This window comes from Cynocephalus volans, chromosome 8 (assembly GCF_027409185.1).
Source record: "Cynocephalus volans isolate mCynVol1 chromosome 8, mCynVol1.pri, whole genome shotgun sequence".
In the NCBI taxonomy this organism is placed as follows: domain Eukaryota; kingdom Metazoa; phylum Chordata; class Mammalia; order Dermoptera; family Cynocephalidae; genus Cynocephalus; species Cynocephalus volans.
This window is the reverse complement of record NC_084467.1, coordinates 22,324,023-22,445,918: the sequence shown is the minus strand read 5'-3', so window position 1 is coordinate 22,445,918 and position 121,896 is coordinate 22,324,023. Positions and strand designations below refer to the sequence as shown.

The 121,896-nt window shown below is 38.5% G+C and overlaps 1 protein-coding gene, 1 long non-coding RNA gene and 4 other non-coding genes across 13 annotated transcripts; 1 reads left to right on the top strand and 5 right to left on the bottom strand.

Moving 5' to 3' along the window:
- Positions 1 to 3,685: 3,685 nt before the first annotated feature.
- On the bottom strand, positions 3,686 to 6,489 carry LOC134384950 (uncharacterized). The gene is made up of 4 exons (XR_010024273.1): positions 6,460 to 6,489; positions 5,612 to 5,672; positions 5,252 to 5,283; positions 3,686 to 4,320 (listed from the first exon to the last, which is right to left on the bottom strand). It is a non-coding gene; the product is annotated as an uncharacterized LOC134384950 (long non-coding RNA).
- On the bottom strand, positions 4,388 to 4,592 carry LOC134385347 (small nucleolar RNA SNORA73 family). Its single transcript, XR_010024329.1, has one exon. It is a non-coding gene; the product is annotated as a small nucleolar RNA SNORA73 family (small nucleolar RNA).
- LOC134385348 (small nucleolar RNA SNORA73 family) lies at positions 5,381 to 5,583 on the bottom strand. Its single transcript, XR_010024330.1, has one exon. It is a non-coding gene; the product is annotated as a small nucleolar RNA SNORA73 family (small nucleolar RNA).
- Positions 6,490 to 7,188: 699 nt separating the features above from the next.
- On the bottom strand, positions 7,189 to 7,295 carry LOC134385318 (U6 spliceosomal RNA). Its single transcript, XR_010024310.1, has one exon. It is a non-coding gene; the product is annotated as a U6 spliceosomal RNA (small nuclear RNA).
- A 4,985-nt stretch (positions 7,296 to 12,280) lies between these two features.
- On the bottom strand, positions 12,281 to 120,615 carry PHACTR4 (phosphatase and actin regulator 4). Of its 8 annotated transcripts, none has more exons than XM_063106309.1 (15): positions 120,469 to 120,615; positions 78,306 to 78,359; positions 37,363 to 37,390; positions 36,143 to 36,316; positions 35,390 to 35,470; positions 32,668 to 32,829; positions 31,764 to 32,156; positions 26,590 to 27,187; positions 25,404 to 25,591; positions 24,344 to 24,497; positions 20,845 to 20,900; positions 19,615 to 19,676; positions 18,254 to 18,391; positions 17,516 to 17,592; positions 12,281 to 14,706 (listed from the first exon to the last, which is right to left on the bottom strand). In XM_063106309.1, exons 2-15 carry the CDS (start codon positions 78,327 to 78,329, stop codon positions 14,691 to 14,693), a joined length of 2,151 nt encoding a protein of 716 aa, XP_062962379.1. In that variant the 5' UTR covers positions 78,330 to 78,359; positions 120,469 to 120,615; the 3' UTR covers positions 12,281 to 14,690. The 8 variants fall into 8 exon arrangements, with proteins under 8 accessions (XP_062962379.1, XP_062962387.1, XP_062962380.1 ...); XM_063106317.1 differs by having other exon boundaries at positions 26,590 to 26,664; positions 32,006 to 32,156; XM_063106310.1 differs by having other exon boundaries at positions 35,390 to 35,464.
- On the top strand, positions 30,362 to 30,435 carry TRNAI-GAU (transfer RNA isoleucine (anticodon GAU)). The gene has a single exon. It is a non-coding gene; the product is annotated as a tRNA-Ile (tRNA).
- Positions 120,616 to 121,896: the final 1,281 nt, after the last annotated feature.

Sequence of the window (121,896 nt, the reverse complement as noted above, 5' to 3'; positions counted from 1 at the left end):
TAAAAAGAAAAGATACTGTTGTAACACTAGTCAAAAGTTTTGCAGCTCTGGGCAAACTGCTTACCTTTTCTGAATTTCAGTTTATTATAAAAAATAGAAATAATAAAGCCTACTTCACAATTTTGTGAACGTTAAAAAAGAAAAAGCTGGAGTAGCTATGTTAATAGCAGATAAAGCAGATTTCACAGCAAAGAATATTTAAAGAAGTCAATTCATCAAGAGGCACAATTCTAAATACAGATGCAACTAATAACAGGCCTTCAAAAATACATGAACCAAAAGCTGATAGTATTGCTCGGAGAAATAGATAAATACACAATTATAGTTGAAGATTTCATTACTCCACTCTCAATAATTTATAGAGCAAGTAGGTAGAAAACCAGCAAGGATATAGTAGACTTGAGCAATACTTTCACCCAATTTGAACCAATATTTATAGAACACTTCACCTTTCTTCATATTTCACCTTGCTTTCTTCAAAGCAACAGCAAAATTCATTCTTTTCAAGTGCACATGAAACATTTACCAAGATAGACCATATTCTGGATCATAGAGCAAGTCTTGGTAACTTTAATAGGATTCAAGTGAAAAAAAGCATACTCTCAGACCACAATGGAATGAAAGTAGAAATCAATAACAGAATGATCTTCAGAGAACTCCCAAATATTTTAAAAACTAATTAAGACTCTTAAGTAGCCCATAAATCAAAGAAGAAACCAAGAGAGAATTTGAAAGTATTTTTAACTGAATTAAAATGAAAACACAACAAACCAGAATTTGTGGGATACTGTTAAAACAGTATTTGGTGAAAAATCTATAGTACTAAATGCTTATATTAGAAAAAAAGAAATATCTCAAATCAATGACCTCAGCTTCTACATTAAGAAACTAGGAAAAAAGCAAACTAACCCCTAAATAAATAGAAGAAAGGAAATAATAAAGATCAAAATAGAAATCAATGAAATAGAACACAGAAAAACAAAGCAGGAAGTCATCAACCAGTGATTGCTATATGCCAGACACAGTACTAGGTACTTAGCTTACATATGCAGTCCCTTTCCTTGAGGATCCTCTAACTAGGTTAGATGAACATCAATTGGAAAATAATCTGTGAGAATACTAATGATCATCAAGGAATGCTAAAGGTGCCAGACCTGCCTTGGAGTGTCAATAAGGCCATTCTGGATTCTTAGGGGAGGTGAGGGTGGTGGTTAAAGAATTCAGGTTCTAGAGACCAAAAGACCTTCAAATCCTGCTCTGTATGACCTTGGACAAATAACCTAAACTTGATTGTCTTCCTTACCTATGAAATGGATAAGTCCCTGCACCACATAGGGCTGTTGTGAGGATTAGAGAATGCCTAGCACATGGTAAATCCTCATGAGGAGGGGTACTGTGGGGTACTGTCAAAAAGATATGGGAAAGACATGCACAAGACGGGGGTGAAACAGGGCAGTGTGGCCAGGGAAAGACCCCTTACTCTGCAGAAAATGCACGCATCTCCACTTTAATATTTTCTAGAGTCAAGTAAAGGTAGGCATAGTGGGTTTATAATTCACTGCAACCGAAATTGAACTTTTATGTAGGTTACTACATTAGCCAAACACAAAAACTTGGGCAAGTTTCTCAAATCCTCCAACCTCAGTTTCCTCATCTGCAAATGGGCACAAATGAATACTTACAGAGAGGAACGTGGAGAATTAGATAAAATAATGTATACAAAATTTTATCACAGTGCCTGGCTCAAAGCTATTATCATATCATGATGTGGCTTTGGACAGGTTCAAATTCTGATTCTGCTACTTACTAGTTAGGTGATTTTGGGCAAGTTACTAATTCCTGAACCTCTTTTTCTCTTCTGGAAAGGTAGGGAGATTCAAAGTGAAATCAAGCATGGTTTAATATTAGATATGTTGGGCTGGCTGTGCTCAGCTGGTTAGAGCACAGCCTTATAACCCCAAAGTCGTGGGTCTGGATCCCCACCCCAGCTACAATGGTAGATATATGATTGGCAGTAAACTACTCAACATGTCAGATAGTGTCCCTAGTTCTTTGCTTGCGAAAAGCCATAAAAGAATATTATTTAACAAATTCATAGTATTTATGTGCTGAGGATTATAAGAAGCTTTTTGCAAATACTAACTCATTTAATCCTCATTATAACCCTGAGCAGGCACTTTTATGATCCCCATCTACAGATGATGAAATTGAGGCAGAGAGGTTGTGACTCACCCAAGGTCTAATGGACAGCAGGTGGTGCTATCAAGACTCCTGCCCAGGCAGTCTGACTCCCTGAGTTTGACAACTGATATGATTGTCTGCATACATGCAGAAAAAGGCCAGAAAAGCCTGTTTGGGAAGTCTATAGCAAGGTATGTTGCCAGCTGGTCTAACATTAAGAGTGGGACCTACAACACCTGCTGGCAGCTTTGCTTCAGTTACACCTTGGTCAGGAAAGAAATGCATTTATCACCTGCCCAGCACTGCAGTTGCCCAATCCCAACCTGAGAATCTGTTGAGAACCAGAAATGTGTATGCAGCAACGATACCAAGAGAAGTAGAAAATGTGAGAGAGCTGGGCATAAGGTTGGTCCTGGGGACAAAATAAGGAGGCCCCTGCCACTCATCTGGCTTCTTCCCAAGCAGTGATTTCATACCTTGTTTATGCAGAGGCTCCATTTCTAGTTTTGGACTTAAATTCCATAGCCTTTCTAGGTTTTCCCAACCATACAATACCTGGGCACAGGCAAGTACAACTGTGGCTACTGGTTTGATAGGACTTAGCTTATTTAGATGGACACCTCATAAAGTAACTTGGCTCTAAAAAAAAAAAAAAAAAAAAATGGAGCTCTAGCAGTTTCTCCCCCATATTCATGGCTGGCTTCTATAACCTCTCCTCCTGCCCCAACCACCCTATTACATAGTCCAGAGGGCAGCTCCATATGCTACAATTCAACCACTTACCTCAAACCTACCCCATCCAGTACTCAGCCCCACTCAAGGGCTAGACTTCACCTTCTAGATGTTTCCTGCTAGTCCCCATCCTTCAGGACCCCATGACTTTCCTATAATGCTGGCAGCCAAGTGCAGAGGCTTGACAAGGGTTCCATTGTGACTCAACTTTCTCACATCATGAGGCAGGTTAATTCTGACAATTTTCAGGCTCAACTGCTTTGCTTAGATACAGGCAGTAGAGGACTAACCAGTATACTACTTGTACAAGTGGAATATTTATACCAAACCTACTTGCTAAGGCCAATTGTCCTGGACTATGTGGTGGCAATAGTTGAACTAGCAATTCATTTTGTTTTCAATGCAGACTTCTCATTCAACACACATGTCCAGTGACCTATTGTTTACATGTAAGTAGCACCTTTAAATTCACTGGAATGAGATGCCTTAATTGTATCCACCTTTGGACCTATTAAACCAAGTACAGCCAGGGTTCTATGGAACAATTGATCAGTATCTAATACGTATTTTCCCAAGGAATATGGTAAATATTTGCCAACATAAACTAAACACAAGGTGGGACAACAGATCGTGAGTCGATCTCAGGGCCAATAGTACTGAACCAATGAAGCAGTAACAGGTAGTTTTGTTAACCAGCACAATTCATAGAATACTAATTTGGCCAGTGACATCATGGCATTTACTCCCGCATAAAAAAGGAATCACACAAATGTGTACAATCACCTTTTAATTCATAAACATTAAACATGCAAATATAGGTGAGTTTTGGCTTTCAGAAAAAATAAAAACCTCAGAGTTGTTAGGATAATTACAAATGTTTACATTAGAAATCAAAGCCAATATAGATCTCTTTAAAGACATGTCTACTTGAGAGTGGTGAGAAAATGTTAAGTGTAATGACAAATTTTGACTTCATAGGCACTTCAAAGGACCATACTTTCTTAACAGACCTGCCCACATTGAATGCCTTCAGGAATTCCTTATTTTTTAAGGGCACCTGGGCAACTTTGTTCTAATCAATACCCAGATGATTCTTAAGTCTGTAATGGCAGACTTTTCTGTATAAAGGGCAGCTTTAGAGGATGGCCAGCTTGCTCAATGGTTAGAGCATGATGCTGATATAACACCAAGGTCCAGAATGTGATCCCTGTACCAGCCAGCCACTCCCCCTGCCAAGTAAATAAGGGCAGCTTTAAAAAGGAATTAAATGTGCCAAAAATATGCCAAAGATTTTCAAACATTTCCAGTTATAAAACTTAAAAAAAACCCACTTTACCAACTCTCCCTGCTTAACAAAAGATGGAAAATTTAAGTGCCAGTGGCGAAAAGTGCAGCTCCTCTTCTTTCCTAAATGAAAATAAACAAGATTAGACTCCTGAAGACCAATCTTCGATTCAAAATTTTAGGACATTAAACATGTTTCCTGCATGGTTTGTCTCCTCAGTCATTGTCCACAGGACTCTGAGAAGCTGTAGGAATATGCAGGTGCAGACACAAGGCCCAGCTTCATCTCCAACGTCGTGGAAAGGGACTGTACATCACGGGGCAGAGCCCTATGCTCCCCTATGCCACTTGGACAGAGCCCAGGCAGAGTGACCTCCCGGGAGTATCCACGTTGGAATGCCTCATAGGAGACAAACTGGAGCGACAAATTCAATACTGCTAAACATCAGCTCTCAGAACATTTTCAAGTTCCTTTTTTCCTGGTCTCAGACTACACATGAAGAGAAAAAGACTGAGGGTTTCTATGGTCTACTAGGGTTAGTAACCACTTTCAACCAATTCCACACTGCATTTTTTGCTATTGTTTTTTATTCGGTTATAGGTGCACATGCTCAACTTCCCCAAAATTGTGGATAAGGGCTATACAAAAAATGAAACCCTTAGCTCCCCTGACAGAGCCTGGCAACACTTTATATTGCTGCAGTGCAAGCTTTGGTACTGTAACTTTAGATTAAGTCACCCAAACTACCAGTCTCAACTTGTAAAGTAGAAATCCCAACCACATGAGAATTAAAGATGTGAAAATTGTACTGAGCTGACTAAAAAGCAATTTTCAGAACATGAGCATACATATCATGGGCAAGAAATCATGCCAATGTGCCTATATAAATGCAGCAAAGTTATATTTGGATATATCAAGCAATATGACTATTTGGCTTAGGACGACTAAATGCCTCAGAGGTAGATCTTGATGAGTACAAGGATCACCTCAGTCCGAGCTATTTCAGAAAATGCCGACACTGATAAGCAAAAAACAATTCGGAGATTTACTTACCCCAAATAAGTATTTGAAATCGTCAGCAAATTCTGCAAAACAAAATATTAATTTATAAATACAGGAAACATTTTAAAGCAAGTTTTTCTTAACCATGTAGAACGAACTTAGATCCCGATTGTTCTAGAGGGCTGTTTCCTGCATGGTTTGTCTCCTCAGTCATTGTCCTCAGGACTGAGAAGTTGTAGGAATATGCAGGCGCAGACACAAGGCCCAGCTTCATCTCCAACGTCGTGGAAAGGGACTGTACATCACGGGGCAGAGCCCTATGCTCCCCTACGCCACTTGGACAGAGCCCGGGGAGAGTGACCTCCCGGGAGTATCCACGTTGGGTAGTCACCGTAATTAAGTTATACACACCTGCTCTAAAAAACATCTAGTTGATAGCGAACACCTCTGGATATCCATGTTACGGTAGATCCTGTAACTCCAAAAAGGCCAAACGAAATTCAGTCTTAAGACCCATCAGCTGTCACGTATCAGAAATTGTACTCTGGGCCGAGCCCGTGGCGCACTCGGGAGAGTGCGGCGCTGGGAGCGCGGCGACGCTCCCGCCGCGGGTTCGGATCCTATATAGGAATGGCCGGTGCACTCACTGGCTGAGTGCCGGTCACGAAAAAGACAAAAAAAAAAAAAAAAAGAAAGAAAAGAAATTGTACTTAACCTTCCCCCAAGTATCTCAAGCAATCTTATCTAAAAGCCTCAAATGGCTATCATCACTCTGCAGAAAGTAATGACAAAAGCAGAGACAGCAACTAGGCTCACCTATCCTTCAATCAAATGGAGCACGTGGAGTCGTCAATAACCTCAATGATGAAAAAAATAAGCGGCAGCAGAATTAGAAGTCGTCTGCCTCAAAATGATAAGAATTCTTAAACGCGATGGGGGCCCGGAATAAAACGTTTGTGTGCAACTCCACTGAGGAAAACGTGTCCGTTAGGAGGAAGACAGATAAGCGGCGGGATGAGCGATACTGGGAGGGCGGGGGTCGTGCCGCGGAGTCAGTCTCGGCGGGCCGGGGGGCAGCTCCGCAGGCCCGGGGTCTCCGTGGTCGCGAAACCTCCGCGGGCCACATCCGGCCCAGCCCCTTCGCAGGCTCGGAAGGCGCTAAAACAATCCTTCTAAACATCACCCTCACAGAAAAGGTCGGTTGTCGAACCTTGGTACTACACCTAGAGCTGAGGAAACAGACGGGTAAAAAGACTCACCAAGAAGAGATCGCGGAAGCGCCACTCTCCCTCCAAAAGACCGAGTGACTTCAAAGCATCCTTATTTATACCCTACGAAGTGCCCGGAAGTCTATGAATGTCTACTGCGCTTGCGCAGCAACTTGTGCCCTTGGGAAATCGGAAATCCGCTAAGGCTGCTGGGTAGCTACCGCCCGTGGAGCCCCACCCCAACCTGGCTCAGAAGCCTCTCGCGACACTGTAGCTTTCGCGCGGGATCTTGCTGGGGAATGTAAATTACGGAAACAGGTTTCCGGGTATGTAGTTGGATAGGTATGTGCCGAGTGGAAAGTTTACTTCTATTCAATCAGTTCACCCAATCTATAGGATATTGCTTTAGATAGACTAGCCAAAAATCTTTGGGACAGTTAAGTGTGCAGAATAAAAAAAGACATCTAGAGAAATGCAAAGAGTCTCAAAAGGGATTGCATCTACCCTTTCACATGTGAAAGAAACGTGATAAATGTGGAGGTAAATAGGATGGAAGTGCTCCTCGACGAATTGGCTAAAATTAAAGACCTCTTATGCACAACAGTATGAATGTACTTAATGCTGTAGAATTGTAGACTTAAAACTGGTTAAAATGGTAAATACTATGTTATGTATATTTTACCACACAAACACACAGAACCCTTCTAATGTAAAGAAGCAGGCAAGTAAAGAATGCTTAATATATATGTTACATGTGAAATGTTGCTGATGTGATAGAATTTTTTAATGGAACGCTTCACAAATTTGTGCGTCGTCCTTGCACAGGGGTCATGCTTATCTTCTTTGTATCGTTCCAATTTTAGTATATGTGCTGCCAAAGGGAGCACATAATGTGATAGAATTTTGAGTACGGTGTTAGGCAAATAAATGTTAGATAAATTGATATAGAGCCATCACAGCTGGGCTATACCGAATAAAAATATTAATGGTGTTCCTCCTATATATTAGATTTTGTGCTGGGTGCATTACATACATTATTTACCATCGCAGCAATTCTAAGACATTGGTATGAATATCCAGATTTTTTTTTTTTTTTTTTTTTTTTGTCCTTTTCATGACCGGCACTCAACTAGTGAGTGCACCGGCCAGTCCTATATAGGATCCGAACCCGCGGCGGGAGCGTCGCAGCGCTCCCAGCGCTGCACTCTACCAAGTGCGCCACGGGCTCGGCCCAATATCCAGATTTTAAGATGTGAAACAGGCCCACAGTAGTGGTTCTCAAATTGTGCTCAGCAGACCCAAGAGTTTCTGAGACTTTTTTGGGGGTGTCTGTGAGGTCAAAACTACTTCATAGTAATACTTAGACTTTATTTGCCTTTTTTGCTATGTTGATCTGCACTGATGGTGTAAAAAACAATGATGGGTAAAACTGCTGGTGTCTTAGCACAATTCAAGGGCCTGTCACCAAACTGTGTTGGTAGTCATTATCATCATCACAAAATCAGTTTAAGAAAACTCAGTTTCACCTGAGAATGTCCTTGATGAGGAAGTAAAAATCATTTGTTTTATTCATTCTCAACCTTTGAGTATCTCTTTAATATTCTCTGTGACAGAACGAGAAGTACATATAACCATTTTTGCTGCATGCAAAAGTACAGTGGTTGTCTCCAGGAAAAGCACTCATGCGACTGAGTTATGAATTGAAAGAGGCACATTTTTTTCACGAGATAAAATTTTACTTGAAAGAATGGATGACATCTTTTCCAATTACTTAACTGTATGAGATTGGATTTTCTTCATATATTTAAACCAAAACAACAGATGGCAACAGATTAAATATAGAAGCAGGGCTGGCCAGTTGGCTTAGTTGGTGATGGAGTTTGGATGTGTTGTCCCCTCCAAAACTCATGTGGAAATTTGATTTCCAGTGTGGCAGTGTTGGAAACTGATTGAGTCATGGGGGCTGATCCCTCATGAACGGATTAATGCTCTCCCTGGGGGGACGGGGAGGGGGGGGAGTAATGAGTGAGTTCTCGCTCTATTAGTTCCCGCGAGAGCTCCTTCCTTAAAATGACCCTGGCACCTCCTCTCTCTCTCTCTCTTGCTTCCTCTCGCCAAGGGATTTGCTTGTACTCATCAGCTGCCTGCCACTTTCCACCATGAGTAGAAGCAGCCTGAGGCCCGTGCCAGATGCAACTGTCCCGGAATCGTAAGCCAAATAAACCTCTTTCCTTTATAAATTACCCAGTCTCAGGTGTTTCTGTTATAGCAACACAAAACGGACTAATACAGTTGGTTAGAGTGCAGCCTTGTAACACCAAGGTCAAGGGTTTGGATCTCTGTACCAGCCAGTTCCTCCCTACACACAAAAAGTACAAACAGATATAGGAATTGAACTGTCTTCTATTAAGCCAGACATAGACATTAAAGAGATTTGTAAAAAATGTAAAACAATGCTACTCTTCTCACTAATTATTTTTGGAAAATAGTTTTTTCATAAAAATATATTATTGACGTGAACATGTAATGGATTATTTTTTAATTTATGTATTAAATATTTTTTAGATTTCTCATTTTAGTACGGTAAGTATCAATATATATTGAAACAAAAATTCTTTGGAGTTCTGAATAATTTCTAAGATTGTAAAGGAGTGATGAACCCAAAATGTTTCAGAACCTGTAGTTTTAGAGGAAGACAAATAATTCTATTTCTCTGTCCACATTACAGTGTTTAATTTCAATCACTCAATCAACATTTTACTTAGTGGGTGTTCCTTATTATTTGCTAGACATTGCACTAGAGACTGGGGTTCTGAAATGAAACACTTTCTGTCCTTGACAACTCACAGTGGAGAAAACAGACATGACAGCAAATTATATTACTTGCTAAGTGCTGTATGACATGCGCAAGGTATTCTGAAAACACAGAGGACACAGCAACCAAACAATCGCTAAAGGCTGAGAGTTTCACTGGCGAGTTAAAACTGGTAGGAATAGTAAGTAAAGGGGTGGGATGTGGATGACAGTAATTCTAGGCTGAGGAACTAGCAGGTAGAAAGATAGGCCTGTGGTCTCCCAGGAAGAGTGAGAAGTCAGCTTGATGAAGGACATTAAAGGGAGAACTGTGTGGACTTTCTATGCGACTGAAAAGGAGGCAGAAACTGAATTACAAGATATATTACAGTCCAGACTAAGGAGTTTAAATTTTATCCTGCACATAAGTGGAGGCTAATAAATTTTGAAGTAAAAAATTTCTGTGATCGTGTTTGCATTTTAGAAAGGTTAGTCTAGGGCCAGCCCGTGGCTCACTCGGGAGAGTGCGTTGCTGATAACACCAAGGCCACGGGTTCGGATCCCATATAGGGATGGCCGGTTTGCTCACTGAGTGAGCATGGTGCTGACAACACCAAGTCAAGGGTTAAGATCCCCTTACTGGTCATCTTTAAAAAAAAGAAAAGAAAAGAAAGGTTACTCTAGTGACAATATTGGAGGATAGATGGGAGATGCTGGTAGGAAGGATGTTATAAAGTCCCATTAAATTATGTCGGCTCTGAACTTGGAAGGCAAACAAGGTAAGAAGAGATACAGGAATCGAGAGACAATTCTGAAGTAGGATTTGTTTTCCCACTGGAGTTGAGAGGTAAGAGAGGAATTGAGGATAATACCAAACTTTCAGGCCTGGGAGACTGAACATATGGTTGTCTCTAACCCTGATAATTGGCAAAGCAGGTTGTGGAGGTAGAGAGTAAGGTCCACACTGGAGGTGCGTATAAGTTATCTGGGTAACATCGGGCTGTATATATATCTAAAGGGCAATTGGATATAGGGGGTTGGAGCTCCAGCAACAAATCTGAGTTGGTGATAAAAGATTTAGAAGTTGTCAGAATAAGGGTGGTGGCTGAAGTTACTTTGGGAGAACAGGGAGAGTGATGAGAGGACATGAATACCCAACATTTAAATGGGCAGGGAAGAATCCAGCAGGACAGAGAAAGCACAGTCATAGAAGGACAACCGGAAGACAGTGGTGCCTCAGAAGCCAAGAAGGAAGAGTTTTGAGGACTAGAACATGGCCCAAAGCATCAAATGCTGCAGAGTCAAGTGCATTAACTGAAAATAGGCCTTTGGATGTGGCAGTTAACTGAGAGGTCACTGATGACCTCAGGGAAAGCCATTTTAGTTAGGTTTTAGTTTAGATTTTAATGAGTTGAGTGAATATGGCTGTAGGTAGGGAAAACTGTGTACAGACCAGAGATCATAAACTCATGCCAAGAATACTATTCAGTTTACATCTCCATCACTTCTTTTTTCTCAGTCAGTCATTTAGCTTAACTGCCTGGACTGCACAGGAACTTAAGTTGTTTAATATCAGAATAGATTATGTGAAGGGAGTATAGGAAAAGCAGGAGATAGGGCCATAAGTTGAAGAGAAAATAAGGTCAAAGGAAGATTGTTTCTGGGAGGGGGGAGGTGGTAGGAAGGAGACAGGCAAGCAAGCAAGCGAACAAATGTGTGTGTTTTCTCGGTGCCAGATGGAGGGAAATTAAAGGTGTTTATTCCTGTTAGATGATCTCTACGCTCTACTAAGGAGGCAAAATTCTTGGGGAAATTAACAATATCCACACAAAAAGACAGGTGGAGCAAGAGGTCTGGGTTGCTAGTAGTTCCTGGTTATCCCCTCATGCCTCCCAGGGCTGGAATAGAATAGAAACTTGAAGTAGTGGTTAGGCTGTGTTACAGCTTCAAGGCTAGGCTTTTCTTTGTTGAACATTCTCATCTTTTTTTTTTTTTTTTTTTAAAGATGACCAGTAAGGGGATCTTAACCCTTGACTTGGTGTTGTCAGCACCACGCTCACCCAGTGAGCTAACCGGCCATCCCTATACGGGATCCGAACCCGTGGCCTTGGTGTTATCAGCACCACACTCTCCTGAGTGAGCCACAGGCCGGCCCTGGACCTGTCCTTTCTGATAGTGGTTTTACAAACCTCAATCTCTTGGGGTACAGTTATCTAAGCCCACAAAGACCCAAAATCCATTGGTTCAAGCAAACATTGGGCAATGTGTACCTTCAAAACAGCCTTCTGGAGGCAGTTTAATCTCAAAAGGGCAATAGCAATTTGGGGCCTCTTTGGAGGATTAGTAGAAGGAAAATATGGGAGCAGGTGGAATCCAATGACATGAGCAGTTCTGACTCATGGTTTCTTTTAAGCCTTGGTAAACGGTGGTGCGTTAAAGAAGGCTAGTTTCTGAAGTGACAGGTACAAAGTGAGTCATTGCTGAGGCCACCTGGATTGAAACTGGGCTGCTTGCCAGAAAGGAGGACATATAGTACCAACTGTCCTTTTGTGATGTCAGTCTGAAGTCTGATTATAAGTGGTCCATATGGAGTAAATCCTTGTAGGAACAACTGATTGGGATTCAGGTGTTTGTCCTCGAATATATGCTAAGAGTGATTACGTAATTTGCTTTGACCTTGGGAAAGCAACTGCGCCTCAGTTTCTTCACTGGTAAAGTATACTGTCACTAACCTAAAAGGCTAGGGGTGGATTAAATAGGATAAAGTGCCTAGTGCAGTACCTAGTAAATACAGGGTTCACAGGTGGCTCTCCTCTCTGCAGCCTCTTCTTTTTCCATATTTGTACACAGACAGACAAGAACATGACTGACCCTCACCTCTGGATACATTTAATGTCCTTACTATTATTTCTGCCCCCCCATCTACTTCTCATTTAAGTTCATTAGCAATATTTTATAAGCTGGCTTTAATCTTTTCGAATGAAGTAGAACTTAAAAAAATAAATACCTCACAACAGAATAGTATAGATTGGTATTTTAAAATTCTAAAATACTTTAATAATTAACATTGATGGGTAAACTCATATACAATGCAATCATTTATTTTACAAGGAGATTCTGTACATCAGGGAAGTATCTTGAAGTACAATACACCAGGCTTTTATTTCTTCTGTACATTATGATTGTGAGTTTCTGTGTAAGTATCAACTTACACAGAAAAGGAACACAAAATCCATTTTTATATACATAAAAACGAAACAAACACCAGCATAGACTTGACCTCCAAAGTATCTTGTTACAAAAGAACATGAATGACTGGCCAGCCAACAACAACAACAAAGAACAGGATAAGTTGAAATATGAACCAGACTCCTAGGTGGCACAGAGAAGGCAGAAAATGAGCTCGGGAAATCAAATCCTATTTCAAACTTGGCACATTAAGGAAAAGAAAGGCAGTGATAGAAGGCTTTGGAATGCTAGCATAAGCCAAGCAGTCTCCGGATGAACAAGATAGATCGTTTAGAAGAAGTCAAGTTAGCAGTTAATGTGTGGCCACCTTATATTCAGACCTCTGAGAGACTTGTAGGATTGTCACATATCTTCCCTCAGCTATCCCAAATGTTAATGAGCTTCAAGGGAGATGTGGATCCAGTATTATTTCCATAGCTATAAAATATTTGATAGTAAGTTAAAAACCCTCATCCCCCCTTTCCCTAAACAGAGAGAAGACAATGCCTTTTAAGGTCACTTTAACTTTTTTGTTTGAAAAGATACTCTGATTCTTAAGCTAAGTCTTACATCAATATGAAAGAAAAATCTATTGAAAGATTACATACAGAACAAATGACAGGGACTGCAGAATAAATCAGAAGAAATCTACATTAAAGTGAAAGAAAAAAAGCCATATTCATCAGTTGAACAGAAACTCTTTTTCTACCACTTACAGTGTGGATAGGAATTAGAGGAAAATAGTAAGGACGTATGGTTTTTAATAAAAATTCAAAGAAAGCAACCAAATCTTCTGTTTTAGGAAATCATATTAATATATATTACAAACACAAGAAGGGGTAGGGGCTGAGCCAGTGCCTAGGCACTAACCACACTGGGTACAGCCTGGAAGAGGAGGCGCGAGTGAGGTGCAAGCTGCCAGAGAGGGTCAGGAGGAGGATCGGTGTGGTAGTGAAGAGGAAGCACACAGCAGGAGAGGGCAAACAGCACTGAGAACAGAGGAGCAGTGGGCCATGATCGTGCCCCTCCTTGCTTCGCCAAAGACCATTTCCTTTCCAGCACTCATATCCCTTAGGACCTTGCTGTTATTCAGCTGGAAGTGTGAGAGCTGGCAGCACTGAAGTGCTCCCAGAGTTGCTACAACTCTGCTTTACGGAGAATACACTTATGGGTTGAAGTCATTTAGAATATCATTTGGTACAATAAAAGTACAACAGCCTATAAAATTTAAGCCACAAGTCAGATTATTTCCAAATTGGCATTAATATTAAGGCTTTTTTTTAATATTTATATATACTCGTGCACTGCTTAACAATGGGGATATGTTCTGAGAAATATGTTACTAGGCAATTTCACCATTGTATAAGCATCATGGCGTGCACTTACACAAACCTAGATGGTATAGCCTACTTACTACTCACCTAGGCTATACTGTATAGCCATTATAATCTTATGGAATAGCTGTTGTATATGTGGTATGTGGCGCATGTGCATTTGGAAAATATACATGCTTTCTCATTTAACCAACTTCGATTCTGGCTGCAGCTCAGATTGTTTAATAGACAGGAAAAAGATATGTTCCCGTGACTTCTTCAGATCATTTTTTAATAAAAATCAGGAATGACTTGTGCCAAAAAGGAGGAACATGTCATATCCTGAGCTTCCTCTCAGGCTCCAGTGCCTGAAGATTATATTGCTGTGTTACAAGAGATACAGTGCAGTGCTTTCAACTGACATGCAAGTGTGGCATGAAAGCTTCCCCTGGAGGTGGGGACCCCTTTGCCAGAAGGTTGGGGGTGTCCAGAAAATTTCCCCACCACCAATTGGATATGATGGCTGGAATTTAGTGCCTACAGAAGGGGTCTCACAACGAGGGCAGGACAGGTAAGGCTAATGGTGCTAATGTCCCTCAGCATAGGCAGTCATCTTGGGATGAGGGTGTGGTGCAGCAAATAAAACTTGGAACCTGCAAGTGGCCCAGACCTTTGGTGGCTAGTGAGGGAAAACCCAAGTATGCTGCAATGTCAAAAGGTTCAAAAGCACCGATGAAGTGTTCAGTTTTGCCCCAGGGGCAGTGCATGAGAATCCGTTCCAGTGAAATGCTACATTCATAGAAGTGCTGTTCATTCCAGAACTAGATCCTAGAGGACACAATTCTAGCTGTGCTAGGAAGTGCTAAGCTCCCTCCATGTGTCACTCTGGAGACTGAAGCAGCAAAGCAGCCCTGTTTTGGGGTTTAGTTCCTCTCTCCAACATCAGCATCATGGACGATGGTAGCTAAAACAGATGATCAAAAAGAGACAAGTTATTAGATAATGTAGACTGCTTTACTATTATTATATCAGTAGTAATGAAATGTTATATCCTAATTATTAAAAAATTGCCTCTCCTCCATTCTAATTCTACCTGACCTTCTGTTGCACTTGAAACTCCTGACCCCCTCCTTCTTCCTTAACTCTCTTCTCTTGGCTTCTGTAACACAATCTTTTCCCTAGTTTTCCTTTTCCTTCAGTTACTCTTCTTCTTCAGTATGCTGTCCTTGTTCATTTTCCTCTCTCCACCCTTTGAATAAAAAATAATTTTCTCCCTAAAGGTCCAATACTTTCTCTCATTTATATCTTTAGATATAATGCTAAAGATTATGGCTTCCTTTCTGGACTCTAGGCTGAATATCGAACTATCTTTTAGGCATCTCCATCTCAATGTGTCACACGCTTGTCAAACTCAACATATATAATTTATTTTTCAGTTTGCTTATTGTCTTCCTTCATCTTTTAGAATAAATCTCCTTAAGGACAGAGACTTTATCTTGTTCCCTGCTGTATCCCAAGGACCTGGCTGGCACTGTATCATGTAGTAGATGCTCAATAAATATTTATTGGATAAACTAAACTGTTCATATGAACTCCTTATTGTCTTCACAGACCTCAAAAAATACAAGTTAGAAATATGGGAGTCATTTTGACTACTTCCTTTATTTCATCCCTAGAATCCAACAGATTGCTAAGTCTTGTTGATTCCATGCTTGAAATGTCTTTCAAATCTATTTCCTTTGCATTCTCACTATCACTTCCCTGGTTTGAGCTACCACTATGCACACTATTTCAGTCACTTCCTAACTGGTTTTCTTTCTACTAATCTCTTCATCTCATACCACCTTCCACAATTTCATCAGAGCTTATTCTGAAACACACAGAATTCCCCACGTACAAACTTCTAGTGGTTCCAACATCCTGATGTCAGTCAAAGTTATGCTAGGATGTTACACCTCTTTAAGGTGGGACTGTAACTAACCCATTTTCCTGGCTTATCTTCACCACACTGCCCCACACATCCTCTTCGACAGGCACATTTTCTCTCACCCAGAAACACTATGCATTTTCCTACTCCCCATAGCCTTGCTTATGCCGATCCTTCTACTTGCAATGTTCTTTCCTTCCTTATTGTCCAGATCAATTATTTCGCATACTTTTAAGATCCAGTCTAAATATCATGTCCTCTATGACCTTCCTTTAGCAAAAACTATTCCTTTACTTTGCTCACTGTAGCACTTTTCTTTCCTTTCTTCTTCTTTTTTTTTTAAAAAAAAAATGACCAGTAAGGTGATCTTAACCCTTGGCTTGGTGTTGTCAACACCACGCTCAGCCAGTGAGCGAAACGGCCATCCCTATATAGGCTCTGAACCCATGGCCTCGGTGTTATCAGCACCGCACTTTCCCAAGTGAGCCAGGGGCCGGCCCACTTTTTTTTTTTTTTTTTTTTTAAAGATGACCGTTAAGGGGATCTTAACCCTTGATTTAGTGTTGTCAGCACCACGCTCTCCCAAGTGAGCTAACCGGCCATCCCTATATAGGGATCTGAACCCGTGGCCTTGGTGTTATCAGCACCACACTCTCCCAAGTGAGCCACATGCCGGCCCCCACTCACTGTAGCACTTTATTACTACAAATAATAACAACAAAAATAGCTAACATTGACTTAACCAGGAAATGGTAGAATTCAGATATGAATCCTTGCAGACTGAGGCATTTATCATATTAATTGTATTGTATTTAGTAATACACAGGTCTTTTTCCAGATTAGACTAAGAAGTCCTTGTAGGCAAGTATGGTTTATCATTTGTGTTCATATTATAGTGCCTTGAATGGAGTTATTGCTGTTCGAAGAATCTGCCTTCTCCACTTCTGTCAGAGTTCAGTATAAAAAAATTCTGTAATCAGAATAACTGTGATGGAAAAACACTTAACATTTTATTTTCCATCTTTTGCGGGGTGAGAGGTGGGGCAGCTGACTGGTATAGGGATCAAACCCTGGAACTAGGTGTTATCAGCATCATACTCTCAGCAGCTGAGCTAAATGGCCAGCCCTTACTTTCCATTTTCCTATTTGCTTGTTCCTTCTTATTAAACTGTCATTATATCTTCCTTCATTTGGCCTCTTTATAAGTGTTCTGAGAGTCACATATACATATACTTCACTGATTCCACTTGTGGCTAACTGATTCTTCAGATATTGGTGAGTCCATAATCATTATAGTAATTCCAAATCAAAACACTTCTTGTCTTGTTTCATGAAGACAGCTAATTAAAATGAAGTTTATAATCTAAGTTGGTAAGACCAACTGTGCTAGACAGAAGTGAAACCAGAAAGGGCAAAGTCTTGTCGAACTCAGCACAATCTCTTCATTCATAACCTGTGAGAACACGGTGAAGGGAAGATAGCACCCCATGGCTTTGAAGTCATTCATTATTTTCTCCAAATCCTGGATCTACAACTTACTAGCAAGTCTTAACCCTTCTGAGCCTCTACTTCCTCATTGACAAAATGGGGATATTAACACAACTTATAGGTTCATTGCAAGGATTAAATAACATAATGTACATAAAATGCCACACTCGGAATAGGCATTTACTATTGCCTCTTAGATCTCATCCTGTTCTCTGAATGTAGTCTTCTTGCAATGAGCACTGAGTATCCTCCTTTTTAACAATGTCGTTAGAGTTCTTCATATCTGAACAAGTCAGGTATGTTTGTTTTTTTTGGATGATCTACTTAGCTCATAGTATTTGGGTGTTTTGGGTCTTACCGTGTAAAATGTTTGCTCTCTTCATGAACCTCCATCTCTGAGCTTTTAAATTCATTTAATTCTTTTCTTATGGCAGCCTGTGGATTAAAAAACAAAAATGTTTCAGCATCTTCTGTCTGCTGTAGTGTAGCACTGTGACTTGCCATGTATTCTCTATTGTGCTTAACTCCACGAATCAGTGCAAGGCCTTGCAAGCAACCCAAAGGGAGGAAAGAAGCCAGGTCAACACATTGAGCCAAGCTCTGAGCCCAATACACATTGCCTTCCCTGACGCCATTTATCTCATAATAAACCTAAAATCTCGAGTTAAATCAAAATATTTGAAAAATTTAAAGGAGATATTGTAGATTTTATAGTTTTCACAGCATGTAAGAATACTTTTCCCATTATAATGGTAAAATATGAGTCATTACTAAAATATACCACCTAAACTCCCTCTAACCAAACATAACATCACTGTTAAAAACGTGTTTTACTTCCTTTGAATTTTTTTCTCTGTGATAGAGCAGGGATTTTCATTTCTTTAAGTATTGGTGATGGAGTCATTAGTATAAAGTTTTGGTAAATACATCTTGGCATTTTGTATTTCGATTTGAAATGTAACATTGTATCAAAACTAGAAGCTTTGTTATGGCTCCCCCTTCTAGTTAGTATCTTGAATCCTTCAAATACAGAAAAGAGAAAAAGAGCGCACGCACGAGTGAGAGAGGAGAGAGCTTGTGAGTGCTTTCCAGTTACCTTGTCAGCAGGGGTCAGTTTGGTCCAAGGCTTGTCGGCTCGCCGGTCATAATCTTGAGCATCTGTTACCTCGACATATTCATTAAACCTCAGAATCTTCCTGGCAAGTAGCTCAGCCACAGTTGGCCTTTGACTGAGCTGAAATAAATGGAGCCTCTTAGTTCACTACGCCAGGAAACAGACATCAAGTTCTTCCCCCTTCACTGCACACTGGAATCACCAGCGGAGCTTTAAACACTACTGATTCCTGGGTCCCCATCCCTAGAGGTTCTGGGTATCAGGAGTTTTTTTTTTTTGTTTGTTTGTTTGTTTTAGAGCACTTCAATGTACAGCTAAAACTGAGAGCAACTGCTATAATCCAGAGATTCCCAAACTATAATATACATACAAATCATCTAGGGATCTGGTTTAAAATGTAGATTCTGATTTAGTGGGTGTGGAGTGGAGCCTGAGATTAAACATCTCTTAGAAACTCCCAGGTGATGCCAATGCTGCTCATCCATTGACCACATTTTGGGTAGCAAGGCACTTGTGAATTTTATTTCAACATGAATAATGCCCAAGATAGTGGAATATGCAACCTCAAACTATGATTTGAGGTTGCACAATCAGGTAACCTGCTCAATCTGAAGGCATTAAATCCAGCCATGGCCTCTGATTATCAAGGATAATTCCTCTGTTCCTAGGGAAGGGAAGAAGTGGTATAAGTCAGGAAAAGAGGATCTAGATCCCTGGTTCTCCTGGAGATTCTTACAAGCTTTAAGAAATATTTAGAGAACTCAGACCAAATCAGAATCTACAGAAGGCAATTACAAATTTATGGAAGTAAAGGAGAAAGGGATTAATCCTGGGGCTTAAAAGCTAACACAAGTCTGTACAAAAAAGATTCCTTCCTAACTGATATAGGATGAAGGAGAGAATCATTGTTCTTGATATTTTTCTGGTATTACTCAGGGTTATTTCCCTGATTACAAAACAATCAGTTTTCTTTGCAAAACTGAATGCTACACACTCTTCTGTTACTGTCTCTACACATCAAGTTTTAAAGTCTACATCAAAATCCCAGGTCTACCAAATAAAAGGTCAAAATTTATCCAGTCAAAATTTATTGAACACCTTCTTGTGCCAGGCCTTTTTAAAATATAGTATTAATAAAAATTTAAAAAAAAAATATATATATAGTATTAAAAGTGAAAGAAAAAAAAGCTCTTGATAATGTTATTTCTATATTTGCATCATGTGTTATATTTTCATAGCAATCTGTGGCAAAGTCAAATTTATTTCTTTCCAGTGAAACACGTCATCCAAATACAAGATATAGTCAGTAGACAGACTGAAACCGAACACACAGGCAGCAGTACCTTTCTAGTGAGCCGACGTTTAATCTCTCGTTTTTCTGCCTGACGATCAGCTTCATTTTTAGCTACAGATAACAGTCAGAAACAGAATATTACTTTAAAATGCCAATTTGCATATCAAACTTTTTAGTAATTATGCCACAAATATTTCTTATAGGTCCAAATAAGAATAAAATACTAATTTTGGGAATGGCTAATCAAGACAGTTTTCTTGTCAACTGGTATAGTCAAATACTTAAGAGCAAGCTTGGATCAGCAAACTAGCTGGCCTGTTACCTTTATTTTTACTGCCCATGAGCTAAGAATGGTCTTTACAATTAAAATAAAATTTTTTGGTGGCTGGCCAGTACGGGGATCTGAATCCCTGACCTTGGTGTCATAACATCACGCTCTAATCAGCCAGCCCAGTTTTTATGTTTTTAAATGGTTTTATAAGTACCCACATGACAGTTTCTGTTTGCTTTTAGCCTACAAAGCTGTAAATATTTACTATGTGCCCTTTAAGAAAAAGTTTGCATCCAGTGCTTTAATTTGCTATTAAAAAAGAAAATAAAAAGTTTGCAGATTCTTGCTCAAGAATAATTAAAAGAATGGAAAATAAATATAACCAAATTTCATGTTATATGTCTATAAAGGCTCCCACATTTTAAAATTTACTAAGTGACTATGCTGTGCACACGCAAATAGTGCTGGGAGAACAGGGGATAGATTGATCAGACTGATTACGCCCACAAGTAACGCTAGGGAAAACTAAACCTCTTCAGTGACATGGTTTTCTATGCCAAATTTTACTCTATACTCTGGAGAAACAAGTCAAATCCATACTATATTAGAATGTTATATCAGGAAGTTAATCATGTACACAGACAGCAAATTAAATACATCGTTCTACTTGGTGACTATAGAGCCACATGCATAGCCACTATCTTAGTTCCCTAAAGACAGGGAAAAGTTGAGCTGTATCTCTCACACACTGTCAAGCCCTCCCAAATGCCCAAGACAGTCACAGGATATTTCTAGGGTATTATGGTACATTAACAATATCATAATGGCATCTTCCAAAGGAAGCTTGGGGGAACTCTGATCTTTCAGGGGAAAAAATATAAATAGTTTTTTCCTGACTGGTACAATCCTTAGTCCTTGTACCAAATCCTTTTTATCTTTTTTATGTATATTAAAGTCAGAAACACATAAAGAAAATGTATACAACTTTATTTCCACAGCTGGACTCACGTTGCAGTATATTCCGTTGTTCTAGTTCTTCTGGTGTTGGTCTTTGACTCAGTCTCCTAAAAATGAAAGAAAATAAGGGTATTATCTGTGTTAAACCTCCTAATCTTGTTTATAAAGATTTTTTTGCCATAGTTTATATTAGCCCCTACACAAGTAAGAAAGTGGGTTCGCTGGTTGCTCAGCTGGTTATAGTGTGGTGCTGATAATACCAAGGTCCAGAGTTCAATACCTGTACCAGCCAGCCGTAAAAAAAAAAGTAAGAAATCAATAAATTTTCTTTTTCTTAAATCTGACTGGTAAGGGGATCGCAACCCTGGGCATGGTGTTGTTTGCACCATGCTCAGCCAGTGAGCGCACCGGCCACCCCTACATAGGATCTGAACCCACGGCCTCAGCGCTACTAGCGCTGCACTCTCCCGAGTGAGCCACGGGGCCAGCCCGAGAAATCAATAAATTTTCAAACTGATCTATTTCATTTATTTATCTGATTGTTTATGAAATAATTTTAACATTGAAAGTGCTAACACAGATACTACATTATAAAAAGGAAATGTACATACAAACAGGAGGCCACAATTTCAGTTCTAGCTTTCACATCAATATGAGCTATCACCACAAAAAAGCTCAGTTAGACTTTGAGCATCCTCATCTGTAAAGTAAAGGTTTAAACTAGACTGGTGACTCCCAAATAAGTTTGCTCCTTCAGAAGCATTGGATACTTTATTAAAAACACATATTCCCAAGGCATGTTAATAGAAATCCTAATTCAGGAAATCAGTGTAAGGGATGAGAATATATATATATATATATATATATATATATATATATATATATATTTTTTTTTTTTTTGTCTGTTTGCTTGTTTTTATGCAGACCTTCTCATATGACTGTAATGTCCCTCTTTGGAGTTTTAAACCAGTGGTTTAAGAACCACTGGAATTTAAGGTTGTCTTTTTCTGAGTAATATTCTGTAACTCTATGATTTTAATTTCAGTGCTCTCTGTGAAGTATTTGATGAAGTTTCTCTTCTCAACAGTTCTGAGATGTTACCAATGACAATTTGTCATTTCTGGAATCTAAAAGTATTCATTCCTTTTCTTTTTTTTTAAAGATGACCGGTAAGGGGATCTTAACCCTTGGCTTGGTGTTGTCAGCACCACGCTCTCCCAAGTGAGCTAACCGGCCATCCCTATGTAGGACCTGAATCCGTGGCCTTGTGTTATCAGCACTGAACTCTCCCTAGTGAGCCATGGGCCAGCCCTGAGAAAAGTATTCATTTCTTACCTTTCATTTATACTTCTCAGACAGTATTTGAGCTACCTAATTATTCAACTCTTTAGCTGCCTGCATAATGGACCTGTACTGATATCTCATTGCGTTTTTTTTTTTTTTATAAAATTACAATTTTTTTTTTTTTTTTTTTGGTGGCTGGACGGTGTGGGGATCTGAACCATTGACCTTGGTGTTATAACACCACACTCTAACCAACTGAGCTAACTGGCCAGTCCATACTATTTGGTTTTTCACAGAAAAAGTTTGCTGAACCCTGGTTTATAGGGTTTAAGATTACGGGTGATTTTTTTCTGTTCTTGGTAATTTTTGAACAAAAATAAAAGTACTGAACATGTATTTCTTTACTTTTATACTAGGAGAAAATCTTTGCAAATCACAGTTTGATAGAAAGGAGGATTATTTTAGTTTCCTCCACATAGTGACTAAAGCAATAATAACATGTCTTCCAAGAGTCTGCAAATAAGACTGTTCCCAGGTCTTGGGAATATGTATAGTGGTAGACAAGAAAGATGAGTTTCCTACTTACATCAAGCTGAGGGAAGAAATGGGATGTCATGGGGAAGACAACAAACAAGTAAATGAGAACATAACCAGAATCTCACAATGAGGAAACAGACAAATTCAACTTTAGGGGCATTCCACAAAATAACTGCCTTATGTTCATAAAAAGTGATAATATCATAACAGAAAATAAACAAAAAGGCTAAGCAACTGTTTCAGATTAAAGGAGACCAGAGAGACAACAATTAAATATATAGTCCTAGACTCTACGCCAGACCTGGGGAAAAACTGCTATTAAAGGCATTATTGGGATGATTGGTGAAAGTGAGTATGGATGGTATATGAGACAAAAATATTGTATTGATGTTAAATTTCTTGAATTTGTTAAGTATGCTGTGGTTACTATGTAAGTGAATGCCCCTGTTCATAGGAGAGAACATGAGTACTTAAGAGTAAAGAATCATGATGTCTGCAATTTATTTTCAAGTAGTTCAGGGGAAAAATATATGTATGTGTGTACAGAGAGAACGAGCACACAATAGTTGATAAAGCAAGTGTGGAAATGTTAACACCCTTCTAGGTGAAGGGCATACGAAAGTACTTTAAAAAGTTCATGGATAGATTCATATTATCTCTCAATTCTATTTTTCCATGAACTTTCTGAAGTACTTCATATATTCTTGCAACTTTAAGTTTGAAATGGTTTTTCAAAATAAAATGAATGAATGAGTCAATAAATGTGTAATGCATACAAATACTAAATCTCTGCACTTTAAATGTAAAAGGTCAAACACTTTAACTTTACCTAAGATGAACTTTTGGTACCATACTCAGATGCACATCTACCAAATTGATTTCCAGATTGGTGACCTGTGAGTTATGAATGTCAGAGCAAGGGGAGACCTTTTACTTCCTTTCCCTTTAATTTCCCTTAATTTCAACAGGAATCAGACCATAGAGGTCATACAGGCTGACCATTCTGTATATTTAAGTAAAGCTGCAGAGAATGGTTTCAGGATCCAAAAAGTGTCTATCGGAAGACAAAGGGCTAAACTTGTCCCTAGGTGCAGCATACAACATAGTAAAGCCAGGTGTCTGAGGAAAGAGAGAAAAATATATTTTAACTAATGGACATCCTCAGTTAATTATTTTGTAGGGAATATGCTAAGAGTTAGATCTCCTTTTCCTCTCTCTACTGGGAGAAACATCTGTGCCAGGCAAACGCCTGTCTATATACCTGGATTCTTATGGGTATTACATATGCAGGAAGCTGGCCTGCATTCAGTTTATCTATGCTTTTGGTCCAGATGACTTGAAAAATATACTGACACTTTGAAAGGAGGCAGTTACATGGAACATATGAAACAGATATAATAAAAAATATGGGTGTGATTGTTTTTTGGGTTGGCATCTTGTGGTTCAGCAATTGGCTAAAAAAGTGAAAGAAGTCTTGCTGTCCTAAGAACCACCCTAACTTCTCCAGAAACTTTTGCAAACTCATTTCTATCTCCTGGTTTAAAGGTCTCAGAATCACCTAATTCCATAATTTCCAAATTCGTAGAGAATACCCAACTGTATCCAGTATGTATTTTTTAAAAATATATTTAAAAGAGAAAGATAAATGAATGTTCCACCACAAAGCAAGCATCTAACACACACACCAGCATAATCAAATCAAATCAAGCTAATCTAAGCAAAGGCCTACCGGATTAGTGTGTTTCCAATCTGGTGCCGTATTTCATTCCACTCCTCCTTGCTTTTATGAGGCCAAGAATTCAGATTCAATTCTGGTTCACTGGGTCTGTTGTTCAACTTCATTGCCAATGTGTCTTTTCTCTTCACTTTGTTGGCCAGAGCACCTTTGTACAAAGGGAAAAGAAAAATGTAGAAGCTTGACTCTTGAAGCCCAAATCTCAGCCTTACCTGGAGCTAGGCATGAGTCTGAATAAATATAAACCACAGCTTCCCACTTGGTCTCAAATGATCCAGTCAAATATCAAGGTTTGTATAAAATTGAAGACAACTAAAAATCTTTTTAGGGCTGGCCAGTTAGCTCACTTGGTTAGAGCGTGGTGCTGTTAACACCATTTCCTTACTGGCCAGCTACCAAAAAACCACTTATTTAAAAAAAACCCTAAAAATCTTTTTAGCCAGATGGACTCAGACAGGATAGAAAGAGGTATCTTCCCTTTTCTATCAAACCTGTATATTTTTCTCCTTAGTAATAGTTTCTAGAGAAGAAAGAATCTAAGCATAGACAGACCTATGACTTAAAACATAAAGACTTTCACACTAAAACATCTTATAATCTGTTTTTTAAGTTGCTTTTCCGCTTTTAGGAATCCGAATTCTATTACTTACAAAGATTTATGGGTACGTACACTGTACATGTTTTTTTCTTTGCCTTATGACAATAAGTTCATTAGACTGAAGGAAAGCATCACTTTGGTCTTTTCAACTTAGCTGATGTGCCAGCTTTCCTCTACTTCATATTCTTTTATACCATCAAGGTGAATAGCTTTTAAATCAAAAACAAAGAAATAAAAACCTGAATGACTTGATCTATTTGGCTTCCTCTCATGGCTTGTTTTAGCAGAGGGATGACAGCAAGGACAAGGAGTCCTTCACAGTAGCCTCCAATATCAGTCAGCCAGATGACTTGATGGGAGAGGTTACTGTTTCTGACCATCTTACACTTGTTAAGACCAACAAGTAGCTTTATCTGTAAAAGAATGTTCTGTTTTGCTTTTCCCTCCCTTCCTTACTCTGATGGCTGTCATCTTCATCCTCTTCATCTCGGTACTGAATGGGACCCTCTGAATCAGAGTCACTCTCCTTCTCTTCCTCTTCCTCTTCCTCCTGCAGATACTGCGGTAGTTTAGGGACGACTGAGGTAGATATCACGTCTTCACTGAATGCCAATGGGCAGGTTTGCTCTTCTTCATCATCTGGACTAACAAATTAATATAATTATGTTTTCTTTTCAGAAACAAAGACAGTAGCTGATTTGTAAGACAAAGGACTGAAATAATAACTACAGAAAAGTCCACAAATGAAATAACTTGTAATTCCCTCTCTTAACTTTAACAATCTTGCTGAGAAACTATTAGCATATATTAACCTAAAGGGCTCTGGGTTAAAATCCCAGCTCTACCACTTATCAGGCACTGGTGCTTTCAAGAATTTGTCTCATTTCATTCTTTTTTTTTTTTTTTTTTGTCTTTTTTCGTGACCGGCACTCAGCTAGTGAGCGCACCGGCCATTCCTATATAGGATCCGAACCTGCGGCGGGAGCGTCGCCGCACTCCCAGCGCCGCACTCTCCCGAGTGTGCCACGGGCTCGGCCCTGTCTCATTTCATTCTCACAAGCTTACAGAGTCGTTATTATTCCCATTTATTGATCAGATAACTAAGGAGCAGACAGGTTAAGTAACTTAGACTACTACAAAATAAGAATGGTAGAGCTGGGATTTGCACCCTGGGCTGTCTTACTCCAAGGCAAATGCGCTTAAGCACAGTGTTATACACTGCCTCACTTGTATCATATAAAACTATATACTCACGTATATAACTTTTGTGTCATCACGGAAATCTTTTCCATGGGAAAAAAATGTTATAGAAATCAGCAGGGTAAAAAATGTTCAAATTTTGTAACTTATCCCTTTGGCAGAGTATTCTTTGTACTTTAAATTTATTCACATTTTCTGGGGTTTTTTTCGCGGAGGGCGGGGGCAGCTGGCTGGCACAGGGATCGAACCCTGGACCTTGTTGTTATCAGCACCGTGCTCTACCCAACTAAGATAACAGGCCAGTGCTACACTCACTCTCTTTTTTTGGCGGGGAGAGGGGGACAGCTGGCCGGTTACACTTTCTTTTATAAGTAATTCTTTCCAATCAGGGCTACCTAGAATAAAGAAGGAAAAACAAGAGGCAAGCTTTAAAGGCACTCACACTTTCAGCATTTCAATAGTGATAGGAAGTGATCTGGTCCGACCAAGGGTACTGCTGTCCTCAGAAAAGTTGTCACTGTTCTCGAAGAGCAAAGAATGAGCTCTGTGAGAGCCCTCCAAAGGAGGAGTCATGGGAAGTGGGCTGGTCAGGGCCTGCTGGATCCGAACATGCAGTGGGAGTGGGGGCAGCCTAGAGGGTACATGGGGCTCCCCACAGCTCTGGTCCAATATCTTCTTAGGGACTTCCTTTTTCTGATCTTCCTGTTGGGGAACCTCCTGGGGTAGATCTAAGGAAGGTGAAAACTCAATTTCTGGCACAACTTGAAAAGTCTTAGCAGGGAATGAAGGGGACCGGGGAGGCTCTGGAGGTATATGAGTAGGCAGTGGAGGGGATGGAGAGGAAGGAGGGATTATCAGCGGTAGTTCAGAGCCCACAGAGCATGTGCTCTTCTCTCTTTGATCACTTGGTGTTTTTGTGGTGACGGTAGCAGCAGATTCCGAGGTGGGTACCAAGGTTGATGGAATGCCTCTCTTAGGTGGTAAGGGCGGGGATGGTTTTGATAACAATGTACCACTGTTTACTGCTTGGGACAGTTCAGCTGGAAAAGAGAGAGGAACACCTTAATTTAACATAGTTTTACAATGCTTTCAGGGCCAGCCCAGGGTCTAGAATTAGAGCTGAGCTTAATCTTTCAAGCAAATTATATAATGTTTTTATTTCTTAAACATAAAGTCTTTTTCAAAAATTATATAATTTAATGGCTTTGCCATTCCCCACGTATCTCATCCAGAAACAAAATTTATACTTATCCAAGTAGAGAGCCTATAAATGTATATAGGTGTAGGAAGAATCTGATGAGTATTTTACTTCACTGATATGACAATAGATATGACAACTTTTTATCACTTGATCTTGGTGTAAAGTTACTAGGAATAGACAGAAAAAAAGCTGATAAAAAGTTCTTCTGTGTAATAGTACTCCATTAACAAATTTAAACATTCAGTTAACAATTAAAAAACAAACACTATTGGGCATTGTTCCTATATCCTGATAAATAATGATATCTAGATAGTTTTGTATTATGAAACTATCCATAATGACATCTTGAATTTTTATAGCAAATGCAAAGACCTTTAAAGGAATTCAAATTCTTTTCTATCCTTCATGTCATATTCTTATGACACCTGAGGTGACAGGGGAAAAAAGATATCACCTTTACCATCTTTCAGAAGAAAAAACTGAGGCCACAGAAGTTAGGTGTCTTGCCTAAGATCATACTACAAACTGGCATGGACTCAATAACATACATGTCTCCAACTATTAGGTTATTGCTCCACCCTCTGGATCCTACTTCTTTGATTTTTACTAGTGTGCACACTTTTTTTTTTTTTTTTTTTGTCTTTTTCGTGACCGGTACTCAGCCAGTGAGCATACCGGCCATTCCTATATAGGATCCGAACCCACGGCGGGAGCGTCGCTGCACTCCCAGCGCCGCACTCTCCCGAGTGCGCCACGGGGTCGGCCCCTAGTGTGCACACTTTTATGATCCCTTTACCCCACCCTCCCATGTCCATTCCTCACTACACTATGGGCTCCTTGATGGCAGGCAACCCTCTTCTTCAACAGCATATCCACAGAGCTATGCACAGTGCCTGATACATAGTGGGCCCTCAATATATGTTTAGGTGAGAACCCCTTGCCCTGTATTATGTCAGTATATATCCCTCGAGATTGTCCCCAAAGCCCACAATGACTCAGCAAAGGTGCTGATTCAGCAGAGTTCCTTCAGCAGAGGGCTCCTAATGACCTGCAAGAAGTAGATCATCATATCACACAGGCACTAACTTTGCAAAAGAATTAAAGAGCAGTTCTCATGATCACCAACCCCTAACCTACCCAAACCCCTTATTTTGGTCCCACCCAGTATTCTTACTTGGTCCCATAAGCTTCCCTGAGATAAAATTTTACCCACCTAAATCCCATTCCATTGAGAACACTCAAAGTAAAAGGCTAATCTTATAACGTTTTAATGTCATTCATCCTAAGTAAAATTTAAAAAGGACTTTCTAGAAAAACATTGTATATGCACACACAAACAATATTCTAAAAGTGAATTTTAGGATCAATGACAGGTATTTTTGGGTAGATTGGATTTTTGCTGCTTCTCTAAAAATAGCAGTCAGCTATTCCAATTACAACAAAAATCACTGACAAGACTATACTTGAGTACTTTAACTTTTGAACTGAAAATATAAATTGCCACTGGTAATTTAAGGAAGGCGTAATACCTCAAGGTGTGAAAGAAATGAACTCTGGTAAATATACACTAACAACAGCATCTGGCTATAATTCTGTGAGAAAGATGCCAGAGTGTTCCTGGGGGATGGGTTATAAAATTCCCTTCACCTGTTCAGCTATTGATGGTCGTCCTTCTTTAGTCCTAATACACCATGTCATGCCTGTTAGAAGACAGTAGTACTTACTTCTAAAGCAGTGGTTTCCAAACTTTTGGATTTCAAGGATCAATACAATTAAAAAAAAATTCTTGACCAACCTGAGGTTGTCATTTTTTTTTATGATTTCCAAATAAAGCTTGATATATTTTTTCTCTTTTTTATTGTTTTTATTTATTTATTTTTCACAATACTCTTTTAATATTAAGGTATAAATTACATGCAATAAAGCACACAAATTTTAAGTGTGAAGTTGGGTTACTTTTTACATATGTATACCGCTGTATAATAATTCTTGTAATATAATAATAATTTTTATTAAAATATAGAATATTCTAGCACCATAGAATACTACCTGTGCCCTCTTCCCAAGTTTACTCCCCCAAAGGTAACCACTATTCTGACCTCTATCATAGATTATTAGTTTTGTCTTATTTCAAACTTTCTATAAATGGACTAATATACATGATAGAGTGTGAATTCATTTACTCAACAATATAACACTTATCTGTGTTATTTTGTGTAGCAGTAATTCACTCTTTTCCATTGTCATGAGTATTCCGTTGTATGAATATACCATAATTTATCTACTCTACTCTTGACAGATATTTGGGTTGTTACCTTTTTTTTTTTTTTTTTGCGTTTTAAATTTTATTCTTTTTTTATTAATAATATATTTTTTACATTCTATGATGTTGCAGAGCAGTTGCGGGGGAGGGGAAAGGGAAAGGAAACGGGATGGAAGAAGGAGGAAGGAGGAGGTGCGGGATTCTTTTATGATCATAATCCTTTTGTGAAAGAAACGGCATTTTAACACCAAAGAATTAGGAAGGTAATAATTTAAGAAAAAGAAATAGTCCTTTAAATCAAATTTATTTAACTTTAATAAATACTCTGTGAACTGTCCTATTTTTCTCCTTCTGCTGATGACTAGTCACAGACATATTGATTCCTCAGTCACAAGGTCTATAGCTCTGGCCTATTTACCTCAGGCCAAGAGTGGCCTCTGCAGTTTAGCTCAGAGTATCATACACATATTATCATTTTACACGTTACCTTAACCTGAAAAATGTGGAGTACCACTGGTCCGGAGCAGTGGCTCTCAATGTGTGGTCCTGGGACTGGTAGCATCAGTACCATGTGGAAACCCATCAGAAATGCAAATTCCCAGGCCCGCTCCCAGACTTACTGAAATCAGAAACTCTAGGGGCAGGGCTCAGCAATTTGTGTTTTAATAAGCCTTCTAGGTGATCCTGAAGAGAACACCATTCTAGACCACAGTTTGAGAATACCAGTGTAAAGAACAGAGGTCTGGGGCTGGCCGGTTAGCTCAGTTGGTTAGAGCGTGGTGCTGATAACACCAAGGTCCAGGGTTCCATCCCTGTACCGGCCAGCTGTCAAAACCAAAACCAAACAAACAAAAAGGGAGCACAGGTCCAAACCTGAGAGAGGAAAAGCCTATGTTCAGTTTCTGTCTCTCACTAACTACAAGCTTGAATGAGTCACATCTTCATATTCTAATTTCCCTATCTATATAACAGATAAAATCAGTTTCCTAAGGCACAAGGTGGTTTTGAAAATAAGTACGTGAAAGCTCCTTGAATTCCTCAGAGATAAGTCAACATGACACTATCCATCCAAGGTGGTGATGGTAATAATCTTCACCCTGTTTTTATCAAGCTACTCCAACCTGTCATACTCACAATATATTCTAAGCCTGTTTTTCAAGGTTCTAGTCACTCCACCCAACTTGGTGATATTAGCTACTTAATGAGCATACATTTTATTTATCCATTTAATCATTAATAAGAACTTTAGGCATTACTAAGACTAGTATCATTTTTCCTGAAAAACTACATTTTCATTAGCTCCGAAGCACTCATTAGCCTTTCCTCCTCCCTTTCCTTTCTTGAAAATTTCTCTAAGAAGGTATTCATTTATATAAAGTAATAGGCCTAAACAGGACTTCAGGTAAATGCAAAAAATTTAATAAACCCATAAAAATTTACTGATTGCCTTTCGTGCTCTCTCTACCACCACTTATTTCAATATAAGAGTAGCATTCTTAACTCTCCCAAGTAAAACATGGTTTTACCAGAACAATTTCAATAATACCTTCTGCATTTCCCCATAAAGATACTATGCCAGACACTGAATCACAAGTTACACTGGCATCAATAAAATCATCTTTTTATCTACTAGACTTGCTTATGTGTAAGGAAGCCATTGGTAGTTTAAAGTAGATTTTAAAAAATACTTTTCATCTGAAAAGTTTGCCTTGCCCCTTATAAGCTGTAGTATTATTCAAATTTTTTTTTAGTTAAGTACCACAGATAATAACTCCATGGAGGTCAAACTTGGTATGGTCTTCACATATCTAGTCCCCCAACTATATATAGTGCTTTGGAAACACTGTTTTAGGAAAATAGGTATTAATCTTCCCCAAATATGAACCTAATTTTAGTGATGTTTCCATTCATGGACATCTGCCTCATTTTCAAGACTTTTCTCTATACTGAGGTCATTTAAAGGGACAAGATATGGAAAACTTTCCTGTAGTCCAAATCAGTACTGTACCAGTTATCCAATAAAATAACCATCCAAAACTAAAACCAAAAACAAAACAAACCAAAAACAAAACAAAACAAAAAAAAAACCCCAAATAAAAAAAACCCCAACAACAACAACAAAAAAACAATGGAAGCCTAAAGACTTACTTACCAATGACAGGGTTGCTATTTCTCTGAGCTGGTTTAGGGGGAGGGATAGGGGGCTGCTTGGCAGGGACCATATGAGTGAGGCTTGGGGTAGCAGTAGTGTTAGTGCTGGCAGGAGCAGGAGGCAGAGTCCTGGGTGCTGGGGAAGGGGTGACAGAGGAATTAACAGTCTTTGCTAGGTTTGTGGCAACAGTGGTGGCAGCAGGTGCTGTGGTGGTGGAGGAGGCAGAGGTGGAGGAGATGAACCTTGCCGTGCTGCCAGAAGTGGCATCCCTTGCTTGCCCTTCACTTGCTTCATGAGAAGAGGACAAGGGTCTTTTGGGGGGAAGTAAAGGCTGTTTGGGTACATTCTCAGGAACAGACCCTGCTTCAGAATTAGGCTGGCTTCCGGTTGATCCTGTATTTAAAAGGAAAGAGAGAATAACGAGAGAATAAGCTAACACATCTATGGATTTATGGTCAACTTCATTCATTATTTAATTTATAGATTAGTTTACAAACTACAGTTCTCAATGTTTCCCAACCTCAACGTATTTTAGGAATGTCAGTAAGAGAGGCTCAGTAAGAGAGGCTCATTACGGTAGTGATTCTTCACACAAGAGCCAGGCTACTGGATGGGGCACATCAAAATTCCATGGGTGGAGAAAGAGGAATGTGTAGCTTGAAAAAGTTGCACAGTTATCTAATATTTGACATCCTTTTCCCTCCTTGAGAATCACAAATCTAGGTATTTTGTAAATGCAAGAATGAAAGGGGGGGAATTCCACTTGAAGTTGCAACTAGTTAAGGAATTTCTAAAGGAGAATGTTATTCCCTCTGGATTTTATTTCTCCCAGTTCTCTCGCAAACCCCCAAGGTAAATGAGAATGGTCTGTGACCCTTAAATTCAGAAATCCAGAGTTTCCTACCTAGTCGCTTCTTTGTGTCCTCTTCTGGAATAAGTTTCCTAAGACTTGTTCTTACTGGCTCTTCCTCTACTTGGATTGGACTAGAAGATCTGGCACTCCCTATTGGGGTGGTATGGCCATTCTTTAACATGGCATGACTTGACTTTCCTGGATCCTCACCATCTGCAAGGTGAAAGAGGAAAAGAGCAGAATGATGAAACTGGCATGGTCAGATAGGAAGAAGAGCTGGCTATTTCTAACCTCTCTTACTCCCTTGCCCCCTTCTTCCTGTTTTAGCTTATTATTTAGATCTAGATTATCTGAATCCTTATAGAAGTAATGAAGATAAGTAATTCCTTTTTCCAATACACATTTGATTTTGCCTATTAGGTGCCAAGTACCTTGCTACATGAATAAGACAGATAAATAAAACAGATTTATTATACATAAGCAATTATAATGCTAAATGTCAAGAGCTATAATGAGTGAAGTTCTGTGGTGGGAATGAAGAAGAAACCATTCTCCTGGGGTTGGAAATGGGGCTAGAAAAGCTTCACCAAAAGTGGTATCAGAACTGGGTCTTTTTTTTTTTTTGTCCTTTTCGTGGCCGAGAGTCGCAGCGCTCCCAGCGCCGCACTCTACCAAGTGCGCCACGGGCTCGGCCCAGAACTGGGTCTTGAAGGAGGTGTACAAGCCTACCACACTGATGAAAGACAAGTCTTTCTAGGAAGAAGGAAGGAAAGCATGTATGAAGGCATGAAATTATGCAACATGTTTGAGGGACTGACAACTAGTTTGGTTTGGTAAGAGAATAGATGCCCATATGAAATGGTTGTGAGTGGGACTGGAAAGGCAAGCAAGAGCCAGACTATAAAGGATATTAAAAACCATGTAAAGGAGCCTGCACTGAATCCTGTACAAATTAAGAAGCTAAAGAATTAGAAGTAGTAGAGAAACATGATCTGATCCATTTAGGAGCTATGAGGATGGATTATAGATGGGCAATGACTAAAACAGAAAAATCAATAATGAGCTACAGTTAGAATGTAGGTAAGAAATAGCAGATGACAACCGAGGGCAGTAGGAGTGAAGAGCAAGGTGTAGAACTGATGGATAGATCAAAGGTAAAAATGATACACATAATGATTTCCTATAGAATAAACTGCAGGGACAAACACCAGGCTTGAGACGTTGAGAGAATCTGCAGTGACCATCCATTGCTATGAAAATCATACGTGAGTTTCCTTCATGGAGCAATTAGACAAAACTTACCAGTTACTGTTGAGGTTTCCTAGATACTTTTGGAAGAGAGAACTAAAAACACTGATGTTAGAGACTAAAACCTATCTCACTTCCTAGTGTCATGGGGACTGGAACTAGCTGTTCTCTAGATGGTGTCCTTCTTTGCTTTCCATAGTGAAACACTGCGTAATATCATTTCAGTGTCTTTTTGAGTTAGTCCATTGAGTTCCCACAGACCAGTTTCTCACCCCAACCCACAACCTCACCTTCTACTAGGAGATTAGACAGTGTCACTCTTCATGTATTCCCAATAAGAGGTGGAGTTTGGGCTAAAAGTAGTGAAGCGTCTAAGGCCAATAAGTAGTAAGTGAAAATGTATTCTTAAAGTTAAAGCAGGGCTAGCCAGTTAGCTCAGTTAGTTAGTGCATGGTCTTGTAAAACCAAGGTCAAGGCTTCAGGATCCCCATATCAGCCAACTGCCAAAAAAAAAAAAAAAAAGCAATGGCCAAAATGTTGTCACAATGGAGGCATTATAATTGTACTTCACCACCTAAATACCTACAAGATTTTGTGCCCTACTATAAAAAAGAGTCATGAAAAACAAAAGTTATAAATACTCACAACTAATCAGTGTAGAAAATTCACAAATACAGTAAGGAAAAAAAAAAAACCACCCATAATCCCATCCCAACCTCCAGAGGTAACCAATGATAATAACATTTTCATATCGTCCCTTCAAACTTGTTTTCTCCAGTTAGTTTTTTTAAAATTTTTATTTTGGCAGCTTGCCAGTACAGGGATCCAAACCCTTGACACTGGTGGTATCAGTACCATGCTTTCTCAAGTGAGCAAACTGGCCAGCACCTCTGGTTACTTTTTATATAGATGAAATAATAAATTTTCAGTATAATTTAATTTCGTGAATAGGCAGTATATTCACATGGTTTAAAACCCAAAAAGTATAATACTCCATCTATTTGGTTCTTTTCCTCATCTTCCAAAAGATACGATATATTTTTAAAACTTGGCTTTCAGATTTTGTCTCACACAAAGTAACTCAAATGAAGAGAAATGAAATGCAACCAGTGTTCTATAGTTTGACATTTATGATAAACTGCTTCATAAAAGTCACACATTGGAGAAAGTACTGACATTATTAAACCAGCAACGACTGTTGATTAGGCACTAATAAAGGCATGGAGACGAATTTGGTTAAAAAATGAATATGACACACAGATCTACAGCTGGCATAAAGCTGAGACAGACAAGGAATGTCTGCCCCAAGGATCCTTCACCAACCATTCAATTTCAGAGTTAAAGACCACAGCCAGACATTTGGCAGAAAGGGTGAACTTTCTTTTTAAAGCCCCTGCTCTACCCCAACAACAGCGATAACAAAAGAAAGAAAACTCAAATACCTAAGCAAGTATGCATATACCTTTGACTCAGTCAAAGATTAAGTATATAGAGACAGGCATATTCTATTCATTTTTAAACTTACCTTGCTCAGGGTCTTCCAATAGAACCCCTCGTTTAACCAGCTCTTCCCTTGGTTTTCGCATAGATATTTTTCGCTCTAAAACTAACATTAAATTGGAAAATAGCACTCAGAAAAAAGGCAGATGACGGTCAACATTACAGCATTCTAACTCAATAGATAAAAGAATAAGGTGGTTCAAATTTCTATTCTTGGGAAAGAAAAGAACAGGGAGACTAACTTCAAATTAAAAAACTTAATTTCTTTCATATCCTGCATTATTGGGAAAGTATCATTTCTAATAGGAACTGTCTTACATAATGGTAGCTTAATTGAAATTTCAATAATAAGGTATTTATGGGTTAATTTTTTTTTTTTTTTTTTTGGTGCTGGCCAGCAAGGGGAACCAAATTCTTGACCTTGGTGTTACAAGGTGGCACTCTAACCAACTGAGCATTTAATCCACCAGCCCCATGGATGAATTCTGTGTGAATGGGAAGTGGGCAGAGTAGGGGAAAAAAAAGCATCTTAGATTTGCTACTGTTTAGGGACTCATCTACCACTCGATAGATACTTTAATCCTATCAAAATACAAACTTGGGAATGAGGCTATAGAATATAAAGTTTAGTGAATGACCACCTGGTTGATAATTCTAAAAGATTAAACTCTGTCTTCAAATAGGGAGTTACAGAAACTTGGGGAGAGAATGAAAAGTTAGATACTTCTAAAATAGGGGAATCTTTAACTCAGAACACATATTTAAATCTTAATCTCACCTTCTGAAGTCTCTTTGAATTTATCGCTACTTTTTTTTTTCCTCCATTTCCAGGGCTTGAAGATCTTGCCAAAGCCTGAGAACTTGCTCTTCCTTTTGGTGGGAGGCGTTGTATCTCCTGTTTCCACAAAATCCATGACCATGCCTGGGTCTGTGGTGGACTGGCCTGCTTCTTCTATTGTATGGAGAGGAGAGAGGGAAGAGAACAGCTAACTTATTATTCCAGCATAATCTCTAAAACATCCCTTCCCCTCTCTTCCTGTGGTAGTTGGAAAGGATCAGAGCAACGACAAACAATCATGCAGTCAGCCTTCTTGACATCACATGGACACTAGACACCAAAATCCGTAACAGAAATTACTACGTAAGAAAAGGAACCGGGGCCGGCCCGTGGCTCACTCGGGAGAGTGCGGTGCTGATAACACCAAGGCCCCGGGTTCGGATCCCATATACGGATGGCCGGTTTGCTCACTGGGTGAGCGTGGTGCTGACCACACCAAGTCAAGGGTTAAGATCCCCTTACCGGTCATCTTTAAAAAAAAAAAAAAAAAAGAAAAGAAAAGGAACCAAACCAAGCTGACATCACTTTAGGACAAAAATTTTTTGAAATGATCAGAACCAGTTCAAAATCTTTTAAATGAACATCCACACAAAATGTGGATGTCTTCTCAATATGCATGAAATGTCGGTCACTGAAGCAGGGAATTCCACCATTAGTGAGTGAGTCATTATTTTCTGTTAAACACTGCCCTCTTCCTTGCCCTTTTCAGGATAAAAATAGAACAGGGAGGGTAACACATTAAGTGTTAACACCTCACTTCCATGTTTATCAGATTATCCTCTCCCTTCACAAAAAGGACTCTAGGTAGTTTTGGAGCACTGGAAGGTGCTTAGGGTAGGGGGCAGGGGCATTAGAAAGAGGGTGCTTTAAAATGGAGGGAAATTTTTCAAAAAGTAGAGGTTAGATTCTAGTTTGCCTATCACAGTATTGCTTTAGGGACAATCCTGATATTAAGGATTTGTCATGTAACAACTGACATGATACATGTGCAGGATTGAAATGAAAAGCCATGAGCCCTTCATAATGACCACACATGCAGGGTTTAGTTAGTTAGCTTTACTGGCAAAGAAAGGAGCAGCCAAGGCGGGGGCCAGGCCAAGAATTAAAAAAAAAAAAAAAAAAAAAGCAGGAAGGCAACACAATACAGCTTTGCACTCCACCTACTGTCCCAGGATTCTCTGGAGAAGTCTAGAGGGGAAGAAGAAAAGAGTCATGTGGAGTAACCATCCAGGAGTTAAAGTGGAACCTCTACTTTATAGAAATACATCAAGGAACACACATTACAGCATGTAATAAGTTAACATGTTTACTGTGAACAATTCATATCTGAAGCAAATAACACTTTGGGGGAGGGTTAAAGGTGCACAGCATGAGCATTAAAAAAAAATCTCTGTTCTTTTAATACTGTAGATTTTTTTTTCATAAGAAAAGCATTTTTTTTTTGAGAAACAATTGCCAAATTCAGTTGTTTTTTTCAGTTGATAGATGAAAGTCTAGGGAACTCCGTCGATACAAGTCAGATTTACACAACCGTAACTATCAGAGTAACTGCAGCAATGACTGCTGGTGCATTAGTTTGCTATGCCAAAAGACTTAGGCAAAGTAAGGTCCTGGTTACTAAAGTGCAACAGATTGAGATGACAGAGGGCAATAACTCTTTTCTTCCTAGTTGCATGATTTATTCAAGGGCATCTTGGGTCTCATCTACTTCAGATTTTTTACATGAAATGCACTAGAGTGTGATTATAACACTGGGCCATATTTTTTAAAGTTTAGTTGCCTCACATAACAATTTCCCCTAAATGGTGCTCTGGGATGGACCCTAATAGTGGCACTAGGGTGAACATATGATATTTCTTTTAAGAGTTAGTGCTTTAATTAAAACAGTATCCTCTGAATTACAGAATATTAATGAGAACTGAAGATATTTCAGAGCATTCATAATATAAAATTTAACATGTTAATAATAAGGCTTTCAAAGACATAGGAAACCTCAGAAATGGAGCTGAGGAACATAAACTGTTCATTCCCAAATAGCCTTATTTGGAGAGGCTAGGAGGGACTGAAACTTTAAACCTGCTAATCCACCCACTGAGTGTTCCAAAAGACACATCAAAAAATGCCTACTTATTAAAAGTAATAGGGAAAATAATGTACAAATTTTAAAAAATACAGACCAACAATATGAGAAGAGGATGTTAGTGCTATGTGATACTTTCACAAAGAAAAATAGCCAAAAAGCTTTAGAATCATATTTAGTAACACATTCACAGAGAAGTTCCTGTCTGTAAAGTTCTTAAATGAAACAGCCAATCTAGCCTGCTTCTATTATCTTCTAGGATATATAATAACTTTCTAAAGTAGGGCTTAGTTCACCTCTTTTAATTCTTTATTACATTGAACAATATAGTTACGCATCACTTTCTCCTATAGATTCAATATAGTTATGTGTCACTTTCTCTTACAGACTCAAAACAACAAAACCATGATATCCTTTCAAAAGTATTTATGCCTGTCAGCAGATGAACTGGAAACAAGTACAGCACGTGTATGGTTATGTTTGCAGTCACATTTATTGCTAAGAACAGCTCTCTTCTTCCTTTATGTAAAGAAAGTCACTGAATACAGTCACCAAATATAAAAAGCAAAGAGAGCAGCAGTTTTTTCTTTGCTTCTCTATGCAAATGTGCCTAATTTTCATGTTTACAAAACTATTAGAGGTAGATATACTTCTTGCTTCATGCAGTGGCGTTCAGCCACACCTGGCCCTGTCCCAGTTACTGTCCCAAACACATTCATTCATATTCTTATCCAAGTCTGTGATCCTTTCCACTATTCTCATATTCTCCTTCTTTCCTTCCCCTCCGCTCCCTACTCTCCATGACAAATAGAACATTATTTCGGTTACTCCCAAATCTGTCCAAATACTTGGAATTAGCCCAATTGCCTTTTCAAAATAGAATCTCCAGGAGGTGGGACCCAGGGATCTCTTTTTAAAAATCTCTCCAGGTGATTCTTACGGTCAGCCAGGTTTATTAAAACAATCCCAGATTATTATCTAGAAACCTCATGCATGTTAAAAGAGACAGAATCAGACATTCACTGGCTGTAACCTGCTTCTCTGTTGAAGAAAAATAAACTAGAAAATTATGGCATTATTCTAGTGTTTCCTTCTCACCAAGGTATTCTCACAGAGGAAATGTGAGTTATGTCTTTGTGTTTCCTGGTCTCAGATATAACTCAAATTAAAAATTATCAAAAAAGCTTACAATTATTACTTTCCAGATTTATATTATATCCCATGGGCACTTGGAAAGAAGCATATTGTGCAGTTGTTGGGTGCAGTGTTCTAAACATGTCAATTAGATCTAGTTGGTTAATAATATTATACAAATCATTAACACTCCTTTTGATTTGTTGTGTCTGTTCTATCAATTACTGAGAGAGGTATGTTAACATCTCTAACTATGGAAATGAATTTGTCTCTTTCTCATTCTGGTTCTATTAATTTTTGCTTTATATACTTTGAAGCTATGTTATTAGGTATATACAAATTTAGAGTTATATCTTCCTGTTAAATGGGCACTTTTATCATTATGAAATTTCTTCTATCATTCTAGAAAAACTTTTGCCTTGATTTCTTCTATCTACTTTGACTTTGTCTTTTAATTGTAATGTTTAGTCCATTTACATTTAATGCTTTTACTGGCATAGATGTGTTTAAGTCTACCATTTTGCTATTTTCTTTGTCTCATTTGTTCTGTGCATCCTCAACAGAAGTAAAGTTAGTTCTTTCACTGCGTCCTGAACAATGCAAGAATCTTACATCATTTTAACTCTATGAATATTTACCTTCTGTGATGCTGTTGTCATCTATTTCACTTCTACATACATATAACAAACTACAAAACATACTATTGTTTTAATTTACAATATTCTTGTATATTTCCTACATATTTTATTTTTCAGGTACTCTTTGTTTCTTCCTGCAAGTCTGCTTCTACCTAGAACAATTTCATTATCTCATTTTTGAAGGATATTTTCACTGGGTATGGTATTCTCAGTTGGAAGTGGTTTTTTGTTTTAACTTTAGCACTTTATTAAATGTCATTTCTTGATTTCTTTTTGTTTTTCCAAAGTTTGATCAAAGACACTATGAATTTAGGTCAAGCTTTTGGGGGGGGGGGCAGCTGGTGGGATCCGAACCCATGACCTTGGTGTTACAACACCGTGGTTCTAATCAAATGCCACCCACTTCACTGTCCCCATCCCCTTGCCAACCCTTTGGACTTCTTTTGTTTGTGTGTTTCAGTTTGGTTGCTTCCTATTTGCCTATAGCATAAGTGACAGAGCTGGGATTTAAATCCAAATCACTCTGACATCAAAGTCTGTGATCCTTTCCACTAAGCTGCCTTCAGAATGAAGATTAAGCTAAAATCTTATATGTCTTTCCAACATCTGGTTTCATTCACTAACAAAGGTTTTTAGAACAGAATTTACAACACTGGTACATTATCTGATTTAATTCTCACAACAACCTAGATGGTTGGTATTCATCACTATTTTAAAACATTTTTTTTCATTACTATATAACTTACTTTAACAGTTTGGTACTTATCTCAAATGCTGCTCAATATCATAATTTGTAAAGAGTACAAATTCTAAAGCTAGGTTTCTTTTTTTTTTTTATGAAACGTATGACTGAAGTAAAGTTAGGCCTCTTATTAAAGCCTCTTTATAAGCTAATTTGTCACCCAGTTATAATTACTTCAAATGTCAATAGATACTTTATCAATCTTTGTTCACTTCTCTTAAAACAAATTAATCTGTACTTAAATTGGATGTAGCAATGATTTAGATTATTACTATACACTATTTTTGCATCAGATTACTGATTTTTCTTTTTTATTCATTAGTCATGTCTTGTATTTTGAGTCTTTCTTCACTGACTGCTGTGTACCATATTTCTTCAGATCTTGCTTCAAGTTGAAGCAGATTCTTCATGCTGCTGATAAGATTATATGTGGCATACGTCTTACTCTTAGGCATTTCTGGTGGAGACTATTTTGGAAGTGCTCTAGAAACTCAACTTTTAGCCATTCAAGAGCAACACTTATAACTGATCAAAATAAAGTATTGACGAAGTCCCACCCACTCTTTGCTTAGGTGCCTGCTATAAGAAATACAGTGTAAATCTTTAATCCAGGGAAGTTTTTACAAATGAAAGATACCAGGAAATTTATAAAAGTGAAGGCAGATTAATCATTCCTAGTGAAAAGGGAAAAAGATAAATCATATCCCCTTTTCCTCAAAATCCATTATGACGACACCAGAGGGAAATCACAAACTTGATTCCATCAAATGTCCTACATATGAAGGATGCAATCTTCAAAAAATTAAATGATAATGGGGAGGCAGTCAGGCCTTCCCTACTTGAGTCCAAAGGTGGCAGACTGAAAGCAGAAGAAAGATGGTGAAGCTCATTAAAAGATTTACTCAGCAGTCTATGGAACTTTGAGGAGTCTATGGAACAAGAATTAATCTCCCGTTATTAAATCCCATTTTGGCATATATTATTTTATTATCTAACTAGGTATTTTTATAACTAGAATAGTGGCCAGAACCATTCACATACTTTTAAAACTTTTAATTCCAACTTTGTATAAATTATATAAGACCATTTTCTCTAATAAAAGCCTAAGTTTTCATGGTATTTACAAAAGTCTAGAAAACTCAGTTTTAAGGGCCGGCCCGTGGCACACTTGGGAGAGTGCGGTATTGATAACACCAAGGCCACAGGTTTGGATCCCTATATAGGGATGGCTGGTTAGCTCACTTGGGAGAGCGTGGTGCTGACAACACCAAGTAAAGGGTTAACATTCCCTTACGGGTTATCTTTAAAAAAAAAAAGAAAGAAAGAAAACTCATTTTTAGAAAATGGAAGCTGCCTAAAGATGTTATTTCTGATAGTGTTATTTAGGATGGTAAATAACTGGGAATGACTTAAATGTACAACAATAGATATATAAATAAATAAACTAAAATTTACATAAAATAATATACAACCATTAAAACTAATTTTCTAGACAAATAATACTAGATTAAAAATATAATATAAATTTACATATAAATTATATGTCACATTATTTAAACTATGATAAAATATATTAAACAAGAAGAACAGAAGTAACTAAACCAAAATGTTAATAGAAGTATCTTTTGGTGGAAGGATTATGGGAGATTTGTATTTCTTCTTTCTAGCATTGTACATTTTTTACGTTTTTTTCTTTCCTTTTTTTTTTTTTTTAACAATGAACATGTATAGCTTTTCTAATTGGGAAAAAAAGTCAAATTAACTTTACTTTTTACAACAGAAAGTGGGAGCTTTCAAACCATAACAGTTAATAAATGAAATCCAGAATGTATATAATGTACATAAATGCACAAAAGAAAATTCTTCCTAAACATTAGTTCCCTATAAAAAAGAGTTATTTCCCACATGAAAATCATAGTCTGATATATTAGGCAAATTAAACCAGTCAAGGATATCAATTACTTTAGTATTTGGAATACTTACACATGTAAAGTGAGTAGATTTTGATTACCCAAAACATACTTTCTATATTCAAAATACAGTCGGCCAGGCTGGCCAGTTAGCTAAGTTAGTTAGCAAGGTCAAGGGTTTGGATCCCCATACTGGCCAGCCACCAAAAAAACCAAAAACAAAATTCAGTTGAAATACAGTTGGCCCTCCCTATCTGCAGGCTCTGCGTCCACAGATTCAACCAAGGATCAAAAATATTCGGGGGAAAAAAATTAGAAAAAAACCCAATATGGCCAGTTAGCTCAGTTGGTTAGAGTGCAGTGCTGATATCACTAAGGTATGGGTTTCAATCCCTGTACTGGCCAACAAGAAAAACAAACATAACAATAAAAATAATACAAATAAAAAAATACAGTATAACAACTATCTGACATAGCATTTCATTGTATTTAGGTATTATAAGTAATCTAGAGATGACTTAAAGCATAAGGAGTATGTGCCTAGGTTATATGCAAATACTATGCTATTTTATGTCAGGGACTTGAGCATCCACAAATTTTTTTATTTGCAGAGAGTCCTGGAACCACTCTTCCACAGATACAAAGGAACAACTGTAATCTGGATTTTAAGTGTTCCTTAAAGCATATTCTCCTAGTATGCCATGTGCACATTCTTGTGCTAAAGGAGTTAGAGACTAAATTTAAAGATTAACAAATTTAAGATGTAAACATAACAGGTAGAAATGTTTTAGCTATAAAATGGTTTTAAAGAATGCATAAATCCTTGATAGCAATGGCTGACTAGATCTAATGAAGTCATTAATCTCTGTAGCATTCTGAGATCCATTAAACTGGTACAACAGTTGTTGGGAAAATAGAATAATTTAATCAGGCCCCCTCACCTTAGGTCTGGTTGGGGGTGGTGCAGCACATTCTTTATAAATGAGTTGTGTGTAGGTGGAGTTAGTGTGCATGGGCAGCGCTGCCACTTGCCTGGCGTTTACTGCCCTGGGAGTCCGCTCTGCGCAGCCATGCTCTCAGACCTATGGCTCCAAGGACCTTTTTGCTGGTTACCTAGCTCATAGACCTGTGTGTGAAGAGTTTGTGACCCAGTCTGGACAATGGGCTTGAGGGGTCTGTGAGCTGAGACCCAGCCCTAGCTCGACAATTGGTGTAGTCATCGCAGGATTATGGGCAGGTAAAAGAGCTCAACAACTGGCATAGTCGTAGTAGGATTCTGAGCAGGTACAGGGGCCAAAAGCCCTTAGAAGAAGGAGGAAATGTGGCTACTTCTGAACATGTTGTGCCTTATGGCCACCTTCCTGTTGACTGGTATCTGGTTGCTGCTCACTGTATTGCAAGGCAGCATAGACCAAGCACTATGGCAGAAAACCCCTTGGGAGGAGGAGGAAATGTGGTTATCCTTGAGCATGTGGTGCCTGGTGGCCACTTTTCTGCTGACCAGAAGCCTGGCTGCTGCTCACTATGCTGCAAACTGATCAAGATTTGCGGCAGAAAGCAGAGTTGTTGGAAGCAAGGATGATTATCCTGGAGGGTGATGGGCAATGACTGGCCACTCCTGCCTCTCACACCAGGGAAGACGACCAACCCAGTGGTGTGTTGGGGGAAACCGTGCATCTCCAGGCATGACCTGTTGTGCATCAGAAAATGAAATGCAAGCAGCCTATGGGACTGGGCGGACAACCAGTGGGCAATCCACAGGTGACCCAATTCACCGCCTATGTCCTTTCTACCCAGGATGAACTGGTTGGCTTGGGAGACAGTAAAGCAGCAGAAACAGGGAGAGCCCCTGCTGCTGCAGCTATGGGATGGACCTAGGGGTGCTCTGGAGATGATGTAGCAAACGCATGTCGCATTTGTCCGAAGGCAGATGGCTTGCTGGGTGCCACTTAAACTCGAGAAGGCTCAGAGTGTGCCACTTAAACCCAATGGCTGGCCAGGTGCCGTATAAACCTGAGAAAGCAGATGGCTCGACGGGTGCCATATAAACCTGAGAAAAGAGTGACTGAGTGAATGCAGCTGTTTGAACTGTGGGTGAATGCTGCAGAACCTCCCGTGACTTTGAGTGAATAGCTGGTGTAAACCGAGCTGATTCAAGTAATTCAGGAGTGGGGGATGGGGCAGCTAGATGCTAATAGCCAAGACAATGAAAAGACCCCAAGGGCATTTCAGAAGTTTGGGAGAGTGCCCTTTCCATCACAGACCCTGAGGCCTAGGAGAACTGAGTTTCTCCAGAGGACAGACCTGGGGCACTGCTGCCCTCGGCAAACCTCTCCCTGCATCCAAGCTGCTCTGGCTGGAGCAATCCTGCCTCAGCACCTCCGAAGAGCAAAAGCTGAAAACCTTGGTGGCATTCACGTTGTGTTGTTTGTAGGCCAGCAGTATGTGAGAACAGTGGAGGCGTGGCAGCCTCTACCTAGATTTTGGAAGATGTATGAAAAAGCCGAGGGACTCAGGCGGAGACCTGCTGCAGGGGTGGAGCCACTGCGGAGGTCATCTTCGGAGCAATGTGGAGCAGAAAAGTGGGGTCAGAGCCCCCACAGAGAACCCCCACTGAGGAAATGTCTAGTGGAGCCAGGATGGTGGGACTGTCACAGGAGCTCAGAACCGTGGGGCTGCTGGCAGTGTGCAGTGCCAGCCTGGAAAAGCTGCAGGCACCTGGGCAGCTCAATAGTCTGCGTCTGACAGAGCTGTGGGAGTGAGGCTGCCTCATGCTTTGGGGACCCAGATGCCCAATTGTGCCCAGCATGCAGGACTTGGAGTTAAAGAAAATTATTTTGGAGCTTTAAGACATAATGTCTGCCCTGCTGGGTTTCGGACTTGTTTGGGGCCTGTTTCTCCTTTCTTCTGGCCTATTCCTCCCTTTTGGAATGGGAATGTATACCCAATGTCTGTCCCACCATTGTATCTTGGCAGTAGATAAATTTGGTTTTGATTTTTACAGGTTCACGGCTGAAAGGAGTTTTGTCTTTAGTGTCAGATGAGACTTTGGACTTTTGAGTTGGTGCTGCAACAAGCTAAAGACTTTGGGGACTGGGATGGAATGTGTAATATGTGAATGTAAGGGTCGTCTATCCTCGCTAAGGGAACATCGCAGAAGATTCTGAATGCATAGATTGTACGGCGAGGGACCCTGAAGGGGTGGATTGTTGGGAAAATAGAATAGTTTAAACCAGGCCCCCTCTCCTTGGGTCCTGTTGGGGGTGGTGCGGTACATTTTTTGTAAATAAGTTGTGTGGGTTGAGTTAGTGTGCATGGGCGGCGCTGCGAATGGGCTGGCATTGACTGCCTCAGGGTGGCTGCCGTGTACAGCCATACTCTCCAACCTATGGTTCCAAGGACCTTTTGGCTGGTTACCTAGTTCCTAGACCTGCGTGTGAAGGGTTTGTGACCCAGTCTGGACATTGGGCTTGAGGGGTCTGTGAGCTGAGACCCAGCCCCAGCTCGACAATAGTTCAAGCTTCTTGCTATAAATTTTTGTTTGACAAGATTCAATTTCATCGCTTAGAAAACTGCAATAGAAAGAGAGGGCTGGCCAGTTAGCTTAGTTGGTTAGAGCGTGGTGCTGATAACACCAAGGTCAAGGATTTGGATCCCCATACCTGCCAGCGGACAAAAAAGAAAAAATAGAAAGAGAAACTGACAGATGAGTACTCTATACAACAAAAAGTATACTCAGATATCTAGAAACCATGACTTTTTTGTTTTGTTTTGTTTTGTTTTTTGTTTTGGCAGCTGGCTGGTATGAGGATATGAACCATGACACTGGTGTTACAAAATACTGCGCTCTTCATCACTCTTTGAAAAAAAATACCTCAAGTTTGTTCTACATTCATAAAGAAAGGGATGAGAAAGGTGAGTTTGAAACTGTTCATAAGCAAATCTGTACATTGATGCCTCTGTCCTCAACATCTCTGATTTTATGACCAGCTACATATTGTCATAAGTACCAGCTACTTATTTTATGACCATTTCCAATTTGACAGAAGAAATACAGGCTTGGAGTCATATTTGGATATCCCATTGTTTCTGTTTAAACTAGTTGTGGAATTTAAAATGGCCTGATGGCCTCATTCTGTTTTCTACGAGTGCCAAAAAAAGGTGATTTCTTTTTTGTTTGCCAGAAAACAGGGTGTAGGATGCTGGCTATAGTTTTATGACTGTGTGTTCCAAAGAAAACACCTTTTTCTTTGAGTCATGCAGCTACAGGCCAAGGCCACTAGAAAGCATGTCACAGAGTTGGGAGTCTTGGTGTTTTCTGCAGGAGGCGGAGGCTGGAGAGGAAGATAACTAACCAAATTACAGTTTGGAGTTTCCTGTTTGGGTAGTACCCTGAAACCAGGCCCTGGTATTTAAACTACTTACTCCCTCATTCAAGTTGTAGCACCTCATCTTTCATAGATTTGTTTCTTATATCATGTATTATACAGAGTTCTAGTAGTTTCTTCAACCACCATATTTTTCCTGGTCAACATTTAATTCAATTTTTAAAATTCAAGTATAGTTGTTACATATGAATTTCAGGGGTACTGTGGATTGAACGTCCCCCCCAAACTCATTGAAGTTTAAATTGTATCCCCCAAAACTCCAGGTATTAGAAACTTGGCCCCACTGTAACTGTTGAGATTGGGAAATTCTATTATGGTTATTGAAAGGTGGGGCCTTGAAGAAGTGATTACATTGTAGGACCATGCCATAGTGAATGAATTAGTAATGGTGGTCAGGGGTGTGGTTCTCAGGGCTTTAAAAGGAGAGCACATGAGAGTCTCTCTCTGCTCCACCATTTTTTTGTGTGTGTGTGCAGCTGGCCAGTATAGGGATCCATACCTGTGACCTTGGGGTTAGAAGGCTGTGCTCTAACCAACTGAGCTAACTGGCCAGCCCTCTGCTCTGCCATGTGATACTCCTGCACTGCTGTAAAGCCACCACAAAAGAAGACCCCCACCTGATGTGTCCCTGGAACTTTGGATTTCCCAAGCTCTGAAACTGTAAGTAATAAATTTTGTTTTCTTATAAATTACCCAGTTCCAGATATTTTGTTATAAGCAACAGAAATGGACTAATACAAAGGGTGATTTTTTTCTTTTCTTTTCTTTTCTTTTTTTTTTTTTTTTTGTGGCTGGTAGGTACAGGGATCCAAATCCATGATCTTGGTGTTATAAGGCTTCATTCTAACGAACTGATCTAACTGGCCAGCCTCAGGGCTGATTTTTAAATAAACAAATAATAATATTTTTTAAAAACACAGCAATTTTCATCTTCAAGTAAAGTATTCATTACTTGCTGTAGATATATATTATACCTACATAACTTGATGGAGATAGGATAAAATAGGATTAAACAATATGCCCTAGGTCAAAGATCATTCACTTTATCTATTTATTTTTTCCTTCTGTGTGTTCATTTTAGAATCGGATTTATAACCACTTCTTAATCATCCATGTTGAATGGCTAGGTAATGCACACAACTGGAGTCCACAGAAAACTTAGTTTTCAACATAGCCTTCATTACCCCCTCCCCCTCTTCACTAGACTTGGTAATAAGTCACAAAATTATTGGGTCTGTGTGAATTCTACCTCTATGTTTTACACTGTATCGGGTTTTAAAAAATGTTTAGATTTAAAGTGTAAAAAGTTCTCTTATTTTACCCATAAAATTTTTATATAATCAGTTATTTGTCCAAAATTTAAAAGTCTATAGTTTTATTTCAGTATCAAGAAGTGCCAAACATCTTTATAATCTAATGTTTTTGTTTACTTAATATATTTTGTGCCCAACTAGCTGGAAACAGATCTTGCTATAAACAGCATTTTCATAGCATCAGAACTTTGTAAATGGAGAACATTAACTTATGGTACTTACACTACTGTATTTACTCATTCTTGCCTTCTGAAAGAAGATTATTATCGGATTTAAAGAACTGTTTCAGAAAACTGCAGCAAAATTACAAAAAGCAAAACCTGCCACATTATAATGAACAAAGCAGGCTTTGTCTAGAGAAGGCCCATAACTTTCCGTGAAAATATTGCATAGCTCTGACCCGTGGGAATTAGAAAGAATTAGGTAAAACACTCAAGAGAAGGTAAGTGAGGGAGAAGGTCAGTCAGGGAGAAGGTCTCTCTCTACACTTGTGGGAACAGTTAGGTCTGAGATTCAACTCTGGAAAAGTACAGTTTTCTGACCATGACTGCATCAAGAAGTGATGCTGCTTTACCCTTGACAACTGGAATGTGCACACTTTTTTGATAAAAATTCCAGGTTGAGTTTTTATAGTGAGGGGCCAGATATAAGCTATTCTCTCATGGAAAAAAACACTTAAATTTTCCAAAGTTTTCCTGCAAGTAGAAAGAAGGAATAACATATGAGCATACTTCAAAAAGTTTGTGAAAACATTGGTTTGAAAGATAATACAAATCTTTTCATGACTTTTTTTTTTTTCTTTTGGCAGCTGGCCAGTAAGGGGATCTGAACCCTTGACCCTGGTGTTATAACACAGTGCTCTAACAAACTGAGATAACCAGCCAGCCTCTATGACTTTTTAAAGTACCCTCATATGTAGGTTGTGAAAACAGGCTATTTGGAAAATCTACTGGAACAGAGAGAGGGGTAAATAGTTTTGGGGTGGTATTCTGAATTAGATAACAACAGAGAATACTTTAAGGAGTCCACAACAGACTTCTACACTTGTCACCACCTCCTGAATCCTGGTTTATGTGGGGAAAGTGTGTCTATCCCCTCTTTCTCAGAACAAAGCACTTATTGTTAGACCCAGATAAGTATGGGAAATGTCTCTAATAAGTCTGATGACCAAATACTAGTGTTTTTCTCCAAAGTGCCATAAAGTACAGTCATGTATCACTTAACAATGGGGGTACATTCTGAGAAGTGTCATTAGGATTTTGTCTCTGTGCAAACATCATAGAGTGTACTTACATAAACCTAGATGGTATAGCCTACTATATTACCTAAAGTATGTGGTATACAGTCTATGGCTCCTAGGCTACAAACCTGTACTGCATGTTACTGTACTGAGTACTGTAGGCAACTGTAACACAATGGTAAGTATTTGTGTATCTAAGCATATGTAAACATAGAAAAGATACAGTAAAAATACAGTGTTATAATCGTATAGGACCACGAACGTACATGTGGCCCATCATTGATGGAAACGTTGTTATGTGGTGCATGACTGTACTTTATTTATTTATTATTTTTATTATTATTTTCTCTCTCTCTGGCAGCTGGCTGGTACAGGGATCAAACCCTGGACCTTGGTGGTGTCAGCACCATGCTGTATGCAACTCAGCTAACCAGTCAGCCCTTTACAGAAGTTTATTCTTAAATGCACAATAGGTTCCAAGATACACTTCATTCTAGCTATAGGTGGCAAAGATGTTATGGCATGAATCTAGATGTTAAACAGGAAAGGAATCAAGGGTCACCATTGCATCAGGCACAAGGAACAGTTTACTTTTTGCCAGAGTCTTAATTCTACCTGTGGCCAGGGGGCCACTGCATGCAGCCTTCACTTTATTATCTTCCTTGTCCATCTCCTTGGCCTACTTCTTGGGCTATCTCAGGGGCTTGTCACCTTCACAGCCGGACCTGGTACCTACCACCGACTGTACTTTATTTTATAACCCTAACCCATCAATTATTTATTCCCGTTTTATTGTTGCTGTGTACATACAATAAATTTTATTCATCTCCATAGGATTTTGCCTCTCCTCAGGATTCTGCCTCCTTAGGATTTTGCCTCTGAATGATAATATTTCTAAACCACCTCCTCCAAAACTACTCCCATTATCATAAGGTTGAGTACTCATAATTACAAATTTTAGAATAAAATGAATCAAATGATGATAGAAAAGGAATGTAGAAATGACAAAATACAGTATCTCTTAAAGCAATATTTTCCTGTGCAAAAGACAAGTGCGGAAAAAAGAAATTAATTAGTGAATGAAAAGTAAATGAGCAAGAAAGAAAAGAAAAGCTAGAGGGGAATGGAAAGGCAAAGAAAAGGAAAGTTCTAGACTAAATGGTTGAGTAGAGCTTATTAAAATTCTTTAGTCTTGGACTGGCCCGTGGCTCACTTGGGAGAGCGTGGTGCTGACAATACCAAGTCAAGGATTAAGATCCCCTTACCAGTCATCTTTAAAAAAAAAAAAAATTCTTTAGTCTTGTGCCTAATTTAGGCAGATGTGCCAATTAGCTAGTTGTTTTAATATGACAGATAGTAAAGGATTCTAATGAACACAGAAACAGCTTTTATGTTAATCAAGAATTACAAAGTATCATTTGAAAGTTTTATCTGGGTAAATCTGTAGGTGTCTCCTATGGACATTCCATTTAAGGATAATTTTTTTCTATGAACTGATGAAGACAATTGCTTATTTCTTGAATGGACACCATAGCATAAATTCCTATTCCGCATTCAAATACTCAATTAGTTCTTCGGTTGCTAGAAATATCCTATGGTAAAAATTCTGGTTGAGTACTGATATAACATCTCAGAAATGTACATGAATCTTCATTGCAAAGGTTATTTATTTGAAAGCAGACTTTTCTTGGTTAACAGCTCTGGGCTTCCATCGTAAATCAGGGGAGTCAACTTAAAAAAAAAAGGAATATGTCTTAATCTTAAACAAATTTACAAATATTTTGGATTTCTTTTTTTTTTTCATATTTTAAATTCTCAACTAGAAAGCAAACTTCTTGAGGGCGCACATGTAAATTATATCTATACAGCATTTTCTATGTCATTCACAATACCTTAAAAATAATAGGAAATCAATTCAATGTATTCATTAATGTGTTGCATCACCTGACTTCCCAAACCAAATACCATTAATTTAAAAACTCAAAACATTTTAGGCCTAGAACAGTAAACAAGTCAAGTTTTAATACTCTGTATATTTATCCTTCCAAAGAATCACTTAAGACTTTCCAAAGAGCTGCCCTCTGAAACACTCCTAAAATTTTGTTAAGAAACTATGTTTGGTAAAAGCCTTTAAAGAAATGGTATAGTCCTCAAACTTGTCAATGTTAAGCCTTCATAACCTGGTCCTGATCTGCTCAAATAGAATACGCACCAAATTACAAATAGAATAATGATGGAGTCAGTCCATTAAAATTACTTATAGTCACCTACCAATTACCTAGGTAATAGGAAATAAAACCCCAAAATTAAATTCTAATAAATATAAAAACCTTAGTTAGGTTCCTGAGTGATTTCTATTTCTTCATCAAAGATCTTTTATTAGGACTACTTGGAAGGCAAAAATGTTGATAAATTTGATTCTCACCTTTTTTTTTTTCCAGCTGCTTACTGGATCTGAACCCTTGACCTTGGTGTTACAACACTGCACTCTAACCAACTGAGCTAACTGGCCAGTCCAATTCTCACTTCTTTTTTCAGAAGCATAAAAAATACCATCAAACTTTATCTACTCATATGAAATTTTTTGTATAGTATATAGATGTTAGATGGACATTTTTCATAAATAGCACCACCCACAACTAAGTTGTACCTGCTTAACAATTCACTGCTTTTCCAAGCCCTATCATTTCCATCTCATAGATAAATGCTAGCATTATTTGAATTGTTATTATACTTGTTAACAAAGAACTAATCTTTGGAGTAGACACCACAGGAGAATTCAGTGGTCTAAAAGTGAGTTATTTACCAAATACAGGAGAGTGGTTAATTCTGGGAAGAAGCAAAATGTAGGCATAGAGAGAGGGGTGGGACAGGATATCTCTTATCTGTTTTCAATTTCATTTCTTAAGCTGGGTGGTGGTCCCAGAGGGTTCTTCATATTTTTCTGTATACTTTTTTCTATTTATAAAACCTTTCAATTTTTTTTAAAAAGTAAGTTACTGAATTAATTGATAAAGACCCAGCCCTGGTGATTAAAGTGTCAAGTCTTGACTTCAGTCCTAGAAGTCTGCTGCTGAATGATTCACTTTGTGGTCCACGTGCCAGAGTTTCAGTAATACAAGGGTACTTCAAAAAGTTCATGGATGGGCTAGCCAGTTGGTTAGAGCATAGCCTTGTTACACAAAGGTCACAGGTTTGGATCCTGGTACCAGCCAGCCACCAAACAAAACAAAACAAAGCTCATGGAAAGATTATTACCTTTTAATTCTATTTTTCCACAAACTTTCTGAAGTACCCTATACATGAAAAATACTTCTGTAGATATTTCACTTGGGAAGTTCTCAGGTAAAAACACTACCTTTAGTAACTAAATCACATTATATTATGAGAAACATTTGGGAGTGTTACCTGTGTGTTCCCACACTTTTATACTTTTCATTAAAGTCACCAACATTTTTTAGTTCTGAAAAAAAAAAGCAGCCTAGGACCAAACATGTTTTCTGCTGCTTCATAAATCAAAGCGAAGGTATAACTCTTTTTTCTTGATAGTGTAATGTCCAGAAATGACTCACAGGCTTTCCCCCGCCCTTACTTATAATTAGCAATCCTTTAATGAACATCCACTTAAAACTATTTTTTCCAACTTATGATCATCTTATACAAAATCCTATAAGCTTAGGAAAATGAGTTTGTAGTGACAGTGGACTACCACTATTTCACTTAAAAGCTCTGAAACTCTGAGCTATCTTCACAATTATCAGCTTGGTCTCCGGCTATCCCTGAGACAAATGTAAAGCACTGACTTCAGAAAAGTTTATATCGGGCCAAGCCCGTGGCGCACTCGGGAGAGTGCGGCGCTGGGAGCGCAGCAACGTTCCCGCCGCGGGTTCGGATCCTATATAGGACTGGCCGGTCACGAAAAAGACAAAAAAAAGAAAAGAAAAGAAAAGAAAAATTTATATCAAAGTGTTGTCTTAAGAGAAATGCAAACACCAGCACAATGGAAAAAGTCTGAGGCTTATCTGGAAAATGTATAATCAAGTGAAAAAAATTAAGTCAATTCTTAAAAACAATCCTGTTTATAGAAGTCAACAGTTTTAGTTCTATATCATATATACATCAATTGCCCGAGTCCTGCAAAATACTAGTAAACTATCTCTGAAATCTAAATAAGATTTCCTGTAGCACTTAATTTCTTCAAGGGCAAGAAATTAACAGATAATTTCATAACAACAGAATATAAAAATCCCCAAAGAGATCAAGTAAAACAAAACTGTGAGTGGTAAATTAATTTAACCGAATGAAAATAATTTATATGTTTTCATTCATTCTTCACAAACTTATAAACATTCCAAAGTTATGAACATCAAAATTCTCACATTCCAATTCCTATACTGAACTTCACCTGTATATCTGCCTTGCCTCTGTCTAGATTTTCTGTTTCTCTGCCTTCTATTACTCACCAATTGCATCTGGATTTACCGGTCTGGAGACATCAGCTTGCCCCATGATTATACTGCCTGATGTATCGTATGACAACAAACCGTCCCAGACAAAAGGAAACTTTTCTTAAAAGATAAATCCACATAAGGAGGGGACATGCAATCCTCCCTCAGTGTCACTGCCAAACATCAGGAAATGGCACGAGGTCAGTTAATCTTCTGGAGTTCCTGTTTTCCTGTATCCCGGCCTGGGCACTTGTGGCTCTTACAAATATGTCTTCACGCTGGTTCTCTTCACACAGGAATGCCTGTCATTCCAGAGCGCACACTATGTAGAGCTGAAGTGCAGGAAGGGGAGGAGTCTGCCAATCACATTCTAGCTGCTGAGTGGCACAGCCCCAAAGTCCACACCCCCTTTCCTGACTTTAAGCTTGGTTGGAACTCTTGAGGCTCAGAGCCACAGAAGAAAGGGAGCCTGCTAATGAGTATACCAAAGAATAATTTGAATATTTAATCACACGAAAAACATCAGGGTGGTTATGAGTAGCAGCTAATGGCGGCAGCAGTCCATTTGCAGGCATGTTTTAGACAAACTTACCTCAAAAGTATCAGATTGTTCTGGCATTTCACTGTGTTATAGACTTCAAAATTCATGGTAAAATCCTAACCCACAAGGTGATGGTAATAGGAGGTGGGATATTTGGGAGATATTTAGATCATGAGGGTGGAGCCCTCATGAACGGGGTTAGTGCCATATAAAAAAGGCTCCAGAAAACTCTCTATTCATTTCACCATGTGAGACTACATCGTGAAGACAGCTGTCTGGAAACCAGAAAGAGGGCCCTCAGAGACACCCAATTTCCTGTCACCTTGATCTTGGACTTCCCAGCATCCAGAACTGTGAGAAATAAATATTTGTTGTTTAAGCCCCCCAGTCTGTGGTATGCTGTGACAGCAATCTGAACAGACTGAGACACACTGCTTGCATAAAATTGTATTTCCTACCTGTGGGTGGCATACCTAAAGCAGGATGAGATGTACCTACTGGGAATTAATAACATTAGGATCAATATTTTAGGAGTAAATATACTTTCTCTGAGAAAAGAAATATTTCTGCAAATTTGTTTACTAAAATAGTAAATCTGAAATAAATATCTGGAAGGTATTATTTAATACTTCTTTTCCTTCTAAAGTTCAGTACACCATGAGATCTTGGGAAATACAAATTTACAGGGAGTAGCTCTACATACTGGGCGTAACATGTGAAAATATCAGCTAATCACATGCAGCAACCAGAAGTCCAGCTTACATACTGATTTTTCTTTTTTATCGATATATAACTAACATACAGCCACACATAAATATTAAGGATACAGCTTGGCAAGTTTTTATTTACATACATACTTGTGTATGCTATCACTAAGTTTTCTAAATCTAAAAATGCTACACATAATACAACATTAACTACACACTGGATTATTTCAGTAACACCTGAAGGTAAAAGAGGAAGCTAACAAATTTGAGCACTATACTAAGGAGTTTTAGGTTGGTTATTTCATTTAATCATCACCACAACTAAAGATACATTGTGAGGTATGTATTATTTACCCTATTTTCAAATAAGAAAATTAGGGCTAGTGAGATCAAATCCCATATTTTACATTACCAACTTTGTAAGTACCAAAGTCCTGGTATTCCTTCAACAGACAAAGCTACCAAAAAATGGAGCTTTTAGTTTAAATCTTTGTTCTCCAAACTGATTTCCCAGAAAGACTTCTAGTATTTGGACTCCCTTAGCCTTTCCTTAGTATATTCTCTTTTCTCACCATTATCTTATCCCCATTATCTGCTTTTGACAGAGGGAAAAAATAGCAAAGGAAACAAGAAAATGGCAATGCTAAGGCATCAGTAAGGGGGAAAAGTATAGAAACACTTGGGCAACATTCAATTGTTAATACTGGTAGTAGTCAGAAAAACATCATGATGTTGACCATTTAAATAAGAGGAAAAAGCAAAAGGAAAAATGCACTGAATGAATAATTCAATTTAGGAATGTACAACACCTTGGAACCCAGATACTTATATTTATTAGCCTAAAAACAGACCATGAGCAATAGCAGTTTCCACTACTATAAAATGGGGATGCAAAAGGTAGTAAATGCATTGCTTGGAATCCAGGAGGTGTTCAACATATTGTATGTTGAACCAACATCATTATCACCATCACCAGCATAGAGCTAATACAGCATACTGCTCAAGAGCATGAACTCTGGAGTTAGACTGAAATTTTAATTCCAGCTCTATCACTTACTGTTAACACTAGACAAGTTGTTTCATTTCTCTGAGCCTCAGTTTTCTAGTTTATAAAATGAGCATAACAATACTTATCAGAATAGTACAGTTGTAAGGAATAAATGACATGAACATAAGCCTGGTCTCTCATTAGAAGAAGTGGGCCACGGAGGAAGTCTGAACACAACCAGAGCTGGTGTACAGAAACATCAAGCAGATGAAAGGGCCCAGACATTAAAGTATTACCTTGAATATTTGGGTAAATTCAAACCAGGCAGATTAAACACACACACACAGCCCAGAAGTAGTACCTTAGAATCTAGTTTATGTAGATAGGACCATACAAGAGTAGAACAGGGGCTGACTGGTTAGCTCAGTTGGTCAGAGCACAGTGTTACAACACCAGGGTCACAGGTTTGAATCCCAGCACAGGCCAGCCACCAAAAAAAGATAAAAAAGAAAAGAAAGAAAAAAGAGAACAGACAGATTTGTAAATCCTGGTACAGCTGCTAAAACTACTTGCAAAATTTAGGGCCGACCCCGTGGTGTACTCGGGAGAGTGCGGTGCTGGGAGCACAGCAGCGCTCCCGTCGCAGGTTCAGATCCTATATAAGGATGGCCGGTGCGCTCTGAGCGCGGTGCGGCCAGTCACAAAAAAGACAAAAAATAAAAAAATAAAAAAAATAAAACTACTTGCCAAATTTAAATACCAATCATGGCTTGGCTCACTGCTAATTCTAGGGTATCGTGAAGGTAGCAATAAAACTTAAAAGAATGAAAGGATTCTTAGTGATCATTTGGCTCAATCTACTTGTTACAGAAGGAGGAAACTAAGGTTCAAAGACGTTAAATGCCTTGCTCAGAGTTACAACTAAAACTCCAGTCTCCTAATTCTGTTTTGGTTTTTAGTGGCTGACCAGTGTGGGGATCTGATCTTGTGACCTTGGTGTTATAAGGCTGTACTCTAACCAACTGAGCTAACCGGTCAGCTCTATGTTTCCTGATTCTGACTCCAGGACTCATTTCAGCTATTGTATAAATAGTCAAAAAAATATTTAAGCTCCTAAAGAAATATTCATTTTCCAAAGAAGTCCATACTCCACAACAATAAAACTTTCAAATGCTCATTCTGTTGCCCATGTGTCAAACCAACACATGTTTCCTGACCATCACATTTCATTTTCCTTCTAACAATCAATATTTACTTCGTGCTTACTGGTAAGCAGACAAGCAGATAGGAAAATACTGGCCAATTGATAGCTTTAAAATTTAACAATCAGAAACTTGAGTTCATTCTAGTTTTTCAAGCATTATGTTTTCTATGCATTATGTTTAAGAAATGCAAAGGGAAGTCTCGCCTTAACTTCATTAGAAATAGACAACTATCTTTAGTTATTTATCAGCTAATAAAAAATATTCTTTTTTTTAGAGTACTCTTCCTCCCAGCATAGTGCTCTAAGGAATGGGGGTGCGGGTGGGGGAGTAAAAGGATTAAAATTTGTGAATCTCTTCCTGTTTTATTTAGGGAAAGAGCAAGAAAGGCCTTATAAAAATAAAATTTAATGGGCTAAGAAATCTAAGCTACATTTATATAGCACTTGAAGTCCTCTAACCAGAGCTTTGTTTTATTGAAGAACTATTTCTAAACACTGCATGTAGCCTTTAAAGAGCTGAGCATACCAATGATACTCTTGCTAAAAGCCTAAATTTGGAGAGTTCCACAGGTGGTGCTCAACAGCAAAACTGACGGAGACTATTGGCCAATAGCACAAGTTGTTCTAAAGTAGTCCACATAAACGTGGACTAAATTTCTCACCAATAAGCCATAGATTATTCCTTCCCTCCATTAATCTAGTCCTGTTGCTAAAATTGTTTATAAGGAGTAAGACATTGTGGAATATCTTTGCTAGGTTCCACCCAGAAGATGGGGAAGACTTTACCCTTCTTATCCTGAACAAAGTACAATGTAAATTTTCTTATTATATGTTAGTTATTGAGCTACCTTGCAAAGGACAGATCACAGTAGGCTTTTACTGTTCATGTCTGGGCCAGAGTTCTTTTCGGAACTTGGTGCTTGATGCTTTTAACTCACCATTAAAATTGTATTTTAGTGAATTAATAACTCATGGTGAGAATCTGTACTTTCATTTGAAACCATGATCTCTAAGTGGATGTAATTCCTTCTTCTTTTATTAGCTGAGACTTTAGTTAGTTATCAAAAATCAAAATTTTATACTTTTGGATTAAGAAAATAAGATTTTAAATTCAAGAGTCCTTTGCCTTGGGGGTAGGAGATAGGGAATGGGGTTCAGAACATAACCCCATTATGTTTATATGCTATGTCACTAATTTCTTCTATGTGCAAACATTTTCACTGATTATTTTCTTTGCTTAGAGATAATTTGTTCTTCAGGTTTAACACTCAAAGAAAAGAAACAAAAAACAATTGAGATAATTATAAATTTTCTTGATCGCACAATTTTTTAGACTATATTTTCTCTGCCGGTAAAAACATTCCCCTACAGATTCAAAACTATTAGTGACATTTACAATTCCCAAACTTTTTGTTGACAAATGCTATCACACACGAGAGCAAGATCAAGCACAAGAATATAATGCTTTAATTTAAATGTACTTTTATGCTGTGTACCGATAAAAATTGGATTACTTAGGAGAATAAGACTTTAGCTATTTTAATTACGTCTCTCTCAGTTTAATTCAGCAGGCTTCCTCCTTATGGCCTGCGGTGTCTTAGAGAGGTAAGCTCTAGTAAGAGGTTAGGAAGAAAGTCACTTTCCTCTAGGAAAGGATGAACAACAGAAATTACTAGCAGATAATACTAATACATATTCAAGTAGAAGACTAATTTTCAACTTCTGGATATATAATTGGGGGAGAGAGTAGCTTCCTTTTTTTTACCCCACTATCTACTCTAATATAGTCTGGCTAGCTCTGGATAGTTATAACATCCTACAATTAATAACCTGTGCCTCAAACTCCTATGGAAATTAGAAAGCCTTGCTAGTCATTTGTAAACTCTTCATCTTCTCACCTATTTGTATAAATTGCTCCCTTGACCTGAATTTCTTTCCCAGGTACCTACTCCTCATCCTTTAAGAACTGGCTCAAATGTTACTTCCTCTTTTATGAGCTGTTCCTTAGTCACCCAAGTAGAATTCTAATAAAGATTTACTGAACCCTGATTATGTGTCCAGCATTGTGTTGGTGCTAAAAACAACAGCTTTTGTTCTCAATGTGCTTGTAGCTCAAGTAAATAGGATCCACAATATGATATAGTGAGTACTTAGGTATTATAAAAACACATATTGGTAGGGGTAAGGGTAAGCTTTGTCCTGAGGGAATCAGAGAAATTATCTTGAATGAAGTGACATCTAAACTCTGAAAGTCAGCCATAGAAGGGAAGATGGAAGTGAGAAAAAAGTACAAGCATCAAGAGATAATACTGGAGAAATTAAGAGCTAATCATGGCTATGGTCTTGCTGGACACAACACTCTGAACTGTAATAATCTTCAGACTTCTCTATTAGGCTAGAAACTCCTCATGGGCAGGGACCATGAAATGATTATCCTTAAACCCTCACTGCTTGGCACAACTTGTGCATAGTGTACATGCAACAAGTACGCATTAACCTAGAGTACAAGGGAAGAAACAGCATTCTTTAATTTTAAGCTTTGCTCCCAGAATCTAGCAACGAAAGGCAATTAGGGTGAAAAGTGCCACTGAGGGAGGCTAGAGGAAATGTGGAGACCATAGACTATTCTATAATTCCAAACAAGCCTGAGAGTTGTTGTGAAACTCTCACTTCTGTGGGAAAAAATGGCATATTCATGATGGTTTTTGAGAACTTACTGGGGCAGGCTGGTTAGTTCACTTGGGAAAGTGAGATGCTGGTAACAGCAAGGTCTCGGGTTCGTACCAGCCAGCTGCCAAAAAAAAACCCCCAAACAACAACAATGACAACAACAACAAAAATAGTAACGAAGGAGACTAGTTTGTCCCATGAATGTTCACATAAAGCCTCATCTAATCACTACTGTTAGGCTCAAGATCCTCAGCAGAAAGCATCTGTACTTCACATGAACTAGCCTGAAGAACAGGCTGAAAGAGGCAGAGAAGGTTAATGCTAAGGCAGGGCCGCTACAATTACCAGATGCTCACGCTACTTACTCCAAATAATACTGGTCTCTTTCTATGGCTGGCTCACTGGTTGCAAAAAACAAACATAACTGCCTCCTATTCAACATCAAATACTAATACTCTTGCTCCCTGCTTTCTCGCACTTCCAGAGGCAGCATGATTTACCAATGGAAGAAAGCAGAGGCTTTGGAGTCACCTATAACTATGTAAGATTTCAGCTTTCTCATTTACTGATTAGGTGACTCTGGACAAGTAACTTATACGAGTCTCAGTTTACACATCAGTAAAATGGAGATAATTACTCAGAAGTGGGAGGATTAAATAAGAGAAATCTCTAAAAACTGTGATGACAGGAGGTGCTTCATATATTTTGGCTCCCTCTCCCTCCATTTAGATTCTTTTATATAAACGACCCCCATCACTCCAATAGTTTAAACTTAAACACCACACAGTTCTTTAGGAAGAACTGGGAAGATCTATTGTGCTTTTATGTCACAGTAGCTATATATCTCTTCTGCCCTCAATATGGCAGAGATGAAAACATATTTGTATATGTTTACAAATCTACAATATGTTGGACTTTGTTTATGGGAGAAAGAAACTGAAATTATGCCAGCAGGACTGTTTTCAGCTTCACAGAATGAAAGTTCTCAGTCTAAGAAGTTGGAGCTACAGAGATTCTGCCTTTTTGCTCTCTCAAAACAAAACAATTTTTGATAAGCTTTTAAGGATACCCTAGGGGGTCAGTAGAAACTTCTAGAACTGAGGAACGAGTTATGAGAAATTATATATAAGGAAAGTTTCAGCTAAGAAAGGTGAAAAGGTTTCTCTATGGTTGGTTTAAGGATTTAAAGGATCTGGGGAGTTCCTTATAGTATAATCAGTGGGAAAGATAAGTCTAGAAGAAAGTGAGAATTAGCTGAACGGAGATGAGAGAATGTGGAAAAAAATAATTGAGAAAAAAGACTCATAGGTTGTGGGAATGTGAGAAAAAGAGAAGTGAGAGGAGGATATAAATGACATTGATGGAACTTTTAAACCAACATGTGACATAAATCAGTTAATTCAAATTACTGCCAAAGTATCTTCTGGTTAAACCAATGATTTAACCAATTCAATGTTCTATTTCAAATAATGGCTCCAAGAAATGTTTTATTATGGAAAAGGCAGTGGCCACAGTGCACTTTATATAATTTATCTAACTCAATGCTTGCCATATAATGAAATTAAACGTTAAATGAATTGAATTATCATTATTGGGAAACCACAATCCTCATTTATTCATTCCACAAATTTTTGCTGAGCACCCCTAAAGTGTCAGGTATTGTTTTAGATGTTGAGACACAGCATGAAAACAAGGGGGGGGGGGATTCCTGCCCACTTTCTAGTATGTTAGATGGTGAGAAGTGCTATGAGAAAGAAAGGGGAGGAAAGGGAAGCAGGGTGGGCTGAAATAGAGTGTGCTTAATTATAAACTGGGTGAACATAAGGGCCTCATCGGGATGATGACATATCCCCAAAGACCTGAAGTAAACAACACATTCCTCATTTAACTTTCCTCTGTCATCTTCCTAACACTATAGTCTCTTCAGTTCAGTTCAGTTGCAGCAAAATAAAAGGCAACATTTCCAAGAATACTACAAATAAATATTAATTATACTACAGTATATTTTAATCACTAGTAGAGAAGTATTGGTAAACAAATGTGCTCCTCAGTTCTCAAATATCTATGTGCACTGTCCAGTTCTGTGGCCACTAGCCACGTGTGATTGTTTACATCAATATTAATTAAGGTTAAACACAATTTACAATTCAGTTTCTCAGTTGCACTACCCACATTTCAGGTGTTCAGTAGCCACATGTGGCTATCCTACTGCAGAGTGCAGATACAGAATATTTCCTTAACAGCTGAAAGTTTTGTTAGACATGCTGAACTTAAAGGATTTTTAAAGCACACTCACAAGTCTTCCAGTAATAACAAAACAGTATTTAAAAGAACCAACTCCGGGCCGGCCCCGTGGCGCACTCAGGAGAGTGCAGCGCTTGGGAGCGCAGCAGCGGTCCTGCCGCGGGGTTCGGATCCTATATAGGAATGGCGCGGGCGACACCAAGCCAAGGGTTGCATCCCCTTACCGGTCACAAAAAGACAAAAAAATAAATAAAAATAAAAGAACCAACTCCACATTTCATTAGCATGTGGGGTCTATTTTCCATTGCACCAGCTGCTATTGGCAGTATATTCTGAAAGAAATCTTGAAGTTAAAAAAAAGTTTCCTTTTATTCAGTTACAAACTACTTGAGCTATTTATACTCACAATCTTTGATCCTCATTCTTTATTTTTATTTATTTATTTTTTTTTATGGCTGGATGGTGTTTAAGGATTGAACCTTGAATCTTGGTGTTACCAGCACCATGCTCTAACCAACTGAGCCAGTCGGCCAACCCTCGATCCTCATTCTTTAGCAAATGAATCACTACTACTTTTCTAGTAACACTCAGTTAAAGCCTGTGAATATTAAATAACAATTTAAAGCCTAAGGATCCAGGAATGGTTTTATTTCATCCAAAGACCTGTTGAGAGTTATATCTATTTGTTATGAGTTGAAAATTAATAACCTCCATCTAATTGGCCATCCATTTAATATTCTTCCTACTCAAAACAGTACTTTTTCATGAGCCAAAGATAACTTTTTAAAAATTAACTAATTACAATAAAAGTGATTAAAAGTGATATTTATAAAAACTAAGTCCCAACCGACCTCTATTAAGGAACCATGAGGCTGGCCGCTTAGCTCAATTAGAGCGCAGCCTTATAACACCAAGGTCACGGGTTCAGATCCCCGTATCAGCCAGCTGCCAAAAAAAAAGGAACCATGAGGTATCGATGATGTGTAGAAACTAACCAGCCAGAAATGAAGGAGCTCCCATCACAGGGTTTTGAAACATTCTGAATGTTTCCTAGTACAGTGGCATTCATTGTCAGTGACTCAAAGAGATGACTGCCACTACCACTTAATTTTCCTTCTCTCTCTTTCATAACTCTTTCTAAATCAGCTGGTCCTCAAATTCACTTTAAGTAAGTGAGAAGAAATCTGAATATTAGCAACACTAAGTCATTTATCTAGTGGGAATACAATGAATGTCTGATGATAGCTATAACATCTGTAACAGTTATTCAGAGGTTTTTAACAAGAAATCACGTTTAAACATTCTTTTACGGATGTGCAGGAGAATACAGCCTTTATCCTCTACTAAATAAAAAGTCTGAGTAATGAATACCTGATTACACTATGAGTCAATAGTAATTTCTGCAAAAGAACTAAGGATGACTATATAAATGGTGTTTCTATCAAACTTGATCCAGCCAGTAATTCAAATGTACTTTGTTGTTTTCCATGTATGAAATATCCATACTAGGATTCATATTATCTCTTAACTCCATTTTTTCCATGAACTTTTTGAAGACCCTTTGTATCTCTTTTACGCCATTTTCTTCCCTCAAACCCCCCAATTTTCCACAACTACAGGAAGTGTGGCATGGGGCAGGGGGATTTACGTAATTTCTAAAATCAAAAAGCAATTATGTTTTGAATTATACATACCTTTGCTTCTAAATCACATTTAAAAACAGTAATAGAGACTCAAACACATTAACATTTTAGGAAAACAATATAGTGTGATCAGAGAAAAACATGGACAACTTGTGCCTTTGTTCAGCTGCCTATGCTACAGCAATTAGCCTAATCCTAGTTTGACCTTACTGAAAAGCTAACCTTTCTAAAAAGCTTACTAGCATTGCTGTGTCTGTCAAAATGTAGCCACCAAACAAAACCTTCCAAGATGCAAATTTGATGATTGTTATTTCAGCCTAAAAATCATTTCTTTTATTGAAAAAGCCCTAAATTAAACAGGCCCCAACTAGCCATTAGACACTGTACCCATACAGTGTTAGTCTGTTTCTGTTGCCTGAAACTGGGTACTTTATAGAGATATAAAATTATTTCTTACAGTTTTGGAGGCTGGGAAGTCCACAGTCCAGGGGGCATATTTGGTGAGGGCCGCCTTCTGGCTGAGAACTCTCTACGGAGTCTTGTGGCAACCAGGTATCAATCACATGGCAAGAATGGGCCGGCCCGTGGCTCACTCGGGAGAGTGCGGTGCTGATAACACATGGCAAGAATGGCAAGAGCTCTTCCATGTGCTCTTTTTATAAAACCACCACACCACACCCATTATAACTCATTACTCCATGAATGCATTAACCCATTCATAAGAGCATAGACCTCACAATCCAATCAACTATTAAAGGCCCACCTTTCAAATACCATAACTGGATTTCCCACCCTCTTAACATTGTTACAATAGGGATCAAGTTTCCAACACATGAATTTTGGGGGGACACATTCAACTCGGGGGGACACATTCAACTCATAGCACCATATTCACTTTGTTCCCAGGCCTAGGCACCAAGAGCCTTCACAATACCATCTATTCTAAAATCCAAAAAGCTGACAACCAGTTTGCTGTGTTGATTTGTAGTGAATGAAAAGGAAAAAGATAAAGGGCTGAAATGATTCTTCTGCGATTTATTAACTTGGGGCAAAAAGTCTTTTGTATTTTTAAACAATTCTATAAACCTTCTAGGTCTGATAGAATCTGTTTGTGGAACACAGCTTTTGACATCCTCCTATGTGTGTTTGGATCAGTGATAATTTCTTTCTCACCTGTCTCTAGTTTTGTCACTTTCTCATCCATTTTCAACACTGGTGCCACAGTGATCTTTATAACAATATGTTTAATAATATTCTCCACACCTTACAAAAAATCCCTCAAGACCTGACCCAGTGCCTATTCTCTCCTCTCTCCTATATCCATCCTAATCTTTAGTGCTACTGAATCACTTGGAGTTCCTAAACTATGACATTCTCTTAGGTCTGCCAACCTATGCTTTTACTGTTCTCCCTACCTCTGTCTCCCCACTATCCCTAATTTGGCTAACTCCTACTCCTTCAAAATTCAGTTTATGTGTCACCTTGAACCTTTCCACACCTTAGCTGAGTTAGGCATCTCTTTGCTGTGTTCCAAAGTCACCTTGAATATACTTCTACATATAGGGGTATATGTCACTTTTATTCTAGTTACCTGTTTACTCATCTATCTCTATTAAATTGTACACTCTTTGAAAGCAGAAATTTTCTGTATATTCTCCACAAGTAACATAGTACTCAGCACATTCTAGGGATTCAATAAATATTTGAAAAAAATGGAGTAGGGCAGAGGGAGAATAGGATCTTTCACTCCTCTGAAAGAAAGGTTTGCCTATAGGTGTCCCTTTTGGGTTATGGTGTACTTATGCTGGGAAATGTGCCAGGTCTGTAGGTAATGAATATATAATAATAAATCCCTGATAAGTTTTGTGGCAAAAAGAAAAGAAAAGATAGCAATGATTGAGATGATCTTGCTAGCTATGGGTTATATGTTATAAATTCACTTCCACAGATACTTACAGCAATACGTTCTTTTAATTATAGTTGCTTTTAGGTTTATAAAAAACTGATTTAAAAAGTAACTCTGCTTTTCTAGTTCCTAACAGAGACATTTACAAGGACTAAGCTTTAGCACTACCAGTTTTTAATCACTGAAAGCTGATTTCTCGTCTCTGTTTCTTCTCTCCTTGATTCCTGTTTCCTGGCTTCTGATCATTTCACTACATGGTAAAAACTGCTATCAGAAAACTCAGAAGATAAAGAAATAAAATAATACCATCTACTTTATTACGTATGAACAACTCTAACAAAAGACTTGATGAAAAGAAAGTTAAAACTTAGAAAAATAAACAATTCTACTTCCCATACATTCTTTCTCTCTATTCTCTATGAATAATAGGTAACATTCACTGAGCAAGTATTATAATGCCAGGGACTGTTCTAAGTGTCTTGCATACAGTAACTTGTCTAATTCTTACAACAAGCCTGTGAGAAGGATACCACTTATTGTCCCCATTTTATAGAGGAGGAAACTGAGTCACAAGGAGGTAAACTTGCCCAAGTTAATAACGTGGCAAATATCTAAGTAATATGGATCTATACTCTTTGCTACACTATAAACCTAGATAAGTAATAAAAAGCCTCTAGCCCCAGTGTTTCATAAGAAACCCAAATTACTAAAGCACAGGTTCACATCACATTTATGCTCCTTGGGGCGTTATTATTGGCAATGTACAAGTATGTTTTGTGATCACTTATTATCTATCCATGTTCTCAAAGGTAAGTAAGAAGCCTCTAGTTTTTCTTATTTTCCCATATACACCAAATTCCTTTAGATACAAAACAAAAAATCTCTCAAATGAAATCATCACTAAGCTACTCAAACAACACAGATACAGAAAAGAAAATACATAAACTCTGTAAGCAAGCTTTGTTTTAATAATTTCCTTAAGTACAAATCATGCTGAATAACATGGCACGAAATTTCAATAACACAACTATTTTTACTGTATACAAATACTTCATTCTGCCCCAAATAAACAGTTCTCAATCTCCTCTTTAAGAGTTTGGGAGCCCAAACTGTATCTTATTCATTTTTTAAAAATTTCCCTTCACAGTGCTAGGGCAATGAGCCAAAGAAAATTTATGAATAAATTAATAAATAATTCAGTCAGCCATTAACCTTTTGGTTGGGGTTAGGATACTAATTGGCCTTCATTGTAATCAACATTAAGCCATCTATACTGGATACATTATGAGATTATAAACAGAACTGAGCAAGTACACGCCTTTAGTATTAAGCCAAGCTCCTCATCCTAGCAAAAATGTCCTTTCTTTGGTGCCAATTTTTCTTTTACTATTTAAGATATAATTCTTGATCCTTCTTGCTATTCTTGCTTTTTGATTACTGAGCTCAACTCTAAACTGAAGAGGAAAAAGTCTGACCCCTGGGGGTGGGGAGTGGGGGGAATGGACAAAATAAAGCAGCCAGACCCACCTATTCCACAGCATCTAAATTCTTTTGGGATATCATCAAAGGAGACTTAATATGAATTTTTAAAATGCTTAAATATGTTAAATGTAACAGCAAATCTTTTTACATAATGGGGAGGAAAAAAAGGAAAGCTTTAGCTACAGAGCAATCTGATATGACATCATTCTGGTTATCACCAAATAAACAGTTTGATGAGGAAAAACTCCCCCACAAGTCTTCAATGAAGGGTTTTAGATGCCATCAGCACCATCTCACAAGATGAGCTATTATACTACCATCACCTTCTTTAAATAAAAGCCTTGATTATGGCCTCCATGTGCATGTATGTGTACGTGCCCATGTATTTTAGATTCCACTGATGTTTCATATTGTAATCTAAAAAAATTGTCTTGCCTTTGAGTCAAGTCAAAGCTCTGATCATTAAAGGTCATTAATAGAAAGTGAAGCAGGCACAAGCCAACCACTGAGGTTGTTCTGATTATAGTAATAAACACATTGTAGAACTGGTGCAAAAATTAACAGGTGGTTCAACAGAACATACAGTCCAAAAATACACCTGAGACCTTGATAAAGCTTAGTGTGACCAAAATGTCATCATAAACCAATAAAAAAGAGTATTTTTTTTTCTTAAAATATGACCAGTAAGGGGGTCTTAACCCTTGACCTGCTCTCCCAAGTGAGCAACCGGCCATCCCTATATAGGCATCCGAACCCGTGGCCTTGGTGTTATCAGCACCACACTCTCCCAAGTGAGCCACGAGCTGGCCCCTAAAAGGAGTAGTTTACTAATAACTAAACTTTTTTTCTAAACTTACATTTTATAATCATTTTGTCAAATATCGAAAGCACATACAAATTCATTTCAATTATTAAAACTTTTAAATCTGGGCTGGCTGTTTAGCTCACTTGGTTAGAGCATGGTGCGGATAACACCAAGGTCAAGGGTTCAGATCCCTGTACCAGCCAGCTGCCAATCAATCAATCAATAGTATTACATCTATATAATAAATGACTGATCATTTTCCCCATTACTTAATGCAATGCCTCTGTTTACTTATCTACAGCAAATTTCTAGTTTTATCATGTACATTGCATACTTATTAAGATCACTACTAGACACCGTAGAATTTGCTTGTTATTGTAAATGACTTTTAACCCCTTTGATTTTTCTTTTTTCTTTTTGGCAGCTGGCCAGTACAGGGAGCCGAACTCATGACCTTGTTGTTATAAAGTTGCTCTAAACAACTGAGTTAACTAGCCAGCCCTAGTTTTTCTATATGTAACTTATACTGTATATATTATATACATTTTAACAATTCAGTCTTGAATGTTTATTTTGTATTTAGCCAGCCATTTTATTGAAAATTTTTTCCAGGTGATTTTCTTCGAGTATTTTTCATGTTTCTTCTTTGCGGCTAGCAGGTACAGGGATTGAACCCTGGACCTTGGTGTTATCAACACCACACTCTAACCAACTGAACAAACTGGCCAGCCTCCCTCTTTGAGTATTCTTCTAATAATATCAGCCAACAAATATGTAATTATTTTGTTCATTATTGGAAATGTGCTTGTAATTAGTGTTTGTCTTAATATACTATCTAGGACTCCCAAGATTATACTTTATCTAACAAGTTTTATTTTATAAAATGTGTCTTAATGTTATCAATTTTTAAGTCAATTCGGTAGAAATGTAGGTGTCATTATTATTTAAATATTTAAGAAAGAATAAAAATAAATTATCCTATTCCTAAGGTAATTAAAGCTTTTCACTAGAATAAATGAATTTTATAAAAAATTTTTGTCATCTACAAAGATGAACATATCATTTTCCTCTTAGTTTTTGACCTATTTATGTAATAATGTGTTACTATTTATAGATTCCTAAACACAATATTCTTAAATACTGAAAGAAATCCTCTTGGTCATATTGTTTTAACACATTTATAGATCTGACATTATCAAATAGGAAGAAATTTATAAAACAGCATGTTAAAAATGTAACTACGTAGATAATTGCCCTAGAAAAAAATCATGGAAGTAGATATATAAAAATGTTATTATTCGGTTCCCCACACCAGTCAACCATCAAAAATTTTTTTTAAAAAGGTGGGGGGGAGGGGACGGCCTGTGGCTCACTTGGGAGAGTGCAGTGCTGATAACACCAAGGCCGCGGGTTCGGATCCCATATAGGGATGGCTGGTTTGCTCACTGGGTGAGCCTGGTGCTGACAACACCAAGTCAAGGGTTAAGATCCCCTTACTGGTCATCTTTAAAAAAATAATTAATTAATTAAAAAATATATATATATATATTAGTAGTAGTTACCACTGGGTCAAAAGATCAAGTATGATTTAAAATTCTCTTCTTTATGCCATATTTTCTAATTTTCCTGGAAGAAATATGTATTGTTTTTGTAATCAGAAAAAATATAATAATGATTTCTTAGATTTAATATAAACTTTCTACAACTGTATTCATTAAGTGGGATAGGACAAATATATTTTTATACTATCTTTGTCAGCTTTTAGTTATCTTATTAAGATTTTACTAACTTTATAAAATGAAGGTGTATATTATATTTTCCTCTGCTCTATTATGATTGGTATAACATTATAAATATCTGTTCCTTCAATATGAATTAAACTGCCCAAACACAGTGGGCCTACGTACATTTTAACATTAGTCTATATGGAATTTTTATTTCTTGAGTCACTTGGTAAATTAAATTTTCCAAGGAAATTACCCATTTCATTAAGAATTCAACAAAAGTGCCCAAATTCAGTCGACGAAAGAGAATATTTTCAACTTTGTACCATATCCAAAAATTAACTAAGAGAGAATCATTGACCTAAATGTAAAAGCTAAACCTAAAGATCTTGAAGAAAACAAGAGGAAAATCTTTGTGACCCTAGATTAAGCAAAGATTTCTTAGAACACAAAAAGCATGAAAAATAAAAGAAAAATTGATCAAATTGGATTTCATTAAATTAAAAACTTCTGCTAGGGGCCAGCCCATGGCTCACTTGGGAGAGTGTGGTGTTGATAATACCAAGGCCATGGGTATGGATCCCTACATAGGGATGGCCGGTTAGCTCACTTGGGAGCGTGGTGCTGACAACACCAAGTCAAGGGTTAAGATCCCCTTACCTGTCACCTTTAAAAAAAAAAAAAAAATTCTGCTAGTAAGAAAATGAGAAGACAAGCCACAGGCTGGGAGAAAACTTCTGTATAACATATATCATTGCCTATGCAGGGTGCATAACACAATTGATAAGGGCTCAGTATGAAGAAATAAATGAAGATGGAAACAAATCTGCACATTTAGTCAAACTATCACACTTGCTATGATTTTCTAGGAGTAAAGTAGTACTCAGAAGTAATGAAAAGTGGTGATAGGATATAGGAGATAGTTCAAACTACCTTTCAGGCTTGCATTATTACTACTATAGCTCATCTTTTATGCCAACAGAAGGAATAATTACATGATATCTGTCATTCAAGTTCACAGAAACTGGAGTCTTCACTCTATTTCCCTTAAGACTAGTAATTCTCTTATTCAGAAAACTTATGTATGGAAGAAATACATACAAATATATATTGTGTGCTTACTGTTGGGCACTGTGATGTAACAGTAAAAAAGACGCTGCCCTCCATAAATTTATACCCTTATCAAGAAATAAGGTGACAGAAGATATATTTATTTTGGATGGATGACCAGTCCAGGGATTCAAACCCTTGACCTTGATGTTACCAGCACTATGCTCTCCCAAGCAGCCAGCTCTGACAGAGGATATTTTAGATACACTTATAATAATGCTAAATTAAGTTCCTAATCAAAACCACAAGGGAAAAAATGGGTCTAGTATCATTTTTGGAATCATGTAATCCCAGAGGAATTTATCTCCTACACCCTAAGGATCTCAAAACTAATTAAGTTTGCATTTTGTCCTTCATTCTTAAAGAGGAGGGAGGGAAGGACTGTGTTATTGACATATTTTAAGCTTCAAGTGGTAACAACATAATATCACAACATTTTTTCCCATGAACTTTGAAGTGAAGTGCATTAGCTTTGGGCATGGCTCCTTCACAGTTAGGAAAAACCCCATCATACCATAGTGATTTATAAATTCAGATACAGAGTAAGAAGACAATAATTGACTTTATTTGTTTAGGAAATAATTAATTCTATTTACTACCTTAACAAACTACTTCTCTTATTTCCTATATGAAACAAATTCTAATCAAAAGGAGACATTACGTTGTAAATCTGTTCCCAGAATACCATGCATATGAATAAAGCTTTTGCAACTAGCTTTAAGTTTATTTTTTTGTTTGTTTTTGTTTTTGTTTGGCAGCTGGCTGGTGCAGGGAACCTAGCTTTAAGTTTATAATTCACATTAATAATCTATATCTCATTAAATAATTATTTCAAACACACACCCAAAAAATATTTCCAAAAAACTGTCTTCACATCTGTAGAAGGGAGGGTATATAGAAAACTTTAAAAGTAGTCAGATGTTTTAAAACATTTTGGGAAGGTAATTAGTATACAAATCTTCCTTCATCCAAAAAATCTTTTTTGTTGTTGGTTTTTTTTGGCGGCTGGCCAGTACAGGGAACCTAACCATGACTTTGATGTTATGAGGCTGCACTCTAACCTAACAAGATAACCAGCCTGCCCCCAAAATCTCTCTTTTTTAAAAGATGACCGGTAAGAGAATTTTTTTTTTTTTTTTTTTTTTTGTCGTTTTTTTCGTGACCGACACTCAGCCAGTGAGTGCACCGGTCATTCCTATATAGGATCTGAACCCGCGGCGGGAGTGTCACCACGCTCCCAGCGCAGCACTCTACCGAGTGCGCCACGGGCTCGGCCGGTAAGAGAATCTTAACCCTTGACTTGGTGTTGTCAGCACCACATTCTCCAAAGTGAGCTAACTGGCCATCCCTATATAGGGATCCAAACCTGTGGCCCCAGTGTTACCAGCACCACACTCTCCCAAGTGAGCCACAGGCCAGCCTCTCAAAATCTTTAATTCAGCACTTTTTAACAAACGATATGTCAGGGTCTCAGTTCCTTTTCCTCTTGCATGCTGTGGGGAGAATGGCTGTTAACCCATAAACAGTTCAGAAGGAAGAAAGGAGAAGCAGGAATGAGCCATTTTTAAAAGCAGTGGGGGCGTGAAGCATCACAGTAGCATAAGTTGTGTGCACATCCTCTCTAGACCCTTTCTTCACCCAGTACTTGTGTACAGTATAGCCATTACATTTTTCTTTTAACTTGCAGCGTATGCCAATATAGGTTAATAAGTAATACCTTCACTGTATTTTATCCAGGTCCCTTTGAAATGAGAAGAAAGGGAAGGGACCTAAAATAAAGAGAATCAGGATAAAAAATGTTGGATTCTGCTATCACTTTTCCCACTTCATAACCTCAAATATCTGCCTCACATCAACCTTTGTAAAATTCTGCAGGTCTGTTTTCTGAAAGGGAGAAAACAAATGGTCTCTGAACTAGGAGACACAAAAGGCAGTTGATGGTGGTGATACAGCAGTAAATCTGGAAGGAAATTAAGTGAACACATGCATAATTGATGCTGAATGCTGTAACCTCTATCCAGTCTTCTTCATCTGTTATTGTCCAAATAGGAATGGGAAGACTCTGCCCCTTGGGTCCTGATACTGAAATGGGAATGTTCCTCAACAATAAGGCCAAGAAGCTCACTGTACATGTAAAGTCCAAAGGCAACCAGCCTACATATTTAAAGCTTCTAATTGGCTATATAGTCTCCTACTCTTAATCATAAGCAGACAGCTAATTATTACTAGACATAAGAGAAAAGCCCTAACATAAAAGAGACTGAAGCAAACAGAGGAAACAACTTTATGGAAAAAGACTATGCAGGGCAAAGAAAATTTGTTGAAAAAATGAAAGGATATTATGAAAAGAAACATCCAGAGAATTTTTTAAAACTTCCTGGAGATTAAAAACATAATAGTAGAAAAGAAAAACTTAATAGAAGTAGAAAATAAAATTGAATAAATCTTCCAGGAAATAGAGCTAAAGGAAAAAGAGATGAAAATTAGAGAACTATGGAGGTCCAAGATCAAGATGCTACTAGCAATCAAGAAAGAGGAAGACACAGGATTTAGGAAACAAAAGAGCCAACACAGGAGAGCAGCAGAGTTGCCAGGAGAAGCGAGAAGAGATATCCCGGGATAACAGCTGTGTACTGCACATAGAGGACCACCTGTCTAGATTGGAGCAACGTGACTCAAGATCTCTGCTGCCATTTATCCTCTTTTTAGAGTTAAGAATATAGTGCCCAGATGAGCCTGGACCTCAGCTTGTCTTGACTGAATGCTGATGAATTTCTTCTTTCAACATACTTGGCAGCCTAATGAGCTCAGTACACTCATTTCATCCCACAGAAGTGTTCTTTAACTGACTCTTGAAAGTTGTATGGTCAACTTAGGAGAAACCAAAGCTGCTCACTCCCTCTGACCATATTTCTGCCAAATGTCCAAGACCTGGTCCATACTGGAACCCTGCCCAATGCAACTTCCAGTACTAAGTCCTGACTTTGCCCATGACTTCCACAGAAGGGGCTCTGTGAACTCCAGAAAACTGAAGCAAGTATGGTGCCTTGATCTCTGGGGATCCCTGATATCCTTTCAGGAGTCCAAGAGGTAAAACTAAATAAATAAAAATACTGCAAATTGCCTTTTTCACTGTGTTGATACTTGCACTTGTGGTACAAAAGCAATGGTGAGGAAAACTGCTGGCACCTTAACACAAATCAAAGCAGCAGCATCAAACTGTAGGAGGAGTCATTGTATTCTTCACAACTATACTATTAAGTTAAAAATAAAACTTTTTTTTTGGCAGTTGGCCAGAATAGGGATTCCAAGTGTTGACTTTGGTGTTATCAGTACCACGCTCTAAGCAAGTGAGCTAACTGGCTAGCCCAAAAATAAAACCAATTTTCATTTAAGAATGTCCTTGATAGGAGCTGGCTGGTTATGGTTAGCTCAGTTGATTAGAGCGGCCAAAAAAAAAAAAAAAAGAATGTCTTAGTGAAGCAATAAAGATTATTAGTTTTAATAAATCTCAACCCTTCCATACATGTCTTTTTATTATTTTGTGTGATAACACAAAAAGTATGTATGAATCATGTTTGTATACTTAAGTATGATGGTTATCTCCAGAAAAGGCACTAGTATGATTGCATTGCAAGCTGCACTAGCCAGTTTTCTTCATGAAATACCATTTTTATTTAAAATAATGAATGACAAACTACATTATTCAAGCTTTGATATTTGACAGACATTTTCTCAAAAGTAAGCCTGTCACTAACAAAGAAAACTGACAGTATTTGTTGCCAATGATATAACTCAAGTTTTCAAGTGAAAATTAGAATTTTGGAAAATCTATATCTACAGTGAGTTTGACAGCATACCAATATTTAAAGACTTTTCTGATGAGACCAATACTGGTATTAACAAAAATGATTTTTAAATATTACATAATGAAATGAGTAAGAATCTGTTCATGTAGGAAAGGCTCTAGAGGCCTTAGATCTTACCCACTGGAACTTGATGGATAAAAATCCCTTGCTACTTTTATTTTCAGAATACTACAAATAATTCTTTTTCAATATATCTATATAACTGTTAGCTAACTTGATTATAACAAAATTCTCACTCCATTTTTTTTTTCCTCCGGTGACTGGCCAATACACAGACGGAACCCTCGACCTTGGTGTTATCAGCACCATGCTCTAACCAACCAGGTAACTGGCCAGCCCCTCGCTCCATCTTATAGGGGCTTCATCTTCTTAGAAACAAACTCATTTTACATTCAGAATTCTTTTCTTTGTCAAATGGGCATTGAGTACACCAAACTGTTACCATATGTATGTTTTGTAAATAACTAAGAAAAAATCAGTATAACATTTAAAGGAAGAATGAAGACAGAAAAGGAGGCTGATTGTTAAATATAACTATGAATCATTTCTTTTGTTTTTCTTTTTTTCTTATACTTTTTCTTTTCTTTTCTTGAATCATTACTGTTTTTCTCTAAAATCCACATTACAAATTTAAATGTTAATTTACAAATCCCAAAATTTAATAAGTGTAAGAGAAAAAATCCTCCCACTAACACAGACCCATACTCTTGCCTCTCTAAGTAAACAATCAAGAGTAGGAGGCTGGCCAGTTAGCTCAGCTGGTTAGAGCTTGGTGTTATAACATGAAGGTCAAGAGTTTAGATCCCCATATGGGCCAGCCACCAAAAAACAAACAAACAAAAAAAAACAAAAAAACCCAAAAAACCCAACATCAAAAGCACATTTCACCCATTTTGATATTCTCTAGTAAATTTAAAGTGTATTTAAATTTAATTTCAGTTGAATTTAATTAGTTTAATAAATTTAATTAATTAGATTATATTAAACTTTAAGTTATACTTAAGTTGGATGAGGAAAGGAGGTAACTTGGAGAGAAAACTTAAGTTTCCAGTAAAGACCTTTGGAGTTTTCATGCATTACTCTAATTTATCATATGGACATGTTCTTTAGAATCTGTCACCAGGCTACTAAAAACAACTTGATTTACCTAATTCTTCACAAATAATCCTCTCAAGAAATAACTTGGTAATGAAATTACAAATTTATGAATAAAGTACTTACTGCCCTCTAGTGTTCAAACTAAGGATCTCATTGATGAACTAGTAATCCTGTAAAGTATCCTTCTGGGAAAAAAAAGTCAAGGTCCTAAAGAAGTCATCTAGTTTCATTATAATCAAAGGAGAAATTCTGATCTTGCAAGGTTTTCAATAGCAGTCTTCTCAAAGCAAGACAAAAATTAATTATCAGAGCTGTCAAAGAGCCTAACCTCAGTTATCAATCGGTAACTGGACAAGAGCAGAATATAAACTTGGTAAGATTTTTACTATACTTCTTCAAGTTGCACTGGCATAAAAAGGGATTTGGGAAGACTTCACTGCTGAGTCTGAAGCAGTGAAGAATCAGAAAATGCTTGAATCAAATGCTTCCTCCAGCATGCCTTGAGGTTAATCAAGTAAAACTGTCTTGATTCCTTTTTTTTTTTTTTGCTGATGAATATTTTTAAATGGAAAGTACTTCTTAACTTGAAAAATCTGATATCTGGGCCGGCCCGTGGCTCACTTCGGAGAGTGCGGTGCTGATAACACCAAGGCCAAGGGTTCGGATCTTACATAGGGATGGCTGGTTGGCTCAATGGCTGAGTATGGGCTGACAACACCAAGCCAACGGTTAAGATCCCCTTACCAGTCATCTTTTTTTAAAAAAAGAAAAAAAAGAAAAATCTGATATCCCAAGATGCATCTCTCACTTTGAAATAAAAGTCAATAGGAAAATAGAGTTCAACACACAGTAACTGACTGTTTACAGTCACAAAGGCAGATATTAAACCTTTGCAAATCTACATTTATATTCCCTTACTCATGTTGCTAGATGAAATATGACATATGGGCAAAACTTAATTAGAAATATTACACATCCCTGCTAGTATGATTACTTCTGTGTAATCTTTCATTGACCAACTACTAATGAAGCACTACAAGGCACACTTGTTTCTGAAAAATTAGCAAAACTAAATTTCCAGCCAAAGAGAAGTATACATAAGTTACTGATTGATCAAAATAGAGAACTTTAAATTTCTCAATTTAACTTGCTAAATGGTTTTATTAGAGGTAACTAATATTCTAGAGCAGCAGTTCTCAACACATGGCCTAGGGACCCCTGGGGATCTCCAATACTCTTTTAGGAGGCCTGTAAGGTTAGCACGTTTTTTTTTTTAGTATTATTTTTTATAATAGTTATTTGCCTTTTTTGTTTTTTTTTTTAAAAAGATGACCAGTAAGGGGATCTTAACCCTTGACTTGGTGTTGTCAGCACCACACTCTCTGAAGTGAGCTAACCAGCCATCCCTATATAGGGATCCGAACCCATGGCCTTGGTGTTATCAGCACCACACTCTCCCAAGTGAGCCACAGGCCAGCCCTTGTTATTTGCCTTTTTTCTCTCATTATCTCCTAACTGTACAGTTAATTTTCCAGAGTCTATATGGTATTTGATAACACACCAGACTGAATGTAGAAGCAGATATGTGAATCTAGCTGTCTTCTATTAAAGCAAATGTTAGAGATTTGCAAAAATGTAAAACAATACCACTCTTCTCACTAATTTTTCTTTGTTTATTCTGGGCACTATTTTTCATTTAAAAATGTTGTTTATGTAATAAATAGTGGACTTATTAATATTATTTTTAAATGAATTAGTATATTTTAAATTTCTCAGGTTTAATGGAGGGGCTGGCTGGTTAGTTCAGTTGGTTAGAGTGTGGTGCTGATAACACCAAGGTCCAGGGTTTGATCCCTGTATTGGCCAGCCACTAATAAATAAACAAATTAATTAATTAACTTAAATATGTTTTTAAAAATGTACATGTGAAGATTTATATAATCTTTTAATTCTATTTTTCCACAAACTTCTTGAAGTACCGTCATACAGTAAATATCAATAGATATGTCATACAAACAAAAGCTCGTTATGCCCTCAGTTATATTTGAGTATAAAAGGATCCTGAAAGCAAAAAGTTTGAGAACCATTATTCTAGAGAGTAGCATAATGAATATGAAAAAAAAATTAATTTACTATCAAAACTTATTAAAGTTTTGATTTTCAGAAATGAAGTTAAAACACAAATATCATTAACTAAGTAAAATGGAGGCGGTACTCACCAAATGGATCTTCCATATCACCATTAACCAGTTTAGGGAGGTGGGTTATAGTTTCTAAAAAGAGAAAAAGGTAAATGATATATACCGAAAATGTAAAATCCATCACCTTTTATGTTTTTTTAAAAAATAAGCCCAATTCAGTAACACTGATTATAATTTAAAACTGGAACATTACAGAAACGAACATATAACTCATTAAACGAAAACATTGCCGACTGGGAGTTATTTTAAGGGAGTTGAGATAGATATATAATACTAAAATATCGTGAACTTCTACAACTAATTTTCATTTAAAAAATATATCATTCTCAGTTTCCTCAAATAAGTTCCCTTTCCAATCTGCATCTTAAATTTACCAGAATATAAGGAAAAGGGCAAGTTTTTATGTAAAACAAAAACAGACTTCCAGTCAAGATGGTGGAACAGATAGTCCCCAGCATCATTCTCTCCGACAAATCAATCAATTTTCAACTATAAAAAAGCAAGGACAGGCCCGGCCTGTGGCTCACTCGGGAGAGTGTGGTACTGATAACACCAAGGCCACGGGTTCGGATCCTATATAGGGATGGCCGGTTCGCTCACTCGCTGAGTGTGGTGCTGACAACACCAAGACAAGGGTTAAGATCCCCTTACCAGGGGATCTTTAAAAAAAAAAAAAAAAAAAAAAAAAGCAAGGACAGCCAAGCTGGGGCCACTAGAGCTCAGGGGAAGAGGAGGAGAGACCTATGGAGTGCACGAAGGCAGTAGAAGCCACAATGAGAGAAAGAAAGGACTGCTCTGACCATTTCAAGCCCCAGCCGTGTCCAGGCTGGAGCTGGTGAGAGTACAGAGCAGGAGCCAGCAATAGTCACAACTGTGCCCTTCGGATAAAGTTGCTTGGAGGTGGCAGGGGAGAAGAGGGCCTTGGTGGCCCCCAGGCCTGCAAGACCACTAACAGGGTTCCTGTGGACCCACATAGGAGTGAAGAGCCACAACAACTGAAAAAAAGGAGCCACTTAGAAACCGGTGAGTCATTGCAAGGGACCTGCGCACAGCCTGTCCCATGGGAAGTGTTTGTAGCACGGGCGGTGTGGGAGAAGGACCCACTGGGGGAACACTGGGGCACAGCAAGGACAGCTGATCTGCCCCTCAATCAGCGTAGGACCACTCAGAGGAGACTGGTCAGGAATTGCACAGGGTGCAGTTTGATGAAAAGACTCAGGCCCAGACCAGAGTGTCTACACAACCCAGGTGCACCGGATCTCTCCAGAGCCGAAAGTACCTATAAAGTCAACCATTAAAACCTGAGCTGCACAAAAAGCCTTCCCTAGGGAATCAGCAGCAAAGCAGCAATTTAAACTACACAGCTCAAGTACTGGTCCCCACAGGAAGTTCCCCCTTTTTAGAAGTAAGCAAAGGACTACAAATTAGTTCCAGCACAGAGTTTACGTGGTAGGATCAGCAAATAATCCAACACAGAACTGAAAGAAAAAACAAAGTTCCCGCAACCAGAGACAAAGTTTCGTATTAACTAGTAAAGGTCTCATTTCACCAAAGAACACCTATAACACCTAGAAGGACTGGAAGTCCCCTGGGCTACCAACCCAGAAAGGGGGGAGGGCTGGAGGCCTTAGCCATGCCCCCCCACACCCGCAACCAATCCCGAGGGTGGGGGACAAGGGCCACACCCCCCAACGCCCACAGCCAGCCCAGCAGTGACCACCCAGCTGCCACAGGAAGTGTTGCGGGCTCTCCCTAGGTGGGTCAGTGGGGTGCGGAGGGCCTCAGGCACTACCCCCAACACCAGCAGCCAGCCCAGCAGTGACCACCGAGCTGCTGCAGGAAGCACCATGGGCTCTCCCAAGCTGGAGCGGTGGGGGGGGCCAAGGGCCTTGGCCGTGCCCCCCAACACCCACAGCCAGCCCAGTGGGGACCACCAAGTCACCGAAGAAAGGGAGAGCCGGGGCAGTGGGGGGCAAAGGGCCTCAGCCACACCCCCACACACACATGCAACCACCCCAGCAATGACCATCAAGCCACAGCAAGAAGGGCCCTAGGTTCCCGATCTGGGATGGTAGGGGGTGAGGGCTTTTGCCACATCCCTCTGACATCTGCACCCAGCCCAGCAATGACCAAGCCACTACTGGAAGCCCCCCTGTCTTCCCTGTGGGAATGAGGGGGGTGCCACAGGCCTCAATCCCACCCCTCCTCCTTCCTCCTTCTTCCATCCCATTTCCTTCCCCTTTCCCCTCTCCCCCTCCCTCCCAACTGCTCTGCAACAACATCCTAGAATGTAAAAAATAATACTGATAAAATTACATTTTAAAAAACAGACAAAAACCCAAAATTACATTGATAATTCTCCATTAGCATACTCCTGGAAAAAATAATACTTTGCCTTTATCAAGCTCCTCCCATGAGAGGAACTAGAGGGCCGGCCTGCGGCTCACTTGGGAGAGCGTGGTGCTGACAACACCAATTCAAGGGTTAAGATCCCCTTACCGGTCATCTTTAAAAAGAAAAAAAGACATGAGAGGAACAAGAATTGCCAGGCACTGAGGGTAGAGTTGTGCCCAAGAAAGACAGATAATAGTAACAACAGAGAACATTTGTTAAATACTTACTATATATTTAGGTTCAAACTTAATTCTTATTTCAACTGTATCATGATGGTACTCTTATTATGCTCATTTTATAAAGTAGAACAGTGAGATCTTCATGGATAAGCGAACTCTTTATGAATTTGGTCTTTAGGATAGTAAAGAAAATTTTAATGTTGAAATCAGTTCATTTTCCAATGTAGATGACCCCAAACTCTAGCTTTTAGACTGTTGTAAATTAATCTAATTATTATATTTTCCTGCCTTAATATGTTTGTTTCTTTTCGGTGGCTGTCTGGTATGGGTATCTGAACCCTCGACCTTGGTGTTGTCAACACTGTGCTCTGACCAATTGAGCTAACTGGCCAGCTCTATATGTTCTTTGTATCTCTAATTTTGTAAGAGTATTAATACTTATTCTGATTGATTTTATTTATATTTAGTGAAAAAAATTTTTTAAATGATAAAAAAGACCCACCAAAAAAACCCAAAAACAAACTCGTATAAACACCTGAGAAAGGATATGAGGGACATGGCTTTTTTTTTTCAGTTTTGTTACTCTTTAATTTTAATTAGCTTTGTGGTACAAAAGTTGATCAATTTCAATATTTCCATTTAATCTTAGAGTACATAAAATTTCATCTTTTACATTTTTCTCCAAGAAAAATAACTGAAATACAAACATCCAATTTAACTAAGAATTAATTTTGATCTTAAAGTATGTCCCTAATTTACTACAGAATAACAGTGGTTAAGAGTAGTTCCAGCTTTCAAGGAAACGCAATGCAATCAATAAACTATGGAATGTCTGAGGGACATCTTTGAGGGAGGAAATTGGTTTTGCCTAAGGAAAGTGGAAGTTATTTTAGATACAGGAGGATGGTTCAGAGAGCTATAAGTTTAGAACATTCAAGTATGAAAATAAAACAAAAAAATGTTTTGAAGGGAATTTGACTAAGTATAGATATCCAGCCTTCTTCACCCCAATCAAGACATGGGTCAAATCTGCCCGATCCAGCTTTCTATTCCTCCCATGGTTTTGATTCAAAGAGCATTCCCTAATAAACATTCTGAATACTTAACTCCAATTCTGAGCCTCCTTTTCAGAGTACACAACCTACTGATGGTTAGTCCCAGAAATGATCAGAGAAAACTGGGAATTAAATGGGGTTCTAAAGTTGAATCACGAGCTAACTAGATGGCAATGAGGATCCCATCATTGGTGGTTGGTGTAATACTTGGCACAAGATTCTGGTCTAATTCTTAGACTTTTTTTTTTTTTTTTGTCGTTTTTTCGTGACCGGCACTCAGCCAGTGAGTGCACCGGTCAGTCCTATATAGGATCCGAACCCGCGGCGAAAGCGTCGCGGCGCTGCCAGCGCAGCACTCTACCAAGTGCGCCACGGGCTCGGCCCCTAATTCTTAGACTTTTGCCAGTGGTGAATAGTGATGGTCTAGTGTGGAAGAGAATGCACTAGTTGATTAGCTGTATCAGGCACTTGAAGACTAAGGAGAAAACAGTAACTAAAATGACAATGAAATTGAAAAGCTATTGCTGTAAAAAAAGAAACAAAAAGATGAAAGTGACTAACAGTCAATTTAAAGCCAAATGTGAAAGCCACAAGGGCTCCTTGGGTAACTTACAAAAAAGGGTTTTTCTTTTCTTTTTCTTTTTTTTTTTTTTTTGGTGGCAGCTGGCCAGTAAGGGGATCTGAACCCTTGACCTTGTCAGCACTTGGCATTCTAACTAACTGAGCTAACTGGCCAGCCCAAAAAAGGCTTTTTCTGTTACAACAGGAGGACACAAAAAGCTGAAGGCCAGGCCCAGGAGTCAATTGTCTGTGTAGCCCAGCTCCAAAGGTTAGTTCTCAATCAAAGGAGCATGTTATACCAATGTCAGGGCCTTGACTGGGAAAGAATAAGACCCTAAAACATGGGATGCAGACATATGAGTTGAGACCCCTCCAAAATCTCAAATGCCCTGATATCTCTTAAACCCCCTGAAATTGCAAAAGCAGCCCACCCTCCCTTTAAGAGCTAGTGCTCTCCTCTTGCTTGAAGATAATTCAGAGGCCTCCCCACCCAACTCCCAAAACAACTATGTCCCGTCAGGATCTGCTGCTGCCAGCATACCTACTAACTAACTACCATGCTTCCTAGCTAATAGGTCTTTAACTTGTAGTAGGTCACAGCATAATCCAGCCCAGATGTGCTGGGCCTGATAAAGTCAGGAAGGCCAGCATGTACTGGTAGGGGCCAGAGGAGTACACATATGACTATTTACTGAGGGTTTCTGAACATGAGGACCAGAACATAAGATAGAAAAGGGAAAGGTTATCAACCATTCTTTAGAGATATGGAACTTAACACCCTGGCCAAAACCCCAGGATACAGTGTGAACTCACCACTGGGATGGTGCTTAGAAGCTGGAAAAGTGATGGCCTATGCTAAGTAAAGTTGCAATGCAAAATTTTTTTTTTGTCTTTTTTTCGTGACCGGCACTCAGCCAGTGAGTGCACCGGCCATTCCTATATAGGATCCGAACCCGCGGCAGGGGCGTCGTTGCGCTCCCAGTGCCGCACTCTCCCAAGTGCGCCATGGGCTCGGCCGGCAATGCAAAATTTAAGTGGCAGACAGCGGAGGAAGGGATTAAAAGCCTCAGGGAAGTAGGCATGCTAAAGTGGATGTATTATATCTGGTCAGAAAACTCATCAAATAATTATGTTCCTTGGAAAAAACAGGAGAATGCCATAAGAAATGTGCCATAAGAAATGATGAGGAGGCGTCAGCATCATTAAGAAGTTTAATAGTTGTCTTCCTCCATAAGAGAGGTTACAAAACTAAGCTTGCTGATAGCAAAGTCCATAACAGGAGCCTGAAAAAAGAAGAGACCGGGTCATGATATTTAACTATTAGAAGTCAGGTGGACCCAATTACCATAATGACCAGCAATATTAGTGGCAAAGGGACATGACTCAGAGATTTATGGAGATAGTTAATAGAACATGATGTCACTAGAGGCAAAATAGACGAGCAGCCAATAAGAGCACTACTCTTTTTGTAACATTAAAAAAAAAAAAAAAAAATCAAGGATGAAAGATCAGGATGCTGAGGATGGTCACCCCAATGAAAAATCAGGATTCCAGGCCGGCCCGTGGCTCACTCGGTAGAGTGCGGTGCTGATAACACCAAGGCCACGGGTTCGGATCCTATATAGGGATGGCCGGTTAGCTCGCTGGCTGAGCGTGGTGCTGACAACACTAAACCAAGGGTTGAGATCCCCTTACCGGTCATCTTTAAAAAAAAAAAAAAAAAAAAATCAGGATTCCATGCCCAGTTTCTGGATTTGAACAAGTTTCAGACCCTATATCCACTGACTGAAGTAGGCCAAGTACCCAGGAGAAAGGAACCTGCAATTCCAAAATACAGTATAACAATTACTTGAGAAAGCTGTGGCCCTGAGAGAACTTTACACTATAGGTCTCATAGATTCTGGTGTTCAGAAGGTCCCTACACTTGGAGTTTAATACTCTGCAGTTACCAGCTTGAAATTCCTATAATTTTAATCTAAAAATTCTGTAAGTAAAGTCTGATGGGAAAATGGAGCATGTGCTAGGGACTTGGAGCCTCAGCTCACACACAATTAGCCTCCCACCATTTCCCCAGAAAGGGTTCTTAGCCACCCACTCCATGCCCTCTGGTCCCATCTCTTCTCTGCCTAGGCTGGCAGTGCCACAGTGCTTTGGTGGACAATTCCACAGGGACCTCTTGCCTGCTCTCAGTCCAGCTGTACTGTGCACGCAAACTATATAGTTGCTCTACCTATGGCTGTTCACTCAGGTAACTGTAAACTGGGGAAAGGGGAACACACTAACGTTTTGAGGACTGGTTGGCATTGAGACCTGAAGCCTGGAAGTGTCATCATGGGCTTATAAAGGCCAGGATATAGGGGCTGGCTGGTTACTCAGTTGGTGAGAACACGAAGTTAACACCACCAAGGCCAAGGGTTCAGATCCCCATACTAGCCAGCCACCAAAACAAACAAAAAAACAACCACCAGGAAATAAATGGAGTCCTGGCCAAGATTCAGCTCATGGTGGGTCCCCTGGGTCTGTGGACCCTCCTGGAAGCCATTTCCCTGGTCCCTGAATGCAAAATTGAGACGGACATACTTGGAAATTTGTGTAACCCCCATTTTGAGTACTTGGCCTGTGAGATAAGAGTTATCACACTGGAAAATGCCAGGTAGAAGGAAGCCTCTAAAGGTGCCCCACCCCACCTGCCACCATAATAAATATAAAACAAAACAATATTGTATGAGGGGGGGAGGGGAGGATGGCAGAAATTAGTATTATACCCCTAGAGAATGCAAGGTTCAACAGTATGGTCCCTGTGGAAACCTGACAAATCCTGGAGTAAGGAAGCACATTACAGGAAACTCAACCTAATAGTAGCTGCAATTGCAGCTGACATGCCAGATGTGGCATCTCTGCTATAACAGATTAGCACAGCCCTAAGAGCACAGTAGGCAGCCAATGATTGGAGGAATAAGTTTGGTCTTTTTTTTTTTAATCTCTATCAGAAAACAGAATAAAAAACAATTCACATTCACATGTAACTGATACAAATTTACAGGACTATGTCAACTTTGCCATCCTCTGGCATAATACAATCCTAATAGATATGGATCATCTGGACTTCCTGAAGAAAATCACACACTGATCCACTATACTAATATCCTACTAACTAGACTAGATGAGCAAGAGGTGGACAGAACAACGGAGGCCTTGACAAGACATGTGCTATTCAGAGGATGAGAGATAAATACTACAAAAATATAGGCACCCATTACATCAGTAAAAATTTTAGAGGCCCAGTAGTCAGTGGCATGATAAAACATGCCATTCAAGTAAAGGCATCCAAGTAAATTACCCCATCTTGCAACTCCCATCAAGAAGAGGCAAGCACAACACCTAAAGTTTTGGCTTTTATTTTTATACTGGGTGACACAAAAAGTTGACAGTTTTGAGAGTAGGAGAGAACAGGAAAGACTTAGCAGATCTAAGTGGTGATGCAAACAACCTACCAAACCATTTGGTAGTAGAGGTATTATGTGGCAAGCCCCGGTGGGAGAATTACTACACAGACCCCTGAGGTTCTAAAACAAGGCCATTCCATTTGCAGTAGAAAGTGGTAGGCCTTTTGCAAAACAACTCTTGGCATGCTACTGGGCCCTAGTAGATATGGAGCACCTGACCATGAGACACCAAGTGCTCATTTATCCAAAATCACCCATCGAGACCTGAGTTCTGTGAAACATATGAAATCATAAGGCTGGGTGGACTCAGCAACAATCCATCATAAGTTGAAAGTGATACATCCAGGATCAAGCACAAATAGGACCAGACTGCACAAACATGAGCAGGTAGTCCAAACCCTCAAATCATCCACCACTGTTGCACCATTGCCTCTCCCTCAGCATATACCTTTGGCCATATGAGGGTACAAGCCAAAAACGGACAGTGGCTACACTACAGCCTCACTCAGGGCATGGCACTGAAAGACAGTGGTGAAGAAAAACCCTCCCAGGCTGGCCGGTTAGGTTGGTTGGTTATAGAGCGGTGTTATAACACCAAGGTCAAGGGTTTGGATTCCCGTACTGACCAGCTGCCAAAAAAATAAAAGAAAGAAAAACCCTCCCAATGGGCAGAGCTTTAGGCAGCACACCTGATTGTCTACCTTATGTATACAAAGACATGGCCTGAGGTTAGAATATACACAGATAGATATAGGCAAATGTTCCAGCTGCTGGTCAGGGGTATGAGAAAAGACTGATGTTATGGCAAGGTGATCACATGTATCACATGTTAATGCTAGTCAGAGAACATCTACCATGAAAGATACATGTACCAACAACCAAACAGACAAAATGACTCTGCCAATTTATATCAGCTATTTCTAACATTCCCAGTGCTGACAAAATGGGTACATGAATAAAAGTGGCCATGCTAGCAGAGATAGACACTATGTATAGGCCCAACAGCATAAATTCCCATTTACCAAGGATGCTATAGCTACTGATGCCACGGAAAGTCCAAATCACCACCAACATAGACAAACAAATTCTTAATATGATGCTATCTTTTAAGGAAACCAACCAGTCACTTCATAACAAGTTGACTATATTTGGCCTCTTCTGCCCTAGAAAGATGAGCAATTTATTGACAGGAATAGACATACATTTTGGGTATAGGTTGCCTTTCCTGCTCTCAGGGCTGCAGTGAATATTGCAACACGAGAACTTAAGAAATGTTTGATCTACAAGCAAGCAGCTTTCCACATAACACCATGCCATATCAGGGGACCCACTCAATAGTAAAATTAAGTGCAGGACACAGCCCAGAACCACGGCATCTACTGGTGGTATCATATACTCATATGACATCATTTAAAAACTGCTAACCTAGGGCCGGCCTGTGGCTCACTCGGGAGAGTGCGGTGCTGATAACACCAAGGCCAGGGGTTCAGATCCTTTATACGGATGGCCGGTGCGCTCACTGGCTGAGCATGGTGCGGGCGACACCAAGCCAAGGGTTGCGATCCCCTTACTGGTCACAAAAAAAAAAAAAAAAAGATAAAACTAAAGTACCGCCTCAATATATTTTGTGTGAACAGAGTGCCATCATACAGAATGCAGTATACACCGTAAATCAAAAACCTTAATATGCTGCTATGTCCTCAACAGGAAGAATACATAGATCTGGGGAATGAGAGGCAGAAACAACATACCCTGTTTATCATTAATCCCAAGAACCCATCTAGGAAATCTGTGTTTCCTATCCCTGCAATTCTGGGTTCTGCAGAGTTAAAGATCGTGGTCACCCAAAGAGGACACTTCCACAGCAGACACAACAGACCCAACAGACTATAAGATATGGCTGCCACTTGAGCATTCTGGAGTCCTTGTATCCAAGAACCAGCAGGTAAGAAGAGGAATTATTATGGCAGGGGTAACTGATCCTAATTGTCAGAAAAATAGTAGGGTTGCTCTTCCCCAATTCTGATAGTACAATAAACAGACAAGCTGGAAATCTTGGCCTCAGAAAAGCATGATGACCGGTGGTTCAGATCTCTCACGAATGAGGGTTTGGGTCACACCAACAAGTAAGCCATCAAGACTGGCAAAGGTGCTAGTCGAGGGCAAGGAAAATCTGGAATGGAGAGTGGCAGAGGGAAGTAATAACTATTAGTTGTAACCTTCAGACCAGTTACAGCAGCAGGAACTATAGTTCACCGCATTAACGTTCCTCTTCTAAGTGTCCCCCAAGAAGAGAGGCCCACGAGAATCCTGGAGAAGCTCCCTGAACATATATAAAGAAGTAGATGAGATGAATGAAAATGAAGATACAATATACCAAAATTTATGGGATACAGCTAGAGTAGTGCTTAGAGGAAAACTTATAGCTGTAAACACCTACATTAAAAAAGAAGAAAGATCGCAATCAACAACCTAGCCTTCCACCATAAAATATGTGAAAAAGAGCAAACAAAACCCAAAGAAAAGAAATAACAAGGATTAGAGTGGAAATTAATGTAATAGCAAATATGAAAACTAAGTCAAATAGATAAAAGGCCTAAATTTAAAAGCTAAAAGTATAAAACTCTTAGAAGAAAATATAGGTGTAAATTTATGACCTTGGATTAGACAATGGTTTCTTAGATATGACACCAAAAGCACAAGCAACATAAGAAAAAACAGATATACTGGACATTATTAAAATTAAAAACTTTTGTGCTTCAAAGGACATAGAAAGTGATAAAACAATCCACAGAATGAAAGAAAATTTTTGCAAATCATATATCTGATAAGGAAGTTGTATCTAGAATACATAAAGAACTATAATAATAAAAAAGACAAATAACCCAATTAAAAAATGGATGAACAGACATTTCTCTAAAAAAGCTGAACACACATTTGTCTAAAGAAGATAAACAAACAGCCAACAGGCACATAAAAAGATTCTCAACATCATTAGCCATCAGTGAAATAAAAATCAATGACAATGAGATAATACTTTACACCCATTAGGATGGCCATTACTTTTTTTTTTTTTTTTTTAAAGGCAGAAAAGAAAGAAAGAAAAAAAAGAAAAAAGGTTAGTTAGTTCATTTGGGAGAGCATGATGCTGATGACACCAAGGTGGAGGGTTCAGATCCCCTTACCAACCAGCCACCATAAAGGAAAAAAAGGAAAAGAAAAAGAAAATGGTGTTAGAAGGATGTGGAGTAACTGGAACCCTTGTACCTTACTGATGAGAATGTAAAATGGTACAGCCAATGTAGAAAACATTATGGCCATTCCTCAAACAAAATTAAAAATAGAATTACCATATGATCTAACAATTCCACTTCTGGGTATGTACCCCAAAGAAGTGAAAATAGGGACTCAAACAGATAGTTGTACAGCATGTTCATAGCAGCATTATTATGGACAATAGCCAAAAGGTACAAACAACCCAAATGCCCACTGATGGATGAATGGATAAACAGAGTGTGGTATATACATATTATAGAATGTTATTCAGCCTTAAAAAGGAATGAAATTCTAACATATGCTACTACATGGATGAACACTGAAGACATTATTCTAAGTTGAATAAGCCAGACACAAAAGGATTCCACTCACATGAGGTAGCTAGAGTGGTCAAATAGATAGAGACAAAAAATAAAATAGTGATTGCCAGGAAATGGTGGGAGAGGAAGAATGGAAAGTTACTGTTTAATGGGTACAGAGTTTCAGTTTAGGAAGATGAAAAAGTTCTGGAAGATGGATAGTGATAACTGCTGTACAACAATGTAAATGTACTTAATGCCACTGAACTTGAACTGTACACTTAAAAAATGGTTAAATAGTACATTTTAAGTTATGTATATTTTACCACAATTTAAAGAAAAAGAGAAATGGCTGAATCTTGGTAAGAACGGTGAGCTTTACGGCATTTTAACTTACTTCATTCCTATTTCCCTCTCCTCAGTTTGTGGTAGGCTTGAAGACCAAGAGCCTCACAACTAAAAAAACAGCAGCCTACCAGACACTGGAGGGGGCAGAACAAGTTTGGAGCACCCCAAAAACCACATCCCCAGAGAACTGTCACTATTTGATTTGAGCCTCCTTCTCAGGCTTGTCTTTATTTGACCTGACTTACAGCTTGCTGTGTGTGAACAGCCCTATCCCTAAAACATTTTTCAAAAACAATCAGTTTCCTAACTGTTCAGGAATGAGATGTCTATCGGGGGCTTTGAAAAGTTGACATACTCCTGGGAATCTAGAAAGACAGATGCATTTGCAGGCTGTGCACATACTCAGGAAAGGCCTGAGAAGGCCCTAATCAGTCACCTCTGACTGACCTGGAGGTTCTGTGCAAACAGAAAGTGATGGCTAAAGTAAAGTTATCAACTGACTGCCAGAAAATTGAAGGTATATATATATATTCCAATGCATAGAGCATCTGCAGCAAATGCTGAAAAATTTATTGGTTCAAGGCATTTAAAGAAATCTCTGTCTAATCATTAGCTAACCACTAAGCCAACCAAGCAGGTACTTCAGTGGTCACACAAGACAAAGAATACAGGCTTTACAAGTTTAGTCCAGGAAAGTCACTAAACAAACAAAAAGCAACAAGAAATCCTCAGAAAAGCAGGGTGGGGGTGGGGGGGTATCTGATTTGCAGACTTGATGTATTATATTATTTTAAATGCCCAGTTTAAAAAAAAAAAATGAGACACACAAGTAAACTGGAAACTATGGTCCATATACAGGGTAAAAAAGCAGTCTGGTCAGCTGCCAAAAACAAAAGCAGTCAATAATACTGTATCTGAGGAAGGCTAGATGTCGGACTCTAAAAGATTTTAATTAAGCTACTATAAATACTTCAAAGAACTAAAGGAAACAATGTCTAAAGAATTAAAGGAAAGTATGAGAACCCTTGTCAAATATTTCTCATCAAATAGAGAATATCAATTAAGACAGAATTTTTTTAAAATTTTTTTTTAGCAGCTGACTGGTAAGAGGAGAGATAGAAATTATTTAAAAAGGAATTGAGGGCCGAGCCCGTGGCGCACTCGGGAGAGTGCGGCGCTGGGAGCGCGGCAACGCTCCCGCTGCGGGTTCGGATCCTATATGGGAATGGCCGGTGCACTCACTGGCTGAGTACCGGTCACGAAAAAGACAAAAAAAAAAAAAAAAAAAAAAGGAATTGAAAGGGATGGCCCGGAATTGCAAAGAATTATACCAAGAGACAGACACTCAACCAGAGTGTATACTGGAGGGCTTCAGGGGCGAGTGGGTGGGCTGCCCTCTCAAAGCAGGAGCAAGCCGCATGCAGAACTAGGGAGTGCCTTATATCCTAATAGGTTGAGCTGTCTCATCGTCACTGGACGAGAGGACCAAGCCAGAGTTTAAGCTGAGCTGGGACTTTCCTATAGGAGGGGAAAATCGCGCGCACTCGAAGGTGATGTGGCAGTGAGGGAGAAGGGGGAGGGGAGTCTTTTGTGGTTCTCAGAAAATGTGAAACTTTCCGCAGCCATCTTGGGTGTTCTTCCCGTCCACCTGCCGCCATTTTAGACTGACAGCAGTCATAACGTAATTGGCTAACAGGAATAAATAGAATTACTAGAGTTGAAAAGTACAACTGAAATGAAAAATTCACTAAACAGGCTCAATAGCAGATTTGAACTGGCAGAAGAATGAATCAGCAAACTCAAAGCTAGATCCACTGAGATCATCCAATCTGAAGAATAGAAAAGAAAAAAGAATGAAGAAAAATGAACAGAGCCTCAGAGAACTTTGGAAAACCATCAAGCATACAAACACACCCATCATGGGCAAATAAAGAAATAATAGCCAAAAGATGACCTGATGCAATTGAACAAAAACAAAACACATCCAGGAAACTCAATGAAATTTAAGTGAAAAAGACTGAAAGAAAAAGATTCAACCAAGAATTCTATATCCAGCAAAACTAACCTTCAAAAACAAAGAAGAAATTAAGACAGTCCCAGGCTAAAAAAAAAAAAGAGAGAGAGCATTCATCACTAGAAGAACTGCCCTACACAAATACTAAAGGGCGACTTTCATGCTGACATGAAAGGAAAACCAGAGAGTAACTAGCACAATCCACATGAAGAAACAATCAGCATAACATAAAATATATTTTATCTTTGTCTCCAGTTCCTATCACAGAGCTCCTAAAACCCTTGGAATTTCCTGAGTGAAAGAGTGTCTTTTGTTATTCATGATGAGCCCTTTTGATCAAACCTAAATTTATGCTAATGTGGTGACTTAGAGTGGAATCCTGAGATAACATCAGAATGGGGCCAATCACCAGAAAGGTCAAGTGATTAGAAGATTGGAACTTTCAGTCCCACCCACTGACCTCTTGAAAGGGAACTTAGCCAGAGAATGGCCATCTTTGGGGTAACTAGGACCAAGCAGAAAATTTCAGTTAGCCATTAACTTGGGAACTGATAATCATCAATTCCTTGAGGTTAGCAAAGGAAACGAGAAACTGACCATATGGCTGAAACTGCCCAGAGATGAAATCTGCCTCAGAAGTATCCTTCTCAAAAGTTTATTTCTGTTTATCTACCATTACATCCTCTTATGTTAATTTACTTTAGACGTTGCATGCCTACAATTAAGAATTGAAACTAAGTTTTCTTGTTTTTTCTTACCTCCCTAATCCACTGCAAACAGAGGAAATCCAAGAGAAAGACAAAGCACCCTAGCTGATTAACTCACCCTCTTACTTAAAGGAAAATTGCATCCACGTTAGAAAAAGGTACAAGTCAGGTATTTTTATGTCCCAGTGATGCTTGACTGAGGTTATTGTCTTTGAGCTCTCCCAAGGAGATAAGGACCCCAACCCTAAAACAACATCAAGGGTTTGAAGCTGACCAGTCCACTAACTTCAGACCCCATGATGCCAAAGCCCCCAGTCCATCATCGGACCCCGACATCTGACTCAGATGATCCAGTGACCAGCCTCCCCCATGCAGGATAAAACCCTTACCTCACCTTCCCGCCTCTTTCCCTTTAAAAACCCTAGAACAAGCATCAGAAGGCAGGATGATTTTAGCCTGGTCATCCCCCAGATGCTGTTTATCTGAACTAAGCTTCCAATTCTCGCACCAACTTTTGGACTTTCAGGTCATTTGTTTAATGCAAGGGGGCAAGCTAAGCCTGACAGACACTCTGAGAAGGGGGATTGGTGGGCTGGAAATCAAGCTCTATAAAATTCTTTTTTCCCCCCATTATTTAGTGAATACTTTTATTAGTTTCTGTAATCAAACCCATGTAAATAAAACCTTACATATTTAATACAGTGTGTTACCCCCATAAAAATGGGAAAAAATTAAGTTTGATGTTTCTAGACCAATATGGCTGTTAATTTCTGTACAGTGCCAACTCAATAAGGTAAACTAGGATACTTTTTCCAAAGCTGACAGCACAGCTAGTTTCTAAAAATTCAAATTATATGTGTGTGTGTGTGTATTTATGTAAAAAGGCCAATAATAGCAGTATGTTATGCATCAATAACAGCAACAGCTTTTCCAGGTTCTGCAGTCATTTGAAGCTCTATAAAATTCTTGACAAGATCTGATGAGCTTCCAGGTTGCTGAACAGGTAGAGGTGCTGCAGAAGGGTAGAGAGCCCAGAAAGGGCATGGAAGCTCCACACCCCACCCCCTGCTTTGCCCTATCCACCATTTCATCTGGCTGTTCATCTGTACCTTTATAACATCCTTTATAATAAACCTATAAATGCATTTCCCCAAGTTCTGTGAGCCATCCCAGCAAATTAATCAAACCCAAGGAGGGAGTTGTGGGAACCTCAGATTGTAGCTGGTGGGTCAGAGGTATAGGTGACAACCTACTACAAGACAGTCCCCAGCGTATGATGATTCAATGTATGATTATTTAACTCTACGTTGGTGCAAAAGCAATATGCACCCAGTAGAAACCATACTTCAAGCACCCATACAACCATTCTGATTTTTACTTTCAGTATAGAATTCAGTAAGTTACATGAGATATTCAACTTTATTATGAAATAGGCTTTGTGTTAGAAGATTTTGCCCAAACATAGGCTAATGTAAGTGTTCTGAACATGCTTTAGGTAGGCTAGGCTAAGCCATGATGTTTGGTAGGTTAGATGTATTAAATGCAGTTTTGACTTATGGTATTTCCAAATTACAATGGGCTTATCAGGACATAACCCCATTGTAAGTTAAGGAGCATCTGTACTTATGATCAGTGTCTAAAGTGGGGGAAGTCCTGTGGGACTGAGTCCTCAACTTGTGGGATCTGACATTATCTCCAGATAGAGAGCATCAGAATTTAACTGAACTAAAGGATACCCAGTTGGTGTTCAACTGGAGAATAGCTTGGTATGTGGGGAAAAATCCATACACATCTGATCACAGAAATGTTCTGTGTTTAATGTGAGAGCAGAAAAATAGTTTGTTTTTCCTCTTACAACAGTATAAATGTATTTTTGGTTTTCTTCTAATTTAAAAGACAACACATAAAGCAATAATTATAAAACCATGTTAATGAGCTTATAATATGTAAAGATGTAATTTGTATGAGAATAATATAACCAAGTAGGGGAGAGGGAACAGAGCTATACTGGAATAAAGTTTTATATACTATTGAAATTCAGTTGGTATTAATCTCAACTAGACAGTCTTAAGGTAAGATGTTAATTGTAATCACCAAGCAACCACTAAGAAAACTGACTAGCTGGGAAGTCAAACTACCAAGTGCTAACCTTTCAAGAATGAGTATAAAAGGAATTAGAGAAAATAAGGGATTAATATGGGATATATTATATACATATGGGCTACAGTCATCAGAAGCCTAAGCAAAGTGTGTTCATTTGTGCAAACAAAGCTCCATTTGACCTCTCATGCTAACATACCTGAGGTCAGCACTTTGTTTCACATGTAGGTGGCAATGAATAAATGTCTGATAAATAAGTGAAATAGCAATAATAATGAAGAATTAAAAATCTGAAAATGGTTAATAAAAATAACAGGATTTCCTGGCAGATTGAGAAGGCAGAATCAATAGTACCTCAACTGTTAATCATATCACTATTATCACTAGAAAACCAGGGAGATGATCCTAGATTAGCTGACAGATTCAATTAACAAAACAACTCTATTCTTACACAATCACAAACACAAAGATATCTTCTTGGAAGAATTCTGTGTAGTTAGTTTTTACAGAAGAGATGCCTACTTTGTGTCTCCACCTAACTGAATGCCTGTGCAAGACAGAAATATTCCAATGGCTTCTGTAACCACCCATATTCAGATGATGCCCAAACCTACACTATGTTCAGTTCAGATCTCTCTCAAAAGCTCAAGATAAAAGCCAAAGTCCTTTCAACACCTTATAGTGCCCTATAACCATATTCACACACTCCCATCATGTTCGACTACTACTCTCCCTTTCCCTCACTAAGTTCCAGGCAGATGAGCCTCCTTGCTATTCCTTGAACCAGCTAGGCATGCTCAGGGCCTCTGCACTGGAAGTTCTTTCCCCAGATATTCATTTCTCAATTTCTTTAGGTCTTTGCTCAAATGTTACCTTTTCAGAGAAGCCTTCCTCATCACCCTACTTTAAACTGCAATCACCAGCATCACTCCATCCCATTCCTGCTTCTTATTTTTTTGAAGTTTTATATTTCTCAGAGCACTTAACATCTTCAAAAGTAGTACTATATAAATTCACTTTTTTTGTTTATCATCTTCTCTCACTAAAATATAAGCTCTTTTAGGACAGGTATTTTGCCTGTTTTTGTCCACTGCTGTATCATCAACATCTAAAACAGTTCCTGGAAAATAGCAGGTGCTCGATAACTATATTTTGAATTAATGAGCTCCAAATTCACATGTCCAACTCGCTAAACATCTCTATTTACATATCCACAAACCTCAGATCAACATACACAAAACAACTCATTATCTACCTTCTACCCATCCTTACTCCCTCCCCTTCCTGCAGCTTCCTAACTCACCACCATCAATCTAATTGCCCAGAGGAATCTCATTCTCCCATCATGTAAGTCATTTCCTAAACATATCTCAGATCCCTCTCTTCATCTTCATTGCCATACAATCCAAAATATTTTCACTTTCTTGGGACTATTCCCCTCTAATCTGTGTACTATAGCCCAATGTATCAGTCGATTTTTGTGTTGCTTATAACAGAATACCTGAAACTGGGTAATTTATAAAGAAAAGAGGTTTATTTGGCTCACAATTCTGGGACAGCTGCATCTGGTGTGGGCTTCAGGTTGCTTCTACTCACGAAGGAAAGAGGCAGGCAGCCAGGCAGCTGGTAAGTACAAGCAGATAAGGTAGCGAGAGGAAGCAGGGGATGGGGGGGGAGGTGCCAGGGTCCTTTAAACAACCAGCTCTCACAGGAACCAACAGAGCAAGAACTCACTACCAGCTCCCCAGGGAGAACATTAATCCATTCATGAGGCATCTGCCCCCATGACCCAAACAGCTCCCAACACTGCCACACTGGGGATCAGATTTCACATGAGCTTTGAAGGGACCACACATCCAAACTCTATCACCCAATAACTGTTAAGTGTTCCCTAAATTGGCATCTATGGAACTCTTAGTCTTCATTTTCCTACTTCAAATGAGGTGGTCTCTTTTGCAGAAACCTCCTTCTCTTCCTGACCTCTACATGTTGCAGAGCCCTAGAATATGGCCCCTGAATCTCATCTCTTCATTGTCTGTACTCCCTCTTTCCCTAGAACGTCACTAGCATTGTGGCTGAAACAACTCTTTATTGAGTACTGTCCCATACATTGCAGGACATTTAGCAACCCTCAGTTAGTATCCCTCATCCCAGCCCATTAAATGCCCATTGCCTCCCCAGTTATTATGACATCCAAAATCAACCCCCTAAATTTCGAAATCCCTCCTATAAGCAGTAACACCCCAAATAATGAACACTGATTAGCCATCCCATCCAGTTCTACAGTTTTATTGTTTTAGTTTGTTTTTTTTTTTTCCCAGCACTGGCCGCAACAGGGATCAAACCATGGATCTTGGGTTATCAGCACCATGCTATAACCAATTGAGTTAATCGGCCAGCCCACAGTTCTATCATTTTAAATACCCTATATCCACTGATGACTTCCAAATCCATATTAACTTCAGACTGATGTATTTACAACCTGCTCAATATCTCTATTTGGAAATCTAATAAGTTTTGCAAACGTTATGTTTTTAAAAACAAACCCTTGATTCTTCACTCCCAATTTGTTCCTCCCCTCAGTCTTCCCTATCTAATGAGTAGGGCAACAGGTATAGAGCATTTACAAAAATAGCTGGCACACGTGTTAGCTGCTATTTTGTGTCATTATCATCATTTCAGTAAAATGGCAACTGAAGTTTTCTAGTTGCTCAGTACAAAAACTTTGGTGTCATCCTTGACTTTTCTCTTTCTTTCACACTCACATTTAAATCATTACCAAATCTTACTACCTCTGTCTCCAAAATATATCCATAATTTAACCACTTCTCACTACCCTAGTCCAAGCTACCACCATCTCTTGCTAGAGTAGCGCAGCCCGTAATCGGCCTCCCTTCTACTCAGGCCCCTATATTCTGTTATCCTCAGGGTGGCCTGGTTGGTCCTTTAAAGCAAGGGCTCGCCTGTTAGCTCAGGTGGTTACAGGGTGGTGCTGATAATACCAAGGTTCAGGGTTCGATCCCTCTACCAGCCAGCCACCAAAACAAACACAAAAGTAAAGCAGACCACATGTCCCTATCACATCTGGAATTAACTACAAATTTCTTACCATGGCCTCTAAGATACTGTATTACCTAGCCCCTGTTTACCACATTGACTTCATTTCCTACCACTCTTGCTCTTGCTCACTCTGTTCCAGCCACACTGAATCTACTACACAAGACAGCACAACAAGGACATTCTTACCCCATGATTTTGTAGTTTCTGTTCAGTCAGCTTGGAATGCTTTTTTCCTCAGAAACTGCATGATTTGCTCCTTCATTTCAGGTACAACTCAAATGTGACCCCCTCCGAGGGGCCTTTCCCTGACTACCCTGTCTAAAATAGAACACCGCTTTCTATCACATTTTATTCCTTTATGCTGTTTTATTTTTATTCTTAACCTGATCGTATAGTATCTACAATTTACCTATAGATATACCTATCTAATTTCTTATTGTGTGTCTCTCCCAATCTGGAAGGTATCACTAGAACACTGATACTATCTGTTTTGTTCATCACTATAACCCTGCCATTAGAATGTACACATAGTAGGTGCTCAACAAATGCTTACTGAATGAATGAACAAACACTAGCATCAAACAGTACTACTTTGTCCAGGACCAACAAGAAATTAATAAAAATGAACATGATGCATGTGAACAAAGAGAAAACCAAGTAACCTCATATTGCCAGTTTCCCAGCAATATGATTACTGAAAAGTGATGGAAGAAATAAATCATCTCCTATCACTTAAATAGTAGAGAAATACTAAACTCAAAAGGAATTACACACAGCAGAAATTTCATTTCAACAAAAAACTATCCATCATATTAAGTTGATAGTGATAATTTTAAGTTTATAGCTGTTATATTTAAATCAGAAACTTTGTTTAGTTTTATAGTCAAGAGCTGTAAGTTTATAGCTATTTTTATGTTTGCAATATTAAAATATAATGAGATCATTTTAAGCCAATACTAGGGATTAACAATAAAAATTTCCCTTTAAAAAGTATTATATCGGGCTGGCCAGTTAGCTCAGTTGGTTAGAATGCAGTGTTGATAACACCAAAGTCAAGGGTTCAGATCCCAGTACTGGACAGCCACCAGAAAAAAAAAAGCATTATGTGGGTTAAAGAAACTCCATTCTACAACAAAAATCTCATCACAACATGCCCCTGCTTTATAACCTTTCACTGCCCAAGATAAAGTTCAAACTCCCTAACTTGATTTACGTGATTCTATGTGATCCAGCCTGTTGACCTACCTGATCTCAGCCCCTGCCATTCTTCTCCTTTGCCTATTATTTGTTATCCAAACCAAACTATGTTCCATTTCCTGAATTAATCACATTCCTTCTCATCTGAGCTTTTGTACATGCTGTTCCCTCTACCTTTATTTTTATTTATTTATTTATTTTTAAAAGATGACCGGTAAGGGGATCTCAACCCTTGGCTTGGTGTTGTCAGCACCACGCTCAGCCAGTGAGCAAACCAGCCATCCCTATGTAGGATCCGAACCTGTGGCCTTGGTGTTATCAGCACTGCACTCTCCCGAGTGAGCCACGGGCCGGCCCTCCCTCTACCTTTAAAAACTCTTTTTCCTACCTCTTTATACAGCTAATTCCTTAAGGTCTCAAGCTTAGCTAATACATCCTCCAGGATACCTCTATATTAATCAGGGTTCGTCAGAGAAACAGAACCAAAAGGAAGGATACAAACATACATACATAGGGCCGAGCCCGTGGCGCACTCGGGAGAGTGCGGCCCTGGGAGCGCGGCGACGTTCCCGCCGCGGGTTCGGATCCTATATAGGAATGGCCGGTGCACTCACTGGCTGAGTGCCGGTCACGAAAACGACAAAAAAAAAAAACAAAAAACATACATACATATATATATTTGTGTGTGTGTGTGTAAAAAGATTTATTTCAAGGAACTGGCTTACATGACTGTGAAAGCTGGTAAATCAGATATCTGCAGGGCAAGCCATCAGGCTGGAAACTCTCAGGCTGGAGCTGATACTGCAGTTTTGAGGCAGGGAAGACTTCTACCTCAGGGAAACCTCAGTTTTATTCTTAAGGCCTTTAAATTGTCTAGATTAGTTCCACTAGATTATCTAAAATAATCTCCTTTACTTAAAGGAAACTGATTGTAGATGCTAAGCACATCTACAAAACACCTTCACAGCAATATCCAGATTAGTATTTGACTGAATAACTGGGTAATATTGCCAAGTTGACACATAAAACCAACCTTCACACCTTTATTTACTGTATAAATAAATACAATCACTGTACCTATACACCAGATCTCTTGGAGATGCACCCAAAATCTATAAAACAGACGCTAAAATACTGATGTTCAAGAAGAAGCCATTTTGAGGCAATAGCTTTATTAATCCAACAAATGCAAAAATGAATTCTATATTTACAATTAGAAAAAAGTGTCAATCTTCCTAACTCATACTCCTTGTATATCCAGTAAAGTTAAACATTACAAAATCAGAAATACTTCTCAAATCTATTCCCTTTCTCTATCCCCACAGCCACTATAGTAGATTGAATTATGTCCCCCCAAAACTCGTTAAAGCTTGAATTATATCCCCCACATTTTATGTATTAAAAGCTTAGCCCCCACTGTGACTGTTAAGAGGGTGGGAAATCCTATTACAGTTACTGAAAGGTGGAGCCTTGAAGTGGTGATTGGATTGTAGGACCATGCAGTAGTTAAGGGATTAAAAATGGTGGTCAGGGGTGTGGTTCTGAGGGCTTTAAAAGAAGAGGAGAGTCTGTCTTTCTCTTTCTCTGCTCTCTCTGCTTCCACCATCTTGCAATGTGAGACCTCTGGGTCACTGTCACTACCATCAGACGGACTTTGGACTTCCCAGCCTCAGAAACTGTAAGAAACAAATTTCATTTTCTTTATAAATTACCCAGTTCCAAGCATTTTGTTTTAAGCACCAAAAATGGACTAATACAGCCGCTCTGCCTTAAACCAGATCCTTATTAAATCTCAACATTTGGGGTTCTTGCCACTAACATAATAATAGCTAACCTTTATTTTGTGCTAACTACACAACAGGTACTGTTTTTAGTCTAATAATTCATTTGATCTTTTAAAAAATAACTTCATGAAGCAGACTATTCTTTTTTGTTGTTGTTGCAGCTGGCTGATACAGTGATGGAATCCTGGGCCTTGGTGTTAGGTACTATTCTTATTTTTATTTTATACATAAGGAATCTAAACACAGAGAAGTTAAATAATTTGACCACAACACTCACATTATGCCTATTCTGGAGACAATGCAATCTGTCTCACAGGGCAGTTAGGGCATACAATAAAACGATGTAGGTCAAGTGTCTAACATTGTGATTGGCTTACTGGGTACCTGATAAATGTTTGGTGAATCAATGAATGACTGTTCAATAGATATATACTTACTTCTTTCCCCCTTGAGGAATGGAGCAGAACTAAAAAAACAGTTTCACATTCATTACTTCATTAGTGTTATTAGTTCCAAGACATGATAAAGACTTTTTTAAAAAACTTAAAACACAAGTGTCATTATTTTGTGCAGACAAAAGACTGCAGAGTATCCTAAGGGAACAGTGTAAATCCTTTTATTTTAACATCATAAATGAAACTTGACATAAAAGCTAGGGCTTCTGGGGATCCTTTAATGCAAAGGAAGTTATATAACTACTATCAACAATCCCTGACCATTTAACTTCTGTTCACAATATCAGAGTCTTACCTACTCCTTAGCTCTTACTAATGGTGCTTTCTCATATTAAATCTATCCAAGATTTTCATATTAAATCTATCCAAAGCCACAGGTATTCTCTGTATCCAACTATACAGGAGCTGTTGTTTATCGCTTCTGAAATATTTTGCATTTTAAACTCCTGAACTGAATAAATAATGGCAAAATACTATACAGCAGTAAAAATGAATAAACTATAGACACATAAAAACATGAAAGGGGCCGCGCCCGTGGCGCACTTGGGAGAGTGCAGCGCTGGGAGCGCAGCAACGCTCGTGCCGCAGGTTCGGATCCTATATAGGAATGGCCGGTGCGCTCACTGGCTGAGTGCTGGTCACGAAAAAGACAAAAAAAAAAAAAAAACATGAAAGAATGTACCAATATAACACTGAGTAAATTAAGCAAAAGAAGAATTCCTGCTGCGTGAGATCAATTATATAAAGTTTAAAACATGCAAAACAATATATAGTATCTAGGTATGCATACATATGTAAAAAAGTAAAAAGAAATACACTGGAATGATAAACATAAATTTTAGGAAAGTGATTATATTTGGGCAGGAGGAAGGGAAATGCAATCATTGAAGGGAACATATGGCTTTAACTCCACTGGTAATGTTATTATTCTTAACCTGAGTGCTTGGTACACAAGTACTTGTTTCAGCATTCTTTTGTAGTAAAAATAAAAAAGTATATACACTTTGAAAAATAAAAATTAAATCAACAATCATAATTAAGAGAAGTTCTTTAGTCAAATTTTTCAATCTTTTCCTTTATAGTCTAGGCTTTTTCTGTTTTAAAACTATCTACAAAACCTGAGATAATAAAGATATTTTCTTCTAATCATTTTAAAGTTTTACCTTTCACATTTAGGTCATTAATGCAACTGGAATTGATTTTTGTATATGGGATTAAATAGGGATCCAAATTTTTTTCATATGGCTAACAAATAATCTCAACCCATTACTGAATAATTCATCCTTTGTCACATATCCAAGTTTCTCTATATTCACTGGTCTGTTTCTCAGTGATCGATTCTACTCTATAGGTCTATCTATCCATGGGCCAAAACCACATGTCTAATAATTATAGTTTAAAATAAATCTTGTAATCAAGTAAGACAAGTTCCTCCATCTTGTCTTCAGAAATGTCTTTGCTCCTGCATATACATTTTAGAATCAACTAGTCAAATTCCATGAAAAAACCTTGTTGGAATTTTCAAGATCAAATGAGATCAGATGCATTCAGGGTGGTATGGCCCCACATCGTTGGAATTTTGATTAGAATTATATTCAGTCTAAAACTCAACCTAGAGAAAACTGTCATCTTTACCACATTCAGTCTTCCTAGCCATGAATATCCATATATTTAGCTCTTTAGTACTTCTCTGCTCTGATCTTTTAAACAGAAAGTTTTTAGGGAAATAATTTGATCTAATTTACTTTTAATGAGACTAAGAGATATTTGTATTCCATTCTACCACCTTATTTTACATTTTTCATTTGTTATATTTTTCAATTTTTTTCCTTTCTTGCCTTCTGTCAGATTGACTTTTCCTCATTTTCTTTTCTTCTAACTTCTATTTATTCTATTTTTTTCTTGGTGGGGTATTTATTCTATTTTTATTCTTTTTCTTCCATTTCTATTCTTCTATTGTTACCCTTGTAAGGCTAACATGAATATTTTACCTGAAATCTAGAGTTAATCAATATCTTCACTCTCCTCTTTAATGATACAAGATCCCTTGGAATGCTTTTCCTCCAAACCCCTTCCCTATTCATATTTGTTCCATTGCTTTCCATTTTCACAACCACAAATAAGACATTATTATTGTTTTATTAAGTCAATCCTTAAGATTTTCCCAAATGTATGCTATTTTCTTTGCTCATCATTCCTCTTTGCTTCTCAGACCTTGTTTCCAAGAAGCATTTTTCCTTTTTCCTAAGGTACATCCTTTAGAAGCAACTTTGGTTAGATTCTGTGGGAATACATCCTCTCAATTTTCTTTGAAATTTTCTTTCTTTCAGCCTCATTGGTTTTGCTGGGTATACAGTCCTAAATTGACAGGGATTTTCTTTTACCACTTTGAAGGTATTATGCCACTACCTTCATGATTCCAATAGTGACTTAACCAGTATACTAAGCAGTCTCTAAAAAGTATACATCCTGCTAGGAGAAATTATGTATTCTCAGTGTCCATTACAAATTCTTCTTCTTGATAATCTGTGCTCTTCAAAAGAAAAAGAAAAAGAAATAAAGTAAAAAGAGTATTATAGTGTAACTACCAGGAAAAAGCATTTAAAGTCAAACTGAACTTCTTATTTTTCAGATCCTGAATAGGCTATTTGCCCACTCTATGACCTTAATTTTCAAAACAACCATGAGGTAGATATTATTATCCCCATTTTAAGATGAATCTAGGGTATGTAAGAGGTAAAGCAGCCTATCCAAGATCAATAACCTAATAAATAGTAAAGCCAGGATTTTAATCAGGCAGATTGCGTAAACCACAACACTATGTTGCCTGATATTAAATCAAGGAATTTTAATTGACTTAAGATCTGTAAGAGGTTGATCAAACAGCTGAGGAATTCCCTTGTGCAAGAGTCACATGTTAAAAAGCCCTGATTGATATAGGTCCCCTCTAGCTAAAATTGTGAGATAACTAGAATTGTTTAAAGCAACAAATAAGTACAGTCACTTATCTAAATGTTCTTAGAAGATTTTTCACCAGCTAAATTGCCGAGAGGTCTTTAAGACCATGTAAAAATTCAACTAAGAGATTATAAATAAATGGATGCTAAGAACAAGGCAGTTCTAGAAAAAGAAGCATACCTCAGATATGGGTACATCCCATTTTGCAAAAACTAAAAAGTTGTTGCCACCATGAAAATATGGTAGGTCAAGAAGGGAAGAAAAGGCAGTCAAGTCCTAAGATACCACCTCTCTTTCCATTAATCCTTGCATGTTCTTCCTCTTCTTTCCAATATTGTACCACACCCCACCATTACTACCTCCAAATTCTTCTAACAAAGTCCTCCAAATTTCCCTCCTGGCTCTGCAATTTAAGAAAAGGGTAAGGAAATATATTGGTGATTTTCTTATCCCAAAACAACAAATCAGCTAAGTTATTCAATTGATTGCTAAAAAAATTTGTTTTGTATAAACATTCCTTTTAACTAAACATCAGATATTCTTCAATATAAGGATGTGCTAGACCACATAACATAAACAAAAGTGGATTTACAAAAGCTTCTATTTTGGGTTTTTTTTTTAAGTATCAAGCAGATTTAAAATAAAAATTTACCCCATACAGCTAGCTGTCAAAAAATAAATAGAATTTTAGAGGCATCTAGGTATATGAAACATTTGCTAGTCTGGTTCACATTTAACTGGTAGCTGACACAGTGTCCATAAAATCTAGGGCAAATAATAAGAAAAATATCTACAATACTAAAAGTCTTGGTCTACAATTCACCTAATAGATATTTAATGCTGCTGTTGCTAGTGGTAGCCATAGTTTTGGTGGTGTTAATACAGGTGTGTAAGAATCATAAAACACATTTATCCTCTTCCCAGCTTTGGCAGGACTCTTCAACTGTATCAGTTCCTCACCTTTGATACTGTGGCTAGGTCAATTCAGTGAAGGCAATGCAGAAGTGTGCACTATAGCCTAATAATTTCTGATATTAAACGCAAAAATGGTTCTTTTGTCTCCATCACCCTAGTAATAGCCTTCATACTTGTTTCACTTTGAGTTTCCAAGGTAGCCTCAAGTTGTGTATACAGATATAAACAAATCCACCAAGATGGAAACCATCAAGTATGAGATTATCCTTGTCTCTTTTCTATTCCTTTCTATGCTATTTCCATAACACTAGACCTGTCTTCAAAATAACCTTCTCCCTCCTGAGAAAGATCAGCAAGTCAGGCAAAAATCAAAGAAGAAGGGACCGGCCTGTGGCTCACTCAGCAGAGTGTGGTGCTGATAACACCAAGGCCATGGGTTTGGATCCCATATAGGGATGGCCGGTTAGCTCACTGGGTGAGTGTGGTGCTGGCAACACCAAGTCAAGGGTTAAGATCCCCTTGCCGGTCATCTTTAAAAAAAAAAAAAAAAAAATCAAAGAAGAAAAGTTTACTGGGTAAGAGAACTCAGATTATTTTTTACTGGGCAAACCAGCACAAGTTAGTTTCTAAATTAATCACTCACAAAACTGATTAGTCGTTTTGGTCAAAAAAGATAATACCGCAGGATAATTTAATCTCCTTATCCTTGTGGCTTCAAGTAGAATTAATAATTCTCCCTTCAATGAGAATCTCATGAAATAATATTTGTTAAAAAATAAAAAATGAGCTGTGCAGGCATATAGTGGACATTAATAACTGTTCAGTTAATCAAGTAGGTATTAAGAGACAATTGCATGCCAAGTACCACATCACGTCCTATACAAATATGAGTAACGTTCTAGTCTTTACCCTTATGAAGCCAATATATTAGTAAAGGGGACGGTCGTATGAACAATATAATATGTGCAGTAACAGAAATACACTTAGCCAAAAAAGAGATCCTCCTTTCCTTTTTAACCACATGAGAAGTAGGGCTGGACTTCCAGGTAATACTAAAGCTCATCCCCCTCCTTGACTTCAGTTCCAAAACAAACAAACAAAAAAAGCATGGTTTTTTGCTTTGTATACAAAATATATTTGTATACATTTACAAATATATTTGTATATTTGCATTGTATATTTTGAACCATGGTCTATCATGGTTCGTGGAGCAGATGTTTGTTTCTTTCATAGAGACAATTTGAATACAACTAGCCTTTTAAAATTAGTGAGTTATAGGGTTGGCGCCGGTAGCACAGAGGCCGCGGGTTCGGATCCTATATAGGGATGGCTGGTGTGCTCACTGGGCGTGGCACGGACGAGGGTTGTGATCCCCTTACCCATCAAAAACAAAATAAATTAGTGAGTTTTATGTTGCACTTGTCTTATAACTAAAATTTTAAATGAAAGCTGTAAGAAAAAAATACACAATGTCTAAAAACATTATCAAGATAATGAAACCTAAAATTACATTGGCAGAAAAGGGACAATTAGAGTGTTATTTCCATGTTATTTCCACTTAAAATCACATCACTAGAGAAATAAAAGTAAGAAATTAATAATGTATCATCTGTTCTTCTAGAGTGACTTTCAATTGCTGAATAGATGCTACTGCCTTAATATACAAAGCAAACACTGTAATCTATGTGTATCCCTGGATCATAGTGATATCAAATATGAATATTTCCTGATGAAATAACAGGTTCACTATTTACAGGAATTTAATATGGCAGAATTGCCTTTGAGTACAACCAACTAAACCAAAAGCAAATATAAGTAGGAAATAACAAAAATTCAAACAGAAATATATGAAATAGGAAATTAAAAAACAATAGAGAAAAAAAAAGTTGATTCTTTAAAAAGATCAACAAAGTTTGCAAACATTTATCTAGACTGACCAAGAAAAAAGAGAGAAGAGTGAAATTACTAAAATCAGAAATAAAGTAGGGGCATTATTACATTGTCACTATGGCTTTCTGTGATGGCAAGATTTAGTTTCTTTCTTGTTTGCATTTTTGTTCTACCAGTGAGTTTTGTTCTTTCTTGTGTATTTGTGGTAGTGATTATTGTTTTTCAGATTCCAGATGCAAGACTTCCTTGAGGATTTCTTGTAGGGGGTGCTGTGTGATGATGAACTCTAGCAGGTTTTGTTTGTCTGGAAAGTAAACTATTTTCCCAGCATTTCTGAAGGATAGCCTTGGTGGGTATAGCATTCTTGGCTGGCAGTTTTCTTCTTTAAGTATTTTAAATATATCATCCCATTTTCTTCTGCCTGTAGAATTTCTGTTGAGAAGTCTGCTGTTAGTCTGATAGGGACTCCCTTATAGGTGACTTGATGCTTTTCTCCTGCTTCTTTTAAGATTCTTTCTTTGTTTTTGAGCTTTGCCAGTCTGAGTATAATGTGTCTTGGAGAGGTTCTTTTTCAGTTGAATCTGTTTAGGGATCTTTGAGCCTCCTGGATCGGAAGGACTGTGTTTCTCCCTAAACCTGTGAAGTTTTGTGTTATTATTTTGGTCAATAGGTTTTCCATGCCTTTTCCTTTCTTCTCTCCTTCTGGACATGATTCGAATGTTTGTGTGCTCTTAGATTTTCTTCATTTTCTAAAATTCTTTTTTTCTTTTTTTTGTCTCCCCCAGTTATTTCAAAAAAACTATCTTCAAGATCAGAAATTCTTTCATCTGGGCTGGCCCGTGGCTTACTTGGGAGAGTGTGGTGCTGATAACACCAAGGCCATGGGTTCAGATCCCTAGATAGGGATGGCCGGTTAGCTCACTTGGGAGAGTGTGGTGCTGATAACACCAAGTCAAGGGTTAAGATCCCCTTACCAGTCATCTTTTAAAGAAAAAAAAAGAAATTCTTTCATCTGCTTGTTCTAGCCTGCTGCTTAAATTATCAGTTGTGTTTTTTATTTCATTGAGTGAATCTTTCAGTTCCATGAGCTCTGCTACATTCTTTTTTATTAATCTCCTTCTTCATACCCTGAATTTGTTTTCTCATTTCATTATGTTGTCTGAGTCTTCTCATATCTCAGTGAGTTTCCTTAAAATTGCTGCTTGGAATTTTTCTTCAGTCATTTCAAGGACTTCCTGTTCTATAGGGTCTGGTATTTGAGAATTACTGTATTCTTTTGGTGCTGTCATATTTTCTTGGGTTTTCATATTTCTGATATCTCTATTTTGATGTCTGGTCATCTGGTAGAGCAGTTGCTTCTTCTATTACTCTGGAGTGGGCTTTGAGGAGAGAGACAGCCTCTTCTTTTTCCAGTCTCTGCTGGTGACTCTCCTTGTGTCAATGCAGTCGAGTGTCCAGTGGGCCGCCTGAATGGTGGCTGTGGCACTGAGCTGCTTTTTCAGCAGCCACAGCTATGGCAGTGGCTGTGGTGGGCCACCACTGCAGAAGTAGTGTTTTCGACATTCTCTCTTGTCTGCTTTCAGGCAGCAGGTACTGCCCATAGCTCCTTGCCTAGGACCCCGGGCATGCTCTCTTGCCTGTGTCTGGGCAGAGGGGGTGGCGGCCCATGGTTCCTTGCCTAGGACCCAGGGTGTGCTCTCTTGCCTGCTTCCAGGCAGAGGGGGCTATACAGCCCTTGGCTCCAACAAGGCAAAATTGATGTTTAGGGGGTTAACCCTTTAAATTTTTCTTGGTTAAAAGCTGCTCTCTTGCTCAAAAGCTGCTCTTTAATAATTTTCTTTTCTGTCCTGCCCTCCAAAAGCACTACTAAAATAATTTATTACTAAATCCTTTAAACGCTCTGTTATTAATTCCTTAACATAAGTATCCTTAAGACAGTTTTGGGTTTTGTTTTTTCGACGTTTTTTTTGGTGGCTGACCAGTAACAGGATTGAACCCTGCACGTTCGTGTACCAGCACCACACTCTAACCAACTGGGCTAAATGGCTGGCCCTGAAGACAGTTTAAATGCTTGCTTTTCTACTTCATTCAAATGGTGCCTTTCCTCCAGAGAGTTCAAAGGGCTAGAAGGGAGCTTCTGATTTTCTATAAAATAAAGCAAATGTAAGTACAAAGAGGAGATAGTTTTAAAAATAAAAATAAGCTAGACACAAAAGGCAAATATTGTATGATTCCACTTTTATGAGGCACCTAGAATACGCAAATTTGTAGAGACAAAGTAGAACAGAGGTCACCAAGGACTGGTAGGAGAGGGGAATAAGGAATTATTTAATGGATACAGTTTCAGTTCTGCTAGACAAAAGAATTCTGAAGATGGATGGTGCTGATGGTTGCACAATAGTATGAGTAACTTAAGATGAGAGAACTGTACACTTAAAAATGGTTAAGATAGTAAATTTTACGTTGTGTGTATTTTACTATGATAAAAAATATAAAGAAAAGGTTGCAATGATTAACTCAGCTTCAAAGAGACAGACTTCTCATTTCTCTCATGCCACAGTATGCAAAGATATATTCATTTAACAGAATGGTCCAAGATATTGGTGTTGGTACAATGGAAGGATGAAGCCCTTCTCCCAAGTGTACAAAAATGCTGTCCCAGTAGCCTTATCTGTTACCCTAATTTTATATAAGCAGGTAAAGTATGTAAAGAACTGTTAGTAAAAATCCCAATGTTGTTATCACCAACAGGTAAAAGGCAATGTGCCATCTTTTCTTTTTTTTTTACTTAACAAATAAAAATTGTGTTTATTTATGGTATACAACATGATATTTTAAAATATGTATACATCATGTAATGGCTAAATCAAGCTAATTAACATATGCATATGCATTACCTCACATACTTTTTGTGGTAAGAACATAAAATCTACTCTCAGCAATTTTCAATTATACAGTACATTGTTATTAACTATAGTTGACATCTTGTACAATAGATCTTTTAAACTTTTTCTTCCTAATTGAAATTAAGTATCCTTTGATCAACATCTACCCAGTCCTGCTACTCCACCCAGCCCCTGGTAACCACCATTCTACTCTCAACTTCTATGAGTTTGATTTTTTATCTTCCACAAATAAGTGAGAGCATGTAGTATTTGTCTTTCCGTTCCTGGCTCACCTCACTTAGCAAAATGTCTTCCAGGTTCATCCCTGTTGGCAAGAATGACAGAATTTCCTACCTTTTTAAGACTAAATAGTATTCTATTATGTATATATACCACATTTTCTCTATCTATTCACTCACTGTTAGACACTTCAGTTGATTACCTATCTTGGCTATTGTGAAAAATGCTACAATGAACATGGAAGTGCAGATATCTCTTCAACATACTGATTCCATTTCCTTTGGATATATACCAGAGGTGGGATTACTGGATCATATGGTAATTCCATTTTTAATTTTTTGAAGAACCTCCATACTGTTTTCCACAGCAGCTACATCGTTTTGCGTTCCCAACAAGGTGCAAGGGTTCCCTTTTCTCTGCATCTTTGCCAACACTTCCCTTTTGTCTTTTTGATAATAGCCATTCTAACAGGTGTGAGGTGATATTGTACTGTAGTTTTAATTTGCACTTCCCTGATGATTAGTGATTAGTGATATTGAGCATTTTTTTGTATGCCAGTTGGCCATTTATATGTCTTCTTTCGAGAAATGTCTATTGAGATCCTTTGCCCATTTTCTAATTGGGTTGTTTTCTTGCTGTTGAGTTGTTTGAGTTCCTTATATATTTTGGGTATTAACTCCTTATCAGATGTATGGTTTGCAAATATTTTCTCCTATTCTGTAGGCTGTCTCTTCACCTTGTTGGTTGTTTCCTTTACTGTGTAGAAGCTTTTTAGTTCGATGTAATCCCCTTTGTCTCTTTTTGCTTTTATTGCATGTGCTTTTGGGGTCATATCCAAAAAAATCACTGCCCAGACCAATGTCTTGAAGCTTTCTCTCTGTTTTCTTCTAGTAGTTTTACAGTTGATTTTTGTATATGGTGTAAGATAGGATCCAATTTCATTCTTCTGCAAATGGATATCCAGTTTTCCACAAACCATTTATTGAAGAGACTGTCCTTTCCCCATTGTGTGTTCTTGGCATCTTTGTTGTAAATCAATTGACCATAAATGCTTGGATTAATTTCTGAGCTCTCTATGCTGTTCACCGGGTCTATGCATTTGTTTTTATACCAGTACCATATTGTTTTAATTACTATAGCTTTGTGTTATATTTTCAAATCAGGTAGTGCAATGCCTCCAGCTTTATTCTTTTTGCTCAAGATTACTTTGGCTAGGGCTGGCCTGTGGCTCACTTGGGAGAGTGTGGTTCTGATAACACCAAGTCAAGGGTTAAAATCCTCTTACTGGTCATCTTTAAAAAAAAAAAAAAAAGATGACTTTGGCTATTCGGGGGTGTATTAGTCCACTTAGGTTGCTTATAACAAAATACCTCAAACTCGGTAATTTATGAAGAAAACAAAATTTATTGCTTACAGTTTCTGAGGCTGGGAAGTCCAAAGTCCATCTGGTGATGGCAACAGTCACCCAGGGGTCTCACATTGCAAGATGGTGGAAGCAGAGAGAGCAAGAGAGTGAGAGAGAGACAGACTCTCCTCTTTTAAAGCCCTCAGAACCACACCCCTGACCACCATTTTTAATCCATTCACTAGGCACAGTCCTACAATCCAATCATCTCTTCAAGGCTCCACTTTTCAATTACCATAATAGGATTTTCCACCCCCTTAACCGTCACAGTGGGAGGCTAAGTTTCTAATACATAAAACTTGGGGGACGCAACTCAACCTTCAGGGAGTTTTGGGGGGACATAATTCAATCCACTCCAGGGGGTCTTTGTGGTCCCATACAAGTTTTAGGATTGTGCACTATCTTTTCATACATACAGCAACGATATACTGATATCCTGAATCATGTTCTCCCTAAAATTTAAATTCAGAGGAAGGGAGAAGAAACAAAGTTGGGTGTGTGCAAGTAAAAGGAAGTAGAAAGTGCTCCAACATCTTATGACTGGTTCTATAGTTAGTCTAGTGGCAGTGTTTTTTTTTTTTTTTAGGAAGCTGGCCAGTATGGGGATCCGAACCCCTGACCTTAGTTTTATACCACCATACTCTAACCAATAGAGCTACCTGGCCAGCCTGTGGCAACATTTTTAATAGGGTTAATCCATGAGGGAAAGGAAGAAGAGGTAAGGCTATTATTATTACATTCTCTCCTAGGAATCCTTCCCCTTTCTACCTGTTACTCACTGGAGTGGAGAAGAAAGTGTTTGAGGGCTCTGCTTTTAACTTAATAAACAATTAAACTGCCCAAGTCTTCCCAAAGAACAACCATATCTCTATGAACCCTATTTAGAGGTAAACAAGAAAGAAATACATCATCACTGGTGTGATAGTTTATTATTTTTTTAAATATCCCTGATCCCTTATAAAGTGAAAAATTTTAAATTTCTAATGACCTACATGGCTATTAGTATCCCAAGATTAATAAGAACACTTTAATTCAGTATGTTACAAAGCCTAAAATGCCCTCACAAAACAACTGCTACTGAGAATATCTGAAAATTATGAAATTAATGAAAATTACAAAATTATGAAAAAAAATTAACTTAGAATAACATTTTTATCCCACACATCAAAATTAGTTTTTCCAAAAGTTTTTTTAAAAGACTAATAATAGAAACAGAAGCTGAGAATTTAATAAAGTATCTACCTATGGAGAAATACTTTTCTAATGATAGAAGAAATACAAGAAATTACAAAGGAAACAGTAAATAGCTGTAGTGTGAACTATTTAGGTTTCTCTACGGAACAAAACTAAAATAAAAACAAATACCACAGACTAGAAAAAAACTTTTAATAAACTTTAAAATAATTAATATCCATAATAAAAGGCTTGCAAAAGTTTCTAAGACCATCAAGACCTAAACAGATAAATGAGCAAGAGACAAGGACAGAATTTACAATCTCATGAAAAAATGTTTGACATTTTTAGTGATTAAAATATTAAAACAATCATGATACATCATTTATTAAACTGAAAAAATATATTTTTAAAATATTAAAATTTAATATGATAGAGTTGTTACAATTACTATAAACTGTGAGTAGCACTGTTAAATTAGAATACTGATGTTGGCAACCAACCAATCAAGCATCATATAAATGTTCATACCTGCTGACCCAGTAAATTTCATTGAAAGAAAAAAGTTACATGTACAAATACCTGCGCAGCAGCATTATTTGTTATGGTTAACTAAATGGAAACCAATAACATGTTACTATAACAACAGAAATCATTAATTCAGTTTATTTTCATAAACAGGTGGGGAGACAAGGGAAAAGTGCCCTGCAGAGATACAGACACGGTGCTTTGGGATTACACGAAGTACTGTACAATGGGATTACATGGAGTACTGTACAAATGAATCTTTAATACTTTATACCAGGGGTTGGCCTGTTAGCTCAGATGGTTAGAGCATGGTGTTATAACACTAAGGTCAAGGGTTCAGATCCCTGTACCAGCCAGCTGCCAAAAAAAACCCCAAAAACTTTATACCAATTTTTGCCACTGTAGTGCCAACCAAAGTGCAAAGAAGAAAGTAAGCAGTTGGGTAGGGGGAATAGAGTACGCTGTTTATCAACTAGATGGCATGTGCACAGGTAGGGGATAGCAGGTGGGGTAAGGGAGTTCTCTTTAAGAGTTTAAATATGTTGAGTTCCATCAGAATCAACCACTCATAGAGGAAACAAAGCAATGCACTTAAATTTTGAGAGAGGCATTATAAAAGTTGTTATATGCCCTTAGATAAAATACAATCAACATTTATCTAAAAATACTCCTGGAAATTTAGCTAACAAGTTCACAGTCAAGAGTACAGATGTAGAGAATCTTTAACACTGGTGTTAAAAAATAAAAAGAAGAAGAAATGTACTTAAAATTAAAACTAAAAAAAAAGAAAAAGAAAAAAGTCAAAGATTTGACTCAAGATTAAATTTGATTTTAAAAGTATACCTGAAAAAAAAAAACACCCAGAGGGCCTCGGGAGAGTGCAGCGCTTGGGAGCGCACCGGCGCTCCCGCCGCGGGTTCGGATCCTATATAGGAATGGCCGGTGCGCTCACTGGCTGAGCGCGGTACGGGCAACACCACACCAAGGGTTGCGATCCCCTTACCGGTCACAAAAAGACAAAAAAAAAAAAAAAAAAGAAACACCCAGAAAAATCATATACTACAAATATTTAAATTTAATGCACTGAAAGGGTTCATACCCTGAGAGGTTTCTCGTATCACTCAGTATCACTTTAAAACAGTGCTCCTCAGACAGCACTGATCACACTACTACAGTCCTCTTTTCCTTTGCCAGGTATTATAATGTCTTTTCTCATTTTATTAAACATTTATATACAGTTTACAAAGACCTCTTATATATCTTATCTCATCTGACACCTTGAAGAAAGGATTACCATCCCTACATTATAAATGAGGAAACTAAAGTTTAGAGAGGTTAGCAGACTTGCTCATGGATATTCACAGGTAGGAAGTGACAAAGGTGGAATTAGAACCCAGGCCTTCAGACTCCAAAGGTAGTTAAGTGCATTATATTGAATAAACATGTCAGAACTTTCAGACTGTCAAAACAAATGTCTGGTGCTTTAAACATAATAGAGAAGTTAATCTGAAAACCAAGCTTGAACCTGAATGCTGTATAGTTTCAACCATCTCTTCTCTAAAAATCAAACAGCCACTGAACACACTTCCTTAAAAACCCCATGGAATGTTTTAGTTGCGAATCAGAAAATCCTAGAATTTCAGAAATCCACTAATGCAGCCCCTTTTAGAGATGAGAAAATTGAGGCATAAGACTTGTGACTTGCTTAGAGACAGTGGCACCAGAGGCATCCATCACAACATAGTGTGTTTTCAAAGGTCCACATCAAGAGTAATCTTCAAGAAATGTCTCAGTGAGAATGTAGGAGACAGAATGGTTAACTACTAGAAAATTTGGTTCTGACTCCAGCAGGGCACTAACTGCTCTGTTCAGCAGCCCCTTTGCTAATCTCTGGCTGCCTCCTTTACCTTTTCCACACTGCTACTGCAAACTTTTGACACTCTGAAGTCCGTTAGCCCTGTCCTTTTATCATTCTGCAGATAATGCTTTCCTTCAGTGAGGATAAAAAGACGTCTTCAGACGTGAACAGGCCCTACAAGGCAGAAATTATAAGCATGGACATTGTTTTTTTTTTAAAGATGACCGGTAAGGGGATCTTAACCCTTGACTTGGTGTTGTCAGCACCATGCTCACTCAGTGAGCTAACTGGCCATCCCTATATGGGATCCGAACCCGTGGCCTTGGTATTATCAGCACCACACTCTCCTGAGTGAGCCACAGGCCGGCCCAAGCATGGACTTTGGAATCCAAATATATCTCCTCACCAGATCTCTTCCATTACTGATGAATAGAGTGCCCTTGGGAAATTTAATCTCTTTGAGCCACAATTTCTTCAAATGTCAAATGCAGATATCCACCTACCCTATAGAATTGTTGTAAAATGAAATGAAATAACTCATATAATAGCACCTGGGTACCCAATAAGCAACTGGTAACAACTAGATCAGTGCCTGGGTACAAAATAAGCAATTGGTAGCAACTACTCCTACTTCTTCATCTCCACCACTTCCAAATGTATCTTCTTCCATCCTTTCTTTCATGTTTCCTTTTCAAGGTTCATCTTTCCATAAGCTTTTGATTCAATTTCCTCCTAAGGCTTTTTCATTATCCACCTTTTCCCTTGTGTAGATCTTCAATATCTGCCTCTCTCCTTTCTCTTCAGACATATCAGATCTCTCCCTCCCTTTAAAATCAAAACAAAACATGGGCTGGCCAGTTAGCTCAGTTAGAGAGTAATGCTGATAAAACTAAGGACCCGGGTTTGATCCCTGTACCAGCTAGATACCCTCTCCCACCCCTGACTCCACTCCAAAAAACAAGATCTAGGGGCTGGCCAGTTAACTCACTTGGGAGAACATGGTGTTGAAAACACCAAGATCAAGGTTCGCATCCCCTTACTGGCCAGCACCAAAAAAAAAAAAAAAAATCAAAACAAAACGGGCCCTCAATCCTGCCTCCTTTTAGTGCTTACTCTCTAAATACATACTCTAAATCCTCTAACCTACCTTCAAGATAGCAAGCAATTACCTTTCTAAACAGATCAGATTATGTCACTTTGCTGTTTGAAAACTTCTGATGGTCTAGCAATTTCCTAATCACAAAGCCCAACAGCTTCAGCAAAGTATTTTGAATCCTTCTCGGCACCCAGCTCATCAACCTTTCTCTTCACCAGCCACTGTACCTTTCAATCACTCAAGCCAGGGGTCCAGGGACCCCTAAGTAGTCCATAACTTTTTTAAGTGATATGCTAATGTTTGCTTATGTGCAGTTTTCTGGAGTAAACAGCCATTGTTTTTCATAAATTTTCTAGAAGGAGTATCTGAATCAAAAAATGTTAAAAACCAACTAACTGCAATATACTTTAGCCGTATCAGATGATATACCTTACATTTTCACATCTTCATTCTTATGCTCAAGCTGCTCCCTTAACCTGGAATAAACTTAACAATAACTCGTCTTCCTGAATTCCTACTCACCCCTCAAGTCCAATCTCCAAAATCACATCCTCTATAATGCCTTCCTTTCACTGTTTACCAAAAGAGAATCTTTTGGTCCCTATGTATTTTACAACGTATTTCTATTTAACACTCACCAACTGTTAAGTGTTATACAGTAAGCTTTTGGAGGCAACAGCTATATACTTTCACACCTTTGTACCTCAAGAACATAAACCAGATCCTAGCACACAATGGACAAAACAAAAATATCAGCCGAACAAAAGAACCATTTGGTTCTGGTATTCTCCAAAATTGCATCTGCCCATTTCTGTTATTCATTCACTCATTCAGCAAGCATTTATAAAGTTCCACTGAAATATCTGGAGCTGTGTGCTGAACAGTAAGGATGTAAACCAAGATCTTATTCCTGCCACTAACACAGATATAATAGCCTTATTTGATAAAGCCTATGAAAAAGGTCTACATAAATAGTTTCAATAGCTTCTGTGAAGATGTGACTAACAACATGTGAAAGTTTACAATGGGACATTAGACCCTCTTAGACCAAATGATCCATCCACTCACTTCTCTCTTTTCTAACAGCAGTAAAAATAACTTATTACAGGAATTTGAACCATATAATGCAACCAAATACATATCCTACTTGCTCCTAGAAACAATTCCACAAGTTAGGTAGAGCAGGAATCATTCCCATGTTAACGATGAGAAAACTAAAGCTCAAAGAGGTTAAATGAGCTGCTCAAGGTTGTACAGTTAATAAAAGGAATTTTATTTATTTAGTGCTTATTTACTGTCTGACTCCTCCCTCTCTACACCCCAATCCTAGTCAGTATGTAAATCCCAAGACTGAAAAGACTTTTGTTTTCACCACTTGTACTCAGGGTCTAGAATAGTGCCTAGAACAAAATAGGCTTTCTTTTTTTGTTTGTTTTCTTTTTTTTTTTTGATGGCTGGCTGGTACAAGGATTGAACCCTGCACCTTCCTGTTATCAGCACCATATTCTAACCAACTGAGCTAACCAGCCAGCCTTATAACAGGCTTTCCATAAATACTTGTTGATTGAATGAATGAATAGATGAATTTGGAAATAAAATAGACCAACAGCAAAAAACACAAGGAGAAAAAAGTTCTTTCTCATTATGATGACATCATAAAACAGAGATTTAAAACAGGCTTCTACTAGTTAGAAAGGCTAGACTAATTGTATTGACTCAATTCCACTGGCATGCTATGTAGAAGTACTTAAGCCAAGGGGGCTGGCTGATTAGCTCGGGTGGTTAGTAAGGGGATTGGCCAGTTAGTTCAGTTGGTTAGAGTATAGCCTTTGGGTTCAGATCCCAGTATGGCCAGCTGCAAAAAAAAGAATTTAAGTAAGGGAAGTGAAGCAGATTTCTATTTCTGATGTCACATTCATGGCGTGTACTGACATAAACCCAAGACTTAAATGTAGTTTGAAACTGATTAAAAGCTTTTTATTAAAAGCAGAAACTAAAGAAAGCATTCTCTTGAGTCTTGGCCCTTAGACTAAAAAGTATCTGAATTTCAGTTGTCTTCCGTGTTAGTTTCAGCAGCCAAAGCTGATGTATCTGTGTTCTCCAACATACTTAAAATGCCTTTTAGCAAAGTTTAGTCAAAACCACACCAAGTAACCCACCACCCTTCCACTCCCATGGCTCCATAAAATTGCCATTCTGTCTAGGTACAAGGTAATCACACCATATGGTAAGACAAAGTGATGGGACCAATGTTCAGTATGACTTACAGGAAAGGCATTGTTTATGGTTCTAAAAATCCCAGTTCCTTTTCAATCAGTTCTGATTAGAAATGTTTCCATTATTTTTCTCCAATATTTAGATTTCAGCTAGTTAAAGCTGTTGGTGGTGGTATGATAAAGAGCTGCAATAGGTGTGAGGTAATGTAGAGAGATCTAGAATTGGAGTATGATTTACTCTGGTATTTTCTATCTGGATTAACTGTATGACCTTAAGCAAGTCACTTAACATTTTAGAGGATAAGTTTTATCAGCTGTAAAAAGAGAAAAACCAACTCATATAATTGTACTGAGAATTAAATCACATGTGTATTAACTGTTGTTAGAAAATAACATTAATAGCATTATTATATATATATTTTTTTGTTTGTTTGTTTGTTTGTTTTTTTTTTTTAAAAGATGACCGGTAAGGGGATCTTAACCCTTGACTTGGTGTTGTCAGCACCACGCTCAGCCAGTGAGCGAACCGGCCATCCGTATATGGGATCCGAACCCGGGGCCTTGGTGTTCTCAGCACCGCACTCTCCCGAGTGAGCCACGGGCCGGCCCACATTATTATATTTGAACAAATAGTAACAGCCAGTCAATAGCAACTCCTGTTTCTTAGATTATCTCTAAAACTTCTAGAGAAATTCTGTGGATGCTTCTTCAAAGCATAGCCAGTAAAACATAAAAGACCCCCATTCACTGCTGGGTTAAAAATTGAACAACTGCATTAAGGACCTCCCATCCCTATACATTATTACTAACACAATCTGGGATTCTCAGAGTAAGTTATTTCCATTATGAGATATCACAGTAATAAAGTTCAAAGGGCTTGATTTGTCTGCTTGGCTAGGGTGGGAATTTGACTTATATAACTTCAATAATCTTCCCTGATTCATGCAAAGGGATCCTGACTGTCCTCATTCAAGAGACTTGAAATATTAATCTATTTTTCAAAATTAATGTTTTTCAATCTACAATGGCCTTTAGAAAGCTTTACCTTAAGCTGAATCTAGCAACAGTCTTCCAATTGGATATTACCACTCTCTAACCAAATTTGATCAAATCCACGCAATTCGGCAGTTTCCAGTAAGAATCCACCATCTCTCCTCCCTCTAACTGGCTTCATTCCTTTTAACTGGTGAAAAAGTTAAGTGCTTTCTAGAAGCCACTAGGTTTCTGATTTCTCTAAAAGCAGATCCTTCTATTAATGGACTTCTTTGGCTTTTTTGTTTTAAACAAAATAAATTTTTAAAAAAGGATGTGGTTGGAAGGAGCCTCGGAGAAGCTGGGTGGCCAAATGAAGTAAGTACTGGAGTCTCTTTCTGCAAACAATGAATGATGATGCCCTATAAATCACTTACACCCCGTGATTCGGGGAAGTGTGTGAACTACCGTTCTACCGTTCGCGTTGGTTCCTCGGTCCTCCGATCACAGCTATGACCTATGCAGACATTGCTGCAAATTCGATCCCTCGCCCGCTTCCCGGGTGAGGAGGAGGGTAGACAGACACACATCCCCACCACCAAGAAAAACGCCTGGAGTTTCGTGCACTGAAGGCTCCCGGGGCTGACGTTTAAAAGTTAGACAATAACCTCGAGGTTTCTACAGAAATTCTGTCTGGCTCCGAAGCCGCCTCTTTGCCCAGCCGGGATGCAGAGGTTTAAGGGAGAACAGTTTTGAAAAATGGACTTTGACCCGATCCGGTTACCGTAACCAGATCCCCAAGGAGCGGTCCCCATGGGGGACCGGCAGGGCGGGCTCCCCCGAGGAGACGACTCGACGCACGGACACAAAGGGGCGCAAAGCAGTCCAGACAAAAGGGCCCAGCCAAGTGTTCGGGGCGGAGAGAGCGAGCCTGCGCGGGCCCCGCTGCAGGCGGACACGACACGGCGGGACCATTGTGGGAGGGCGGAGGAGGGAGGCGGCGGCCCCGGCCCGCCCCGCCCTGGCCCGACGCGACGGCGACCCGGGCCGTTACTCTCCGTCGTGGCCGCGACCCCCTCGCGGAGCCAAGAACGCGGCCCGAGCCTTAGAGGCATCCGCAGCCCGACTTCACGCGCATCTCGCTCACTTTCCCTGGCTCTCTGAACTCACCCAGGCCGCCGCCGCCTCAGGCTCCACTGCAGTTTCCCCCGGAAATCCTACCTGGCCTGCCGGCCTCGGGGCTACAGCCAGAGCCTTCGGCCCCCGGGGAGGGGGGAGAGGGAGCTAGCCGGACAGCGAGGGGTAGGAAGTGCCGCCGTGGAGGCTCACGGAACTTGTAGTCTCCAGAGGGGGGCCCGGCTAAGCTGCGAGGGGGTCAAAATGGCGGGAAGTGCTCGCTCTTTGCTTTCGGGGCGGTCTGCAACACATGGCTAATCTGGGCATGCGCCGCCCGCTGCCCGCGCCCTGCGTGTAAAAGAACTCGCACACTTTTCCTGTTACTGAGGGAGGCAAAGGTCGCTGGGCTTGGGAGGACAGAGTTCAATACAGAACTCCAGACAGTGCCCAGGAAAAGAGCTGATGCAAGTGTGTTGTTTTAGAAAATTGTCCAGTCCCTCTCTGGTCAAGTTTCGATCATAATCTATTGAGGGCCAATTTGAAGTGCAAAAAAACTTACAAGTTACCCTCAATCTTGTGCATAAGTAAGAAACCCAGGAATCATTCTTGATACCTCCTTCAGTCCAGTAAGTTCGTTCATTCTACTTCCCCAATATTTGAACTCCTTTCTATTTCCTTCACTACCATCACCTAGTGGAAGCCACCATCTTCTCTCCAAATGTCACTAGTTTGCAACCTCCAGGCTATCACCTTCCAAACACCTTCCTTGCTGTTGCCAGAGGATCTTTCCAAATGCCAAACCCGTTGTGTCACAACCCAAATTAGACTTAAGAGGAAAACACAGGCGAAAAATCTATGTGACTTTCAAATACACAATCCATAAAATAAAAAATTAATAAATTGCATGTCATCAAAATTTTAAATTTTGCTTTTTAAGACATTGTTAGGAAAATGAAAAGGCAAGCCACAATCAGGATAAAATAGTTGCAAAGCATATAACCAACAAAGGGCTAGTATCTGGAATATGCAAAGAACTCTCAACTCAATAAGAAGACAAATGGCCCAATTTTTACAGACACTTTACCAAAGATAAACAGATGGTAAACAAGATGTGAAAGATATTAGGGACACACAAAACCACAATGAGATAACACTACATACCCGCTGAAATGGCTAGCATAATTAGCAAGAATGTAGAGCAACAAGAATTCTCATACACTGGTGGCAGGATTTTAAGATGACATAATCACTTTGGGAAACATTTTGGCTTTTTTTTTTTTTTTTTTGGTGGCTGGCCCTTGACCTTGATGTTCCAAGGCTGTGCTCTAACCGAGCTAACCAGCCAGCCCCAGTTTGGCGTTTTCTTTAAAAATTATCATCCTACAAAGTAGGGAAGGGAAAAAAAATTTTTTTAAAGAAAAAAATTAAATATACACTTACCATATGATCCAACTATTACACTAGTAGGTATTTACCCAAGAC

Bases quoted from the DNA above. Each gene is read 5' to 3' on its own strand.
- PHACTR4 (XM_063106309.1), bottom strand. From the start codon at position 78,329: ATGGTGATATGGAAGATCCATTTG. The intron at 24,498-25,403 runs GTAAGGAAGGGA...CTTTGTACAAAG, and splicing joins TGAAGATGACAGCCATCAGA to GTGCTCTGGCCAACAAAGTG. The intron at 20,901-24,343 runs GTAGGCCTTTGC...TTTCATTTTTAG, and splicing joins ATTGGAAACACACTAATCCG to GAGACTGAGTCAAAGACCAA.